At 43.7% G+C, this 122475-nt stretch overlaps 15 protein-coding genes and 2 pseudogenes across 17 annotated transcripts; 7 read left to right on the top strand and 10 right to left on the bottom strand.

Moving 5' to 3' along the window:
* Positions 1-1811: 1811 nt before the first annotated feature.
* Positions 1812-11304, bottom strand: rnf40 (ring finger protein 40). The gene is made up of 19 exons (XM_068758396.1): positions 11170-11304; positions 10848-11015; positions 10282-10588; positions 9493-9702; positions 9286-9407; positions 8952-9098; positions 8535-8609; positions 8314-8433; positions 8020-8199; positions 7707-7842; positions 6817-6938; positions 6446-6711; positions 6215-6332; positions 5944-6093; positions 4367-4579; positions 4160-4285; positions 3080-3220; positions 2889-2990; positions 1812-2571 (listed from the first exon to the last, which is right to left on the bottom strand). The coding sequence occupies exons 1-19, from the start codon at positions 11302-11304 to the stop codon at positions 2395-2397; spliced, it is 3015 nt and encodes a 1004-aa protein (XP_068614497.1). The 3' UTR covers positions 1812-2394.
* A 1234-nt stretch (positions 11305-12538) lies between these two features.
* Positions 12539-14653, top strand: LOC137914915 (phosphorylase b kinase gamma catalytic chain, liver/testis isoform-like; annotated as a pseudogene).
* A 777-nt stretch (positions 14654-15430) lies between these two features.
* Positions 15431-17424, bottom strand: LOC137914914 (cilia- and flagella-associated protein 119-like). Its single transcript, XM_068758401.1, has 9 exons — positions 17407-17424; positions 17041-17075; positions 16882-16947; positions 16647-16810; positions 16351-16421; positions 16150-16266; positions 15967-16045; positions 15653-15757; positions 15431-15579 (listed from the first exon to the last, which is right to left on the bottom strand). The coding sequence occupies exons 1-9, from the start codon at positions 17422-17424 to the stop codon at positions 15431-15433; spliced, it is 804 nt and encodes a 267-aa protein (XP_068614502.1).
* Positions 17425-18325: 901 nt separating this feature from the next.
* On the top strand, positions 18326-22190 carry LOC137914922 (tubby protein homolog). Its single transcript, XM_068758410.1, has 12 exons — positions 18326-18367; positions 19149-19314; positions 19427-19642; positions 19748-19879; positions 19980-20123; positions 20215-20372; positions 20459-20620; positions 20725-20837; positions 21395-21509; positions 21611-21709; positions 21784-21955; positions 22057-22190. The coding sequence occupies exons 1-12, from the start codon at positions 18326-18328 to the stop codon at positions 22188-22190; spliced, it is 1653 nt and encodes a 550-aa protein (XP_068614511.1).
* A 4667-nt stretch (positions 22191-26857) lies between these two features.
* Positions 26858-31078, bottom strand: LOC137914913 (SUMO-conjugating enzyme UBC9-B). The gene is made up of 7 exons (XM_068758400.1): positions 31015-31078; positions 29378-29456; positions 29197-29280; positions 28832-28904; positions 28369-28478; positions 28095-28174; positions 26858-27666 (listed from the first exon to the last, which is right to left on the bottom strand). The coding sequence occupies exons 2-7, from the start codon at positions 29441-29443 to the stop codon at positions 27603-27605; spliced, it is 477 nt and encodes a 158-aa protein (XP_068614501.1). The 5' UTR covers positions 29444-29456; positions 31015-31078; the 3' UTR covers positions 26858-27602.
* A 2983-nt stretch (positions 31079-34061) lies between these two features.
* On the bottom strand, positions 34062-45605 carry LOC137914917 (BTB/POZ domain-containing protein KCTD5-like). 2 transcript variants are annotated; one of them, XM_068758404.1, is made up of 7 exons: positions 45363-45605; positions 40750-40858; positions 40111-40202; positions 39921-40016; positions 39598-39702; positions 36966-37091; positions 34062-35110 (listed from the first exon to the last, which is right to left on the bottom strand). In XM_068758404.1, the coding sequence occupies exons 1-7, from the start codon at positions 45570-45572 to the stop codon at positions 35081-35083; spliced, it is 768 nt and encodes a 255-aa protein (XP_068614505.1). In that variant the 5' UTR covers positions 45573-45605; the 3' UTR covers positions 34062-35080. The 2 variants fall into 2 exon arrangements, with proteins under 2 accessions (XP_068614505.1, XP_068614506.1); XM_068758405.1 differs by lacking the exon at positions 39598-39702.
* Positions 45606-45899: 294 nt separating this feature from the next.
* LOC137914918 (3-phosphoinositide-dependent protein kinase 1-like) lies at positions 45900-53734 on the bottom strand. The gene is made up of 15 exons (XM_068758406.1): positions 53711-53734; positions 51661-51951; positions 51409-51451; positions 51160-51297; positions 50878-51022; positions 50654-50751; positions 50441-50516; positions 50282-50350; positions 49967-50063; positions 49550-49723; positions 48919-49136; positions 48741-48798; positions 48298-48450; positions 47161-48192; positions 45900-46740 (listed from the first exon to the last, which is right to left on the bottom strand). The coding sequence occupies exons 1-14, from the start codon at positions 53732-53734 to the stop codon at positions 48079-48081; spliced, it is 1698 nt and encodes a 565-aa protein (XP_068614507.1). The 3' UTR covers positions 45900-46740; positions 47161-48078.
* Positions 53735-54113: 379 nt separating this feature from the next.
* On the bottom strand, positions 54114-56614 carry LOC137914925 (18S rRNA aminocarboxypropyltransferase-like). Its single transcript, XM_068758412.1, has 6 exons — positions 56289-56614; positions 55645-55855; positions 55315-55508; positions 55040-55207; positions 54770-54824; positions 54114-54416 (listed from the first exon to the last, which is right to left on the bottom strand). The coding sequence occupies exons 1-6, from the start codon at positions 56407-56409 to the stop codon at positions 54284-54286; spliced, it is 882 nt and encodes a 293-aa protein (XP_068614513.1). The 5' UTR covers positions 56410-56614; the 3' UTR covers positions 54114-54283.
* A 121-nt stretch (positions 56615-56735) lies between these two features.
* On the top strand, positions 56736-59693 carry LOC137914910 (N-acetylglucosamine-1-phosphotransferase subunit gamma-like). The gene is made up of 11 exons (XM_068758397.1): positions 56736-56819; positions 56909-56963; positions 57036-57103; positions 57260-57314; positions 57474-57557; positions 57657-57750; positions 58339-58453; positions 58546-58628; positions 58708-58833; positions 58931-59012; positions 59103-59693. Exons 1-11 carry the CDS (start codon positions 56765-56767, stop codon positions 59177-59179), a joined length of 894 nt encoding a protein of 297 aa, XP_068614498.1. The 5' UTR covers positions 56736-56764; the 3' UTR covers positions 59180-59693.
* Positions 59694-59695: 2 nt separating this feature from the next.
* Positions 59696-67837, bottom strand: LOC137914911 (uncharacterized protein C7orf50 homolog). Of its 2 annotated transcripts, XM_068758398.1 has the most exons (7): positions 67815-67837; positions 67424-67569; positions 67215-67334; positions 66968-67075; positions 61109-61320; positions 60786-60867; positions 59696-60506 (listed from the first exon to the last, which is right to left on the bottom strand). In XM_068758398.1, the coding sequence occupies exons 2-7, from the start codon at positions 67553-67555 to the stop codon at positions 60327-60329; spliced, it is 834 nt and encodes a 277-aa protein (XP_068614499.1). In that variant the 5' UTR covers positions 67556-67569; positions 67815-67837; the 3' UTR covers positions 59696-60326. The 2 variants fall into 2 exon arrangements, with proteins under 2 accessions (XP_068614499.1, XP_068614500.1); XM_068758399.1 differs by lacking the exon at positions 66968-67075.
* LOC137914930 (G-protein coupled estrogen receptor 1-like) lies at positions 65645-66870 on the top strand (annotated as a pseudogene).
* A 1877-nt stretch (positions 67838-69714) lies between the features above and the next one.
* LOC137914916 (histone H3.3A) lies at positions 69715-71168 on the bottom strand. Its single transcript, XM_068758403.1, has 4 exons — positions 71111-71168; positions 70277-70419; positions 70033-70186; positions 69715-69956 (listed from the first exon to the last, which is right to left on the bottom strand). The coding sequence occupies exons 2-4, from the start codon at positions 70402-70404 to the stop codon at positions 69828-69830; spliced, it is 411 nt and encodes a 136-aa protein (XP_068614504.1). The 5' UTR covers positions 70405-70419; positions 71111-71168; the 3' UTR covers positions 69715-69827.
* Positions 71169-72481: 1313 nt separating this feature from the next.
* On the top strand, positions 72482-73576 carry LOC137914928 (UPF0488 protein C8orf33 homolog). Its single transcript, XM_068758416.1, has 4 exons — positions 72482-72721; positions 72808-72898; positions 73026-73172; positions 73280-73576. The coding sequence occupies exons 1-4, from the start codon at positions 72560-72562 to the stop codon at positions 73471-73473; spliced, it is 594 nt and encodes a 197-aa protein (XP_068614517.1). The 5' UTR covers positions 72482-72559; the 3' UTR covers positions 73474-73576.
* Positions 73577-74767: 1191 nt separating this feature from the next.
* On the top strand, positions 74768-78080 carry LOC137914926 (ankyrin repeat and SAM domain-containing protein 3-like). Its single transcript, XM_068758413.1, has 14 exons — positions 74768-74934; positions 75019-75217; positions 75411-75532; positions 75611-75692; positions 75790-75907; positions 76010-76156; positions 76398-76523; positions 76622-76734; positions 76822-76983; positions 77074-77198; positions 77273-77414; positions 77493-77748; positions 77837-77908; positions 77998-78080. The coding sequence occupies exons 1-14, from the start codon at positions 74768-74770 to the stop codon at positions 78078-78080; spliced, it is 1914 nt and encodes a 637-aa protein (XP_068614514.1).
* A 1881-nt stretch (positions 78081-79961) lies between these two features.
* Positions 79962-83680, bottom strand: LOC137914927 (GATOR2 complex protein WDR24-like). The gene is made up of 9 exons (XM_068758415.1): positions 83200-83680; positions 82889-83066; positions 82049-82724; positions 81479-81570; positions 81284-81399; positions 81108-81212; positions 80656-80993; positions 80254-80438; positions 79962-80154 (listed from the first exon to the last, which is right to left on the bottom strand). The coding sequence occupies exons 1-9, from the start codon at positions 83678-83680 to the stop codon at positions 79986-79988; spliced, it is 2340 nt and encodes a 779-aa protein (XP_068614516.1). The 3' UTR covers positions 79962-79985.
* Positions 83681-84762: 1082 nt separating this feature from the next.
* On the top strand, positions 84763-86679 carry LOC137914929 (uncharacterized). The gene is made up of 5 exons (XM_068758417.1): positions 84763-84973; positions 85566-85659; positions 85802-85961; positions 86068-86220; positions 86451-86679. Exons 1-5 carry the CDS (start codon positions 84849-84851, stop codon positions 86609-86611), a joined length of 693 nt encoding a protein of 230 aa, XP_068614518.1. The 5' UTR covers positions 84763-84848; the 3' UTR covers positions 86612-86679.
* Positions 86680-91842: 5163 nt separating this feature from the next.
* Positions 91843-117995, bottom strand: LOC137914924 (rhomboid-related protein 1-like). Its single transcript, XM_068758411.1, has 8 exons — positions 117957-117995; positions 111816-111974; positions 105066-105290; positions 104157-104305; positions 103917-104029; positions 94307-94407; positions 92918-92978; positions 91843-92114 (listed from the first exon to the last, which is right to left on the bottom strand). The coding sequence occupies exons 1-8, from the start codon at positions 117993-117995 to the stop codon at positions 91843-91845; spliced, it is 1119 nt and encodes a 372-aa protein (XP_068614512.1).
* Positions 117996-122475: the final 4480 nt, after the last annotated feature.

Here is a 122475-nt window from a genome sequence, read left to right as displayed (position 1 = left end):
GTGCGCCCTCTTTGCGTGTGGCCTGTCCTTCTCCCCGGGGCGCGGATGGATGGGGTGAAATAAGGCGATCGGAATGCGGAACCGGTGAGAAACGCAGCTGAGGAAAGCGGCTTTGTGAAGCAGACTCGCTATCTGCCTCCAATAAAGGGAGGCCAGACCCACCGGAATGTCGCGCAACGTCCTCAAAGGCGAGCACAACCAACAAATGCGCACGGATCAAATTCAGAAATGAACATAAAACGTACTTTTTTAAAAAAATTATTATTATTACCAACAGTCTGAATGTGGACATCAAGTCTTATGGAACTTACCTTTCTGTGCGCTCACGACGTGAACGCTGGTCGCAGCCGCTATGATGAGTCCGCAGAGCGCGCAGAGAGCGCGTGAAGCCATGGAGTGTGCGGGGGGAGAGCTGCTCGCTGTCGGCCACACGATTCCCGAAAGTTCATCTGATTAACAGTCCGCGCTGGGATTGGGGATCGAGCATGGAAAAGCGCGCATCAGAGTGAGTCACCCGGAGGAGTCTGCGCCTTGTTTTAATAGCGCGCACACACCCACGCGCACAGCTCAGCGCCTATGACTCATTTCCTATGTACTGCGCTCGGATTCTCTTGTGCGCGCTCACAGGAAACTCCTCTATCGCACTTAATGTGGCTTCATGTGTTTCACTTCAAGAGCAAGAAAGGTTCGATTCAACCTCATCCGGTTGAACAGATCCGATTCATTGATTATTGGCCGCGCCCTTACAGGTTTGATCCCGACATTCTTCTCTGAACTTAATACTGTTCTCATTGTTATTACCACGCCCGGCGACGTCATTCCCTCCGTGCCAAAAAACACAAGTTCTCTGGCACGAGTGGAGAGTCCCATAATACGCAGAGAGAGGAACTGAGGCAACGCAGATTTGCTGCTTAAGCTCTTTGGATCTTGCGCACATAAAACCGAACCGCGTCGGGCTTTGGGGAATCTCACACTTGAAGAGTGTCCTTGCCGCAGGGGCGGTGTTATTAGTGTCTGGGGCCGGGGCCGGGGCCGGGGTGGAGCCCGCTGGAGCGCAAGTATGCAATAACAAAGCCATGGATGCATGCCTGGAGGCGATCAGGTTAGCACTATGTCACAGGTTTTACGCATAAAACCAGGAGGGGTTACCACGGTAACATCATCCTTCAGCACGTTTTTATTCATTACAACACACGAACATGATTTTAAAAAGCGCACTGCCCGCCTGCATACATACATCGTGCCTGCAGTCTCGTTTAACTGTTCCCAAATGCCTGGTGATTTTTCCTTTTCACACATTCCCTCCGTTTCTCCGGAGCCTGGAACTTTTTTTTTTTTTTTTTAATGTGCGCACAACATGGTGCAAACCCGTCTTTCCCACCAAAGCTTAACGTCAAACAGACGCTGACCAAAGCTCCCAATAAATAGTTCACATCATCAGAATAGAGGATGTGACTCAATTAGCCTAGAAGCATGTTGTCCAACAGATGTTTTAGTGCTCCACCGTCACGGAGAACCTTTTTGGAGCCTTTTTGGAACGCGGACCTGGAGCAGCGCGGCCCCACTAAGGACACCCATATGAGCCGAGTTTCCACTGCAGTGATTTCGTCAGTAATGAGGCACTATAAGCTGCAGATGTTGTGTCAAACTCTCCAGTAGGAACCATGGCAACAGGATGAACACACACACACACACACGCACACAAGGCGATCCAAACACTCCTGTATGTGCTGACTGGGTGCCAAACTAGCCGATGTTTCTCAGGGATTGTAAATACTATACTATAAAAAAAAATGCAAGACAATCCCAGCTGTTTTCGCTTTATGTATTAAAACATATTTAATCGGTAAAGGATGACATCTTTGCATTCGGAAGTTTAAACTTCACCTTCAAAGATTTGACAGAATATCCAGCAGGACAAAGGAATTAATACAAAATAAAAACAAACATCTGGATGATGGTCAATAGAGACCACAGCAGCATCCACATGTTTTTTTTTTTTTTTTAGTACATTAGAAAAACCTAAAGAATGTACATAAACCAGGCCGAGATTGTTAAGAGAGCATGTTTAACATGGTTAAAATCAGCAAAGACAGCAAAACAACATCAAGCATTTCAACATTTAAGAACACCACCGTGCGCACAAAAGTGTGTTTATTAACTACAGCACAACACTCAGTTGTGTTTGGTCACCAAATTAAATCACTGACTGGGAATGACAATGTGGTAAAATAAAACTTTCCAATGAGTGATTAAAACTGGGAGTCGAACGCGTTTGATATCCCCCCCGAAATGTCTGTCTCTTTAAATAAATCTGCACTTCCTTTTGTCTTTCCATTCTACTTTTTTTCCTTCCTCCAGTTCCTTCTGTCGCTTCTCCTGTCTCCCAGCGAATTAGGTGATGTAGATGCGGTGAAAGTCATTGGCTCCGAAGGCACAGTTGCATTTGGGACACTTCCTCTGCCGGGTGTCGTAACGCATCTTCAGACATTCGTAGCAGAACACGTGGAAGCACTTTGTGAGCACGGTCTCCTTGTCTCTCGTGTTGCAGCACGGACAGCGCAGCTTGGCCTGGAGACAAATAAACACATTGAATGCGGGCTAAAGGCTAAATCCTGACTCCAGTCCGATGTTTAGGATGTAACCGGGATCATTCTTGACATTCCCGGTGCACTAAGTGGAGGATTGAGCTCACTTTCTGGGCCCAGTCTCAAGAAAGGATTTATGTCATTCGGGCAAATTAGAAAAGGTGTATTCTGCATTACGACATTTTTTTTCTTCTTCCCAAGACTGACCTCTGTCCATAGCAGATGTTGCCAGAAAGGTGTTGCTATTTTTACGACTCCGTCGCCACTAACAGATGTTGATTAAAGCCGTACATTTCTCACCTTGTACTGGTTGATCTCCTCCTGCAGGATCTCATCAGCATCCGAGTAAACCTCCACCTTCTTCTGTTTCTCCAGCTTGCGTCTCAGCCTGGAAAGGTCCTCCTAGAATTCATTTAAAAAAAAAAAGGGTTGAATTAGCCTTGAGGGTTAACGCGAGTTTGGAATGGCATCCCTAAATCATCCTGACATACCTGCGCTCGTTTCAGGTTGCTGCTCTCCCTCTCCCGCGCTGTGCGGTTCTCAGCCACAGAGACCTGGATCTCCTTTAGCTTGGTCTGCGTGTGCTCCAGCTGCACTTTCAGGTCCTCTGCCAGCTGGGCAGCCTCCACCGCCTGCAGCGAGGAAGGAACCGGATGCAGTCATTTAAGAAAACCCTGATTAGGGTGGCACTCAGAGCCTCCGCTAAGGCCACACAATCATACACGTCAATTTAACAAAAGGCCATCTGCCACGAATACGTGATTCAGCAGAGCCTGGAGCCGTAGCTTCTTATAAACACAATTATATAACACCATCCGCATGTGATTTTCTTACATCATGGATTGTGGAATATTTCCTAGGGAACTCTGAGAAATAGAGAAAAAAAAAAATCCCTGGATCCACCGCGCTTCTCGGCTCCGCATCAGAACGTATTGATTTCTTGTCTGGCTCATGGAAGCCAAACGAAGCCACACACAGACGACCTCGTCTGCAACAGCAACCGTCATCGCTGCGTTGCAATGCGGCGAGCGCCAGTTCCGATATTCGTGCATCGACAAAAGTGAGACCATAGACGCTTTATCCTGTTTACTGCCGACCGTGCATGTTCTCCATTTCTGCACACGTTTTCCAAATCATACCACGCTTGGATCCTCCGCGTAGCTTCCAGGCTACGACTGATTTCAGTTAAAACGTACTACTACTTGTGTGTTTTCTATTATTTATTTAACATTGTTCCGATTTGGAAAATTACTCGCAAATGTGAATGAAATTGGAATCGTGTGTCATGTAAATAAACAAGTATTGTACATTCGTACACGCATTTGCAGTGTTAAACAGTATTTAAGTTAAAATATATCTTATCAATGTGATGTTTTACGCCCCAAATGAAAGTCACAAATTTAAGCAAGCGTCTGAGCGTGATAAAAAATGATGCTATGCGCAAAGTGTGATTTTTGGCACCCGCCTTTGTCCAGATACTTAAGCAGCTCAGAGTCTTGAAAACATCTGGCAGTGATCAAATCGGTCTTTCACAGCCGACACGTTTGACGGGACGTCTCGTCTCTTCTCACCTTCCTCTTGTTGAGTTCTAGTGCTTGTGTGCGGACAGACAGCTCTTTCTCCAGAGCAGCGAGCGTGCTCTGGAGGACGCCCTCTTTTTCCTCGAGCTTCTGCACAACTAACAGCTGGGCATCCACCTGGAGAGTTAAAGCAGCGGTGACAGTTCACACACACACATCAGAGCGACCGGTGACGCATCTCACAGGCCATCGCATCACCTGGGTTTTGAATGTGAGAACTTGGTCCGCCAACTCCTCCTTCTCTTCTTTCAGCAGTTTGTAGATCTGGTTGGATTTGATTCGCTCGCTCATGAGCTTGAAGTTGGCGTCGTCCTTCTCCCGTAGCTGCTGCAGCAGTCGACTGTTCTGCTCCTGCATGTCTTCGAAGGCCTGACCAGTTACATCCATCTCGCTCAGCAGGGCCTCTTCCTCCTCAAGAGAAACAGGAGTCAGGGATCGAAACGCAAAACCATTCCTGGACTCGCGTGTCGAAGAGGAGAAGCCGAACTTCCTCACAACAGTTTGGGTTATTCAACATATTAACCCAATAGTGTTGTAATGTCAAACAAAGCTTCAAAGCGGATCTGCATGAGAACTCCAGACCTCTTCCTCGGCCCAGATCCATCCCACACAAAATTAATGCTTTTCGAACCTGTCTGAGATTTCTGACTTTGAACAAACACAATCACGACCAAGCATTGCGGACACAAAACTTCCTCTTAAACACAAGCGTCTCCCGTTCCAAACACAAACACTCGCGTACTGATTGGAATCAGTGACGCAGGTCCGAGCTCGCTGCGTGGAATCTGTTAACGTGAGGAACAACAGATGTTTGAATTTCCGAGTCCAGTCATCAGATCATTTGATTAATGACCTTAAACCCGTTTGACTCTATATTGTCTGGTGAAATCACACCTGGGTCGGTTACTATGCTACAAGTGTGGGTAGAAAACGTAAACATGCTAAGCTTGAGCCCTTTTTGTTCATGTTGCCTATTTACAGGACAACTAAGGCCAATAAACACAACTCATGAACTCACAAGTAGTTTGTTTATTGGCTCGCGTTGGCAACCTGTCCATCCTGCACAGCTGGAACTGGGAAAGCCAAATGAAAACCATCCCGGTTGAGTCGCTGCGCTTCGACTCCGTGCCACATAGGAAGGCAGGAAAATCAAGGCGAATGGACCAGCGTCGGCTCAAACCGCGTTCCACCTTTTCCTAATTACGTTTTGTCAGACCTCCCAAAATCAAGGAGCAGCAGGTGTTCAGAAATCATCGGTCTGCTTCACGCTCGTAAAATGGAATCATTTATGGAACGACAGTTAAACAACTTTTACAAGAGCCGTGCATTTTAGGCATTACAACTAAATGTTTGCAAACTTAGAGCAACGCTCAGGATGCCTGGGGTGAAGTTAATGCGAGTCATATTCTGTTAACCAAATCCTCTAGGGTTTCATATTCAGCGTAGGACTGCTGTCATTAAAAGTACTACATTACATAACATGGGTGTACCCATTACACAAGTAAAGTTTTCTATTAGTAAGACATGTGTCCCCCATCATGTAATTGTTTAAGTATTTGAGTGCCAAGAGATTAATAACTAACATTACAGCTCAAAATTGCAGGAAAAAAATTCATATACATTAACGCCTCATAAATAAAATTACAAGCAGAACAGATTTAGACTCCGGGTCACTTGGGAAAATGTTATACTCATTGGATGACATTTAATTTGTAGGAATTTCCCATGTGCATAGATTGCATTTAAAATAAAGAGTTAAAAAAAAACACACACACCTGTTTGGTGGCGGCCAGTTTCTTCTGCAGGTGCTCGATGGTCTCTTCTGCCACTCGGATCTTCCTGAGGGCATCTTCGTCCGCCAGCTTCTTGCTTTCCTTCCTCTCCCTCTCCTCCAGCTCTCGCACTCTCGTTCTCAACTCATCGACCTGGCCGAGATAAGGCGGGGATTTGGAATCATGTGCAACGTCTGTTTCAATATCTGATTGTTTTCAGCCAAAATAAATGTTGGAAGAGAACGTCAGGAGGATAACACACCAAGGAACAGACCTCAGCTTTAGATTTACGCTCAGCTGCCATGAGCTGCACTTTGTCCCTCTGCTCCTTTGGAGCCGACTTGTACATGTCCAGCAAGAGTTTCATCTCCTTCTGTGACTCCTGCGCTTTTCTGTGGATAAAGCATGAGACGTTTCATTCCTGCATGTAGCTGGGCGCCGCTATTTTATTATGGCTAAACATTCTGTTGTTATAAATGACGGCAGATTGAGAAACAGGACGTACTTGAGTTCTACTCTGAGGATCTTCAGCGTGTCCGAGTCCTTCCTCTTCAGCTCATCGCTTCGTTGTCTCTCTCTATCGCGCTCCCTCTCTCGTTCTCGCTCAGCCTCCCTCTCCCTCTCCCTCTCCCGGGCCCGCTGTCTCTCCAGTTCCTTCCTCCTCTCCTCCTCTTCCTCCAGGTCTTCATCGTCCTCTTTCTTAACCTCCGTGCTGTCAGTTGTCGTCTCCTCCAGAGTCAGGGCCCCCGTGTCGCCGCTATGACAACGCAGCTGTCAATAAAAGAAGGAAGAAGTGCGTCACTATGTTTAGAGTTTGGCTCTGACTCGCACTTATTACAGCAGAGCAAACACTCATCTGTGCTTCACATCCGCTACCTTGTTGATCTCCATCTGTGTTTCTCTTAGCTTCCTCTTATAGCGCTGCACGTCCCCTTTCAACTGCAGGTTGTGGTTCTGCAGGCTGCTGATCAAGTGTCGCATCTCCCTGTTGATTGGTCCTTTGGGAGCGGAGACAAAAGATTAGCGACGGACGCACGGCACCGTCAATGTTAATATGGAGCCGCAAAATGCAACAAGGTGATATGCTACAGATCCCATGCTTTACAAGGTTCCTATAATATCAGTGCTATGAAACCATCAAGACTCTGATGATAAAATGCATCTTGATATTCAGAGCGTTACTAGTTAATACTTACAGTATTAACCGAAGGTTTTAGCTATTTACAGTCATGAGTTTGCACTCTCTAATAATTTAAACATACATCCGAGTAAAAGTTTACTTTTTATTCCATTAGAACAGTGGAGTTTGTATTTATCACACTGCCTGCAAGAAATAAAATAAAACCACCGACACAAACCTTTGTATGTAAACTAATAAATAAAAACAACTACCGGTACATTATTTATGAATTAAAGTCTCACGAAAAGTCCTTTTGCAGTTCTCAAGCATACCATCATCATCTTATACTCCGACTAAATACGAGCAGAGATTTAGATGCTAATAAAATGCATTCTGTGCAACAACATGGCATCATTTGGGGCGGCTCAGTGGGTCTTGAACCGGAGGGTCACCGGTTCAAGTCAAGTGTAGACTGGCGACTGGATTGGGGCCCGTCTACCTTCGTGGCATTATTGAGGTGCCCTTGAGCAAGGCACCCCTTATCTTATGCCTGATCCGCATGCTACAGCGCCCGATATATGAACGTGTGTTCTTTCTTTCTAATTTCCACTCCCTCTTGTCGAAGCACTGGCGTTTTAAAAAGTACCTGCTTGCTCATTGGCTGCCAGGTTCTGTTCAAACTCAATGCGCAGCATCTCATACTCTTTGCGCACTTGGGCCAGCGTGTCCTCCAGCTGGATGACCTCGGTCCGCAGCTTCTTCTGAAGGGACAGCTCGTCACTCTGAACAGCAGAGAAACAGCAAGAGCTTGTAAAAACAGTGGCAAAAACATCGCTAAGATAGTCGGACCGGCAACAATACGCCAAAGGTAAATGTGAAATGGTGAAAGATGTCAGCCATGTGGTATCGTAACTGATGATTAACAGCCGTTTTCTCATGAGATCAACGCCGATATTTACCTCCATGTGCTCAATCTGTCGGAGGTGGGCATTCTTGGCAGTAAGCAGGAGCGCCCGCGCCTCGTCCAACTGCGTTTTCACACCGAGAGACTCGTTGTACAGAAGGGAAAATTGGGACTGCAGACACTTGTACTCTAGAGTCTCTTTCACAACCTCCTCTGGAATATTCCGTAAATCCATCTGCAAAATCGGGATAGCAGTGAAGACACAGATTTTAACAATCAATAATCTCCAGAAAATGAAAAGGGTTCTTGTTACGCATGTTTCTAATGTAACAGCAGATGACATCCTTACTTTGAGTTTCTCACTCTCCCTCACAGCCTCCTGGAGCTCCACCTGCAATTTCTCCAACTCTGCCATTCGGCTATTTGCCAACTCCTGGTTATGCTCCAACTCTGCATTTAAACTCTCAAACTAAGATAAGAGTAAATATGTTATAGAGAAGGCGACACAAACTAGCATCTGAAACGCGTACATCAATTCACCGCACAGATCTGCTCACTATGAATGCTCACCTTCTGAATGTTCAGTGTGATCTGCCCTCCAGGTAATCCGCCTGAGCTTCCAGTGCTGCTATATCCAGACTTGAGCTGAAACAGCAAGCAGAAGACAAAGATGGAAAACTACAACATTTGTGTTGAGAGACAGAAGCCGCCACTACTCGGAAAAACTGACTATAAAGTCTTTAACAGGTAAATATCAACAAAATGAAGGTAACATCAGAAAAAAGTTAGATTAATAAAACGAATGCACGGCATTAGGTCCTCAAATCTAGTGATATTTATGATATTTAATTGTATTCCATGCATTGGTTTTTGAGGAAAGGTTAAGAAAAGATAGACAAGCATTGTACGCACTGATGCTTCGGCTGACCGTTAACTAAACGGAAGAAAGGAACACGTACAATACAAGACAAGTTCACATTAACGCACCTGCTCCATGGCCTCTGCCAGATGTTTGTTGAGCTTTTGTTCCCTATTGCGGAGCTTCTCAATGTCCCACTGTAGATCCTCCACCGTTGTCTCCATCTCAGACACCTTGGTCTCGGAGCTCGTCACTTTGTCCACTAACTCATTGTACTAAAAGTAAATAAAGGACAAAGATTTAACAACACTGATGTCATCAGCAAGGAACACGAATCAAACATTGCCCCCCCCACACACACACACACACACACACACACACACACGTATTTTACCATTAACATAGCACATTTCTACCACATTCTCTCATAAACATCCACAAACAATGCCGAAGACATTATACCTCCATGGACATCTTGTGCTGTCTGCCCTGCAGGAGAGTGGCGAGGTCTCGTAGCCTGATGTTCTCTTCCAGCAGGGTGTGATTCACACTGATGATGTCAGACTGACTATCATCTTCACATGCTGAAAGTCATGTGCAGCAACAGCTTGAGAACGACTCATGCGTGCATGAATGGCTGTGTCCATAACAGGCACGTTTCAGAGTTACCTGCAGCCTGGACTTGTTTGCACATATCGTCGATGCGGCTGTGCAGCCTGTCAAAGACACAGACCAAACAGGCGATGGCCTCCTTGCTGAACTGCATGCGATGCTGGAGGTGCAGGGTGAGCTCCTCCTCGCTGCTGTGCTCCAATGTCGCCAGAAAACCTTTGGCATTCTCCCTCAAGGGAGGAGGGGGTGGCAATGCATCTGAGCAAACTAGGAGGTGTTTTGTATGAGGTTAGTTGAGATTAGATGATCAGAAATAATAAATTGCAGAGACTCAGCGAATGTCATGTCACCATGGCGATTAGAAATGTGCATGAGCTGATAAAATAATACTGATAGATCGGTTTGTTTGTTTTAACCATAGTGTTAAATCTTATATATTTTCACAACAATTTTCTATAAAAAATAATTCCAAACGCAGCAATACCTCAAGTAATCCTGATTCTGCTCCTGGACTATTTGTGCAGTTTTAATTGATTAAAAAACTAACCACCCGAATCAGATTAATATTGTCAGGTGTATTCTTGACTTCTTACAAAAATATAGACAGAATATATCTACCTTTAAGCAATACAATATTCACTTCATAAAATGTGTTCATGTTTAGTGTGTAAACAACGGTAACGATTGAACAGAAATATTGGGCGTTAAATCGAATACAATGGCAAACAATTTATTTTCATCCCAATTAAATAGCAATACAGACTTTGCTTGTTTAAACATCATTCAAAAGCGGCCCACGAACGCACTCAGCGGGACAGCAGCTTGGTCGGGACAAACGCCGCTCACCTGTTGAGTCCTGGGACGGCTCTGTAGATGTCAACGACTCCTCTGATCCTGCAGGAGGTGCTGGCTGCTGCTGCTGCTGCTGCTGCTGCTCCTCCTGCCGTTCTTCCAGGTGCCGCTCTGCCTGGTCACCCTCATTCTGGCCTTCTGGGAGTGGGGGTGGAGGCACGACAGATGTTGGTGGGGTCACATTTACGGCAGTCGCCTCCACTGCCGTAGGGTCGGGGAGAGGGGCTGAGGGCGGCGCAGGCGTTGCAGTCAAAGTCTCCGGCTCGATACGTTTGCGCAGAATGTGCACGGTCTCTTCCAGCTGCAAATTAGAAAAGTATGAAAGTGTTAATCCTGTATATAAAAAAAAAAAAAAACATGAGCTTGAGATATTTTAGCACAATAACTTTGTGCAAAACACTACTATTAGCTACATACTAAAAATAAAATACATATCACTGTACATTATGCAATATATTAAATGCATGTTGGATGTGACAGATCCGACCCCCTGGCATATCTGTCATTTAAATGGACATTTTTGGAATCAAGCTTCTTTAGAGTACGAAACACAGATGCACCTGTGACCAGTAGCGATTGACAATCAGCAGGGTAGTGTCGTCAGTGGCTTGTCTTTTCTCCAATTTCTCAATTTTCTCTCGTAACTCGTCCTCCATTGCCTGTCTCTGCTCCAATCGCTCACACAGCTTCTTATTCTTGAACTGGAGGACCTTCATGTCCATCTCCTCCTGCAAAAAAAAAAAAAAACAGGCACACCAAGATGAGAGAAATCAGAAACTCTGGGTGTTTTGTTTTTGCAAATAACACACGGAAATCTCACAACGTCAGTAGAAATGGTATTAAATAGGTGTAAACGATGGAAGTAAAATCCAAATGGGTTACCGTGGAGGAGATGCCAGCGATGCGTATCGGCTCAATGAGTGTGGTGGTGGTCTTCTCCTCTTTCTTACTTTTCTTCTCAGGTGGGCCAGGGCTATCCCCCCCCGAGGGACGTTTCCCTCCCCCAGCACCTGACATCTTCCCTTCACCTGCAAGAAATCACACATGCCATGAAATCGCTGCGATGCCTCCAGCTTCGAGAAGAGAAATGCCAGCAGTTGTGCTAATTCACAGAGTTGTGAATGTGCAACTCATTCATTTAATGTCACGTCAATTAGCTTCGCCTAATATTAGAAGCGAAAGGCTACTGAATTTAAATTGCTCTTAATGCTCGTCTGCTGGTGCTCCTGTGACATTTAACTCCTGAACATCACTTCCTTAAAAGCTATCGCCATTTTAATCTGCAAGTTATGTTCTATTACCGAACACAATCACGCTAGCTAACGCTAGCTAATGCTTGCTAATGCTAACGTTTACTCTACGAGTCCTGCTAATCTAAACTGCGCTTTGTCCCGCGGATTTAATGACTGGCGTTCAGCATTTTTTTTAACTCACTTGTGATGTTTACATGTATATGAAATCCTAAATGCACAAACGTGTTTAAACTGTTCTATTTCATGAAAGTTACAAACCTTCACAAGAAGCGACTAAAAATGACGCTGAGAGCGTCCAGAGAAACACGGGAAGTGACGACAATATACTTCCGCAAATGACAATATTTTAGTCAAGAAAATATTTGTATTGTTAGATAGTAGTACCTCAAAATATCACGACTCGATCCTAATTTTAATATCTTCGGAAAATAAAAAAAATTATTGAAATATAATTCTTTAAAACCATCATGTACTGCAATCTTCAATCCGGACTCAAGGGGGCGGTACCGCTCAACAACAGGCTATAGTATCGCGGAATGTGGCTAGAATGCAAACGCTGTTCGGATGCTAGCTACCGGAAGTTAACATTTTCTATCGCTAACTTCGATACGGCCAACTCTTTACCGCGCACCGATATGGCTTTCAGATAGATTTAGATGTAACGTTGTTGCACTGATTCCTTCTTCGCCGTTTCCTCGCCCTCTTATTTAATTGCATGCTTACGCGGTGAGTAAATTAGCGTCCCGTAACGGTGAGTGAACTTGTTTTGCAGTAAGGCCACAACCCGAGAACACAGCTTGTTATGTCATGATGGACCGTGGACATGTTTTTAAAATTACAACAGAAAGTATTGTATGTGTGAATCCAAATAATGTCCTGCTTATTAGATTTTTTTTTTTTTTTAACCTCAAATCCGCAGAAAAGAAAACACTTCCTTGTCAGGAGTTAGCCCAGTAGTTTGTATTTTATTGTTTCTTGTAGATCTATATGGTGTCACCATGACCAAAGACATCATTGTAGGAGATGAATTACCAGACTGGGTGGGCGCCAAAGAGTTCTACCAGAAATATGATCCCAAGGAGGTCATCGGAAGGTAGAACCGCAAAATGAACCTTAAATCTCGGAACATCAGTGAAATCCAATGCGTATTTAATGTTCTCTGTGGTTTCCCAGGGGTGTGAGCAGTGTGGTGCGCAGGTGTGTGCACAGACACGCTGGTCAGGAGCTGGCAGTGAAGATAATTGAGATCACAGCAGAGAAGATGACTGCCCAACAGCTGGAGGAAGTGAAAATCTCCACACTGAAGGAGATCCAAGTCCTCGACATGGTGAAGGGACATCCCTCTATCAGTACGTCGGACGTCTGCTCTTTCGACTTCAAATTTCACATCAGTTTTCAAAGTGTTAAAAGAATGTTGTGTGTTTTCCCCCCCCTTTTAGTCACACTCATTGATTCTTATGAATCTGCAACCTTTATATTTTTGGTTTTTGACCTGTGAGTATTACAGCAAACGGCTACAATGCAAAGGTCTTAACCAGTTCCACCATAAATGTTTATTTTTGTTTATCTTGTTTTTGTTTACAGCATGAGGAGAGGAGAGCTGTTCGACTACCTCACTGATAAAGTTACTTTGACTGAAAAGGAAACCAGGTCGGCACCATCAGATCACTTGATTTACTCTGAGTCACCCTCATCAAACATTAATTCAACTGTATATGCATTTTATAGCCACCAATCAGTTTCAAAAAACATGTAGTCACAAAACAAGCGTCAAGCACAGCACACATAAATCGTCTTAAGAGTTGTTTGGGAAACATCTCTGCATGGAAAATGTAGAGGTTGAAACCCAACCACCCTACAGGACTTAATAAAACGAACGCATTCCACCCACAGGAGCATGATGCGGGCTCTGCTCGAGGCCGTACGATATCTCCACTCCCTAAACATCGTTCACCGGGACTTAAAGCCTGAGAATATTCTCTTGGACGATCAGGGACACCTCAAACTATCTGACTTTGGTTTCTCAGTACAGCTGCAGCCCGGAGAGAAGCTGAGAGGTACTGTAATATAAGATGGGGAAAAGATAATGATCTGTTTAGACGTGTGAATCATTTACATTGCCTGAGGTTAAAATGTTCTGTTGTTGCTTTCTAATTAGAGCTTTGTGGGACGCCTGGTTATTTGGCCCCTGAAATACTGAAATGTTCAATGGATGAAATGCACATAGGATACGGGAAAGAGGTCGATCTGTAAGTCTTTCATTTTATCAGAATATACTGGATGACAATGCACGATTCTTACATTTTTCTTCATAAATTCTCACCTTTTCGAACATGTGTTCTAAAGATGGGCATGCGGAGTGATCCTTTTCACCTTACTGGCTGGTTCGCCGCCATTCTGGCATCGCAAACAGATGCTGATGCTGAGGATGATCATGGAGGGCCGCTATCAGTTCAGCTCCCCTGAGTGGGATGACAGGTCTGACACGGTGAAAGACCTGGTAAGACGGCTAACCCTTGGAGTTTTGCCTTTCATTTTCGTGCAGCCATAGCGATGCTTCAGTTTTTGATCGTTAACAGACTTGTGATTTTTCTCACATGAGATCATGAGGTCAAGCCGCCGTGCTTATTGTTTCGCTGTGCAGATATCCAGGCTGCTGGTGGTGGACCCCTTTTCCCGTCTGACTGCTGAGCAAGCCTTGGCGCATCCCTTCTTCATGCTGTACCAGAAGGAAGAAGTACGATTATTCAGCCCCAGAAAAACATTTAGGGTGAGTCGCAGGATTAAAAAGAAAAATAATTTGCATCTGACGTGATTTAAGCCGTAGTTATTTTTTCTAAAATCCCATTTGCCGTTGTGTTTTGCAGGTGTTGATCGTTACTGTGTTGGCCTGCATCAGGATGTACAGCCGTTATCGCAGGGCCCGGCCGCTGACTCGGGAGGTGCTCGCCCGAGATCCCTACTCCCTTCGCGGGGTCCGAAAACTCATAGATGGCTGTGCCTTCCGCATCTACGGGCACTGGGTGAAGAAAGGGGAGCAGCAGAACCGAGCTGCCCTCTTTCAGAACACCGCTAAGGTCATGCTGCTGGACCTGGAGGACTTTGAGACATGATAGGTCAAAGTCCTTCTCCACTGTTTTTGTTTTTATTTAAGCGTTTGCGTGTGGTGCCATGTCAGTATTTGTTCTTGACGCATTACTATGTTTAGTTTTAAGAAGTTGAATTCGGGCGGACAGGAATGTTTGCGTGCCTTTTTAATGCACACTCTGGTTCTACGAGTTACATTTAAAAAAAAAAAAAAATACACAACTTGATGTTCCTTATCTGCCCTGATCAAAGTCTGTGGTTGTTTTTGAAAATGTTTTTTTCCAGGTCAAGTGAAAGACGCGTTGCACAGTTGTTTTAGAGAACACATCACATATAAGTACGTAATGTATATTTAAGGTTTTACATGCTATTGGTCGTAACCGAAGGCGGTGTTTCTAACCACTGTGCGGCTGAAGTGAACATTAAATGTGCACTTTCTAATTTTGTGTAAATAGTTGTATATTTTAAAGAAGCTCAGATTTAAAAAATATTCCGGCATTACAAATCCACACCGGACCATTTCTTCTTTGAGGATCTTGGAGCTGTTATGCATGCAGACATTCCTCGGCAACTCATCTACAATAACTGTGAAAAGCATCTGTGACTGTATTCCCTATTTAAACAAACCAACGCCATTCCTTTGCCAGTTCATTCTTCAGTTTAATACGTGGTACTTTTTCTTCTCGGTACCTGCTTGAGAAGTGTACAGTAATGATAGAACAACCATTGTACTGTATATGAAGACGAAAGGTTCTAATAAAACAGATCTGTCAGTTAAAATTGACTTCTTGTGTTTGTTTCATCTATTTCTTGTGTTTGAGTTGTGGGGAGTCTAGTGGTCTGGTTTGCTGATCTACAATTTGTTTAATTTGCTGATCGAGTTGTCCAGACAAGAGCGCCATCTGTTCTTTGATCTCTTTCTCAATCATTGCCTTCAGTTCCGAGTTTGAACCTGCAGATGAGAAAATGATTTTGGGTGAATTTCGCTTCTGTCCGCGCGGTCCTTGTCTAATTAGTGATCCTACCAGGTGTGGGTCCCTCTGGCTCTGGGATGGATGTTTCCTGCGTCTGAGGAGAGCTGTCTGTCTTTAGCTCTGCTTCGGCTTCCGCCACATTTTCCGCATCTGGTGCTAAAAAAGTAGGTAATTGAATATTGTTCCGTCATCTAAAACATCACAAAATATCCTTTTCTAAATGCAACAAATTATAAGATATTAATATTTTATTGGCCTCCCTCTAATTATGTTCTAGTCGCATGATAAACATTTTATTATTCTTTTTCTTGCAATTAAGATTATTTGTACTTCTAAAACTGCAGATAATACATTACATTTTTTACCTGGAGCAGAAGAATCCTCCTTGAAATGTTCATCATGTTCTGAAATCCCGGAGTAAGTCAAAGACAAATCAAGTTTTACCTGTAAAATTTGAAAACTCGTTATTGACTTGTTAAAAGATTATGAGTAATTTCTCAAATCAACTCAGTCCCCCCCCAAAAATAAAAATTTCTTCTGATCTGTACCTGTGGAGTGAAAATGTATTTGTAGAGTTTGTAGTGTCGCATGTAGCCATCATAGATGTACTGAAAGATGGAATTCACCTCCTCACAGCTGAAGAGGTTGATACTGAAGGGAGGTCGCTTTTAAAAAGGAAACATAGACAAATATTACATGAAAACTATTCATGTTGGAATGATGTATGTAAAAGTAAAATAGTTACAAACCCTGACTGAGTGACAAAGAAGTAACTCCTTGCAGTATTTGAAACCCTCTTCTATGTTGTTGAGTGGAGTTTCTGCAAGGAAGGAGTTTTTACATCAATTGTCTGAACACATTAAGCTGTAGTATTTTTGAGCATACTACCTTTTTCTTATTGTTTAAGTACTGATTTGGTTTTGGACTTGTTTAGCTGCAGAGATAGCTCATGCATTACCTTTTCAGCTCATGCTTTTTAAAAGCCACGTCCATCCTAAAACCGCTAAGTCCACAGTCAAGATAACAATGAGGTGACTTCACTTACCTACGTTAACCTCATGGATGGACTTTATGATGGACAAGAGAGCGGACGTTTGTTCTGGTTTGAAGCTGCGATCTCTGCAAAAAAGGATGGTCTGGACATACAGCTCCAGCAGAACTCCTCTTCTGGGTTCCGGAAGGTCGACTCCAAGCACACTGCATAAAACGCTGTCAAAGACGCCGAGTCAGAATTCATGATTGATTACAAATATACATGCTTCTGGTTCGGGGGCAGAAACCTCTCCAGCTCAGGAATGAGCTGTATTTTGTCGATCATCTCCATGTCATGGTAGCTTACGTCTGTCCTGAAACATCCAGGGAATGGATTCAGCACATGATTAATCATGCAAACCAGTGGAACAGAGCATATAATCTGACTTTGTACACACAGCCCTTACCAGAGCATGACTTTAGCTTTCAGCTCCCGTGGAACCTGCACGACAAAACAGACTTTGTTTCACATGCAAAGCATTTCAAGCATTACGGGGCAGAACTGGGACTTGGTTGGGACTTGGGTCGAGTCCCAGCCCAGACAAAATATGGAGTGTGGACTGATGACTGGAGAGGGGCCCAGTCTACCTCCGAGGTGCCCTTGAGCAAGCTCTACAGCCCTTTACAGCTATTCTGTCAATGCTGAACAGTAAAGTGTTAGCTAAAGTCAGGTAACATTTGATCTCAAACGAGTTCAGCAAGCAGGCGGTAAAATAAACCAAAGATCTAAGTAGCTATTTCAAGTCAAACTTACATTGTAGACCAGAGCCTACCTTTATTTTCGTGTCCATTGTTGTTTTCTTTCAATTTAACCAAGTTAGAATTTGACAAAAAATAATTAAAATTTTGTGTTTGTCGCAAAAATAACACGTAAACTCTTATTTAAAAAAAAAAGAAAAATGATTTTTCAGTTCAAAAGTAAACAAATACAAACGGACGTTGTGTTTTTACCATTAGACGCACTCGGTGATAAGTTATCGAGACAACGCGGCCATTTCCTGTTTGGACGCCGCCTCGCTGTATCCTAGCAACAGTATTCCTTTTTTCCGGTTTTCTGCACTGAAACGTAAGTAAGAACTGAGAATAAGTAAATAATACATTCAAAACAAACACACGAATGAAAAAGAATAAATCCGCTGATATTTTTCGGCAGCTCGTCACAAAACTCTCAAGACACGAGAGGACATAAAGTAGACGCTGCTAACAGCAAGCTACTAATTATCCATTTATTTATATGGGTTAATAACGATAAAATAAATAAATAAATGGCAGATCCAAATGCAATCGATCCACTTCAAATAAGTAAAACAAGGAGATACCAAAATGTTCGCATGTTGACATCTGAGTAAGACTAGAATAATGGACAGGGGACAGGGGACAGACAGGGGACAGCAGCATTAGGCCTGAACATAAAGGAGTCGTGCACTGACTGAGCTGTGCACGGTGTGGTCTAAAGAACTTTATCCCCCTTTAATCCACTTTGCCTTCTGCTCCACGCAGGTGGACGGACACGCGTGTCAGATGGAGCAGGGCAAACACGCCGCTCCATTTGTAAATGCGCCTTTACTTTTTTTGGGAACGGAACCCTCTCTAACGATGAAACGTGGATGTTTGGATTTAACATTTTAGCTTTGGAGTATCTTTAATTTATCTACGACCTACTTCGTAATCATCATCAGTGTATTTGTAGACATGGAGGAACCTGACATAAGACAACAAAAGCTGGACAACCAGGTAAAGATTATTAGTGCATGTTTGACATAATTTACTCATCAATTAATCTGAGATAGCTTCTAAAATATTCTTAATCGGTACAACAATTATAATGCACTTCAAATGACTGATAATTAGTAGATTTTTTTTTTTTTTGTCACTAGTAAAAGCACATGTAGGACGGTCGAAGACTAAAGTAATTAGTAATTAATGCTATACTCACAGGTTCATCCAGAATCAGAGGGGTCTCAACCCTCAGATGGACATACCTGCATACCACAGGCGATATCTGGGATTTGATCAATTTACACAGCCAACAAGATCTATGTGGTTACTTTTATAAGAGAATCTACTGTTCATAATTTCCACAGGATTTAGTGCAAAGTCTGTTGAGTGTAGTTGTCCCCATTTGCATAAAAAATTATATGTACATTGTGGAAATATTTGATTCTTGGAGGAGACAAAATGTCACAATAAGAATGGTTGATTTTTGTGGAATATGTTGCAAGTAAGAGTAATTGTTACTCTCAGTGTTTTCTGATTACAAATAACGGATAATCTGAGGCGATTTTAAATCAAATGAATGAATGAAATTTTCCTCTGTGTTTATCTATCAAGCGTATTTAACTTCTAAATAGAAGTTAAATGTCTTCACCAGAGACACTTTTCCATTTCTGTGTGAGAAGCAAATTCAATCACGCAACATGAATCTTTTAGATTTAAGAAGCGCTCGAGTTGCTTTGTTGATGTATACGAGCATTGACAGTTTGAATTGGAATTCTAATGCCCAGTCGCCCCACAGCGAACCCTCTTAATGAAAAAGCAGCAAAAGAAGAGGGCGGATTCTCAAATGGTGGTGGCCAATCGAGACGCTCGCCAAAAGCAGAGAAACCGAAAGCCCAAAGCGGAGCATTCTGAGGAAACGGCGCTGTTGATCAGCCAATCCCTGAGCAGCACGTCCCTCAGTGGTCAGTATTAGAATCCTTACTCTGTGTAGCAGATGAAGAACCGACTATTGATTGAAAAATCTAATAATAAATAATATTAGATAGAAATGATTTTTGATTGTGTTCTACGTAGATCAAGTTGAATACGCTCTTGATAACCCACTGGATGTGATTACACTGGCTGACTGTGACACGATGGCGAGCATGATGTCAGAGACGCCTGGCGCTCCCCGGACAATGGACCTGGAGATCGACAAGGAGCCTGCGGGGAGCTGCGAAGTGAAGCGTGACAGTCGGGTGGAGGGGGAAAAGCCGAGGAAGAAAGACGTGAAAAAAGAGAAAGCTCAACGTGAGAACGGGCGAAATGTTTCACTTGTGTTCCGTGTCTCCATCTGTACACTAACAACTACTTTCCTCTGATAAATGATTCACGATCGACTCGCTGTCTTTCCAGTGGTGGAACAGATCGACGAAAAGGAGGCAGATAAGGAAAAGGGAATGGATAAAATAAATAAAAAGAAAGACAACGTGAAAAAGTCTGAAGAGCCGCAGACGACAAACACGACGACCAAACAAGAGCGTAAAAGTAACACCAATGTCCAGAGTGTCGTTACCATACGTGTGTCTGCGTAGCGCTCTGCACATCACACAAGGTGCCGTTACAGCAAGTGTTCCTTTTTCTGTAGAGAAGAATGTTTCAACCGCGGAGAACGAGTCGGAGGAGGCAAGTTCAAAGAGCAGCGAAGGTGACGAAAGCGATGATGAAGGAGACGATGAGTGCCGGAGGCCCATCCCTCAAATGCCAAAGAGGAAAAAGCAGCTTGACACACGTGAGCAATAGAATGGTTTCGACATGTTTTAACGAGCAGCAATAACCGCTGAGTTTAATGTAAAGGCTAATGTTGACTCTCATCCCAACAGTCAGGTGCCAAATAAGTGACGAAAGCAAAGACGAGGAGATCCAGGAAAATGAGACAAAGGAAAAAAGGAGAAATAAAGAGAAAACTACGCCGAGCCTGGGTTCCCTGAACTCCAATTACAAGGAGCTTTCGTCTTCTGACTCTGAATCCCACGACAGAGTGAGAGTCTCTCATGCGTGAAAAAAGGAAAATTGTTTCTATTTGGCATGGAAAGTATGTGAGAATGTTTTTTTCTTATCACTTAGTCAACATCTCCGCTGTCGGTGGACGACCTTGAGGAGTTTGCTCTGCGTCCGGCCCCCAGAGATGCAACGATCCAGTGCAGGGTCACCAGAGACAGGAGAGGCATGGAGAAAGGCATTTACCCAACGTACTACCTCCACATGGAGAAGGAGGACGGCAAGCGGGTTGGGACATCTGCACAGCATTGACACAGCCATTGCACTTCTGTTTAACTTTACTGACTTTTTTCTGTTTATTTTATGTTCCTTTACTTTATGTTATTTCCAAGGTGTTTCTAATGGCAGGCAGGAAAAGAAAAAAGTGCAAAACATCAAACTATCTCATCTCCACTGATCCCACAAACCTTTCCAGAGACACAAGCTGCTATATAGGAAAACTAAGGTATGTTATGTTAAAGAATAGAACGTTAAACCAAATGATTTTTTTCCACATGTCTTTTAGCCGTCGCTACGAAGACCGAGGTTCGGCTGTTTGCTATACACAGCCAAACTGCAAGATGCCACTAAATCTGGCACTTTGGATGTTATATACTCTCCACAGCGAATTTCCTGGCATCAATTGATTAAATTCAAATGTTATTTGATTTCTATGGACCCAAATTGTTTATGGACACCAAAAATATCTGATGTAAAAAACAACTGAACAACAAAAGAATGTGATCCTGATTTGGGGGATCACTATTTTTTCAATTCCATCCACCTGTAATTTGGAAGGTAACACTCGCCAGCAATGAAAGCGGACGATTCACAAATGTACATACGTGTTAATTGCTTATATGACATCACCAACAATGACTCCAAAATAAGAGTTTTTAGTTTTTCTTTTGTCATTTTGGGACATCATTTTAAATGGAAATACTGCAAATGCACCTGGTAGCTGTTGTTTCTTCTTGTCCCGCCTGGTTTTCACATCATGCATCTCAGACTCTGTTCTTGCAGGTCTAATGTTCTGGGAACAAAGTTCACAGTCTATGATAGTGGTGAAAACCCAGAGAAAAAACCTTACATCAAAGAATGTGAGTCAGTGCGGCAAGAGCTGGCTGCAATCTGCTACGTAAGTTCAAAATGGGTCTTAATCCTGTGTCCTGTTAACACACCATGCAAGAGATGAAGAGAAAAAACAAACCACTTCCTTTTTTGCCTTTTGTTTTCCAGGCGACGAATGTGCTTGGGTTTAAGGGTCCAAGGAAAATGACTGTGATCATCCCTGGCATGTTGGAAAATGATGAAAGAGTGTCCATTCGTCCGAAAAACGTATGCTGAAGAGATCTTCAAATCTACACTGACATTCAGAGTGAAATATTGCTCACATTTTCGCATTATTCCAGGATCTTGAGACTCTACTGGTTCGCCACGGAAATGGCAACACAGACAAACTGGTGACCCTGGTGAATAAATCCCCGAGTTGGAACGAAGAGACTCAATCGTATGTGCTCAACTTCCACGGGCGTGTCACCCAGGCCTCGGTGAAGAACTTCCAGATCATCCACCCTGATAACGGTGAGCTTAACTTATTGTCTCCTCTTACTCCTCTCTACTCACAAAGGGAAACTGCCTCATGTTCCAGCGTCGGTGTCATCCTTTGCCTTTTCCTCCTCCAGAGGATTACATAGCGATGCAGTTTGGCCGTGTGGCAGAAGACGTCTTCTCCATGGATTACAGTTTCCCCATGTGCGCCCTGCAAGCCTTTGCCATCACCCTGTCGTCCTTTGATGGCAAGCTGGCCTGCGAGTAGATGCGCGCTGGTGGGACCTGGATAGGAAGTTAGAGTTTACACTAAAAATTGTTTTAATAGTATGGTATTATTTTACAGATCATTTCAGTCAAAGTCATTACAACCGACTGTGATGCGAAATGTCATGCTTGTAAGACTTTTATTAAATGTTGTCTCATGCTGTTAAATATTGTGACAACACTACCAATGAAATATTAAATATTAATACAACGTTTGCATGTCTGTTTATGATTTTAAATTAATATATGGTACTGTTCATGTACTTTAATACATCCACCTAGACAATTAACAAACACACACACCTGCTGTCACAACGCAGACAGGTGGAAGCCAAAAGCACGACGGAAGAAGGGAGGCCAGTAACGTTACTTTAAGGTACCAGCAGACAAATCAGAATTGGGCAGGCAAATAGGCGAGTTCCGGGAGGCAGATAGAGTTCATAAACCAGGCAAACAATCCAAAACAGGCAGACAAATCCAAAAAAGACAAGCAGGGCAGGTACACATGAATCAGAACGAGAACAGGAGTGCTGGAGAGCAAGAAGGAGTGAGGGCCGATGAGAGATGAGCTGCAGGAGGAGAAGATAGGAGAGGTTAGTGCATGGAAAACTACTGATCCTGCTCATGCTGTGACACCTACGGACAATAAGCTGCAGGATTCTGGAAGTTGGAGAAAGCCCACATAGACACGGGGAGAACATGCAAACGCCACACAGAAAGTAATCAAACCTGGAACCTTCTTGACGCGAGGCAACAGGGCTACCCACTGCGCCACCTTGCCGTCTCGCTGTAATACATACATTTGCAATTTGAAAAAAATATGCTTCTGGTCGTTTATCAACAGCAGAGTGGGATACACGTTTAGCAATGCATTTAAAAACTGAAAAGAAAAAACAACCAACCTTGTATCATATGTTGCCTAACTGAAAAAAGATTTAGAGACAACCATATGAGAGTTTCTGCTGTTGCACAATATGCAACCTTCAAAAAAAAAAAATACATTAATCTCATCTAAGAATCATTGGTTATCTCAAACTTTCATTACAAGCTCACGTGTGGGCATACGAGGGGCCGGAAAGCCATCTAGGTTTCCACAAACAGAAATAGGCCTTCATGCCAAACTGTGGTCAAGTAAGCTTGTCAGAAATTTATATTTTATTTTGATAGCGAGAAAGTGTGGAAACATGTTTTTTTATGTGTCTTATTGAAATGCTCTTCTCTCTTATATTAAAAAAAAAAGATGCAGCGTTGCTTGTGTTGCCTCAGAACACAACAATGAAGAGTCTGGTTCAATGCATTTCAGTAAAAACTATGATCTGCCCTACTCGGCTTAAACGAAGTGGCATGCAGTGTCGGGTTGCAGACAGCGACTTCCTCTTGATACGCAATCACCCAGTGTGTGAGTTTAGTGTGTCTACAGACTGGAAATCAACACAACCAGGACACAGCCGGAGTCGAGCCGATCTGTGGACAAACTGATGATGATGAATATATTTCTTAGATAGATGAACGCCATCTAGAGCAGAAGATGTCTAAAGCCCACTTCCACTTAGATCAGTTCATGGGAACGGTAAAGAAAAAAGGAAATATTCATTTCTGCTACTGGAAATATTATTCTACTGTACATATTCAGGGTATTCGAATATGCTTTTCTGTAATGTATTTGGATAAATAGTCCAAATAGAATTTATTTTCCATATGAACAAAATTTTGGAACAAATCCTGAAAAATCCTTTTTATTACGATTCTCTTTTAATCCGAGCATCTTTGATGCAATTTGGGACGATTAAGCCATTCTAGTTCATGTGACAGGTGGAGTTTCATCATTTTTTTTGGTGTCTAATCAGCTCGTCATTGTGGTGAGTTTCGCCACAGTGCTGCTGTGACATGAACGTCTTCCAGTATTTCACCAATTCAGCAGGTCACCAAGCAGGAAGCCGTCAGAAGGGCAGTCAGAGATTTGATCTGATCTCCCTGCAGAGTTAAACATGAGCAGACCATTTGGCGTTTTGTATTTTACTTAATTCTGATTCAAGGTAAATAGGATTTAATCAAGAAGGAAAAAAAAGACATATTTTGCACATATTGCATTTCACGCCCGGTCCATGTGCAAATTCTTCTTCCTCTGCGCCTGATAGTGATCGTGATCAGCGTGAAGAGACTGACAGGAAACTCCCTCTCTCTCAGCCAACTTTAAAACTTTTCAGCTGCCCTTCAGGACGTCACAACGTTATCCCCTCTGTGCTGCGCTGATGTCTGGACCATTTGCTGTGATGGGTCAGAGCCCTCTGATCTCGGTTCTGCTCCTGCCTCTCTGCCTGCAATGGAATCCGGTCACAGGTTGTATCTGCTGTTATTTTCACTTATAGCTAGATCTGTCGCTCATTAAAACACGAGTCAGTTAAGATTAGTTTGCTTCTTTATTTCATGAAAAAGAAATACACTTCACCAGTTAAAAGTCTTCCCATACAAGTAAATATTCGTAATTATGTAGACAGCCATTCATAAAAAAATCACTTTCTAATTTACTGTTTTAAAAGGCTATTCTGAAACAATCTTCACGTACCTATGAAAAATAAGGAATTTTCCTGCAGGCCACAAAAACATTTAGATTTTAAAAATGTATATAAGGTGGATTCATCACTGGCCAGAAAACAAACTCCTTTTTAATTGTGTATGCATAAACGGTTTGCTAGGAACTGACCTCTACGTATTTCCAGGAGTGGCCCACCGTCTCCGCTGTGTGAACGATTACCTGCTCACCATTAACTGCTCCCTGAGCGTCGGAGCTTTGGAAAACCCTTCGGAGAACAACAGCTACTGGCTCATTTTCAAAGAATCCAATGAACCGTGAGGCCCGATTCTCATCATCCTATAAGCATAATGAGATCATAAGGGATGTCTGATCGATGGCCCTCCTTGCACAGAGAGAAGTTTGAATGCATGCTGGCCAAATCCAATGGCGATTACTTCTGTTCCGCTAAAAAACACAACCTGACGCCTGACGACGACGACTATTACTCGGTGACCTTTTCGGATATCGACATCTATGAGATCTCCTTGTGCCATAACGGAAGCAACGGGTCTGAACTCTGTGAGCTGCTGGACGAAGAATACAGGCCTTCTACGAACAGTAAGAAACACGCCGGTCTGCTCTCACAATATGAATCCGTCTCGTATTTATGTTGTCTTTACTGCGCTCTCTCCTCAGTTAAACCAAACGCACCACGCTGCCTCACGCTGAGCTGCAACTCAAGCCAGCACCACTTCAGCTGGAAAGGTGCTGAGGAATACGTGTTCACCGGCCTGATGCGAACCCTGATCTACCAGCTCCAGTATTTCAAAGGAGGAGACAACGATGACGTAAACATTGAAACAACTAACCGACTAATGACAGATAAAATAACGATGTCCTTCTCCGATTTGTGGACCTTTCGGAATCGGAATAAATCGATTTGGGTTATTTCTTTCAGTCGATTCCACGAGACATTAACACTGAAAATATGGATTGCTCTGTGGGCGATGAGGATTTTGAGCCAGACTCACAGTATACCGGCAGAGTGCGATCCAGCCCTAATCAGGTCATTTACAAAGGACAGTGGAGTGACTGGTCTGGTGAGGTCACCTGGAGGACAAAGCCAACTGGAGAAGGTGAGTCTACCTGAGGACCAGGTGTCTCAGAAATCAGATCCACCGTCTTAACGTAACCCCGAGCTCACGTGTCCATACAGGCGTCCCACCGAACCCATTTGGTTTTGGACTGGAGGTCATCATCACCCTGTGTGTGATCACGATGTTCCTTTTGCTTCTGTGCTTTGCTCAAATTAAAAAGTAAGGTTCTCCTCCAGATGTTTACTTATGTTTACAGTACAGCACTTATTCCCTAAAATCTCAGAAGTCGTCTTTTCGGTTCCTCCCAGATGGAGACAAAGTGCCTTCATCCCGACTCCAGCGCCGTACTTTGACAGCCTCTACAGTGACTGCCGGGGAGACTTCAAAGTAAGCTCAACTTGTCTTGTGGAAATGCAAAAATGTATCTTACAGAAATGCTAACGAACGCGACTGCGCTTGCAGAGCTGGGTGATTACGTCGGACAAAACGGGAGGCGTGTTGACAGCGGAAGAAACGCTCCAGATCGACACCGTTATCAAGGGTGAAGATACCCGGGAGGAGAGTCACGACCCTTCAGTGGGGAGCAGCAAATACATGAATCTAACCAACCCAGCCCGTGTTTTGGGTGTCCCACATCCCACGAGTCCTGCTGAAGGAGACTCTGGGTGTTGGCTCAGCAGCCACAAACCCCAAGAAACAGGACCCCCCTTTTACTACAATGAGTACTGCACTCTGAGCGCCGTCGAGCAGACTAATCCAGCAGACGCACGGCACAACGGGGGGGGGCATCGGCTAAACGTGGCCCGACTGGGATGATCAGCAGGGATGCAGTCACTGAAGCTGTTTATATGGAGTAACTAGAGTGTAAAATATATAAGGAAATTTTTTCTACAGTAAAAAAAAACTCCTTGAGAAGTGTAAAAAAGTGTAAAAAAAAGTGTAAAAAAAACAAAACAAAAAAACAATATTCAGTGAGCTATCTTGTGGCGTCTGAAGAATTAGCCGATGTTTATATTTCCCGCTTGAAATGAATCAATGTTAACATTTTGTAGAAAGTTTTATTTACGCCAACACAAACATGAACAAAGCACCATATAACCTTAAAGTCTGATACAGAAGTAAGCCTACCTGCCTCAGTCATCATGGCCATTTCTATTTATTCCATAGCAAACACTTTGAAATAACAAAAAAAAGACAGCCAAGGCAGCAGATTCTATCATATATTACAGCATGCTGAATAGAAAACCTGGGAAAGAATTAGACAGAGCCATCTAGAGACACTAGTGAGATACAACAGTATAAAAGTGCCATTCATTATACAGCGGTTGAAATACTGACAATGAAGTAAGCTAATTTTACATTAAATTTGTGGAAAATAAAGGGGGGCGGCGGGGGGGGGACAAAAAGGAATAAACCCTGTAAAAGAGCAAAAATAAAACAAAGACATTTCCTTCCTTGAACATTGATGACAGCCATCTCGCACGGAGTCGATGAAAGCGGCACAGAGCTGAATGCATCCCTTTCATCACATAAGACAATGTTTAAAAAAAAAAAAAAGAAAAAAAAAAGAAATGACCAGGGTGCAGAAAGCACCATCCCCTCCCAGCATTACGCGCCAACCGGTAATTAAGAGCGAAAAGAATGACGATAGGTCAGAGAACGAATGTCACAGAATGTGGGGAGTTTAAATAGAAGTCTTTAAGTCCTGATGTGAGAGGAGCACATTCATCGAGAGACTGAGAAGGGGAGGCGATTCTTGTTAAACCCATTCCTTCGGCTGCAGTGGAGCGACTCGTCACCCTTACGATGGGGAGTACTTTTTGGCTTGTGCTCGAACTCTTTTTTCATATTCTACTCTGTTTTGGCTAAAGAGAGAGAGCGAGAGAGAGAAAATAAATAAACAACGACAAACTCGCATTGTAAACATGAGGCGAGACCAGCATGACAAAAGTAGAAGACGCAGGAATCGTCTTGATCTCTCGTCAGACTTATTTTTGTGGTTTTAAAAGTGAACACCTGGTTTAGATTCTGCAGAAGTTTTAATCTCATGCAACAAGACATTATAAAATGTTAAAGCAAATCGATCAAGATGACAGACGGAGGTTGACTCGCAAGACCTCTAACTAAAAAAAAAATGTATCTACTCCAAACAACAGTTTATATTTCAGAATGCTTTCATTGCATGCTTTTAAGAAGCATTCCATGATCAGATCACACTGTTCAAATTTCTGATTTCAGCACCATGTTAAAATAAAAATAGAAAATGAAAGCGGTAGAAGCTAATGTCCCTTACCAGTAGATTGTGTAAGCCTCTGCTTGGGCTGGATCCTGGATATTTGGTTCATTTAAGAGTTCCTGGATACCTAATAGGATCTGTAGGATAAATAAACCACAACAACTCAGTTCTGTTCAATATACAAGTTCCAAATACTGAACTAGCTACACCTGAACAAGCTGAAAATCCAACATCTTTTTGTTGTTTTCTGGCATATTTTAAATAACAATGCCACTAGAGCCATTATAGATTCAGTAAGAACGATGCCAAAGACAAGCCTGACAATCCAAACCTGCTTTATTGTGATGGCCGGTCTCCAGTCCTTGTCCTCCTCTAGAATAGATAGGCATACCGTGCCTGATGGATACACATTTGGATGAAAGAGTGGAGGCTCAAATTTACCTGAAACAAACAAAGAAACGTGTGTTTATAGTCATAAATATCAGACCAGACAAACAACTTCCAAAAGTTATTCCCTCAACGAGCAACTTCTGTTGCTCGCCCGAGCATCACACGACACTGTTTAAGTGTGACTCCACCCCCCCCCACTGAATATTACAATCCGTGTTACAGTCGGCAAATGTTATATTCCAAGGCAAAATGTCTTGTTTTCCTGATGAAGTTCTTTCCTATCAAGCATTTGCTGTCTTACTACGGCCACCGACTGATCGGATAATGCAGCCATGATAATGCAGCAGCGAGGGCAAACCAATGATTGCGTTTATACTGACAAAGAGGCAGCTGGGGCAACTCACATTTTGGAGGTGAAGAAGGATAGTCATCCTTGAACAACATTCGCAGTTTGAACAGGCCTCCTTCCCACGGAGTCTGATGAGACGACCAAAAGTCAGGTCACATTTTCACCAGCTATTATTCTCTACACGTCGATGAGGCTTTCAAAAGCAGGCGTGCGACTGCTCAAGCAGCCAGTAAGAACGGCTCGTTTGTTGTTTGTAGCCTCTCATCAGTCCTTCTAGCATCCAATCTCCGTAGCGTCGCTAATGCAAGACATTATACCTGCACTATACGATAAATTAAAGCCATACTTATGCCTTAAAGTCAGATAGGGAAAGGTCAGCCGTTAAAAAATAGAAAAACACAACAATGAATACAACATTACCCCCTTCTTGCCGGGAATAGCGCATTCCCAGTTCATGAGATTCAGGGTTCCATCCGGATTCTTTGTTGGTACGGCAACAAATCCCTGGAAAATTAGTCAAAGAACAGACAATAGAACAGAACAAATGGTTACAGTTAAGGTTAAACAGATGGGACGAGCCGTTTCTCATGGCACCACTTACGAAAGGATGGTCCTTCCGCCATGCCTTGCGTTCCTGAGTAAGCCGACTCAATGCGATGCCCGACATGATTTCCAGACTCCTGCAACGACAGAACGTCAAGTTATCTACATGAAACCGAAGCCATGCCCAAGGTAAGGTCTGGCTCGGCAGGAGATTCATCGAGCTCAAGCGTTCGTGGAGGTCACGGCCTCGCGCTGAATCACAAAATATTCACAGCGCTCTACAAATGATAAAGTCAGGCCTGTAATTTGCAGAAAAGCGGCAAGCGTGTAATCATTTGGTGCTTCGCGTCAAAGCAAACGAAACCCTCTTTTGGTTTAGGACTGCGAGACGAAACCATTTTAAAATGTCATGAGACCAAGATAAACCTGCAACACGCTGAGAAACCGACAACGCAGTCGCCTCAAAGCGCGACGACACGCCGATGGAGAGAAGCAGGAAACATTTGAAGTACCCCCCCCCCCTAACAAAACAGGTTTGGCACATTCGGCACGGTTCTGCAGGTCAACGCATATGTTCTTCAAGGTGATCTCAAGTAGTAGTAGTAGTACTACAGTACTGGTTGAAAACATCACATTATCCAAGGATAATGACAAGGAGCAGCAACAGCTGCTCACGAACACACGAAGGACTTAACACACATTCTAGTGACCTACTAAATACAGTCTGTAGATGAAGGTACCGAACAAGAGTACTGATGACTCGAGATATTCGTGGTACACGGAAAAAAAAAAACATGCAGCTGTGCTTGTTTTCACTAGCTCGTCTTTTTTTTTTTTTACGCCATGGTGTTTGTAGTCTTGTAGCCCCCTCTTTAAACGTTAAGCAATCCCTCCGATGTAGTTTCTGAAAGAGATGAATGATCTCTGTGGCAAAGACACTTTTTTGGGTTAATGACACGGAGACAGGAGCTACAAAGCCGAACCCGCACACGAAGAATCGACTAACTTTACGACAGCGGCTGTACTTTATATTATATATATATAAATATACTCCGTCAGCTGCATAGTAACTTAACGCGTTTGGGACGGTCTTCATTTTAGCCCATGCCCATTGCGCCCGGTGTGCTAGCTAACATCACCGCTAGCGGTCTGTAAAATAAACCCCCCCCGTTTCTCCTCCTCTCGCAGTTGCGCTTTTAGTTTTCTTAAAAGCGAGTTCAAATGGAAAAAAAAAAGTTAACGTTTAACCGGATTCGCGTTCGTTTGTTGTCGCGAATGTGCATAAACCAGATGATCGAAAGCGGCTCATTAGCGAGCTAGCCGGTTAGCTTGACGAGCTAACTCATGTGCGCCAGAATCGTGCTTACAGGCGCTGTTAGCGTCTGACACGGCCCGATGCAGTACAAGAATGCGCAATTGCGCTTGATTTGGACACAATTTTTGGGAGAGAGAGCGGCACTCGCTACGTTTCAAATCACGCTTAGTGATATCCTCTCCGGCAAGAGAAACGACATTTGAAATATTCCATCAAATAAAAACATCACAATCCATTAAATAACAGGGACAAAGAACGCCAGAGCTATAAAAGGCGCACAATGTGTATTACCAAACTAGAGAAAATGGCGCAAACTGAAGCGGCTAAAATATCGTAATAAACGACACACACGGGTTATTCCTGAATAACGGGAACGTTACCTCTCAGTACGGCCGTTCCGGTTCGGTTAAACAGGCGAACGTATTAATCGTGCACAATTCCCGTTAAACCTTGCAAAGTTTCCCTCCTGAAAAGCCACCCGCTCCGACCCAAGATAGGCACACGAATGTCGAAACCAAACAGTCATCCGTCGCTTACTTCCGCCTTTGCTTATATATTCCGTTTAAAATCGGGCAAGCGCGCATATCCCCAAACGTAGACAAAATTGCGTATATTTTAAGAGGCAGGAATTCTGTCGAAATATACTAACGACCAATTTGTTTATTTGTTTCCATGTCAAGCAGCAACGCCTCTGCTGGCAGCGCAAGAGTCCTTAGATTATTGGGTATGACTGTATTTTGCCTTGAGGATGTTCTTCTTCTCAGTCCAGCTATTGTTAAGGCAGTTTAGAATATATGGTAAGCTTCGAAAATGTAGAAAATACATATTACTTCCAGGTTATGGGTTATGGGTACTGAAGTTACACTCGTTTTACATATTTCATACATAATGAATGCCGAAGCAGGAGACGCTCCGTTCTGACAAATTTAACAGATTTCTATCTTCTCTATTATACTATCTTTGCCAAGATAAAAAAAAAAAAAAAAACGCTACCCCATGTACTGTGATTTATATCTTACAAAATGGGTACAATTACAAGAGTTTGATCAACAGACGTTTTAAGCACACATATGTGAGCACGGTTTTATTCTCCAGTATATATATATAAAAAATATATATCGTATGTATTTATACAGGCATTCTAAAAGACCACTATGTCTCATCACCCTTTTCAGGAAGTTGCGCAAGGGGTCGCTATTTAATAAGAAATTTAGATTCGACACTCCGGCTAAACAAATTGTTTCAACAGGTGTATGACATTAATGATAACTGATGGAAAATGATAGTCGTATATTTATTGCATTAAAAAAAACAATATCCTAATTTAAACTCTTGACTTGAGATTAACACCACTAAATGAAAAACAGTACACAAACATCATTGACAATTTTATTGAATTTATTATGCAAGACCACACAAATCTATCCCCTTAGCCTCATATTTAAGATGTATATTTTAAACATTGCATAAGATCGTAAAGAAAGTATCTAGTGATACAATAACCTTATTTATTGGTGTATTTGAAAGAAAAATGACAAATTCCTTCCCTGCAATTAATAGCATCATCTTTAATCATGCATTACCTGTGGCTTATGACTTGAATGGAAAACAAACTGGGCACTCGTAAATTATTATGCTGCAGATTATATCAATTTGTTCATCGCATGAAATAATTATCAATGCCAAAAGATAGAACAAAAGACTTGTTTGGAGAGAAAAATGATCATCTAGCTGCTAAAAGGGGAGGGGGGGGGGGGGGGGTAAAACAACTCAGACCAGAGTACGTCAAATGAAGTTACAACTGAACCACGCAAATCAAACGCACACAGAAAAACACGTTAAATCTCTCTGCCGATAAGTCTCAGGACAAAACCCAAGCCAAACCTTTACTCGAGTCAAATCAATAAAGGTGACCACGCCGCCAGAGGGCGGAAATCAAGATTGTCTGCAACGCTCAAGAATGGGCTGTCAGAAGTGGATGCAATATCATCAGACAGCACGTCGGTGTGAATGTCAGTCCATGGGGAGCGGGGCGTGCCACTGGTGCAGTCACACAAGTGTTCGTGCGTGAGGGAGTACAAGACGGTACATTAATGGAAGGCTTCAGAATACTATAACAAATGTAAACATGGCCTCGCGCCGGCAGGAAATCTAGTCTACTTTGAGTGATCCTCTCTGCAGATGTCAAATGTTGCACTTTTAAAGCCCTTGTGTTTGTATATCTATACGTAGAACTATATATATATAAAAAAAACATGCATCCATGTGTTTTCCCAGACATTATAAAAATTATTTGTCATGTGTATATGTGTGCACTGATTAACTGGAAGTCCGTGTGCCATTAACAAGTCCGTATATACAAAGTGTGCCAGCATTACGAACATTTTACTCTCCCCTGACACTAAGATTAATGTGCACTATACACATAAGACATTGGATTTTGGTCATTGGGAAAAAGGCAACACTAAATTAGTAGTTGTGAATGAAATATCCAATTATGAAAAACCGCACAACTTGAAAACAATGTTCCATAAAAAAAAAAAAAAAGTGTTCCAAAACGCAGTATTTACATCAACAACATTACAGGCTTGTAAGCAATGTGCAGTGTCGTTTTCCACTGTAGTGCTTGTAATGCTGTGTGTGAATCTACAACAATGCAGGAAAAATACATTGCATCTTTACATGTAACAGTCAACTTCATAGCTAGACAAGTATAGCTTTGTTATTGGTTATCAAAAACATATTCCAGGCATGTTCTCAGTGAAAGACACCAAAGTCCAACCGTAATCTCTGGAGTCCAGTACAAACAATGCAAAAAAACACAATTTAATATCGTCAAGATTCTCATTTCTAAAAGATCCAGTATAAACAACTTCCATTCCAAGTTGTACCTTCTATACAGTGTACAAAACGTGCAGTTTCTCTTAAGATTTAAATATCAATATTGAATTTGGATTATTTACATAAAAACGAAATCATCTGAATAGGAACGGAAAGTACTTCACCTCTACCTCCAAACACCCTGACAGCCTTAAACAATTCCCCTCAAAAAAGAAAAAGTCCTTTAACTAAGATATTCCCTCAACATACACACAAAAAAAACTAGCTAAAGAAAAAAATATTTCCATATGTAAGAAAAATAAACAATAAAAACGTCCAACGGTCTTTGTGGATGCGTTTCCTGACAGGAAACTGTTGGAAGAGAGATGTTTCTAACCAATCTAAATTCACATTTGAAATATCGATGACTATTTTGGCAGTTAACGTTAGACTTAATGAAGGTAGTCTCAAACTAAATTAAATGTTAAGAAAAATATGACAATATAAAACCTGCACATCCAGATAGCAAGTTTACTTCTTTAAAACTACTTTAAGTTTACATTTGCAGATGTAATTAAAATCTTAAATTGATATTTTAAATGCACGTGCAGTTAAATGTGAATCCAAATACTTTGTTTAATCCTTATAAAAGCAGGCAAGTGAACTTCCTGAAGATATAATTGCTTAATCCCAGAGCACACGAGGTTTGTGTCTGTGGGTTAATGCGTTACTAAGGTTGCCACAAGCAGCTACACAAACAACACATTCACTCCTCGAGCCAAGAAAGCAAATAAAGTGTCTCATCGTGACATTGCCATATTATGAAGATATTTATGCTGCATCTCTAAAGATAGTTTACTTAGTCTACCTGAAAATGGGATGGATTTTCATTTTGTAACCAATGTTTTCCTGATCTATTATAAAGGCTTCAAAAAACAACAACCTACTGCTTTTTAAATTAAACGACCAGAAGTTTATTTTTTTTAAAATTATTATTCTGGTCAAGATGATTGATCTTCAGCTACTGTTTGCCATTTAAAACAAATCAGATGTCTGTTGATACCTGACAAGTCAAATTTCAGTAAAGTCGACCAGAGAAAATATTTCAGAAATGTTTATAATGTGGAGTTTGACATTGAATAGCCCAACTCTTTGATATACACCAAAAAAAAAAAAAAAAAAAAAGCATGATTCCCTTCTTATCAACGCCACAAGAACGATATTGAGTTTGATGCCTCTGAGCTATTAACGCCACACTGATCCCCGACCAGAACCTCAAGTTGGAGGATGTAAGAATAACTCCATAGATGACCCTGAGTGAATCGCTGGCCTTATCTGATAACGGCCATATTTTCTAGCATAAAACATATGCTGCAATTCCTTGTTTTGAAATAAGAATTCCTTTTGCCACAAATTAGGGGGGGGGGGGGGGGGTCCAGTTCAAACGTACAGGCACAAAGTGTCAGTAAACAGCCTTATTTACATCAAGAAATAAAACAAAAAGTGGAGGGGAAACAGAAAAGTGAACGCAGCTCCCCCTTTAAAATCTCCATTGTGCCAAACACACTTTCACAAAGATGATATGTTTGCATCATAACACCCGGAGCTCCTGACACAGAGTCCTCCTCACATCCGGGATCCTCTTTCCTGAAGAATCTGCAGAGACACAAAAATAGATATAAAGAACAAATGAACACATTAAAACTGTATTTTACTCAACAGTAGCTTTTCTTTCGCCAAGTTTGTCTCTTTACATGCGATTTACTGAGGACTACTTCCAGAGAGCATCATTTCTACATGCCGTCTGAATAAAACAAAGTGGATGAGGTGTTGGAATGAAGGGGATAATAGTAGAAATGAGGAGCATGGAGCGTAGCACCAGAGAATACACAGCATAAGGTCGCAGAGCCAATTCTACTCAGGTGGCTTCAAACTGGGTGCTGGAGGAGCATGCTGCTGAAACTAAGCACAGGAAGGACTATTAATGGCCAACGAGGAGAACGGAAAATAAAACACGATTCAAGTCGAGACTCGAAGGTTTAAAGTACAAATTGTTTTGAGATCAATTTTTGTTCTGGATTCAACCCCCTCTTCCAAATATGGTCCTATCTGACTCAAAAAACAACAAAGGATGGTGACAAGCTCAGGGCCTAAAAGGGGCCTTTATTCCACGGTTTGAATGCGATGATGAATTTGACATTTGATTATAAAAGAGTTTGAAAACGCATCTTTATCGCTGCTACTTTAACTACATCAAGCACAGAAATCTTTAATACGAACGTCACCGTATGTCTGTAACCGAGTCTGTGTGGAAGATAATCGGAACAAGAATTTTGTTCACATGACTCAAACCAATGGAGCTCTTCACCTGGCCCAAAAGGGTTTACTGGCCTCAGCAGGAAACACCTGGTTTCCTGATCTAGTTTTGGTATCTAGAAACCCAAAGTGAAACTGGACTGAGTCCAAAGGGTTTACGTAGATCATCAGGTCAAGCAGCGTTTGAAAGCCACTGTGAACGACGTTTTCAGCAACTTGAACTACATCAAGGAGACAAAGGGCAGGAGAGGAGGCAGGGAGGCGTGAGGAAGGGGACGACGACTAGAAGCAATCGTAGCCTCACTAGTGAGTCACATCAAATATCAAACCTAATCAGAGTCATTCATTTCATAATCTGTGTCTTCGTCCTCGCTCTGAGAGGCATGCAGCATGCAGACAGCACAGAAGAAAAGAAAGGCGTCAAACAGCAGACGTGAAAATGCTGGAAAAGGAGAAATATTTACTAACGAGTGATTTTCCGAGGGGATTCAAATTAAGAAAAGCATTTTATATGTGGGAAAACTACTGAAAACAAGTGCGTGTTGTCCAAGGATAACCTCTAATTCGCTTGTTAATACTGCTTCCAAATTGGGCCATTAAATGGAGTCAATTTAAGTTTTCAATCCCTTGGACCCGTGTGAAGACGCAGTCTGAACAGCGTGACAGGAAGGACACGGTCTATAATGTCTCCCTGCATTCGTAGAACATTTAATCTAAACAGCAGCATGCATGTATGTTTACTGGCGTGTTCTTCACATGTGGCTGCCTGTAGTGGAAGCTTTTTATTCCTCAGGGGCTAAAGCCTCCTGCTTTGCTCAGAGCCCTTGGAGAGAGCGACAGACCTGACCGAGTTGCAGCAGCTGTGTGCTCTCCAAACAGATGAGTTGTTGTTTTATTATTATTAATACTGGATGAATCTAATATAAACCTAAAAGTTGGATAGCTAATGAAATGAATAAACATCTCCTCCAGGCTGTTTTTTTTTTTTTTTTTTTAACGGAACCATTGAATATTCACAATGTTCGCCTTCGCAGAGTTTTCTCATCAATAATCCAGAAGTACTTTCAGTCCCTCGGTGCCACGTTCATAAGTGCAGTGCACAGAAAACATTCCACGCAGGCCATCGCTTCCAGAGCTTTGCTAGATGGATCTTCAACACACACACACACACACACACACACACACACACACTCACCTTGGCCTTCTCACTGGGCTCAGTGTTTGTCCCGTATGATTGATTGTGCAGCTCCTTGGAGACGACGCACAGGAACTCGGCTTGGTCTTCGTTTCCGTAGTTATAAGAGGAGCCGATGCTGACCAACTAAAGAGACATGAAAGCGGAGCACAGAGGAGAATCTGGCATCAGAACGATGTGGTAATAGCAGCAAAAAAATTATTACTCAAGGCGGGATAACAAAAAAGAAAGTGGACAACCAGTGAAAGTGCACACGGATTCCTGCAACTTTAAGAATTCTCAATATTAAACTAATCCATTTAGCAGAATTATTTTTTATACAGACCAATTTATGCATGGTCTAGGGGCGAGCAGACCTGACTAAGTAAGAGTAGGCTTACTTCAATTAAAAGGTTGGATCTGAGTTAAAGTGTTAAATACTATAATTTCTACAAAGCGCCGCTACTTTTGGAAAATAAAACATGTCGTTTATCCGTTTCAATTCAATTAACCTTCAAATCTAAAATCTAATTCCATCTCTTAACATCGAGCTCTAGATGCGGTGCTCCGTCTTTTAAGCTGCTGCAGGTTCACACGATCCGAGTGGGGAACACCTCAAATTTAAACGCCATTGAAACTGGAATGATGGGCGGGAAAGCGCCATTTGCCCTCCTCTATATTATACACACACACACACCAGTAATTCGTACATACTCTATGCATGAATCTTAAGTCTTAAGATGAAAGGGAGAATTAGATTTTTAGTTAATTCATGTGTTTCTGATCATGTTCAGGCCTGAAATGGAAATGTTAAAATAAAATAAGGAGTTTAGCTTTATAAAATGATTTTCGGCAAACAGAATAAAAATATTAAAAAACACACAGATGTGGACAGAAAAAAAAACCCACCATGCACGTCATGAAAAACATGGGGGGGCAACAAAAATAAAAGGAAGCCCTGCATGAATTTCCTGCTGAGCGTTGGGTTGGTTTACACTGCAGGCCATTTCTATGCTCTCTGCACCCAGGTGCGCAAGTTGAGACACGCATGGCCTCATTAGCTACCACTGCCAGAGAGTGTCGTTAGGCCTTCCCTCACACATTAGGCACTGATGCAGAAAAAAAACAAGAAAGGTTAAATAATAATAGGAAACCGCTCCCATGGATTCGACTTGTCCCACGGCTTAAGACTCAACACGCCTCAAATCCGTCCTGCAGATGTTCAATGTAAAACGCACTTAAATTGCTAAAGTTCACTGGAGCAGCAGCAGCAGTAAATCATCAAAGCTCCTAAAAGACTCTCTCGGGTCGACGTCTAGATTTTAGGTTTCGTATTCGGCCGTGTTTCCCATCGGACCTGTGCAAGGAGATTAGACAGATTCCAGTTCTCAGGGACTCGACACAGATCCCCCCCCCCCTGGGAAAAAAAAAATAGGTCTTTGAATGCTCCCCTAACCCAACTTCAGATTTTAGAATCCAGTCATCAACTATAAATCAGGTCATTTGATTGGTCCGATAACGCCAACGCATTCAGAAGTGTGTTTTTGGGGGTCCGTGAAAAGGGACTGTCCCACCAAGCACAAACCAGACGGGACGGATCGTCTCTGGCAGCGTTGCCGTTGTCGTCTTCAGTTTTGAACAAATCGACAACAGTGTCACACCAGCGATGCGATGCCCACACACACACACACACACACACATCACGCCACCTCCTCCGTGCCTCACGACGGGAACCAGACATGCAGACGCAATCCGCTCCCCTTTCCTGCATCTCTCTAAGACAGAGAGGTTGGAACCAAAGATCTCAAATTCAGAATAATCAAAGCGAAGCACAAATTCCTGCTGGTCTTTTGGCTTCTTTGGGGCAGTTTCTGCAACTTGGCCTCTGAAGCACTCGTGTAAGATTCGTGCCAGTGGCAATTTCTAAAGCTGCAACTCTTATGACTTCCTCTTCCTCTTCCTCTTCCTCTGCAGCAAAGGTACGTCTCGGCCTTCCTTCTCTGGGACTGACCTCATGGGAGCCTTTTCCTCAAATTGATAGATGGTTTTTTTGCAACTGCACTTGAAAACGTTTATTTATTTATCTAGACCTGCGTGTCTAGAAGTAATGATGGACTGTCATTTCTGTTTGGCTGGTGAAGCGGCTCTAGACATAACTACCGCATGACTCTGGTCAAGATAGTCAACAGCATGCAACCCTGCCATCGAGGTAAACGGTGGCCGCTTAACCGAAGAGCACAAAATATTTGTGTATCCAGAATTAAACTTTTAGACTTTTGATGTCTTCAGTATTACAAAATAAAGAAAAACCACACAACACCCCATTTGTTAGTTTTACCTCTAATCAACCTGCGCTAGATTACAACATAGCCCCCCCCAGAGACAGGCGTGCAGCCAACAGGGGCGTCGACATGCGGACAAACTGAATGCAGTATGAAGAAAGGGCATCACGAAATAAACTCACAGACGAATAGATGTGTGCCGCGTTCTTTTGAGCCTCACCGGTGAGCAAGCAGGAGGAATGCAGACTGAAAAAGACCCACAGCTACGTTTGTACTAAGGGAAAACAATGGCCGACAGGGTGTGTACGGGCAACATGGGGACCATGCAGTGACCAGCCCACGGACAGTACAGCAATATTAGTGGGACACACCTCTCCACTGTTGTTGGGCAAAGCAGACTCCTCTCCCTTCACCTCCCTTGACACAATCAGCAGAAACTCTGACTGGTGGGCCCGCCCGTAACCTATACTGACAAGCTGCAACAACCAATGAGAGCACAGAAGGGACGCCCGCGTCATGTATGCCGACATTGAGGAAGGAAAAGTGTGATTTGCTGTTTTGGCTTTTTTTTTTTTTTTTTAAAGACACTTTCCGATATCGGAGATTTGGATTTTCTGGATCAATGGGAGCATAGCGAGGTGGGAGAAGCAGATGAAAGGAGGACTGCTGCTGCGGTCCCGCTGGGAGGACTTACCTGCTCAAACTTCCAGCCGTCAGACATGGTGGACACCATCTGCGTCAGCTCCTCCTCTTGGCACTGCAGCACCCGGTAAACGTGCTTCACCGGAACCTGAGGGGCGGGAGGAAGACGAGGGGAATGGACAATTTCACAGCAATGTCACTCTAATGGTGACGATGTCTGAATTAGACAGGACTTCGTGTACCTGTGATGTTTTACAGTCGCGTTCCCTGATGTTGTCCTTGATGAGCTTTATCAATGATGTGATGTTGTAGAATTCAGCTTCTTCTAGCACACCTTAAATAGCAGACAAAAAAGGAAGGTATGTCCCGCTACATCTTCTCAATGTTAATGACATTTCAGTTTCAGATTTGCTTACATATAATGGCTTAAAATCAAATAAACAATGGAAGCGAAATACTAAAAATAAAATATCCAACAATAGGTTTAATGTACTTTAGATAACTACAGTCAATTAAAGAATGTGAATGGAAATTCATGTGCAGTCCAGTAATAGCAACAGGACTTAGAGAAAGCTTCTCCTTTATGAGCCAAAGAACAATAATAAGAAATTGAGTCATTTGAATAAAGATTGATTTAACATTTCGTGACTTGATTTCCTTTCATGGCTCCTTATGCCGGAGCACCGATCAGCCAAAATGGCACAAAACAAAATGTCTATTTCTTTAAAACTGGATGTGCACTGATAAAAAAAAAAAAAAAAGCTAAAGCAAAACGAGCAAGCTGTCTAAACTTGAAATGATAGCGTTATTTTTTTTCTTTGGTGTGGACAGATGCACCAAACCACAGGTATGAAAGCACCCTTATTACATATAGGCATTACCTTCCTCTGCGAGATCCCTGTTGAGCACCAGTTTGCCATGCCTCAGGTAGTTAAGGACCGGCCCGAAATATGTGGGGTCTCTGTCTATGAGATAGGCACCAGTTTCATCCTGGGGGGGGGGGGGGGGGGACAAAAAATAGAAAAGAGGACAAGGATGAGAAACGCATGTAAAATTAAAATGGCATTTCTACGCATCAGTGGCTAAAACTCTGGGGTGAGAATTACGAGGTTAGCTCCTGCACAGATTATCTGTATGGGGGGGGGGGATTCGGGACATCGCTTTACTATTCCCAAAGGCCTTGGGTTTGATCCTGATTCCTCCACAACCGTTGGGTATTCCCCTATTTCTGCAAGTACTGTGATTAGACTGCCTTCGTCCCGTGGGGGGGGGGGGGGCTAAAACAATTAGAGCAGAACAGAAAGATTTGAGACAGAAGACTGACTCCACTGACAGGCGCAGGAAAAAGCTTTACAACTGACAATGAGCTGCAGCCCGAACAACAAGGCGGAAAAGGCAGTTTGAGCCTTCGTCAAACCGGGAAACCAGCTCAAATGCAGCGACTGATCAGCGCGACAAACCTTCTCAAACATGCGGGGAGGCCCGAAGCAAATTCTGTCCCAATCCTCAAATGTTCCAGGATGTTTGATTATGCATCGTACAAAGAATACGGCTTCAGGAGGAATATTTGAAAATGAAGAGTAACTTCCAAACATCAGTCAAACGCTGAAGGCCTAAAACATGAAGTCAACATCCAGCCAAGTGTGTGCACAGTGTGGGTTCACATGAAAACCCATTAATCTGTCCAATAATGAGGGAAGGTCCCAATGCATTTCCTTCAGTAATGGATCTCAACACGCTTTCGGGCTCTGCTGACCTCCTTACCGAAGCAAAAATATCTAATCGGAGCGCAGTGGAGCTCTATTCTCGTCTCACTGCTCCGTGTCAGTTTCTGATATTTCCATAAAGCGGTTTCAGCTCAGGTACAGGCGGGCCTTCACACAGGTGCTGTCCCAACTCCCAAACAGCCCAAAAGACAATTCACTCGCCGTCATTAGTGACGGAGAGAAGCAGGAAGTTCCTACAATTAAGACATTAGACCTGCAAATACCGAGGTTTTGCTTGAAACACTAAGTAATTGTCAAAATACTTTTCCTGTCTGATCGACCAATCAATTTACCAGCTTACAGTAACGTCCGTGCTGCTAAATGGATGCTTGTCGTGTTCTCACGGGAGGCGAGGGAAGCGGTTAGTGGTGGCGGAACCTCGGAGCCGGTTTACCAACGACAGCGTAAGAAAACATTTACACTACTTAACTTAATTGTTATGTGGATACGGTTTGGATTGAATTTAACATTTGCATGGATGTTCCGAACAAAAGAAAAACATCAAGGCAATGACGGACAGGATAATTACTGTCAAGCCCGCCTTTATTAAATCCACAAAACAAATATTGCCTCGTGAGGTGCCATACTATTATATTAACATTGTTAATATTCATTTGACAAAAACATAGTTGTGTCAATAAAATGTTTGTTGGCGTCCCTTTATGTTTACTAAAAAAAGAAACACGTGTAATTAATAGGTCATAAATATTTAAAAACTATTTTTTTTGTTGAATTACTCTGCCAAGGAGGTTATGTTTTTTATGGCATTTGTTTGTTAGCAGGATTACAGAAAAACTGCTGGATGGATCTTGATGGAAAATAATCTGAAGATGGGACTTGGTTTAATTTAGATCCCAGTCATGAAGGGGTTCGATATTTACCATCATGCGAAATGTCTGATCTGATCCAGAATCAGGTCAGGAAAACATCAAATTTTAAAATGAAAACACAATTTTACGGATTCAAAAATCAGTTAAAAATACAAATAAGTAAAAATCAACTCCCGATTCACTTATACTTTTCATGGTCGGTGTATAAAAAGATACCAAGAACAATTTATAACCTTTTGGTGATGACCCAGATCACCATGTGGACGGTGTAAATCTAATTACGAGGGGAATGAGCTGCTTGGCGGAGGTCCGCGCTCTCCGAGTGCTTTTCTAGTTTAAAAAAAAGCGGTCTCTGTGCAGCAGCTTTAACTTTTTACTTCTCAGAAAAGAACACATCCTCCTCACAAGAAATGTCATGTTGACACACACACACACACAGCTTTCAGTTGAGACTTCAGTGAACTCTTGAAATATACAAGCCTCTGCATGCTTGGGTTCACACAAAAAGCTTTGAATCCAATTCCTCACTAATTCAAGCCAGCGAGCAGTGGGGATACGTCATTCTCTTCATAAATGCATATACCGGTAGGCTTTTTAAATAATGTCCCAGGTGAGGCCAGTATTTCTTTTTTTTTTTTTAAGAAATAAACTGCAACCACAGACAATAAAAACATGCAACACCGTAATGTGAAGCAATTCCACTTTTTCAGGCCAAGAATAAAACTAACGAGAGACAAACTACTGCATAAAGAATACTCGAAGACGCTGCAGTCGAGCGTCCCAGTCACACGACTGGAGCTACTCAGCCAAGTGGAAGTCTGATCCTGAAAGATTAGCAGACAGGAGTCCCCCTGGAATACAAGCAGTAATGGAATAGTAAAAAAAAAAACAACAACAACGGCTTCATCTTTTAAATAATACACACATTGCATCACGGCTATATCATATGAAACTAGCTCAGGATATTTAAAGCCGTCGTTTGAGTGAGTGTATTTGCTTTCGCCAAGGCTGAGGGGAACCTTCCTACCATTATCAACGGAGCAAGGCAACGCCAGTGACGCATTTCGCAGAGCAATTGTTTACGACGGAAGAGTGCGTCAGGCAGTTAAGGGAAGGCTCCGTTGAAAAGTCCTCTGAAAGCATTGCTGCCGTGAGGAAAGCCAGTTTAGGCAGCTCCACAGCTAAGCTGGGCAAGCCAGGAACTCGAGTTTCCTCCGCAACATACATCACAATAACGAAAGAGCCGGGAAGTGAAGCTTGTTCTCGCCGATGACCCACCTATAGATCAGAATACAATTCCAGCTGGTTTCAAGTGTAGTGCAGCACAGGACAAGCAGGCATCAGTGTTTGTGAATACATTTGCTTCGGCCCGATCAGACCTGCGGGACCGGCCTTGAGTCATGGCTCGCTTTCCGAAGCACCTTTGCAGCAAACGACCTGAATCTGGCGTTAAATACGACCACATTTCTCTCAGATGAGCCACAAAGAGGACTTCTCTGGGAAGCAAACGGCTATAAATAAGAAAAGAACAAAGATGTTGAAGGAACAAGAATCCTTTGAGATAGGGTGCTTGAAAAATTGATAACGCCCTCGAAGCTAGGAACCCGGGTTTCTACTCGAGACATCCAAACTGATGTCGTTTGAGAGCAGGAGTCCGTCAGACCGAGGCGTCAACTAGTTGATGGAACAACTGATCATTAAAAAAAAAAAGTATTACCTGCTTGTAAGGTTTCAGCATGAATGAACAACAACAGTGTCATCTGAAAATGACAAATGAAAACCTTCAAAAACAGAAACTTATATTTTGTAGTCTATTAATAGACCAGATTAGATGTTATGGCCGTGCACATCACAGCACTTCCAACACTTTCTCCCTAATCTACCCCCCCCCCCCCAATGTGCGAAACAGGCTCCAGTCAACAACATGAATAATGCAGTCCTCCTGGAGAGTCCTGCAGAAGCACATCAGCCTGCGTGACGTACTGAACCACTCAGCGCCTTGGCTGAGAAACAATACGCCATTCACCACGAAACACTTCTACGCTTGTCTCTTACTCTGCTGAGTTTCCTGCACAACTAGATGATGCAAAAAAAAGATTCTCCATTTCCCCAGTTGCACATGAACGGAAATCATGTGCACATACAAAGCGGAACACTCGGTGGGAAGCGTGGCGTAATTTATAGCCCATAATTTCCAGGGAGCAATCTTAAATCCTGCAGGAGATAAATACAGTAATGAAATGAGACTGGCACACACTTAAAAAGGATGGGATTGGATCAGACGGATCCACTGCTCAGGGGAGGATAAACTGCCCCCCCCCCAATAAAATATCAATATTATTTAGAATCTAAATGTGTCTCACAACCATTTATTTGACCGTCTTAGTCAACCAAGGCAAAACATGCAAGCAGCGTTCGGGTACGCGCCTCATTCTCGTTATTAATGCGTTATATGCAACTCGGAAAAAGTTTCACAACTACCAATGCGTCCATTTGACATTTCAAATTATAACGCTAAAACAGCGTTTTTATTATCATCAATATATAACCCAATACACGTCAGTAACCCGAATAGCCAGCGCCTTCCGCCGCACACAGAAGCTAGCATCGAGACCGCACGTCATGTGGTGACTGTCGGAATCTAGCTAGCTCGGCGGGCTAACGCTAGCTAGCTGCTAGCCACGTAAAATGCGACTTTGCAGCATGTATTAAAACATGTGGCTTCATCCTCTCTGGGAACATGAGTAAACAAAGTTCGTGTGCGCGAACACATGCAATCCACGTTTCTTTAACTATACAATAAAGCAAATAAGCGAATTTCGTACGAAATTAAACCGGAGTTATCCAAGTACACTCCCAACTACATTCGCGAGCTAGCCGGACTAGCTTAGCATCTACCTTGTCGGAGTCGAGCTCGGGATCCGCTTCGCTCAGTCTGTACAGAAATGACTTCGGATCTCGACACAGCGTCTGTCTCGTCGTTAAAAAACACGTTCCTCCGACATTCAGTCGAATCCATTTCGATGCTCCGACACCGGCTGGATTATTGGGCTGGGCCGGACCCCTCCGGTGGCCGGAGCCGCTCGCCTCGGAGCTGTTCTCGGCCATTCCCTCTCCTCGTCTCCTCCGCCCTCGGCTCGGTGCTTCGCGAACCGACAGGAAATGTCTCGACTGCGACCCACGAAACTCGTCGGGAGTCCGCGATTCATGTGAAGCGGGCCGGGCAGCCACTCCTACTAACCCCACTCCACCAGACACCTGCATAAATTATTTAAAAAGAAAAAGGAAGGTCCTCCCCCACGATTCGATCCACGATGGAACAAGTATTTTCCTAAACCTGAAAATGTCAGTCCACAGAAAATAAACTCATAACTGAGACAATATTCGGTTTTAACAGCATCAATGACCAGAAGTTTCTGATTTTTTTCCCCCACTAAATTAATTTTCACAACACAAAAACAGATCATGGGCCAGTACTTTATTTACATGCTGCAAAATATGAGATGCCTGCTTTCACTCTCATGACTATAACTAAGTGTCAACAGAAGACAGGAGGCTTTTATTTGTATGCCTAAATCCCTACATGCTTTAATTACTGGACTACCAAGCATTAAGTGGAAAAAATTCATCATTCAACATCTACTGACCTAGCGCACAAATAATCAGAGAGAGAATGAACAGGTTCATTAAATTATCAGAATGATTAAATCACTGAGCAAATAGAAAATGTATGATATAGTAAGAAAAATGCTGTAAAATATTATAGTTTACAATAATTATTCACATTCAAAGGCTTTACATCTCGATACATACACAACATGGCCCCTGAACATGACTTCAATCCAAATATGATCATATATTAGAATTTAAATAACACAGAATGAACTAGAGGCTAAACAATAGCCATCAAATAACCTTATACAAGAATAAAAATACAAAAACTGTATCCTAGTATCATTGCATTACTTGCTTCAGATTTTAATAATACATCATCTGTACATCACAGTTCAAGTCAGTTACAAGCCAGGTAGAGTATTTCATACACAATGTAACTGACTGCCATCGACTTGATTCGAACAATTTTTATAACTAGAGGGAAACACTTTTTCCGAGTGTTTACTCAAAATTATAGACAGATACAGCAATTTCATCGGTCATTTGGATCAGATAAGATATCCTTTTAACAGACATCCACCCACAACGAGCCCTGGGCCACAGGACCAGAGGTTCCTCTTCACCTATACTCCAGTCACACACACTGCACACACCGACTCAGCTGAAGAAAGAGGACCATTGAAAATTACCTCGGCGGAATAGGTCAAAGTTAAAACCATCACATTGCTAAAAAAAAGAAAAAAAAAAAAGGAGCGCAACTTGAATCAATTGAATTTCTATTTAGCCAAATGCCAGAAATTAAATAAATGGGCCAATGAGCCCATTCCGGCAGTTCTGCCAGACTACAGCTTCACTGCGATTGCTTCTGTGACTGCTAGATGAAGGCTTTCTGTTCAGCATGGGGTGGGTCAGCACATGTGATTGTGTTTTCAATAGGACGTACGGAAGATGAGCCAACTTCCCACCAGGAAGGAAAGTGAAGAATTCACACCATAAAAAAAAATATTCATTGGAGGGCACAGAACAGCCAAATTAGCCTATGTTTTCTACGGTTGACAATGCAGTCCAAAAAAATACCCACCTTTAATTTTGAATAAACTATATCTCCAGTGAGTGCCCTACGGGGAGAGAGAGAGAGAACAAATACGGCTGAGCCACAAAACTGGCCATGCAGGAAAGATAAGAAAGCTACGATTAGGAAGTACAAGCTAGTGGCATGTTTACCCACTCCTGTTAGCGATACATCCTCAGTAGCAGCAATGGAAGGCTCACACTCCTCCAGACATCGATCCAGAACCCTGTCTCTATGCAGAACCGCACTGGGCATTGCTACACCTTAATCGGACTGCAATATGCAAGTACCGAGAGATGCTTAAAAGAAATAAAACAACTCAAATATAGTAACATTTGGGCTTTGACAAAAATATGGAGGATTTAAATTGGGTAAATGTGGGAGACTGAAATCAGCTTACAGTATCTGTTACAACTATGTATATGCATTAGATGTGGGATCTGGCTACAGCTTGGACATACAATGGAGGATTAGGATGTGGCTTACGATGTCAGGATAGGCTCTGGTCGATAAAAGCTAGATTTCGTGTCACTGTATTATTGAAGCAGGAAACCAGTCCTTGCACTCGAGATAGTTCTAGCGGTACCCAAGCTTGTGTTACTCTACGGGACAAGCTTGACCCCCCCCCCCCCCCCCCTGTGCTGAATGTACAAAAAGCAGATGTGCATGGTGGCAGTCTTTTCATCCATACATGGAGAAATGTAATCGAAGCCTCACAGAGAGCACGAAGAACAAGCAAAGCAACCCTGAATCCAAATATTCTTTTTACTTTTCCCATGGTTCTACTCAGGAAAACAAACAAGGTCTAGATGCCAGCGTCTCTAAGAGTTTGTTTACATTGCGATGATGAAGGGCACTAAGGAGGGTGTTACTCTGCTCAGTGATTGGCCTCAGAGCTCGAGGGTGGCCACAAGAGGACTTGTGCTCCTATAGGCCTGGGTTTTGGTGCCTTTGATAGATCTTTCTCCACACTTCCTGGATCTTCTTGCACCACCTGTCAGCATTTCCGCTGGGGTCCATCAAATAGTATGTTCGATTAGGCTGCAAACACCAGGGAAATATATACACACATTTATTTATATACATAAAAACAAAATTAAAAATTGAGGAATCTCTGCTATACAAAAATGAACTGTTTTCTTGTACCGTGTGAACAAAGAACGTTTTGAAGTTCTTGGCTTCAGGTCGCAACTCTAGGGACCAAGGAATCTCCCCTTTTAGGACCTTGTTGACGGGATCCACGTAGTACAGGTGTGGTCCTTCAGTGAGAAGCAGCTGTCTCCGTCGTGCAAACAGACCCTGCAATGGTATATCACAAGCCTTGTAAGATGGGGTATACTTTCATACCGGTACTTCCCTATCCACAGCAGGGAATTCCCCTTTACTTCCATTATGCTAGCGCTGTAGTGTCGGAATTGACTTGAGCAATCTGATCATACATTCAAAACACAACTATTGTAATCTAGCCATCTGAAATGTTTTAATTTGTAAAAGCTCCTAAAAATAAAAAGATTACAATCATTGTTGTTTTTTTTAAAATATAGAAAGAATAAATAAATGCAAGCTAAAAAAAAATGAAATTCAAACACCTTCCGTTTATCCACTGGGCCCATTTTCATAATCAGGTTATTCTCCACAAACTGGTGCCTGTAAAAAACAAGTAGCAAGAAATGACTGACATCCCTTCCATTCCACTCATTAAATTCTCTGCTTCACGTAGCAGCACATTTTGACACTATTGAAACACGATGAGTTTTTTTTTTTTACCAGGGGTTTCCAGTGGTTTGTTTGTCCAGCAATAGTCGCTTCTCTTCTTCAGTGAACTGCAAATCCAGCTCAAAGGAGTTATTGTCCAAGTCATGGATGTACTGCTCAATGTTGCTGCTGGACCTCTGTGGGGGGGTCGATTCATGAGGTGACAGGGAGTGTGATGAACTGGACTGGGCCACCTGCATGTTGCTGAACTGGCTCAGGAGGTCATCGTACTGGAATGAGACACAACATTCACAAATGATAAGCTGAGGACCAATCATAGCTTGGGGGGGGGGGGGGGGGGTCCACACAATTCAAGAAGGCAGCACCCATAAGCTGAAAGAATATGCAGACTCCAGACAAAATGAGAATGTCCCGTACTGCAAGGGTCAGATCACAGATACCTTGCCAGAAATACACCCCCCTCCCCCAGAGCACACCTGGTGTGCACTGCTTTGCCATGTACCGAACTTCTAGCACATAAAACGTACAATAATCTGAACTTTTAAGCTCAAGGTGCAGTTTTCCATCATTTGTATTCGACTTATTTGTGAATGCAGCTTTGCGTCGCTGGGAAACGACGCTTCCCAGTCATACTACCACGTGTGTAACATCGCCGCTCCCTCATTCTAAAGAGATGCCTTACATTCCCGTAGCAGTCCTCATCATCCTCAGACATGGCTGGCAGGTAAGGGGTGAGCTTCGGGGGTGTCTGTAAGTGAAGGTCACTCCAAGAGATGGTGTCAAAGAAGGGGTGCTGCTTCAGAGGTTCGTACCCTCCCATCTCTTCACAGCCAATGCGCTTCGAAGGGTCCTGCGACTGATACAAAACACAGAAACGCATATATGACAGCTTTATGATACAACACACATGGAATAAACAACCAGCATAACACAATAATGTGACTACAGATAAGTAATTGCATTGATCAGCGATGAAGAAAGCCAAGTGGCCTTGCAGAAAACGCTGAGAACACAGAAGCCGACCATGAACTGGATGACCGAGTCCCCACAGACATTTCACTGTATCATATATCTAAAGACATAGTACTAGATGACCTACCAAAAGCTGTTTGACAAGATCCTTGGCTTTGGGGAAGAATTTTTCAGGAAATTCATACTCCAGTTTTATTATTTTCTGGAATATTAGGTACTCATTTCTAAAATGTATGGAAAAACAAGATGGAAAAAAAAAGATTATTAGGGAAGTACACCGTGGGTATGGGTTTCAAGATCACAACATTTTAATATTAAATGTATTCCAGCATTAGAAGTATCAAAATTTAGTAACACAAATACACATTATGAATAACAAACGCTTGTTTGAAACATGAATTAAGAAGGAATTGAACTGTGGCAAAATCACTTTAGTACTTACCCAGCTCTGAACGGTGGTAAACCAGCCACCAGCTGATAGATTATACATCCCAAGGCCCACAGGTCAGAACTTAAAACAACAAGAGAAATATAGCGTCACCTTTTTATCTGTCAAATGTAAAAACAGAACAATATTTGCACAATAAATACACATAATTACCTCTTGCAGGCTGATTTCTCCGTTAGCAGCTCTGGAGACACATACTGTGCTGTTCCAACAAAGGAGTTTGCTCTTGCTACCAAATGATTCAAACAAACAGTAAAACACATTAATAACATCACAAAGTTGATACCTAGAAAAATACAACATTTATATTTCTTATACGCATATTTGAACTCAGAACTAGAAGTGAAATCAGTGCGGTGATAATACCTAGTTTACTGTCTGACGATAATTGTTTTGCCGTCCCAAAATCTGTTATTTGGATGTGCATGTCTTCACTCAGCAGAATATTCTCTGGTTTCAGATCTCTAAAACGTGGAAAAAGTTTAAATATAATAAAGAAAACAACTGCATCACAGGGCTTTGAAATTATGCCAAGAGAAAACAAATACGGACTGAAAAATCAGTCTGGACCAAATAAAACAGCCTCTTACCTGTGTATTATCCCCTTGCTGTGCAAGTATTCTAGAGCACAAACTGTTTCAGCCGAGTAGAATCTAGTACAGGTCTCATCAAATGAACCAATTTTCCGTATGTATTTCAAGAGCTCCCCATTCTTAGCATAGCTGAGGCCAAAATCTATGATGTTAGTTAAGGAACACATATTACTGTATTACTCAGAAGAAAGGTTACAATGTCACCTACAATTAATTTAACATATTTTAACACAAAAACAACACGGCATGTGTTGGACAATTGTACTTGCTTAAGGATACACAACTTCTCATCATCTTGAAATGTGAAGTAGAGCTTGACGAAGAACGGATGATCTAGATTTGACATCAAATCCCTTTCTCTTTTCACGTACTGGGCTTTCTTTTCCTTCATAATGTGGCGTTTCTCTAAAATCTTAACTGGATGTAAAGAGAATAAAAAGTGAAGAAATAATTATAAGCATACAATGAGAAATCTTTGAATTTCGGTACAAAAGTTTCATTTGAACAAATCGGTGCGTTATTACTTACTTGCATATTCTTTCCCTGTTATCTGCTCCCTTGCCAAGACAACCTTTGACGATAAAAAAAAAAAAACAACAACAGAAAAACATCAAATCGCATCTTATACTCATACTGGAGAGAAAATCTAGTTATCCTTGTAACATCTGTCTTGTCAAATCACCTCAAATAAACTGATGACTCATCCAACAATCAAAAGAATGCTAACGTGTAGCAACATCTTCCCAACTATAATTCAAAGGTGGAACGCGAGTTACATACTGTTGAAAAGGAACCCTCTCCAAGGATCTTCCCGAATCTGAAATCCTCTGGCTTCTTCTTCCGTGGCTGAGGGACCTGGACAGCCGACTGTGTGCGGAGGTCTGAGCCCTGGCTGCTGGCAGACGTTCCAACAGCACGGGCTTGTGAGGTCGAGCCCTCCATGCTGGGACAGTGGCTACTGCTTGCGCCTGGGATAGCAAGTGGCGAGCAGGAGTCGGGGTGGTTTCTTACCATTGATGGATGCGAGCGGGAACAGATGACAACGTTGGGCTGAATGGGCACAACATCATACTAGAAGAGAAGAGCATTTAGAATGTGTCAGGCAACAAATATCCACGTTGACTCCTAAAGGAATATGAATTACTGTAGCACGCTGTTTAAACTGTAATATTCACTTTTAATTCACAAGACATTGACAACTGAAAACACACAACTCATCCCTTGAGGTTATTTTCTGTGCATTGATAACAAGTAGTTGAACGCTGTAAAAAAAACAGTAGAAAACAACAGTGCGAGCTAATCTAAATTTGTATCTATTATGATGAGCAAATGGGTTTTTTTTTATCATCCTGTAAGCCAAAGGATTTAGCAACTGCTTTGTTACCAAGCATCATAAATCACATACAGTATTTCTGAGATTTGGAGACTTCAATATTATTCAGAAAATGGGAACGAAATCAAACTCTCCCTTTCAATTTCATTAAAAAAAATTGGGAGACTGTTTGTTGCATTATTCTAGTGCAACCGTATAACGAAAACAAAATGTTGCACAACGCAAGAACTTGTCTAATGTATTCCATACATGTGGGTGCAAAACAGAAAAAAATACGGGATCAAATTTATACACATACATATTAGATCATTTCAGGGTCGCCAGCTTCACCAACTTTTAAGATATAATTTTATTTCAAGTGAGACCACTTGAGGAACAAAGTCTAATGTTGATAAGGACACACAGCAACTATTGAAGATGCCGCTTCTGGAGCCTGGTGGTCTCACTAGCTAAAGTTTAAGTTTACAAAGATATGTCAAAGTGACTACTTTCACGTGACAGTCGTGCTTACTCCCATAACTAAAAACAATGAGTTTCTATGAAGTGCTGATTCTGCTCAGCCATCAACTTCTTAACGCTCAGTTGGCCTAGCATTAGCTTCTTCTCATTCAAAACCAAGGTGTGGCCATTTAGCTCTTTTATCCAGACTTGACGGTATGGTTGACAGCCGGTCGCATAATTATCTGCTGACCAAACACTACTGGTCCAACTGCTTAATGGTTGATAGAAAATGCCAGCTAACATTCATCAAACGCAGAGTTCCTGGGTAACAACAGGCCTGTGCGAACTTTCCTTGCTAACTGTAGCCCGTTAGCAAGCTAATGTTAGCTCTCGCTGTCTTATCAAATAATGCCGACCATCATCGACGGCGAGTCATAAACTTGACGCTAACAGTCACTCAATTAGCTAACGTTAGCAACCGAGATAAAAGAAGTCACTTCAAAACCTCGTGTCTTGTTAAAACAGTGTTACTGAATCATGTTCAAAGCGGACGGACCAGACAGATATTTGAAAATTGAAAGATATTGGACTGACATGCAGGCAACACAGCGATAACCTTAAAAAGCTTTCTTCCGACTACAGGTGGACCGCAATCAAGCTAACCCTAGCTTGTTAGCTAGCCGCAACACCGATCGAAAGCGCGAACATGTTCAGCTAACGTCAGCCAACCGATAAAGTGTGTAACCAAGGGAAAGGTTCACATCCCATGAGCTTAATGAGACACTGTGAAATGCTACATCTCCGCATTATGACTTGACGAAACTTTAAATAAAGCCATTAACTGGACGGGCTGATTCTTGCTAACATTAATGTTGTGTTAGCCAACATTAGCGCGCTAACATTGCTAGCGAGTCGTAGCGTTACCCAATATTTGTGTACGGCGTCGCTCCTCGGATGAAGGCCCCGACCTAACTATTTAACTACTAACAGCCGCCGCACCAAACATCTCCGACACGGGCTTCGAATCGCTGTTCAGCCCGAAGACGCAACACTTACCAGCTGACTTGTAGCTCTTGCCATGGGAGTTCTCCTTGAATATTTATTTGGAATAAAAAAATAATTAGAGAAGCTCCAGTAATGGCTGCCTCTGCGCCTTCATTTTCGAGCTGTGACGTCGTTCCACAACAATGTTACCGCAGGACAGCAGAGGAGACTCCCGCTGCGTCCGCCCCCCTCGCCACATTTACAACCCGCTGAACTTCTCTCACGATAAGCGCCTATTCAGGCAGCAGCAGTTGATTTTTTTCAGTTCGTTTTAGACTTTTAGTTAAGTTCATACACATTCTTGAAACTAATTTTATCTTTTGAAGACCCCCAAAGTCAAACGGGCCACGTGACCCTGACTTTTTCTTTTTTAAATGAAACCCTGTAATTAATACACTCGTAATTCAACGCGATTAGAAATATTGGTTTAATTAGCATGATTACATTTAGAAAGTATTTTTTGTATACAAGTTCAAAACTTGATGGCCTCAAATGGCCCTCAGTTTATCTGTGTCATGACCCCTGAAAAGCTTTCCAGTCCTTGTAGTAAAGGAATCTAGAGCGTTAGGATTTATTGTAACATTTTTATTTTGATTCTTCCTCTTCATCATGATGATGTTCTTGACTTGTGTCACTCCTTGTTTTTACATCTTCTCCTTCATCTTCATCATCCTTTGAGGAATCTGTATCTTCACTGGCATCATCATCCACAAGTGCACTAAAAGAGAAATTAACATTTGACTAATGTAGTAGCCACACACACAGAAAACAAACTGGCAAAGAACCGATATGGTCTGAGAATTTGTATTAATTTCCAAATGAAAAGGCTTAATATGTTTCGAATTTTAGCTAATGGTGTGTCACTTCGTGTGGCAAATACAAATTAACAGTACTTTTTTTTGACACAGTACTTCATGCACAAACTAGAAAAGGCTGAAAAAGGCCAGCTGTCAGCAATGGCATTTACTGGATCAGTATGGATCATTGAGTCTATATCTGTATCACAAGAAGATATTCAATCAGTGCATTTAAGAGATTAACTCTATGCGATTCAAGTTATAAACTGCTTACCATTGACGCCTGTTGAGATTCCCACATTCTCTTCCAGAGTTTACATCAAACGGATCTATAAACAAGACAAGTAGCGTTCAATAATTACATCAAAAATAATTACATCAAAAACTGATCTATTTTAGAGTTTCGAATTGTACAAGAAGACAAATCAACTCTATGGTTGGACATAAAAGACGTGTGTGATTACAACCCAAATCGCCTTTTCTGCTACAAAAATACACACGGTAGGACACAGATAGAACCCATTAATTTCTTCCCAATTTTTACCAAACTCCTCCTCCTCTGGTTTAGATGTGAGAAAATCCTTCTCTACAGACAGCAGCTCCTCCTCTGAGTGACAACCAGCATAGCGGTCCAGCAGAACTTTATTGAGATCCAGAAACACTGTCCCCCACTTGAATTTATTCAACAAGAGAACTGCTATTTCTTCAAAACCTGCAAAACAAGTTAAAGTATAAGCATGTTCAATGCCCTAACTTGAAAATGGGTTAAAAATAAAAGTCAAAATAATCAAGTGGAGAATTCCTGAGTAAAAAGCTCACCTACAATGCAGAAAGTGGCAGCAAAAGCTTCAACGCAAGACAGTTTGCAAGGCTTGCCATAGTTGACAGGGTTTGCAGCTACGAGGTATGGCAACAACCTGGGATGACTTCCGACCATTTTATTGAAAGGAGTCTCCTCCAGTTTGGCCCAGGAACAATCAATCACGGCTACTCCACTTTGAGCCACAATCTCTCTGTGCAAAAATGATCACAGAAAGTTTTCTTTAACAAATTATTTTATCATTGATTCACAATCATTATGTGTTACTATGATGAATAAACATATTCCCTGGACACTATCTATATAGTTGTATGGCAATAACTACACACCTGTCTGACGGCGTCACATATTTTGTACCCATTGGACTAAGTATGAGTCCATGAAATCGCTGACTGAGGCGCAGGTTGTGCACAAACCCCTTGCGTACCAGTTTTCTGCCGGTACAACGTTTGGGATCACAGTGACCCAGATCCCACATAGCAAGCGGGCATGGCAGTTTCACCTGAGGGGCCTCGGCTCCCTCCTCAAGGTGAAGACTTGCTGAAAAACACAGTGAGAGAGGAGAAAGTGCTCATAATGACGTTTCAACAATCTTATTCATGCACAGGGTCCTTCGACCTTCAGGGATTTAATTTTATTGTAGCTTTGCGACATTTGCTCAATTAAAATGATTTACAAAAAGTGTTTACATTTTGTTAAAATGGTGTAAATTAAATCGAAACAGAAGAACAAGGACAACAAACAATATTTTACCTGTTAAATAAATGTAAGTTTACTACATCAAGGTTTCATGAACCAAAATACTGGAATCGCATCTCTAAATCTATTCCACGTACTTCAAATAACCGATTGTCGTCTTTAGATTGATCATTTTAACAATTTACACAGGAAAACTACTGTTGTTTGCTAATAAGTTGTGATGCATTTCAACACAAACACATTTTTGAATTGAGATTTGTCGCTCTATCTTTACCTTCAAAGGCAGTGTGCATTTCTTCTGTAAAGGCTTCTAAGGTTTTCCCCTTCATTTTGTGCCTTTTGTGTTTGCTCTTGCTTTCAAGGCGCAGACATTTGTCGTTTTTCTTTCGTCCCATGTTGCAGCTAGCAGATAGCCACTTAGCTAAGATTACAAACTATCCTGAATGTTTACGTAATTTCCTTCGACGCTCGCTAGCTAGCGTTAGCTATTCCATAGACATGGCGTGACTTCAGAATTTACCTCGCAACATTTTTTTTGCGTACAATTCCAAATCAATGATTATAAAACAATAAATAACAGATAAAATGTACCCTATATTTTCATTTACATAATGTAAAAAATAGTTAATTCGTCATTGGCTACTTCCGTCTGACGAAAAGGGTGTCGTCACGACGCGCATGCGCACAGCTCATTCTTGTCACGTGATGTGTCGTTTGCTACAAAACAGGAAGTAAAGCTAGTCACCAGGAATGTCGTGCCTTTGCAGATGGATAAGCCCGTGGTTGGTCTACCTCTGCGTTTACAGTAAGCGCGTACACATTTCCTCCAGATTGCATTGTGGTGGTGAGTTTTAATTTGGCTGAGTCTGACTTCAGATTGTTGTTTATGCGCAGTGAACAATGGATTCGCTGGTAAAATAAAGATAGTAGAGGAGCCCAACACGTTTGGGTAGGTACAGCTAAAATATTTGACCGTCACTGTTATCATATGCCCCAGGTTTTCATCGTGTTTTGTATTTAGGTTGAACAATCCCTTTCTGGCTCAGGGAACCAAGCTGCAACCTAAAGTGACTCCTTCTCCTGTGTCTGGTAAAATAGATGAATATTAGCAGACATTAAATACCAAATTTCAAGTAATTATATGGTAAAATGCTCTAAAGGAGCGCCTTTAATTGGGAGATGTTGACTGGAACTTAATAGGTGAATCACTGAGTTTACTTATATCAACTTGATCTCTTCCTCAAGGTCCTGAACATCTTCATCGGCTTGCTGGGAGATGCTTCAGTTACATGGAGTCGACGTGAGTATTTCTATCAATATCACGTGATGTGCGATCCCTTCTGTTTGCGCTGGTTCCCTGTAACAACTTTGTCTTTCGAAAGTGATTATTAAACTGGTGCATGTTGCGTCAGAGTACCGCCTGACGTGGTTTATTTGTGTACCTGTTTAATCTTTGCAGCTATAAATATGAATTATGTCCATTTCACAACGTTACCCAACATGAGCAGTCGTTTAGGTGGAACGCCTACAGTGGGATACTGGGGTAAGAGATTTACCATGCGCTACTTATAGTCATCTTTAGTGTATGAATTCAATGAACTGTGGACAGGTTTTAAGAGCAGGTGTTGTTTGCTCCTAACAGAATCTGGCAGGAGTGGGAAATGGTGAACAATACTTTCACAGGCATGTGGATGAGAGATGGGGATGCCTGTGGAACCAAAAGCAGGGAAACAAAGGTTTGTTGGATTTTAAATGTTGTAATGTTCCTTTTAGCTAGAAAAGCACGCAGACCTCCGCCATGCTGGATCTGAATCCGATGAAATTCGGTGGTGAGACAGAGGTATCCACCCTACACCACTGTGTCCAATTCCATAAACATCACTCAATTGTTATTGAGGAACAAGTTTTGAAGCTCCGTTGACTGCAATGATCCTGAAAATTTCAAAGTGATCCAGAATACAGGATCTCTTCTGGATCGTCATCAAATTTAACAATCTGTTCCTGGTAAGATTCCCATCATTTTCTAAAAATTTCATCAAGATCCATCCAGGACGTTTTGAGTTATCTTTCTAACAGACGGACGACAGACAAACAAACGTCGGCAAAAACATAACCTCCTCGGTGGAGGTAATTACTAAACAATATTTGGAAGCTTAGTGACTTAAATTCATGCATTTCTGGAAATGGAACACCTATTTATGACAAACATCAGTCAGTGATGAATGAAATTCAAGTACATTCAACACAAGATCATCATTGCAGTGAATTCAGCAATAAGAATAGTGGAATATTTAGTGTGTGACTTGTTTCTCATGATTCCATAGGTTAGTCTCGTCTGCGGCGCAAACAACAAGCTTGCTCAAGTCTCAGAGCCCAGCACTTGTGTGTACTCGCTCATCTTTGAGACTCCACTTGTTTGCCATCCACATTCTCTTTTAGGTAAGACGGAACCATATAATACACTTCAACAGGGTGTTTCAGTATTGATTGTATTTTTTGTTTGTTTTTAATAATTTGTATGCTGTTTGAAGTGTACCCAACATTAAGTGAGAAACTGCAACGAGAATGGGATGAAGCCGAGCAGGCGAGCTATGAAGGTCTTATTACGGAGCAGGTGAAAACCAGTTTGGAGAGATAAAATGGTACAGCTCATATTAAGTTTGTGTTTTCCTCTAACAAAGTGTTTTCTGCAGGGATACAACAAACTTCTAAGGGATATTTTTGATCATGCTGGTCTCCTGAAGAGCCAGAAAAAGATTAGCCTGTCAGAGGAAGCAGCCGAATCAGAAACGCACGACTCTTTACAGAAATGTACAGAGGTGTGTACATTTATGTTCCCTTCTAAGTATTGTCTCAAAAAGAATGCACAAATCATTACAATGCCCCTTAAAATATGACTTTATATTATCCACGCAGGATTTCCAAAAACAAAGAAGAGAGATCGAAAGACTGCGGGGTCTGCTCACTGAACACAATATCTCTTTTGATTCAAAGCAAGGTAAGCGAAACAACTAGACTGCCTTCACTCTTTGAAGCTTCATGCATGGTATGACTTTAATTGTACGTAACATGTTTTGCCGTGTCGTAGAACTAACGACTACAGTCAGCTTGACCGTTCAAGATCAACACCTGAGGGGAGACGATGGCCGTTTCAATACGCAATGAACATCTTCTGATCAATTTCGTGTGGATTTCCTGGAAAATATCACCAGTGTTTCCCTAAAGGTTCATTCTGAACTCATCTTTCATTTCTAAATTCTCAGACGTTTACAGAACTTTTTAAGAAGTTGGAACATTTTGTTGGGTCTCTCCGGGACTTCCATCAGAAAGGCCCTGATTGCTGCAATTAAACTCAGAATATAAATGTACAAAAAAAAGACGATACCGTGAAACATGAAATATATCGTCTTTGTACATTTTCAGCCGAGTGTATTTAAAAAAATCGTCTCCTTCTGCTTCATTTATGTATCACACAGCCACAACGGCCGGACATTGTTTATAACAAGACAAAGCATTGTATTAAATCATTTTAAAATATTTTAACAGACTGAGTGATATTATCATGCCTCTGACTTGACACATCATTTACATTTTGGCACGTGTATTAGTGTATTTTTTAGAAATCCAGGACGATGCTACCACTTCAATTATGCAAATAAAGACTGGAGTTTCACTGAAACATTTGTCTGAATAGTCAACATTTATTCTTGTAGTCCAGGGGGTTTATATAATCTCCGATCCTGCAGCTACTTAACTATATAGCTGCGGTATACCTGCTTTTGGCATTGTAAATACAGATTATTTACTAGATCAAAATGCTTTTATTACTCTGAACCGTTGAGCTGATGAGGAAAGTAACTCAATGACTTGACATTATGGGGCTTTGACAGGTCCAAACATGTCTCAACTCAAACATTCCTGAAGCCCGTTTCTCCATCTGGTTTCTCAACAGTCGATATCGTGATAGTAGGAGCAGACCGTCCTCATAATTTAGTGTTTGGAGAACATCAAATCGGTTACCGTTTCCTTGGCAGCGCTGTAACATGTCACAAATAATAGTTTCATATTTTAGATTTTGGTGACTGATTACTGCTTGATAACAATTTCATTACCTGAGAAAGAAAAAGTAAATGGCGACCTGAATAAACTAAAAAAAAACGAGAGCCCACAGCACTGCTGATTTAATTAAGCCTGTTTTCCACAAGTTCTTGTTAAATGTTTTGATCATTGCTTGCTACGGGAGCAGTACTCCGGGTCATCAAACACGTTCCAGTTTTTGGTGGGGGGGGGTCCTTCTGTGATGGAGGTGCATTCAGGAAAGCAGCTGAATGACTTCCCTGGCTCTGTGCGACCTCTGCTGGACAGCGGCGTCCTCTGGAGCCCGTCCCGACTCCTCTACCAGGGCTAAGGCCTTCTGCACCGTGGTGTTTATGGCTCCTCCACGAAGCCCCTCCAGGTACTGCAGCAGCACTGAAAACTTGTCCTCTGGAATCTGAACACGATAACGCATTGAATCTAGTTATTTCACATGAATAATTATCTCTGACCGATAATCCAAGTCTTGCACAAAACTTTTTAAAGTTTTCTATCATACAAAGAACAGCCATTAAACCGTGCTATAAAAACATAGCACGGTATAATTTTTTTTAATCAGATTTAAGACGAGAGTGTAAATGAAACTAATCAAAGAGGACAACAGACAAACTCCCTTGATCTAAACCACTGCTGAGAGAAAAACACACACTTCCATCATCACACAGGGTAACTCTACCTTGTCTGAGTCAAACATGTGCTGCAGCAACCACGTCTGCCTCGTCTTCTGGAATTTCCACTCTGTGCGGTTTTCAGCCCAGCTGTGAATGAAAACAGCAGTGGGCTTGTGGGTGGGGGGGGCTGCAACATTTCACCAGTGGACTACTGTGAAAGCAGATACTGCGTAGATGTCTGTTGTTTGTAAAATTCTGAAAGTATTTCTTCTTGATGAGACCATTAGTTGCATGCATGCAACTGGATTGCTTTTTTTAGTTTCCATATATTTTGTCCTTCCGAGCATAGAAGATGAGGCAGTGAAACATTTCATAGAGCAGCTCTTACCAGGTGAGGTAAACCAAGGCCTGCCGAGGAGCAGTTGGGGCAGATCCTTCCGTTTTCTCCGGCAACTTTCCCTCCGCTTTAGCCCTCTTCTTCGCTTCTTTTTTCAAGATCTTCTTCATCTTCCTCTCCAGACTCCGCCTCTCCTCTGGGCTCAAGTCCCCTTCTCCCTCCGGCACAAGCTCCTTCTCCGGGCGATGCAGCGAATCGGAAACCTGTGCAGGCACACGTAAAACAAAGACCCCGTAGATTTAAAAAGGATCTTTCTTGGGTGAAACCGTGATCAAACATCCCTCCTTGTGCCTCATTAGTTTGACATTTACCCTCTAAAAAGATAAATGTGATGTTGTTCTGCAGCACTTCCTGTTACAGCGCAGCTATGAGGAAAATCTGCTGAACCTACAAACTTATGCGGTTAGCGTCATGCGCATTTACGCTGTCGTGAATTTTGCAACATCCCTTCAGCTCCGATGCAGAATCCCAGCACACGTTAACTAAAACTCTCCAAACTCAGCCCAAGTTAATGACTGCGTGTAACTCCCTGGGGTTAAACAAGTTAAACAAGGGACTCTGTATGCTCCCTGATTTAATGGACCTCAGTCTGCACGATGTAAAAAAAAAAAAAAAAAAAGGAAGAAGGAGGGGATGGGAGGGGGAGGAAAAGATTCTGATCACACGGCCACAAACTCATTCTGCAAGTATGCTGTGAGTGGGAGAAATACAGAAGCCCTTCATTGTGAGCCATCATGTCCAGACAGTGAGCGTCGATCTGCAGCATCGGTCGAGGGATAGCAAGAGAAGACAAGGAGGTGATGAAAGCAAAAACATGGTAGGTGTTACTATCGCTCAACAAGGATATTTGATGGCAGAAAGTATTCATTTATGTTTTTTTTAAGAGTTATGTTACCGCCCAGTTAGGTTAGATTTGTAGCTCAAATCTGAGGAAGGAAATGTGTGTGAGGACGTGATCTCATCCCTGGCTGTTGTCTCTTTTCTTTTCCAGTCTAATAAAAGCTTGACCTCACCCACTGAGAGAAGCACCGCAACTCCGTTCTTCGACAACTCCACCATTATGGAGAGCTCCGCTTCGTCTCCGTACGGGTTGGACATAATTGCTGCCAATGACATCACCTCCAGCGCGAACTACGTCTACAGCTTCTGGGCTGGGCTGGGCTTTGTCGCAGGCTGCTTCCTGCTCTACAGCTTCTACCGCAACTACCGAACCCAAAGACGGCTCGCCCGGCTTGACTGCCTGCTCTGGGCCTTTTGTGGCGTTCAGCTGCTGCTGCTGCTCCTCTCCCTCCATGCTGTAGCGCACAGGCCCAACTACCTGAAGACCACCGGTTTGGGCTGTGCGGCTCTCTCCTTCGCCATTAACACGGCCTCGCTGAGCGGCCTGCTGATCTTAGTGCTTATAGCATACGTCCTAACTCTGGAGCCCCCGTCCCACGCCCTCCTGAGGAAGCCTCGGATCTGTGGGGCCCTGGTGATCCTGGTTTCTGTCCTGATTTCTCTGCTGCTGGCTGGGCTTCGTGGACCCCGTAACGGTCTGCAGGAAGAAGCCGTTTGTTTTATGGACCTAGTTAGTGCTGGTGTTTTGTATGCAGCTGCTAGGTTGTGCCTGGCTTTTCTAATCCCATACATCCTTCAACTGGGACTCCTGATAGGTGGCTGTGTCCGGCAGTGGAAATCCAAGGGCCGTTTCCTCTCTGGCTTCGTGGAAGGACCCACGTTTCTCACCGTTACAGTGGTCCTGTTTTTCTGCCATCTCTTCTACAGCGTGACACTGGTGAGAGGAGCAACTCTCGAGAAGCAGGGGCTGAGCCATCGCGAGCGAGCGTTTCTGAGCGTGGCCGAGTTCGTGCTGTTCTCAGGGAGCAGCTTTAGCCTGCTGCTCGTGCTGTTCCTGCATGTACCGAGTCGCGACAGCCTCTACAGAGTGCTTAGGCAGCTGAGGGACTGCTGTCGAAGAACGGGCCACGTGAAGCCCAATAGAAACATTATAGCGCCCCACATGGAGATCGCAGACACCCTGCAGGACATAGAGTCATAGAGAATATGATAGAACTCGCCTGATGCCTTCAGTGACCTTGGATTTCTGATTTATTATTTTCTACAGCAACATTTTAAATGCTTTTGCTGTCCATTTTACTCTCAAGTGACAGAATGTGTTTCTACATATGTGCATTCTTATTTTTACTATCTCTATAGACTGAAAGTTTGTTTATTTTTATCTTACGAAAGTATTTTGCCGTGTTAATGTTCCTACACGCACTGTTAATATGTTTATATATTTGTTATAAATAAATATGAATAAGGCTATTTTGTATGTTTTGAACCAGCTCTTGAACACATCTGTTTGGAAGGTGACTCTTTCCGTTAATCTAATTTGCCCAACAGTTCATCGAAGCAAAGTGTGTGGAAAAAAGGCTTCATCTTCCAGAATGTCCCGTAGGAAAATATTGGTCAAGGAAGAAAGTCAAGATTCCAAATTCGGCCTATTCCTTCAGTCAGTATAAAAGAACCAAGGCAACCAATAAAAGAGTTAACATGTGTGCTCTCCAGCTCCTTCCAGGAAGCTGTTGGACACCAGTACATGGAATCACAGAACTGCATGGATCACATGCATCAGTGGCACAAAACCAGGGGCCAGGCGGAAAATTAAGACGGGGGCCAGGTTACATAAGATACTGGCATGGTGTGAAAAGCCAAACCTCATTCACACCGTTTAAAAATCATTCAGCTGTAATACTACACCTTTAAATGCCATTCAAGTGAAAGCAGTACAAAGACAATGTAGCTAAAGTTAGGAAACTTCATTGTGTTTTTTCCGTAATATATGACTTTATGTCACAGCATGTTTGTAAAATTTTTGGGGAGGGGCATCAAAATGCAAGCCATTTGTGAAATGTTCCAAACACCTGATTGGATCATTCCACAGGTAAAAAAAAAAAGAGGTTAGCTGCAAACAGGTGATTTTAAATTCCTCCAAGAAGAATTGAAGAAAGAAGCGAATCTCTAACAGTTTTTACCAAGTCATGGGCGACATGCTGTCTGTGCTACAGAATCCAAAATGTTAGCAGCACAAAGTTCAGAAGCCAGCCTCCGTGATCGCATGGAGCCGGTGGCATTAATGCTGACGGGTACATAAAGGTGACGGAACGACAAACGCTGCCAACCGGGTGACGTCATTTCAGAGAAGTCCGCGTTTATTCCAGTGAGTCAAAGACGCCGCTTTCTGTTGCATTACGACAGCGTGGCTTCAGGGTCAAAGAGTTCAGGCACTGAACTGGCCCGGATCCTGTACCCCCCAATGAAGCTGTCTGGAGCACCGTGAAGCCCCAAATATGACGATTGGACATCTGGGACTGCTGAGCAAGAGAAGTTGGCGTTCTCTCTCAACCAATGGCCGAGTGTTCTTACAAGAAAAGAAAAAAAAGAAGTGCAAAGAGGCTGAAAACAGAATTATCCCTGCCTGCCCTTCATCTTGTTTTGTGTAAACACACTGGCAGCCTGTCTCTGCACCCTGACTCCCATATTTATATATTTGAACATTCTACAATCGTAATCGTGTTCACATTTCAGTGACTGGGTAGAATGCATGTCCAAATTAAGTAGAATTATCCACGCAATGACATAATTCTACGCCAGAATGCAGGGATGTTCAATGCGACTGCTTCCTGTGTTGCTAATTCACTCGCGCTATGATTAAAGTTGCACAACAGTTTGGATAATATATATACATATATTATTAGTTTGTGTTTGTTGTGCGTCCGTGCCTGCATTGTGCGTGCGCTTCTCGCCGTTAAGTGGTGGGTGGCACCACAACACTGCCGGAGATTTACCGACACCTGATTTCACAGTCACCAAAGACAGAGCAGGGAGGATTAGAAGGATGGCAATGCTGTTAAACGAGAGTTTAAGGTAAGTGCAAGTTGCGTTTATCAAGGTTGGAAAGTCAGAAATGTATTTATGTCAAACTTCATGACTTTTAGGGTCTAAAATGAAAGATGGTGTTAATTTTACCAATAATTTCAGTCACGCTCGTTCCAAAGCAACTACAGCATAACGGTAGCTACTTTGTTTTTGCATTTTGCACTGTTATGCCTTGCTTAGTCGACAGTTGAGACGTGTCAAGAGGAAAAAGTGAGAGAGAAAATGAGAAAAGGATTAAACAAAGGTCCCCTATCGGATTTGAAATGGCTACATCGCCGTTTATCCTGATGCCCTGAAAGCTTTCCTTTATCTGGTTGGCCCCATTGTGACAATTATGCATCCGCAAAAAGGTGCACTTCACCGCCATCGCCTTCAAATCTGCAGAAAATGCAAATCTAATCTCATTCACTGATAATGTAGACAGAATTTACCCTCATTGAGTATTCAGTCACACCAAGTCTCGAGAGGTTTGAAAACAAATTTACGGCCTGACTTGCATTCCTTTCTCTCTTGAGCAGACTGGCCATCAAATGAAATATAGGACACCCCGGAAAACAAGAGGAAACACATGGAAGAGCAGACCCCTCGGGGGCTCCAAGCAGCATGAACGATGGCAACTTAATGCAAGGGCAACGCAAAAGTGGACCGGACATGACAATGTACATGGGCTACAGAGTCATCTCCGAGTATAACTTGACGCTCCAGCTGAACAACACAGAGTTTGCAGTCGTCTCGGATTTCCTGCAGACGGACTCGGAGAGGAATCGGCATTACGTCATTAGCCTGCTCCTCTCCAGCCTCTACACGATATTCCTGTTCCCGGTTGGCTTCGTCGGGAACATCCTCATCTTAGTGGTCAACCTGGGCCACAGGGGCCGCATGTCGGCCCCCGACCTCTACTTCGTGAACCTGGCCATCGCTGACCTCACCCTTGTGGCCGACTCGGTGATCGAGGTGTTCAACCTGAAGCAGGGATACTACGATTTGGCCGGCCTCTGCACCTTCATGAACCTGTTCCAGCAAGCGAACATGTACAGCAGCGTCTTCTTCCTCACCTGGATGAGCTTTGACCGGTTTGTCGCCCTGACCGGCTTCATGGGTCGCAGCATGCCTCGCGCACGCCTCAGCTGCTGCCTCATCTGGATCTCCTCGTCCCTGTTCACGGTGCTTCCTTTTGCAATAGCTCAGGGGCAGCACGCCGGGGAACTCCACTTCTGCTTTGCCAACGTGACCCAGATCCAGTGGCTGGAGGTGATGCTGGGGTTCTTGCTGCCTTTCTGCATCTTGGGCCTGTGCTATTGGCGAATAGGACGGGTGCTCCGGCGGAGCCAGAGGGACGGAGGCGACCCGAAGCGGAGGCCTCACAGACAGAAAGCACTGCGGATGATCGCGGCGGCTGTGCTAGTCTTCTTCCTCTGCTGGCTCCCAGAGAACGTGTTCATAAGTATACATCTAATAAGAGGCGACACAGATGGCGGCACGCTGTGGCACGACTACCCCCTGACGGGCCACGCCGTCAGGCTAGCCGCCTTTTCTAACAGCTGCCTCAATCCGCTGATCTATAGCTTCCTCGGTGAGACCTTTCAGGATAAGCTGAGGCTTTTTCTCCATCAGAAACGCAAACGGGCTTTGCTGCACAGGCCGGCCTCCAGAAAATCTGTCTTTGTACCATCTGCAAACACGTGCATGACATGCAACATGCAACAGACTAAGGCAGTCCCCATTTATGAGCTCTGACATCCCATCCACAACTCGCTACGCTCCCCACAAGTTAATATCAACAGCATACAAGAGGTCTTACAACAGATTACAACATCTCTGTACTATGAGTGTAAACATTGTAATTAATAATGGACAATGGATAAGCAAGGATTCCATATGTTTTGGGGACACTTTCATTGAATAAGTTATTTAAAACTTTCTTACCTCCATTTGCTGTTCCATCTGTTTTTGTTTCTTTTTATGTTTCTTCTCCTTTCTCTGTTTTTTATCAGCTTTTTTCACTGTTATAAGAGGAACTTCCGCTGGGATCTCCTGTATTTAATAAACATGTATTACAACATCTCTGTACTATGAGTGTAAACATTGTAATTAATAATAGACAATGGATAAGCAAGGATTCCATATGTTTTGGGGACACTTTTATTGAATACGTTATTTAAAACTTTCTTACCTCCATTTGCTGTTCCATCTGTTTTTGTTCTGCCTTTTGTTTCTTTTTACGTTTCTTCTCCTTTCTCTGTTTTTTATCAGCTGTTGTCACCGTCATGTGAGGAACTTCCACTGGGATCTCCTGGATTTAATAAACATGTATTACTAGTATTCTATTTGTATTTGATAACATTTTTATGGCATCTAGAACTGGAATTGGCCACGACTTACCTCAACTTCCCTCTTTTTCTTTTTCACTTTAGTTTCCATCACATCTTCCACATTGACCTCATTGGAAATTGTGCTCAATTTTTTCCTTTTAGACAGAATTGTGTCCGGTTTCAAAGACTTGTCTTTGGCCATGAGTTAATTCAGTCCTACAAACAAAAATCACATGCATGTTATTTAAGAAAAACACAACCAATCAGAAAGAAAAATGTCAACTTGAACAAAGAGTCTTTGCGAATGTACTTTTTGAGTACTACTTCTATCTATTGGGCATTTCTTCCGCAGATACACAGACACAAAACATATGCTGTATTAAATGGACAGATGCTCGGATATTCGGAGTGTTTCCGTATCGTTGTATTACACTGCAAAACATATATTTATGTCTACTTACTTGAACTATTAGGGAAAATTCTGAAGCACTGTGCCATGAGCTGCAATCAAGCATGGAAACCCAACCAGGAAGTGATGTAGTTTAGAAGAGATGTGATTGGTGGACGGCTGCGGCTGCTTCAAGGGCCGTCGGACACTTATATCACGATGTAGGTTAAAGCGTATTTGATGAAGGAGATTGATATATAGGGTAAAAAATAACATGCTGTTTGTAATGAATGGCACCAAATACTTTTTACAAAATAATACTGATATTATATTTGTATATTTTTGCTTAATAGAGTTAATGTTGCAATATCTATGGCGTGGTATCAGAGTGTCCTCTGGTGGTGGAACAATTCAACGTTCTACGGTGACACCGGAAGAACTTCAAGGTTGTACAACAATGTGTTACATTGTTACATGACCCCGGCCGACGTGAGGTTGATAAGAAAGCCTTCGGTTTCTTGACCTTTCGTCGTGTTTTTCTAGGATGATCAGTCGTCCGATATGTCTGTAACACTCAGACGAGCTGCAGTCGGTCCGCTACGTAATGTTTTCTGTCGGGGACTATTGATTCATGACGCCATTTCGACAGTGAGGTGAGCATCTTATTTATTAATGATCAATCTTATAGAAAGCGTATAATGTCCCGCTTTTAATAGTCTCTTCGTTGCGTGCAATGTTTTCATGTTGTAACTCTAATATGTCCTTTATTATATTGTAATTATTATATCGCTTTTTAAGGGTGACTTTGGAACATTTGTCTGGAAACGCCAGATTAAAAAAGCCTGTTCTAACTGTAACGCATTTAAATAAACCAATACGTAAAACATACATATTTAGAAGTCCAAGTTTCAATTAATTTCTATAAATTAGCTTACATACATAATTTTAAAGAATTTGAGGTTTTCTGTGTATAATATCCCCAATATACAAAACATATTTCTCACTGAAGGCTAAATCTGAAGCAGCTGAACTTCTGTGTTTAGGTTTTGAAGATGTTTCACTGGTCATCCAGGAGGCTTCTTGTGATCTGGTAAAGCAGATGTTTAACTGATATCTTTATCAACAGACCGTTCACTATGCGGTTCTTCGCCCTGAGCCCTCCGGAGTTAGCCAAGATGTCAGATTCAGGCGAAGAAGCGAAACGTACACCCATCAAGTTCTCTACCAGCAAAGCCAGCCATAGAACCTGGAAAGTTCAGCGATCTTTAGAGATCGAGCAAAAGCGGCCCTGGTGGAAGGTCCTCGTCATCAGCCTGTTCGGCAGCTGCTTCGTCCTGTGGTGCATGTTACGACAGGAGACTGAACTTGATGTACAACTGGAAGAGCCCCTAAGAAGCCATCTCCCAGGATTGTCTCCAGATGAAGAGCAAGGCCCAAATAAATCAAGTTAATGGATGTGGGACTCCAATTTGTGGGAGTATTCATCATTAGCTGTGCAGAACGGGACCGTCCTAATGAAGCAAACCATCCAGCGCATTTTGTACGTGTGTGAGGGGGGGACAGCAGCGTTTGAAGACCATTCATTGCCTGATCAGAATTAAAAAGCTTTTATTTGAATGTAATTTTAATGACACCGCAGGGCTTAATGGCATAGACTTCATAAGATTTGCTGTGCGAGAGCAACGACCCTCGACTTCCCTTCGTTCACCCACCTTGCTTTCGTTATATTTACTCCTTCAAGCAGATGGAGAGGAAAGGAGGAAACATTTGAGGTAGCGGAAAGTTTATTTACAGCATGACAAGTCCTGCGACATGCACACACAGGATGGAAGTACAGATGCTAAGAGTCGCAAACCTGAGACGGCAGTGGAATATTTCGATATTCAGCATTTCCAAATATGAAGAGCTATACTAAAGTGAATCAGTTGTGAAGAATGGTAATGACAATTAGAAAAAGATTCTCCCCCCCCCCCCCCCCCCCCAACTACAATTGACAACTTATCACGCATGCCGGTAATAGTTCAAGATTTACAAAACACAATCCCCCACAGTCCCTCCCACCCCCTAAAAAGATAAAAGCCGTGACTTATGCGCGCTCCCCTCTGATTCGCCTGGCCAGTTGAATGTCCTTGGGCATGATGGTGACCCTTTTCGCATGAATAGCGCACAGGTTGGTGTCCTCAAACAGTCCAACCAAGTATGCCTCACTGGCTTCCTAAACGGGGAGCAGAGCACGCGTTACGAATCAGCTTCTGGAAACTTGGATTAAAAACAGCGATCAAGTGGCGTACCTGCAGAGCTCCGATAGCCGCACTCTGGAAACGCAGGTCAGTCTTGAAATCCTGGGCGATCTCCCTGACGAGACGCTGAAAAGGCAGCTTCCTGATGAGAAGCTCGGTGGACTTCTGGTAGCGACGGATTTCACGCAAAGCGACAGTTCCAGGCCTAGAACGAAATAAATGATGTCAAAAATGATGCACGTACGAAATAATTTACTGCTGCAACAGTCAAATCGTCACCACCGGACGGTTGTACCTGTATCTGTGGGGCTTCTTCACTCCACCGGTTGATGGCGCACTTTTCCGAGCCGCCTTTGTGGCCAGCTGCTTCCGCGGCGCTTTTCCTCCGGTGGATTTGCGAGCCGTCTGCTTGGTACGAGCCATTCTTTAGCTGCAGGTCTGCGCACAAAAACAAAATCAATACATGAACGGTAGCGTTCGAAGTACTGTACTCACAATTGTACTTCAAATCCACCCAGTTAACGTTGCCGCCTCCGTATAAGACGTTAAACGGCCGAGTTACACTCAAGATCGACTCACGTCATCAATAAATAATCGCGCTATAAACAGATTTCCCGCTAACCAACCGCAAAGAAAGCCACATTTAGAACCCACGCATTATTTCTGAGTGGAATCCTACACGTAAAATGACGGCACTCCATCATGCCCAGCCGAAGCCCCGCCACCATTAAACTACGGGGAACACACACGCTCCGTCGCCGCTAGCAAGCGAATTCAAAGTTAGCACCAACCGCTGCAAAATGGCGCCAGCTAACCTCCAGAGCGGTTCACAGCGACGCTACGACATATCTTCCATCCAAGCCCGTTGTATACGAACGTAATTGTAAAAAATATCATTTTACGTTTAAATGTAGCGCAACTGTTTTAAGGAGGGAAGCATTTTGTACGAAGAAGCCATTAATGTAGCCAAAACTAGCCTAGCCACGACGCGCGCCGTTTTGTTGTCATTATCCGACACGTCAACTAGCAGACGTCAAACCATATTTCCACACGTAGGAGACCTGGAAACTATTTACTCACATTTTAATACAGAAAAACGCAATCAAAGTACGAACAATTCCCGGGTTACCTTGTGTTTACTTCACAAACAGAGTGCGCGTCCTCTTTCCGGGGTCGTTCGTCGCTTTTGCTGTTGGTGAGTCAGGAGGAGGCGGTATTTATTCGCTCAAAGGAGCGGCACAGGAAGTCCCGCCTTTCAGCCTACGGGATTGGTTAAAAGTAAAGTCAAGATGGAACGTGATTGGTGAATGAAAAGAGGATGACCACCTCGGGATTTGAGAAGATGTATTCTTTTACACATAGACGTATTTCTGTATTCATTCATGAGTTCAGTTCTACAACAACATATATATTTTTTTTTTCATAAGATGCTCACCAATCTCAGTAGTCACATCTCTATATCAAACACCTCCTATTTTTTAAAAATTGATTTTTAATCCATATATCGGTTTCCAATTAAAAGAAACGCCCTAAAATCTTAAAAAATAGTCTTCTAAGTCAGTCTTTGAGGATTACAAAAACCAGGATGGGTCATAGTTTATAGATTTAAAATATATATAAATATATACAATATTTAAATATGCAATGTACTCCGTATTTCAAACAAACACCAGCAAGCGGAACTACTGAACGGGGGAACAATTATCAGACGGAACCGTTTCTAAAGCGACACCCATGGTATGTTTTCGACAGTACAACGCTGTCAGCAATGGGAACCACGAAAATGCCATCGCTGCAATTTATCTAGCTTTTTTTTCTTTGTTATGTTTATTTGTAAATTTGCTATTCTGACTAAGAGTACAGTAAATCCCTTAAGCGTTGAATTAATAAATTACAGTTCAGCTTTACTGCCGTCTCTCATTGGAAAACCTGCATCACGGCAAGAATCAGCATGACCGAGAGAAGACTGCAGTTTATAGGTATATAATATAATATTATTTAATTGTAAGTGTTATGCTGCATAAACTCAAACTATCCTGTGAGCCTTAGAGCGAATTGTAGTTTGCTACAGGCCACCTTTTGGGGACAAAAGGTTTAACTTTGTATTGTAAGTTGTTCTGGGATGTTTGTCTTAAAATGCTCGTCAATGGGCATTTATTCTGATTAGCTAGATATTTATTGTCAAATTATTAGAAGTAATATGAAGTTTAATATTTATCTGTACCTGTTAAAATGATTTAATATGTCGGCGTAAGTAACCTAATGATTGTATGTTTACTCACCAGATATTGAGCCCAAGTCAAACAGCTCTGGCTCTGTCAGCAGCCGAACTGAGAACCCCATTTGGACTCACGGTGGAAATTCTTTCAGATTTAACTTCCCCATTGACGACGCTGAAGCGCCTCTCGAGGAAACGGCTCCATCGTCACACGGGACAGAACCAACGAGGAGCCAGATATCATTTACAGGACAGGGGGGTTCTGCTTTTGCCTTCAACTTTCAGATTCCTCCTGTTACACCTGTAGAATACACGGCGACCACAAAGACACCAGACACCTTTCCAGGCAGCCAACAAAGAATGCAAGAGGAAAAGTCTTCCATGTCACAGGGAGTGGAACCACGGCAACCACCAGAAGAAAGGAAGAAAGAGAAATCTGGAAAGAAAAAGTCATCAGATTGCATTGAGCAACCGCAGAACCCAAGTTCAACTGGAGGGATTCCAGGAGTCGACGGCACTGAGGTGGTCATTGTTACATATGTTCCTTTATTTAAATATGTAAATATGGTGGATTCCAGTTCTTTAACTGATGTATTAATGTCTTTTAGAGTGCAGAGGAGCAGCTGAACAGACAACTGGACTGGTGCATTGAGCAGCTGGAATTAGGAATGAAGTCCAAGAAGGGTACACAGAAACAAAGTATGGTGTTTACTTTTTAAATAATCAGTTTACACTCGTATGGAATTGTATTCATCTTTTTTATTTTTTACTACTCTTGCGTATATGAACCATTGTGTAAACAACATTTCATATTTTGTCTCCACAGAGGAGGAAGCGTCTCGCGCCTTGAAGACGCTACGGAGCTCCAAGGCTCCTCACGTCAAGAAGAGGCAGGTGATGAGAGCCATGACTGGAGACTACAGGAGGAAGATGGAAGAGGAGAAGGGAAAGCAGTACAAACTCATCCAGAGCGGTGAGTGGCTTGTAGCAAGGGGTTGGCTGAACAATCAATGTTGTGAATAAAAGTTTCAAGTGTTATTGACATGCAGTTAATTTCCAGAATTTCCCACTTCCCAACAGAAACTGCATCAGCTCAAGTTAAAGTTGTGTCAGAGTCTTCAAAGAAGTGTTTTTACCATCGGAGTGGTGGCGTAAAAGCCCAGACGTCCGACACAGAAAAGAACCTGCAAAAGCCCGATGCCCAGGATGCAGACTCGACACCAGCGTTTGTCTTTACTCCGTCCGAGGAGAAATTCTCTTTCAATTTTTTCTGATTTGTACAATGAAGACACGTGATGTGATGTTTGCTGCAATAAAAGCAACAAGGTGCTGCACTGGAGTTTAGGAGAGAAACATTATCACAAGTCTTTAATTCCTGACAATATTACATATTAAATATGCCTAAATATTCTTTTGTTTGAATTGTATTTCTTTAATGTGACTGGAAATAAAACCCTAACCCTAACCCTAACCCAAATATGCATGGTAATTTTAAGTATAAGTAAATTATACATTAAGCATTTAGCACTTTAAAGATGTAGTTAAATGATAATCTGCTAAGGTATCACAAATTAATGTCATGCCATTTCCTAATGAGTAATATGTATTTTAGACTGCATTATTTCACCCAGCATAAATGGTTTGCAATAGTTTTATTTTTTTGGTTTGTGTTAAATTGAAGTTTTTTTCTAAATGTGAGCTTTCTTAGTGAATTTGCTTGATTGCAGCGATTGCCTTGAAAGGTTGCGCAACACAAAGGTACAAAGGTACATTTTTGTACAGTCCTGTTTCATTATTTTAAAAAAAAGGATTCTGTTGAACCACAATTCAAAAGCAACATCTGATTTCCATTGGCTAATTTTCAGTAATTTTTAATTTATCACTTTTGTTAGTTTCAAGTTGCTTCAGTGACCATTGTGGGTTTTCATTAATAGAGGGTTACCAACAATTTTACTCACTTGTGTATGCAAGTGAGTAAAATTGTGTATACAAGATACTAAGAGCAGATGACCTCTTTAGCACATTTTTTATTTTATACATTTAAAAAAGTAACACAGCTCGGAGAATGTATTTTTTTTTTTTTTTTCAAATAAGGTCAAGCGACCCCTCAAACAGGAAAGGGCGGGGCATAGTTCCACACGAGCACAATTGAACGTGACACATAAAAAAAACAAAAGTTTCAGCTCCAGAGAAAACGGCAAAGTTCATTCTGCTTGTGAGCTTTTCACTTTTCATCCATGACTCCGTTGTAAAATGTTATTTTATGTAGTCGCTTGGCATTTCGGAGAAACAATTTTATTCATTAATAATCTCAGTATTGTGTGCGGGGAAAAGTTAATCCTGGAGGTCCTAGGCAAGCTAACTTTTAGTTAGCCGAAATAGCAAAGATACCAACACGACTCTTAATTTATTGCCATCAGTAGCCTGAATCATATATATTTTTATGTTCACAAAATAATCTGCTAATTTCTACAAGCCACGGTCTTGCTGTGGTCTTTTACGGTCTTGAACACAACATGGTGAATTAATCTGCCGCTCTCGGGGTCTCTGCTTCCAGCTCGGAGGAGAATGTCTGAACTCAGCGACGAGGCCAGTGAGTCAGAGCTGTTGGGTTCCAGCCTCTCTCTCTGGCTGGGGGACTCTCTGCTGCGGCCCGAGGAGCTGGATGTCCCTCTGGACCTCCACACTGCCTGCTCCATTGGGCAGTACGACGTGGTGGCAGAATGCATCAAAAAGTGAGTGGGGGGGGCGCGCCTGCAAACACAACCTTTTTTTGATTCACAATTTCTATTGATAACGGCAACCGAGTTTCTTTTTAGACGCGAGGCGGACCTGGACGGAAAGAACATTGGAGGATGGACCCCCCTGATGTACGCGTCTTACATCGGCCACGACAACATTGCGAATCTCCTGTTGGAGGCGGGCGTGAAGGTTAATGCCGCCACACCCAGAGGATTAACCCCCTTGATGCTGGCCGCCAGCTGTGGGAATGAAAGCATTGCATACTTCCTGCTTCAGGTATGAAACGGCTCACTGACAGTCCAGACATCCGTCTCCTTGTACGCGAGACAATCGTCTCGTCTGCAGGGTTACACCCCGGATCAAAGCCAACCAGAAATCTTCCGGGTTTTTACGGATGGACTATCAATAAAAGGAATCATCAAAAAGAACTTTATCAGAGATTTAAACGATTGTATTCTTACTTCCAAAGCAAGGTGCGGATTTGGAACTGAAGGATCTGAGGGGCTGGACCGCCCTGTACCACTGCACGAGCACGGGCCATCAGCAAATGGTCAAATTCTTGTTGGATCACCATGCCAACGTCAATGTCGAGTGAGCGTCTTCATTGATCGCCAAATATACGACAACACTCAAATCGGATTGAGGTCTTTATTACTTTTTCATTCACAGGGAACCAGGATCGGGTTTCACTCCCTTGATGGAGGCTGCTGCCGCAGGACATGAAATAATCGTTCAGAATCTGCTCGACCATGTGAGTAGAGAGAGAGAGAGAGAGAGAGACCTACGGCACGGTGTCATTCGCTTTTCATTGGCGGAGGATTAATCAAATTTGGTTCAAATGTTTACAGAAAGTTAAAGTTGATGGCCGCAACGTTAAGGGGGAGACCGCACGCGCCTTAGCTATGATGTACGGCTTCACCAAGATCGTCAGCCTCATTGATTCCCGTTCGCCGAGGATCAAACCAGGTGGATCCAGCCGAGTCTGTTGTATTATAACTAAATACGTCGTCAATACACAACAGTGTCTTATCACAAATACCACATTTGTAAAAAAACATTATTTGTCAGGACGCTTTGAGGACCTGAGCTCCTCCGAGGACTCGGACAGCGCACCGCCGAGGATCAGGCCGAGGAACCGAGCTAAAGGCATTAGCATCCACGATGGACCCCAGGCTATCGCCAAGTTCCGAGTAGGAGGCAACAGCAAGCTGTCTGGTAGCGTCACATTGGAGCTCCAGTTCGCCTGTGATGACAGGGTGGCAGCTGTAGACGTCACAAGACGACGCAAAAAAGTTAATATAATCAGTTTGTGCAGAAAGAAGGTTTTACCTTCAGAAAGAAAATGACAGTTAGATGCCGTCTCTTTTTTTTTTTTTTTGGACACAAAAAACAATCCATTTAAAGCTGCTGGAGATTACTGGAGGCAACATTCTGTTAACGCAGCTTTTCTCCTCAGAGCCTCCAGCAGAGGCGCCAGGCTGCACGGCGTTCCGTGAGATCGGTGAACAGGGCGAGGGCATCCGTTACCGTGACGTGACCTCGCCCATCAATGAGCTGGATGGTCAAAGCAACAGCAGCAGAGGTAAGAAGCTTTGAAATGGCTCAATTCGTATCTGGCGTGACCCACAGATATCATCATCCGCCATTTATTGATTTATTTCTTACTTGCTGCCGCCACAGACAGCCCATTCCTTGACAACGACATGCCCACCATGAGGAGCAGCAGCAGCAGCAGCGAAGGCCTGCCTCATGCGATTGGCCTAAACTGGGAAGGCTCTGTGGAGAGCAATGAGGTGAATGCAGAAGAGCAGACTTCCCACTGTTCCGGAGTCGAACACCAAATTAATTGCTAAATGGAACCCCCCCCCCCCCCCCCCTAGGACTCTGACCAGTGCAAAAAGAGCAGCCCTCGCCGCGTCAGTAAGGGCCATCACTCAAAAAGTAAGAGTCGTCATGGAAACAATGGAGCAGCCCACTCCAGTGGTTCAGTGAACTGTGCGATGTCGCCCTCTGACCTTCCAGCCTCCTACGCCGGTCCAAAGGCGCGTCTACGCAGCATACGGCGTCCGTGTTTGTGTGATTGCTAGTTAGATTTCTTTGTGTTTCGTTCTGAAAATCTTCTCCTCTTGTAGGATCTGGCGGAATTCTTGAGAACATTAGGCTACTCCAAGTACCTCCCTTTACTTGAGGAGCAAGACATTGACCTGAGGATATTTCTAACTCTCACTGAAAATGATCTCAAAGAAATCGGGATCACGTAAGAGAGATTTCGCATTCTGTCCCAGATTTTCTACGGGCGCCGAAACCCTGAAGCCGTTTCTCTATCTCCAGGTTATTCGGACCCAAGCGTAAGATGACGTCGGCCATTGCCCGGTGGCACAGCAGCGCCCGGCCGCCCGGCGACGCTCTGGAGCAGGCTTACGCCGACCAGCTTGAGGCCGAGATGCAGGAGATGGCCATTCAGCTACACAAGGTAGCGGCGAAATAAAAACCTCAACGGCCAAAAATAAACGTTTCACGCAGCCGTACCGACATGAAGACCTCTGTGCAGCGCTGCGAGGAGGCGGCGAGCCTGCAGAGCCAGGTGTCGCAGGAGAAAGAACTGCGCACCGTGATGGAGGGATGTCTCATGGAGGACAAGATGGCATGGCGGAGGGTCCACGCTGAGCTGGTGGAAAACCACCGGCTGGCTCAGGGCATGAGCGCCACGCTGGCAGAGTCCAGGGCCCGCCGTGCCGAGCTGTTATCTTGTCTCGCTACTGATGGGAACGACGGCTCCTCCTCTGATGTGGCAGATAAAACGGAAGGTGATGCGGGCGTTAAAGAGCCGAGTCCTACGCTGGGTAGCGCCTTTGATTTTCTGCGATTCATCAACGAATGATCTTCTCCCTGCAGCTAGAGACGGCCCGACTCGCACCAACGCTGTAGATCTAATAAAGAAACTGAATTCACATGAAGAGGAACTCGGTAAGATGGCGCAATGGCTCCCAAAGTAGTTTTTGTGTCGTCACTTGAGGCTGATTCCGATGCGTCTGTCTGTCTCTGTTTCATCACAGCTAGGAACCTGCAATCCCTGCTTCAGAGTCTGAGGCGGCTGAGCGCGCCTGAAAAAGTCTCGGATAGCTGGGAACGGCCGTAACGCTTCCAACAGATCCTGTTCGGGTCACGGAGAACGAGAGAAAACAACTCGTGTCTTCTTGTGTTTGACGGAGGGTGATCCAACCACCCAGAACTATGTCGCCGAAACGGGAGGGGGCCAAAGACGAGGCCAGCCCTGCTGAAACAGAGTTAGCTCGGGATGTGAAGCAGCCGACACGCTCCTCTGGGATTGGCTAACTGGACCGGCGCTGGCCAGATGTGGGCGGGGCAAAGGGTGACAGCAGTTATTGCGGGGATCGACCAACGGGCAGGGAGGATACCTTCAGCGCTCGTTCTGGTGTTTGCCGGACTCTGAGAGACTTATCGTAGATAAGATGCTGTGAAATCACTTTCGTGTGTTAACGCCACTAAAGTCCTGCAAAGGTAGAAAGTACATCCTATTTATATACTGTATGGTTGGATCGAAGAAAATATCCTACTGAGTGCATGAATGGAAAGAGATTAAGATGATAGAACATCCATTTTTAGATTTCATTTAGCGGTGCAATCAAATTATCGTTCACTGTATGAAATACATTTCATCTGTTCCAGCTCCAAATCGTGCCAGACAACCCCAGAACACCTTCGATTGTATCTTTGACTGAAGCTTAAAGTTTTAAACCTGTTAAAGAGACTTTTGAAAATATTCTGCATCAGTCTTCAGATCATGTGACAATTCTTTTTTTAATGTAATTTTAAGTGAACATTGCAAATTTAAGTTGGACTGAATTTGTATTTTTTAGTGGAAGAAATGACTCAAAGGGTAAATCAAAAGGAATGCCCATCAGCATAGACCTTTTAGGAAAAATAAAATGTATAAATTCTTTCAAACACGTCACGGCATTAAAGTGTGTGGATTTTATTCCTGTTTTATTCTGACTTCATAAACTCCATGCCAGACTTGCTATCCTTTTAAATGTGTGTGAAATAGAGAACAGCAAATGTATTCCTGACCTCGGCAAGAAAAGAAAACATTTGTTGATGGGCAGACGAGGAGTACCGTGAATCATGAGTGGCTAAAGCCCAGCTGAGGTTTCCTCGAGTAGAAGTTAAAGGCCTGCAGAGTCCCTCCGCTGCTGATTTACACACTTGGAAGACAGAATGCAAAATGCACCCGAACTGGGCTACAAATATTCTCTGCAATAACGTATCCGTGTCATGAATGTCTGAGAGTGAACTGAAAATATACAGTACTAGTAACAAACCCTTGTAGTAACAAGCTTCGGTTAGGAAACTCAACAGCGTAATAAAAGAATGCCTTGTAGTCTAGAGACGCCGGCCGCTCTCGTACATCTGGGTCTACGCTGGTAAAGTGCAGTTTGGACTGTTCTTTCTTCTCGGCACAGTGCCCTGAAGCAGAAGCCGTTCAGAAGGCCGGATGAGTGGAGCAGCGTCCAGGTTGCGTGCAGCTGAACGAGCATGTGAAGCTCAGCACCAGTTCAAAACAACACGAAACAGGATGCATTGATGGAAGTATTTCACTGTACAATGTCGCTTACCAGTCAGACTTCACTGGACAATTTGAATGTCTTTTCGAGATGTGTTGCTCGAATAGAGCTATTTCTCATATAAATTAATTCAATATTATCTACAGCCCATCAAAAATATGTTTTAGGGATCAAGTAAAAACAACAGGAGCAGACAATTGATCCTGCACAGCCTTCAGGATAGTACTGAGGGGTGTAAAAACTGTAAAAAAAAAAAGCAGCGTGAATTCACAAAAATAATCTGCTTATATTACAAATTCAACAATGGTTTAAATTCTAAATTGAAAAAAATTAAGCCGCATGATTGTGTTAGGTCTCGACTGGCTGTCCGTGAGACGTCACATAAAGCCTCCAGGCCCACGTGTCTCACAGGACACTAGCTGAAAGGACAGGGGGGAGGGGGGGGTCCCCCGATGAGCTTAGGTGTACTCACACAGGTGACCGCAGCCGGCGGGACAGTGAGCACTGCTCTTGAGCCAGTTCATGATGTGCTCCAGGTGGCCGCCGTGGCTGCAGCCCTGACACCACACAAACAGTCCCTTCACCACGTGGTGACACACGGCACAGGCGCTGGCACACTGGTGGCACCTGGGGGGGGGGGGGGGGGGGGGGGACGACACACACACAGGGGTCAGAGCTCGGTCCAAGTCAGAATGAAGTAATCAACGGTGGTGCAAGCGGTCGCACCTGTCACAAATCCAGCCCTTGTTGCTCATCGGCCGCTTGCAGTTGCTGCAGTTGATGTGCAGCGTTGTGGACGTCTGGTTCAGGCCGGTGATGGCGCCGCATGTACTTAACTTTATGACTTCATTGGACACGTTCCACAACTCGAATCGTTGCAGCAGGTCGATGTAGGACATGTACCAGTGCTCCTGAAACGGAAACGGCTGTTTCAACGTTTGCCGTTTGGTTGCAGGTCTTCCAAACGGCAAATACAGTACCATGAATCGAAACTGTTTCATGTACAGCAAATATCTTCCCGTGTATATCAGAGCATTTAAAAAAAAAAAAAGCAAACCCCTAAGAGTCTTTGTCATTGCATCAGTTTTTTTCCAAGCGCTTCCGCCCCCCCCCCCCCTCCCATCTGACCTGGGTGAGATCGTCGATCTCTTTACGGATCCTGTCGCCCAGGACGATGAGCACCGACACGGCCATCTGCACGTCGCCCTGCTCTGCGTAGTAGCTCAGCATCTCCCGCACGATGGGGCAGAAGAAGCTGGCGGGCAGATGTGGGCTGAACAGCGGCTGGGAGATGGAGATGAGCGAGAAGGACTCGATCGGCGTCAGGCACGTGACCTCCGCCTCGTTGCCGCTGACGTGCGGAGAGTCCGCCTTGTCCTGCTGAAGGTGCTCCGGAGCCGACAGGTCATCGATGATCTCGTGGCGGTGCGGGAAGGCCTCTTGGGGCAGCGTGTACTCCTGCTCTTCTGTGATGGAAAAAAGGAGCAAAGATGCGCTTGAGCATGCAGTCGGGGTAGGAATAGCCTCTCCCGATGCTATGCGACTCTTATTTTCCCACGCAGACACGGAACGTGACCGACCCGTTTGGTTGTCATGCTCCACAGAATAGAGGTCGTCGTCGTCCAGCTCGGCATCACCGAACATGTACTCGGCCTGGCCCTCGCTGCCCTCCGTCTCCTCGTTTTCTGAAGAGAATTGAATGAGTCTGATGCATACAAATGTTAAATATGATACAGAGAACATGCCCCCCCCTAACCTTCATTATTATTGCTGATGTATGAGTTCCCCGGCTCCAGGTGAATGTTATCCTGCCTGCTGTCACCTTTACTGCATTCCAGTCTGCTCTCTGTGCCCATTTCCTTCATGCTGAAGCTAAAAGGAGTTTTAAAACGTTTGTTTTTAAATACTCAGACTTGCTGTTGAGTGAAAGCATGATAAAATTCTACTTTACCTGTTCATCAAAGGCAAGGTGCCCAGTTTACTGAGGTTTTGATTTGCTGGGTCAGAGAACATGATTCTCAGCATGGCCCATGTGGTGGAAACCTTTGAATCAAGAACACGTTACTATGGGAACCACATTACCTTTTCCTGAGTGACAACAGTTACAGATATAACTGGATGTTAAATTTTAATTATATATATATATATTTTTTTAAATAAAGTGTGTCAATCCTTACACTCATTCTAGTGATAAAGAATTAAGTCTCAAAGTTTAATAACTTAATTAAAGCAAATAATCCAAGTCTAATGAAAATGTACCAAGAATGTTAAAGGTGATGTTGATATATTGATTAGCCAATAAAAAATAATTTATGAATTTAAAATTACAGAAAGCCTAATGGCTTAAATGTGAAGGTCCTCTGCTTTATATTCTATGACAACATTTAATATCTATAGGTTTGATTTTTCCCCATCACAACCCCCCCCCCCCCCCCCCCAAGATAGTTTCAAACATTTAATGAGAAACGAGAACAAAACTAAGCAGGGCGTGGAGAGCTGGTCCCGCTCTGATCTATCTGACCTGAGGTCTATTTAACTCCCGCGCCACCTCCGCGTTGTGATCGCACAGCTCAGCGAAGGGCTTCCCACTGAGGAGGTAGAGTTGCGCCGTCTTAACAAACCAGTCCATCCGGTTACTGTCCAACTTTGTTTCAAAGACGCTAAGAGCGCTGGACACGTTCGCAAACTGTTCCGTCAAGTCGGGCTTTTTGAAGAAAAAAATGGGGTTGCGGCGATCGCCGCCTCCTGGGTAAGGCTTTCTGTTGGCGTCGCTGCTGATCAGACTCTCCTTGGCTGCGAAGGCCAAGTCGCCAAGGAGTCCGAAGCACAGCCCCTCAGGGTTGGCCTTGTCTACGGGACGCGTGGCGTCCTTGAACATGTGTTGGTAGAGCGTGCTGTCCTTAGAGCCGGAGAGAAGGAAATGCGGGTCGTGTTGGTGGCGCCACACAATACCGGTGGTCACATCCTTGTGTTCCTCAAAGGTAGCAAATGGAATGAAGGGTCTGCGGACATCCCACACGTAGATGTTGTGATCCACCATCATGGAACAGGTGGCTAAATGATACTTCCTCTCAGGCCTCCACTTGACCCGCGCCACGGAGGCGATTGTCTGGACGCAGTAGACCTCTTTGGCTCGGTTGGTGGTCATGTCCCACACCTTCACCATCTTATCCCTGCCTCCAGTGGCCAGCCATCCCCTGGCATTGAAATAAAGGGAACAAGCTATTAAGAAAATGAAAAATAAAGAAATCAACCTATAACTCTGGCATTGCAAACGCGCAACCGCGTCGAATGAATGCATCTGTCGAAAAAGAAAACCTCAGTTACTCAACATCATCGGATCATTTTTTTTAGTTTTTACCTGTCATCAGGATGCCAGTCGCAGCAGAACACGGGGCCGGTGTGTGCGGTGAACATTCGCTCGTAGCGATCCGGACGCCTGATGTCCCAAAGCTGGACGTTTCCATTCTCAAAGGATGCAGCAAATGTGAAATAATCCTTCATGCTAAACTGAACATCCCTCACACTCTCTGACTGCCCTGGAATGAAAGGAGTCGGTAAAAAAAAAAAACGGGGTTCCCACATACATACATTTGTGTCATGCAAAATACTCAGAAATGTTATAGCACTTATGGAAAATGTATACTTTAAGCTTTTGCTTGGAACTCGTACCTGAGAAAGTGCTGACGGACTCTTTCTTGCGCAGATCAAAGCACTTCATGAACCCGTCCTGTGAGCCACTTAGCAGCATGTAAACCTCCGTGGGATGGAAGCACACCTTGTTGACGGTACGTTTGTGCTCAGTGAACAGCTGGTCCTGCTTGTTGCGAGAGGGTTTTCCCAGGTTCCAGGTGACGACTGCTCCATTGGTGGCAGCCGTAGCCAGCAGGTTCTCCTCCATCTGGTGCCACATAACGTCGGCGCAGCTGAAGTTGAGAGAGGGTTTGCGGCCAACACGAAGATTCAGCTTCTCCGCGAACTGCTCCTCCTCCAGCGTGTAGATCTTAAAGATGTTACGGCCGGCCACCACCACCTGCGCGGCGTCCCGGCACACGCTGATGGCGTTGGCGGGAGCGTCCAAGTGGCAGAACATAGTTCGGCCACTGACGGAGCTGCTGCTGAGGGCTGTGGTAACCCGTGACATCCTCTCCATGTTTCTGGAATAGAAAACATTTTTTTTTTTTTTTACAAGAGCTCAGGAACAAAGTTAGAGCGACATACAGTAAAAGACATCTCTGCAAAATGTAAAATAGTCTTAAAGCGGTTAAAAGATTTGCCAGATGGTGGCGCCAAAGGAAAATAGGACGTACAGATTTATGTTGTGCTTAGTGTGGAGAGGCAAGTCTAGAACATGCATAGCCACTCGTATTGCTACTACTTACTTGCTGAGGTGCCACACGCCTTATCACCAACGCCCATGTGAGTCAACGTCTGAGTGACAGACTGGGACGCGACCAACACATCTGTGTTCATAGTCAGGACAAGTGTGTATTAGAAAATGGAGCCGATATGACAGATTGATTTGCTACATTGTGTAGGCTTTTGTTGCACATTGTATGCTTGCATTGTTTGTAGATCTGAATCTGAAAACACAATGCTAACAATTGATGGTCGCAATGTTAAAGGGGAATTATTATTATTTTAAATACGGTTGATTTAGAGTCTATGTTTCGTCAATCTGTCGCGTCCCCCCCCCCCCGATTGCTGTTTTGTGCTCACGTCAATATACAATTCGGTGAAATACTACAGTGAAATGTTTGGCAGAATCTACAGCTCCAAGTAGCAATTTTGATTTGTCTTCCACTCTTTCATGTTTTCGTGGTGGTTTTTTATTTTCATCACTGAGTTCACTTGTCTGCTGCCGTGCCGGCTGCAATAAGCCGAACCCTTAGCACAGTGTTGGTGCCGTGACTGTACTCGATGCTAATGCTAGCTTGCTAAACCAAACCAGCAAATATGCACGACAGTAACTTTACAAACACGTTAAATAATTACACGGATGTGTAAATAGCTACCCCCCGGCTATCTGTTTCAAAGCAAAGCCAACAACAGACGAGCTGAAGGGACAAAACTCACTGAAAGCGTTGCTCAGTTGTTGTTGTTGTTGTTACTGTCCCGGAAGTAGTATGCTGACGTCGCAATCTCGCGAGACTTCTGGAGGCTCTGGCGGAAATGTCGTCACGCGACTATATTCAAGTGTTTATGTTATTCTATTGAGGGTTTGGTGTCATTTTAAACAAGGCGAGCGGGGAATACGTATTCTCTCCCTGTAGGGCTCGAAAACCTGTGTTTGTCGGTGATGCTGTCGGTTTCCTGCTGCCATGAGTGATCTGTTTGTCTGCGAGGACCCAACAACATGGAGGAGCGTGTATGAGAAATACTGGGATGTTGTCGAGGCCAAGGCAAAAGGGAAGAAACCTGCAAAGCTGCTGAGCCTTGACAAGTGGTAAATCCGTTTTCCTCATGGCAACACGTGATCCTGTGTTCTAATGATTCAACCACTCATAATGAGCGCATCTGGTACTTTGTAGAGACCATTGAGCTGCTATGACCTGCTGTAAACTTGATACATATCCAGACACCAACTTCTGGAGGTGTTACGGAGAAGTCTAGCCCGTTACTCATGGACAAAAGCATCAATTTCTGGAATGTCTGTGGGTTCATATCCTGCCGACTTTACAGGACTTCTTCCAAAGCCAAGTCTCGCTGGACTTTGAGGATCGGTGTCCTTTTGGAAGTTACATTTTCCTCACACACGGCAAAATGTTTTCTTCTAGGATTTTCCGATACTTCTCTCACGATAGTTCGGAGTAATGCGAGTCAAAGTCTCTGTGCTTTCAGGTCAGCTTTGGTGAAAAGCTTGGGGTTCAGTCATGGAACCCTGAACTATTCATCCAGTTACCTGAGTTTACAATGAGGGCTGAATAATCTTTCTTCCTGTTATGTATGATTATACTCTTCATATGAAGTGTGTTGTGTGAATTGTGATAAGTCGACATTACTTTGAGTGTAATATTAAAAATATTTGTGTAACCAAGGTACCAAGAGGACCTGCCTGGACTCATCTCAAGTCGATCCGATAAACACCTCTCCCTGTCAGAGCTCGCAAAACTGATGGAGTGGAAGCTCGCTGTAAGTAGCGGCTGAACACACCCACGCAAAAGATGTCGTCACGCTGCTCCAGTAAATAGTCGATCTAGCATACTCGCAGACGCACTGACAGCAGTCAGTCTGCCACCTGCGTCCTTAAGTGGACCCGTGTGCTTTTCTGCAGAGAGGGAAGTTCAGGCCAAGGCTGCAGCAGCTGGTAGCTTCCAACAGCGAGGACACTGTGAAGAAATGTTCCAGACAGGCCTTCAGCCTCCTGCCTGACGTGCAGGCGGCAATAGCAGAGCTCAGCTCCCTGAAAGGAGTCGGTCCAGCCACTGCTTCAGGTTAGTACAGCATGCAGTCAAGAATACCGGATCATAAAAGGATCCTCTGCTCTCTGGCTTGATCCAACCTCGCTTCAGGCTGACTGCTCTTTTTTTGCTCCACCAGCTGTGTTGGCAGCAGGAGCGCCAGAACACGCTGCATTCATGTCGGATGAAGCAATGGAGAGTGTCCCGGGACTGAAGCCCATCCAGTACACGGACAAGCATTACAAACTCTACCTGGACAAAATTGTTGAGAGGACCAAACGACTTAACAAAGGTGAGGTAATGACGGAGAGGGTGATTATGAGGACGTCTGCTCCGGGACGCTGTGGTGTTTACGATGTTGTAGATGCAAGAGTGTGTAATTTATTTATTTTATTTATTACCCTCGACAGGAAAAGATCCATTTATTTCTAACCAATATAGATCACTTAGTAGAAGCAACTTCAAAGGTCTTATGTCAGTCAGTGTCAAATAAATAAATAAAGCCTCCCCTCTCCTCCTCAGTGGATCCAAAGCAGGGCTGGACGCCCCACCGGGTGGAGTTGTGTCTGTGGACGATGAGAGTCGCCGAACAGCAGCAGCTTTTCCTGCTGAAAGATTTTGCTGTGACAGAGAACTGCTGTGAAACTGACCAGAGACCAGCAAAGAAGCTTAAAACCAAATAGAAATCATTGTACATTGTGATTTTTTGACATTAAACTTGCTTTAATATGAATGATTAATAATATTTTTTCCCCCCAAAAAATATTAAAGCTTTACATCAAATTGAATACGGTGATATTTTGTGTGAGTTGAGGTTTGCAAATATTGGGTAAATACTTTCAGCCACATAATCAGGATTATTTGATTAGTCCATACTATGGATTACATGCTAATCGTTAGACTGATACAGCATCAACCAGTCTGCAAATAATTTTGTGTGTTAATTGTTTCTCAGGTTCTCCAAAAATAGTTTGAGTATCTAAAATGACTGAAAGTAACATTCACATATGAGTGGCTGACAATTGATAAAAAAAAAAAGACCTTAGCATTAATAAATCAATTATTTGTTGCATCACAAACAAACAAAACTAGCAGGATGTTGCCACAGTATTGTTCTTTATTTATATTGTTTCTAAATTAAAGCAAAATACAATGAACAGTACAAAATAAAACAATATATTCATATATATACATTATAAAATGGTTCCGTTCAGAACATTTCAAAAGTACAATAGATTGTGAAATAATTAATGAGGACTTTGATATAAATAATTTTTTTGTAAATTTAGATTTCCTTTACTTTTTATCGTGACAGAGAAAAAATAGCCTCCTCTGCTTTATCTTTTTGTAAACGCTTCCGGCCCAACCTCTTGTCTGGTGTGAGAGATTGAACCTTGTAAGCTTGGCACCATTTTATTGATACAAGTAAGCAGCCCAGGAAAAACTACAGCAGCGCAGATATGAGTTTTCTTTTCATTCTAAACATTCGGAGGGAATCAACTGTGAAATGAAGAAACCACCTGGAACATGATCTCGAGTGGCTCAGGCAGGATCTGAGAAGATGAAAATAATCTGAACCAAAGCGAAAAGCTGGGAAACAACTATTTAAGCAATGTTCTGTTGCAAAACAATAAAAATAAATACACCCTCATATTCAGAGTGGAACCCTGAATGTTGTTAAACGCTTGCTTCAATGTTCACTGGTACACCTGAAAACCATTATGCACCTTCGAAGCAGCTTGGAAGCAGAATCAATGATGCATTTAAAAAAAAAAAACTTTTTTTTTTAAGTTCAGACAATTTTACCAGCTAATTAATCAAGTAATGTAAAATTAAACCATTTTATCTGGACAATTTGAAAACCAAAGTCACATATTGGTACGTGTGGAGCTCTAGATGTCTAGAACTTGCAATCCAGCATGGCTGGTTTAATTATATTTATAGTAAAACACTACAAATGTAAAATATTTGCACTGGCCAACATCCAGCGGTGGTTTTGTACGTAAAGGTTCATCTCATCTGCTTTACTTGCACATGCCTGTAGTGAGATCATATGCTGAATCTAAGTAGCAACAAATACTGATAAAAGGCAACCTGGCTGCCTTATTGGCAAGCAGCAGTCCAGAGCAGCTACTGGATAATGTCTCCATGACTTTTTTTCTCTTATGGATCCTGTGCACGATCATGTAGAATACACCATACAGCTATAAGAGCCAAGCAGCCTCTCTGCCCAGTGCTCAGTCTTATGCACTATAACAAGGCATTGGGCATAACAGTACAATGGATTGGCATAGGGAGGTAAGAAAGCATCAATGAATGGTTATGGCAGTAGGTAATATGGCACACCGACACGTCAATTAATCACACAAGTGCAAAAGAAAATCCCACTTATGGCGAAATACAAGAAATATGAACAAGCAGTCAGAGAAATATTATACTGCACTTTAAAATCAGGTATTTTGAATGACACTGAATATGTTCGAGAGTCATGCCATACTTCATCTGCCTTCCATGTAATGTTGAAAAGAAATATTTCACTCCAAAACGGCAATTAAATCAACACCACGCAGCTCGTCAGATCCTGTTATTCAAAGACGCTATCCCATTTACAACCCAGCTTCAGGGCTCTGGTGTATCCCCACAGCCCCCCCGTGCATCATCCTGACGCCGAGTGTGTTGTGACACGAGCGCAACGGTGACAGGATGACGGGAAGCACGGACGCCCTGCTTTGCAGCCCTGCTGAGTTCTTGTGAGGCGCGTCAGCTCTGTCTGTCGTTACCAACAGGAGGATGTGAGTCAGGCCTCCATCACCATGCTGTCTGAGGAGAGGCTTCATCAGACAGGGAGATTACCTTTTCTTTTTTCTTTAGGTGTGTTGGCGCTGCGGTCGGCTCAGGCTCAGAAGATATGGCTGGCAGAAAAGTAATAAATTACTCCTACCCCCCCCCCCCCCCCCACCCCCACCTGTTTATTAGATGTATCTCTCTCTCTCTCTCTGTATGGTTTTAAGAGGCCGATATAAATACCAAATAAAATGCTGGATTTCACTTTGAATAAGAGGAATTTGTTTTTTATAGCTCTAGTGGCATCAACAATTCACAAGCCTTAATATTTAGTCCTGCATGTCGAGCCAAGACGGTTAGTATTCACAGTTAATATGTTCCACAGAAACATTTGCCATTTACTAGCCCTTTATTTTACAACCCTTCTGGGTTCCTGTGTATCGTCAGTTAAAGAGGCACGTTAACCTCCTCTTTATCTTCATTATAGGCTAACAGGGTATATGTATGCATTATTCATCAATGCATCTTTGCAATCCGAAGCATTAATATTTACTAGTATCCAAATGTATTTCCATCAAGTTGAATTATTATAAAGTATTGTCTGACAGTCTTTATATGCATCTAAAAATGGCTTCTTTTGTTTTCTGGCTATTTCAGCAGGTTCCCTCATTTCACGCAGAATCTTCTGTTGGCACTAGTTTCGCGTGGAAGACAATGCTCTTTATGATCAGCTCTAACAAAATTGGCAAATGCCTAATTTTTATTCCCCCCCCCCCCCGCCCCAGGCGGCTAGTGGACATTCGACTGAATTATTGATTTAAAGATGGAAAAAAATAGAAAGCAGCACAAGTAAATGTAACAGCGATTCTCGCCCTCGCTTTCCAAGCCACCAGTCCGTTCAGGATTTGCTCTTCGCTAAAGCACAACTGCAGCGAGGTGTCTGCGCACGGCAGGGGAGAGTTTGGAGATGTGAGCACTTGGATGAAGCTGCCAAAAACAGGCTGGGGAACGTCGCTGCAAAAAGAGGCCAGCTACATGACAATATTTCAAACAGTCTTGTACTTGCACAGTTTGTCCTCTTTCACTTCAAACGCTGAATATTCACAAAGCAGAAAGGATGTTTGATTACACACACAGACACACACACACACACACACACACAGAAAAAAAAGGTTGAAGCTACAAATCGGCACGCTTCTAAGTTCTAACCAACATACATTTTCTTCTTCTTTTGCCCCCCGAAAATTAATTCTTCATATGGCTTATTTTGTAAAGCACTAAAGATTTATAAAATCAAGTGAGCTTGATGGTTGTAAAACAAACCCGGGGGTCTCGGCCTTATTAACTATTTTTCCGAGGGTCAAAGGGTCACAACTAGGAGTTGTCAGAAGAGGAACAATCATCGCATTAATTTTGCTCTTTACCCCATTCAAAGAGGGAAGAATACAAATAAATATACTCTTGGGTAGGAACATACAGAGTACACATCCACTATGAAATGAAAAACGGGGACAACTTGGTAGCATTTCTTTTCTTCGTAGGTACATTCCTTTACAAAAGTATACAGTCCCTAAGAATGAGAAACTGAGGTATCGACTGGGCCTGACAGAGATTACCCCCCAATGCCTTGTGGGACACAAAGGTCAGAGGTCAGGTGATGACACATCCACGCCCTCCCCAGTTCAGTCTGTCAGAGTGAGAACAGGCAAAGTCCAGTGTGTGTGCGTGCACATATGTGTGTGTTTCTCCTCTTCTTTTTGTCCAAGTCAACCTCCAGACTCAAAGACAAAGAGGAGACTAAGTGTGTGTTGTGTTTGTGTTCTCGTCTCCCACACAGCCTCGTAACATGACATGGCATATTTTACATGGTGCAGCTAGCAAGTTGGCAACAAGAGTTCTTTTGAGTGATGACCATCCAGGAAACGGCAGCGTCACCGTTTTCGCTTTGACTCGTCTCCCCCTTCCTCTCCCCTCACTTTTGTTTCCCCATCTGTACATCACGTCCATGTTGTGTGAACCATGTTTCTGTATCCACAGTGTAGGTTTAACAACATGAAAATAATATATGCAATACTTGTTTTGTCTTTTTTCATTTGGTTTAAAATGATTGGAATGATTTAAACTTTAAAATATTCATGGTGGATGACAGAATCCATTTAATAATTGCCTTAAAACTGGCATGGAAAAGGTTTTTCATCCATTCTCCCTTCAACCGTTCTGAGACAGGGTCTCTTATGATTTGCACTGGTGTAAGATTTTGACTGAATAAGCTCCTGAGCACCTTAATCTGCTGGGTTCCACCCCCTGGTTAGGGAACCTCTTTTCCAATGTGCTAAAAGCCATAGTGAGTTACAGCAGGGCTACAAAAAGAATCATGTTTTATTGGTGCCTTTGTTTTTTTTTTTTCTATCTTAGCTATCAGACATAAACAAGACGTTCATGACACACGTCTTTAAATCTTCTGCAGCTCTGATATGAGGCCCAGCCGGAGGACTTGGATGTTTACTCCGCTCAACTGCCTTTAAGCAAAACACAGAATCCCTTAGTTTAAGGGCTTCTCCTGAATCTGATCCTGATCTTCACTTTATGAATGACAATTTCTCTGAGCACGCTACTATGTCATTCCCTTTGATTCCATTTACCAGAGGCAGGCAACAGTAAATGGGATTCTTCTTTCTTGAGGTCTTTTTATGTATGAGAGATGCACAAAATTAAGAAACAGCTTTTCAAAAGAAAGAGCATAATAACAAAATGCTCACGTAAAAGTTCGTGCTGGTAATGTGGATGAGAATACAACATATATATTTATAATATATAGGGCGGCACGGTGGCGTAGTGAGTGGATCTAATGTTCCTCAAAATGGATCTGAGGAACATTCACCTGTACTTGTTGCTACTGTAATCCCTCTTTAATAAAAGAGACATATTTCTTTGATTTGCAAAGTATCTGTAAAAAAAAATGTTGTTTATGTTTTTAATGCTTTTGTTTCATTTCTGCCAGGTCTAACTTGGAAAAGTAAACTAAGGTCAAAGAGCAACCTTTGTTTGGATTAGGGTTGGAGTCATTTTATATGTGGAGGAGGCCCTGTGTGTCTGAGAGGGAGGGGGGGGGGGGGGGGGGGGGGCTTCATCAGGGAGGAGGTGGTATCTGCACTCCCAGTAGCTCATAGGCAAAGATGTTCCAGAAGATGGCAAAGAGGAGGAAAGTGATGAAGGAGAAGACAATGACCCACCAGGAGCACTGTTTCTGCAGACTCTCCTCGTAGCTGCGCAGGATCAGCAGCCCCATGCTGATGCCAACCACGGCCCCCGACAGGTGAGCCATGAAGCTGGGTTGGGGTCCAGAGGAGGGCAACGGTGGGGAGTAACGGAGCCAGACTGCACGGCCCACCTCTGAACTCACTGAGACAGGCAGAGCAGAGAGAGAAAAAAACTTTTGACTTTTTGATGGATTTGCTTTCTGGCAAGAGTTTGATAAGAAAATTTATGAAATTATTTCATGCTTTTCTCCAAATGCAAGAAAGACTCCCAAACATGCTGAGCTTTTTGATACTTAAAGTCTAAAATAATAAACAGACATGATCAGCGCTGCAGAGGTTCAGGTTCATTTTCCAGCCTTTGCGATAATGGATAATGTGTGAAAATGACAGGGCACTGTTGTAATGGCAAAAATAGATCACAGCAAGATTTAATTCAATGCATGTTTTTTTGTAAATGCTTCCGAATGTTAATTGCCATTGCTTGTTGCTGCTCTTCAAAAGTTAAATAAACACTACAGCACAAATGTTTTGCTCTTATCTCACAGAACGTGACAGGTTTTATTCTGAATTGGTGCGTTTGTTGTTAAAATTCGGCGGAGGAATATCACATCCAAGCAGACTGGCTACGCTCTCAGTCCAGGGGCGGCTGGCACAGGACAGATGGAGGGAACATATTGCCCACTAATGAAAGTCGCAGTGTAATCGGCACTCATAGGGAGAAAAAGGACAAATAGTACAACACAAAAGCTTTGAAAACAAAGCAATATGTCCAATAATGAAACATCTCAGCCAGTGGCAAACTGAAGCAGCTTTATGATATTCTACCCCCCCCCACACACACACACACTCAGAACAGGTGTGTGGTCCGACCATAAAACCCAACGTTAATAGCAACAATAGAAGAAGAAAAAAAAACAACCCAGAGCGTGAATCTGGACAACTTACTGCAAACCAGAGCCAGGATCATACGGAGCAGCTTGTATGGACAGCGCATCCCAGCCCAGTTCTGCAACACAGAGCCGGGACATCTCATCAGCAGAAACAATCAGAACAGCATGCATGATTTTAAAACAAGAGCTTATTAGCAGTCGAGAGAGAAACACCTCAATCACAGAGGGGGAGAATGGGCCAATGAATAGCCCGTTTTATTGTCCGCTATCCTGACTTAATAGCACATTTACTCTCCAGGCTGAAAAACTGTACCAATTGCCCCCCCTTAATTTCCAGGCTGTGGGTATGCGAGTCTGACCCGGGACCACTGCTTTCTCCTGAGCTGAAATGGAAGCTGAAGGAATGTGACATGTGCGATGCGCGGACGTCTCAAAGAAAAAGCTTGCTTCCCAGAAGATAGAAGCATAATCGCTCGAAAAAGCAAGAGCTCTTTTTTCCCTTTAGAAATATCCAGATCTGTTAAAAAATAAAATAAAAAAAATAACAAACTCGAGATTCAATTCTGACAGTTTGTCTCGATAGATTCCGCTGGAACTTCCACTACACCTGAAGATTTGTGTCAAACAAAGCGGATGACGGAGCTCGATGATGGAGGGGTGGGGAATCTTCTGAGTTAAGTCAAGGGTTCAAGAGCTCCTTCAAAAACAAACTATAGAAAAGAACTAATCAGAGCAGAACTAAGAAGGATTTCCCAATAAAATACAAATGAACTGTCTGATAGATGCTACAGTTCCACAGTGTTTGCTTTGGGCCCGTCAGCACGCTTTTGATTTCCATCCCTGCTGGCATCTCCACTGCCCACAGTGAACAGCAACATTAGTTAAAGTGATTCGTCAGATGTAACACTGCCTCGAGAGCCGAGCATAGCGTGGAAGGCATCTCACACGTAAACCTTCTGACAGGAACCTAAAAAAATGCATCAAGCTTGTGCTTGTTTTCTTTAGTGCGCTGAAATACTGTAAATGCTGTCTAATAATAGCATAAAATAATCTCGTACATTATTTAATTTAAGCGACTGAGAGAGCAGGTTATGTCTAATTCAGCAGTAAATAAATGTCATTGGGCTACTCATCAAAAACATTCAGAAAAATATTTTCCAAACAGGACAATGGAAAATTTATTAGTAATTCAACAATCACTGCGCTGCAGTAAAACAGATTTATCATCTTCATGCTATCCTACAGTTAGAGAAAAACTCCAACTAATGTCTGTCAGGAAAAAAAAAATCTGAGCACATAAAAATAAATAAATAAACAGTAGCACTGGGTGTTGACTGCAGCGTGTGGCGTCTTCACCTCACGCCATGCAGACAGCCCTGGCATTTTGGCCCCATTGAAAACTGCTTTCAGACCTAACAATGCAGGAGATAATGACGGCAGTTACCATGACGACGTTGGCCAGATGTGCCGAGCACAGAGCATAGACACCGCCGGAGCCCCCCACCACTGGAGCACGCATGTCGGTGATGGACACCGTCAGCGAACCTGCAGAGGGAGAGAGCGAGAGAGAGAGAGAGATTACTCATCATGCAAGGGCATTAGTCACCTGACTCAACCAGTCACCTTCCTTGGGGGGGCAATTTTAAAACAGTACAAGTAAATTCTGCCCTCACAGAAATTGCATTGCATCAGTTGACATTTTTATGAGCGTCTGCACCACAGGTCGCACACCTCCATGTGACCGGCGGTAGCGCACAGAAAAAGCTAATCCACAAAACTGCATGATTCTAATTTAAATAACAATCCTCTCCAACCAAAGTAAGACCTCTGACGAGGCGTTCTGTTACATTCATGAGAAAATGATAATCCTGGGCATAAAAAGATGCAGAAGTCAGAAGATCAAATGGTGGCCGTGCAGCAAAAAGTGACAGTAAAAGGACGATGAATTACATCCACCTGCAATCACTCTCAGTACTGTTATATATGAACAGCTATTGATCTTTAAGCAGTTATTTGTTGATGGATTGTGTCCATCTACTCTGGCTCGACCTCCACAGAGCGTAGACGAACAATAATAACTACAAACGCCGTCCTGGCCTGACCTGCGTGACGAAGCTCAGCGGGAGTTTGAGGAAACAGCCAATCGAGGGCAAACCCACACAGTCTGGAGAAAGGATCTAATGAGGTAAAGTGGGCGAAAAGGCCTTTAAACGGCAATCTGTCTGGAAAACAAAACCCTAAAACATGACGCAGACTTCTTCCACTCATGCCAACCTGAGCACTCAAACGTCTTTGAAACATGTAATAATTTCCACTGAAAAACATTTTCCTCCTTCGTAGATTTAAGCAGGTGTGAATGGTGACGTCAGCTTCTCTCAAGTAGGACTTTTCCTCTTTGACCTTTCACACACTGAATGTAACAGATTAACATTTTTTGGACGGCCTCGCTCTCATTGTCGTGCAGGACCGTATCTCAGCGATCATGACGTTAGCACAAATGCGGCAGACAAATGCAGAGCGGCAGCTCCTCAGAAAGACATCAAAGCATTGAGAGTTACGTCGTACAGTTTCACCTGCCGTCGCATTAACGGCGGCGCTTGACTGACGCGATGAAGTGGGACAGAATTCTGGGCGGGAGAATCGGCAGTGGCAGTGGGAAGGACGGCGTCACAGACGCTGTTAATTACGGAAGAGAGCCGATAAAGGAAGCGGCGCGGGCTGATGAAGCACAATCAGAGTTGGGATCTCAGATCTATAATGCATGATGTGGCATTCATATTGTGAGAGTGTGTGTTTGTGTGCGTGCGTGTGCACCTCGGGGGAGCGCACGGAGCAAGCATTGTCTCACAGAAAGCCTCGTCAGCGCGCAGTGGCAGTGATGGTGACGATGATGATGGAAGGACAGATGGTAATCACCCCGTATTCCTGAGCCATTCATTTCTGCCCGGTCCGACACCTATAGGCGCTTTAATGTGGATTCATGGGGCGTGTCAGCTACAGATTTGAGGAGATTCACAATGCTACATTTTTAGCAGTTCCGCCAAATTGCAATTACACACTAGCAGACAGTATGTGGTCTCTGATCTCTTCAAAGCGAAGGGGGAAAAGGAATTGGTGCGACTTCAGCGGCATCAACGTCCGAGTTTCTCTTTACGTCGTTTTCAAAGAGTCACAACTTTTATTCGTTTAACTTCAGTGCAGAGGAGCTTTAGTAATACTGCCTTCTCCTGTGGATGCAGGACAATGAAGTGATAACATGTCCTTAGTTTATTTCATGCTGTAGCAAAGTGATGTGAATTATAATCTTCTTATTACCGGGTTGCCCTTGTCCGTCCATCCTTTTGCCTCTTGGTGCATTTAAGTCCTGTTTCACTGTTCCTGTGGGAAATATCTAGGTCTTTACCCACTAAATACTCCACTGTCTTCATCAGGTAGTCGTTAACTCTGGTTCTGTCAGTTTGGCTTCCTTTTGGAGTGGGCTTTTCTACTGGAAACGGTTGACCATGAGCAAATAAAGAGATGCGAATGAATAAAATCATAAAATTGCAAGTTTCAAAACAACAAGTTACAAATCTATATTTTAGGGGAACTGCAGACTCCGTGGGCTCATCTCTCAAACTAACCCTTATTAATTACTCTTAAGTAAACTGGCCCAGCATTAATATGAACATGTTTAATATCCTTGTCTCCTCTTCCTCGTCTGGCGCCTGCAGATGAGGAAGAGGAGACAAGCAGAGACCTCCAGCTCAGACGTAAAGTTGGTCTGCAGTGTGAGGAAGCATGGGCTGGCCTGCTTTTGGGGGGGGGGGGCTATATTGCAATATAATCCCCAACAGAAATGAGCCTCACTCAAACTATACTTTCTACATAAATCTGTTAGTCAAAGTTGCCCCTCAAGCTGTGGGTCAACTTCGTGTTTCTCCACTCGCTCCGGGATACGATAAAATACGAGGAAGGAATGTCAGGCTGATCCAAGGCCAGAGTTTGACAGTGCCCTGAGGCTGCAACTCTATGAAGTCATTCCAGTGGAGCCTGCGACAGAGCGAGTAAATGTTTAAAACACAACAACTCTCTAATCCCTGGAAAATGTGGCTCTGCACAGACACATGTATACCTGATGCCTTTCGGTGTCTGCTTTTACTTTAGATAAACGATAAACCGCTGAGGAAAATATTAACAACCTGCAGCTATCCCAAGCAGGAGTATGCGTCTCCCTATTAAGAGGATACCGTGCACATTGATGTACACAGCACAGAATCGTAAATTCAGTGCCACTCTGGTTTATTGATCTATTCAGTATTGGAATCAGACAACTCGGCATCGTGCTTTTATTCATTTATTCAGTTTGCTCGTCCAGTATGAGCAAAGAGGGAAGCCCTTGTCTACAAACATTTAATTGGGAACCTATTTACGAGTTTTCTTTGAATTTGAGTGTTTTCCTCAGTGTTTTCCTTCTGGGGCGATGGTGGCACAGTGGTTGAGAGGGTCGTCCTATATGATCGAGAGGTTGGTGGTTCGATTCCCAGCTCAGGCGCATGTGTACACTGTCATTGTGTCCTTAGGCAAGACACTTCACCCACATTGCCTGGGCGCATGCTCACGCGGCGACCAGCAGCAGAGCAGTTAGAAAGTGTAACTGCTGTAAACCAAATTGCCCACTGAGGGACAAAATCAATAAAAAGTATTTAGTATTTTTCTCAACCTCCATGGACTCAGAGAAGCTCACCCGTGATTCCTCAGTCACCTACACCCCCTCTCCCAATCAGGATCCAGCCCTCAGTTCATCTTACTTTCCTGCTCTTCCTCGGATCCCTTTGCCTGTTTGAACGGATTACCTGAAAGAATCCTGATCTCTATTTCGAATTAAAGCCGAACTTCAATTCTGCATCTGCTTACTCATCTGGCGTGCTTTTGGGCTCCAAGCTACCAGTTTTATCAGAAGCGTGACAAGAAAACGCCAGCAAGGGGACCCCCCCCCCCAGTGATATCGTAGTGTTGTTGCCTTTTAGGCTGAGGTTGCTTTATTTCTACGTGCCTTTCTCTGACACATCTATCCTGTATGCATTCAATCTTGTGGCCCTGCACAGAGATATGCTAGGGTCAGCAGTCCTGCAGTAACAAGGCTGCCTCCGTTGGCTAATAAACTGGGGAAATGCCTGATCAGATTTATTTACTGAGCGCACATAAGAAGAGCGAGAGATTGATGGAAGAGAGCCAGAGCATGAGGAACAGAGAAAGAGAGCGACGCTAAGAGTGCAATCATGCAAAGAGAATTACAAGCTCCTCCTCTGTCCGTCATGGTTGCCAAATCACAAGAGAATAACTCAGGCTGTCATTTCTGTAACATATACAGCAGTACCCCCCCCCCGGCCCAGAAAACCCCCCCCATACCCAAGATATACACGTATTCAACAGTAATTAAATATTAAACCCTGCACTATTAATTAACACACAATTGTTTTTAATAAGGACTCATTCTTTTATAGATGCAATATTCACAGATACCAATGCATGTATCTGTAATATTTATACTACATGTATGGAAGATTATATGATGAGCTAAATTTTGTCAGACCATCAGACAACTCTTTAAGTCTCTTTACCAAGGAAAACAAATGTTTCATTGTTTATCAAATAAAATGATTCCATCAGTTTATCAATTGTAAATTCATTCTGCAGCAGCAGACTATTTGAACAAGCATTTCATATTTGCCCAATGGAACACAATGGGGTGCAGATATGCAGTTTTTTTTGAAGGCAACGTGTCCTACTTTTTTTTTTTTTGTCAATGAGCAGACCAGCTGTCTTTGTTTCGACTTCACAGTTAGTTCAAACGCTCACAGCTTCAAATGTCGTTTAACAGAGAGGCGTCCTTTTCAAAGCCTCGTTCCAACTCTAATATAGCTCCCCCAGCACAGCACTTAAAGATAGTTCCCACCTGGGAGTGAGATGGGAAAGTCTGTGTCATCCAGACAGAAAGAGATAACAGAAGTATCACCTCTGTCATGGCCGCTTTCTTTAAATTGGAGCACAATAACTTGAACCAAACATAAGAGATTAGTCCCATCTCCTCATGTCCTGGTGGGCAGAATCCCTTCAGATGATGAGAAGGGAAAGACGGCGTGTGAACAGTTTTACTTATCTGCAGCGTCAAGCTGCGAGGAGCATCCAACCCGTCAGCATCCCCAAAGCGTCTAATCACAGCTCACCTGCACCGCAGTTAAAGGAGATCCTGAGACAAACAAGTTCAATAAGGAAACACACCTCCGGAGTCAGAAAAGGAATCAGGACATCTTCTGGTCTACAGAAGAGATTACAGAAAAGCCTCAGTGTCAAATTCTGGCTTAGAGGAAATGACACAATGCAAACGCAACTGTAACTACGCTTTATTCTTGGGTTTCAGTCGTTATTGATTCTGCTTATTCCTTGTCCAAATTTGCCACACGGGAAAATCTGATATTTATTTTCCTGCAGGGGCATCAGGAAGAAAAAAAATCAATACCCTCCACAAGTCACATCCTCAAAACTGCTGAGAGGAGAAAGTTAAATGTTTAATTATATCCGATCAGGGCGATATTGTGTGTGTGTGTGTGTGGCAGAGGCAGAGGCAAATAGACAAAACATAGAGATGTATGACCGTACAGCCGAGCATGCTCGATGTTGTTTATGACAAAAGAAGAGGTCTAAAACAAAAAACGTATTCCTGTCATGATAGAGCAATCATTCACTGCTGCTAACAAATAAACAGGCCGTCCTTGGATGGATGGAAAACCCTCAATAAAAAAAAAAAAAAGCATGAAATCACTTCCTGTGCTCAAGGTTATAAAGCCACAGTGATGGATGCCGTGAAGGTGATGCACTTGCTCTTCAGAGGACCTTGAACTAATCACCGATGCAAACGGGATAGAAACCGAGCAGAGGGAGAGCTTCCCCTCGGACTCCCACAGCGTTCCTATTGGCTCTGCACAGAAGAAGCCAACATCCATAAACACACCTTCGTCACGCTCTGTGTCGTTATCAGCAAAGCTGCAGGGGGTGGTTGTAGAGGAAGTGAGCTTCGTGCCACCTAGGAAGAGTTCACCGTGGAGTCGGACGGAGGGGAGGGAGGGCTGGGAATTACCATATAATCATGATGGCAGCTGCTGCAACACACCAAGGTCACCCTGCCTCCTCGGTTCAGCTCAGCACCAGGGGGAGAATATCAGAAACACGCGACCAGTCTGCCCAGTGCTGCACGAGCACCATCGTGGTTCGCTCAGACGTCGCGGTTCAAAGCTGAACTTGGTTAAAAAGAGACAGAAATCAGACTTTGTACACGGAGTTGTTGCATTATCGCAGCCACACACTCCACATCACGCCACAACAATGGGCTTTCTAGGGGAGATCGAGAAAGAAATAATTGGTATTCAGGTGGAAGTAGCGCCACAAGGACAACCCCGGAGCCGTCGGTGATAAAAAGAATGTCTCCGCTTTGCTGTCTGTCTGTCCCAAATTCACCTTCAGCCATTCAAAGTGTAGTTAAAATATCTCCACATCGGCACTCGACAGGACTCAGAGCCCAAAGACTCTTCTGATGCTTTCTCTCTCTTGTTCTGGTCCATATTGTCATTTTATCTCCATCTCTCCCTCATTAACTGAGTTTAATTGCTGTTGCAGTCTGAAGGTACATCAGTGTCGGTTCAAAAAAAGAAAATCCCACAACCATCTGTTTGGTTTCTGGAGCGCTGCTGTGAATCAATATTTTTTTTTTTTAAATGAAAGAATTTCTGCTGCTTTGAAATCCTCAAAAAGCTAAATTGGACCGTAATATAAAGCACCGTCTACTCTAAAGCATCAGAAAGTTTCGTAATGCACTTAAAAATCTAAACTCTTTTAACCCACCACATGTTTACGGGCTTATACCGAGTTTCCAGTCAGGAGCTGGAACTCGTGCAATGAGAAAGTCCATAAATAACAGCTGAAAGCTGGAGGTATCGTTTCTACAAGATCATAATGTTCACTGTCGGCACACGATGGATTTTCAATCAGCTGTCTGAGTGTAACAGAAAACTGTGAAACAATGAAAAAAGTCATTCTGTATCCAATTTGGAGAACCAGAACTAAAGCTCCTTTTTATCCTTTTTCTTTTCCTCAGTTTAATTTATTGATTTTAATCACTTATTCGTCTCAAATGGTGTATTTCAAAACTTTTCAACTTTTTCTCTGAAAAAACAAAAACAAATTGCAGCTTTTGTGCTTCGACCGCGATTAAACAAAAGCAAAAATGACGATGGACCAAAATCACTCTATGCTGCAAACGGTCTATATACTGGCTGTATAGAAAGGAATGCAGTCAGTTCAAACATGTTGCAGTCCACTTTTAAAACGCATCAATCAGCTACCGAACATGAGGTGGAGACGGTAGTTCGACACAGGCCCGAGGACCCAAAGTCATGAAGAGGTGGAATGGGCTTTTATTAGTGTGAGTGAATACAGAACGGATCGTCAGGATAAATTAGGTGCAGGGAGCAGAGTCGCCGCCGCCGCCGCCGCCGTCCTGCTCAGACCACAACAGCATCAATCAACTGCTGACAGATTAAACATTACATGCGACTTGGCATGGTGCTTTTAAGTAATGAGAACATCAACTGGATCATCAACAAGGAGGTTATACTGACATGCAGTCGTTTATCACATTTCTATTACAGTTTCACCGACAGGCTGCGGCTCCTCCTCTTTGCCGAGGACACCAGTGGACAGCGCGAGCAAAGAAGGTTTGCCGTTTTTGTTTCAAGATATTCGATTTGAGACTTTTTTTTGTTGAAGGAAATAAGATGTCAAAATGTCTCCTTTTGCTACGAGAAGGTCTGAGGGGTACATTTCCACCACATCTACCCACATTTCAAAGACATGAGTGGAAATAATGGAATGGACTCAAGTGTTGGACACAACTCTACATTTTATATTCCACTCATCAACACGGTCTCAAATTTCAGATTTGAAAACCAGAGGACGTCTCCAGCCACAGTTGCTGCATGAAGGATGGCTGATGCTAAAAGGGCAAGGACAGGTTCCTTTTGTCTGCACACGTCTAAGAACAGAACGTGCACCGTCACATCATTGTCTGAGTGTGTTACACTGCAGGACCAGCGTAATAAGACAAATCACACCATGTTCAAGATTAATCAATTGTGTAACACCATGTCTCCATGTGGAAAATTGATTCTTTCAATCTATATATATTGACTGCAATGTTAACAAAAATGTCAAAGTGATCCAGAACCTCTTCCGGATCATCAACAAAATTTGAACAACCGTTCCTCGTACGATTCCCAACAAACATTTCATCAAAATCCATCTGTGATGTTTTGAGTTATCTTGCTAACAGACAGACAAACAAACCAACGGCGTCGATTTCATAATGCCTGCCTCGGCGGAGTTTATAAATTCCCAGATTTAAAAAATCCCCTGTTTGGCTTTTGAAGGGAAGCCCTGCAGCGTCGGGATTGTGCAGCGTTTGAGGCACGGTACCTGCAGCATGTTCTTCCGTAAATACAAACACTGAGCAGAGCTGTAACCCAAACACTCGGCTGCAGCACGGAAATAAAACGTGTGCAAAAGGTGACAGCAGCGGTGAACATTACTGAACTCACAACCGAGTAGTCGACAAGCAATTTCTAACATCCTCAAGCAAAACGTTTACAAGACGTAGGGAAAACTGGCAGAAGGAATAGTGACGTCTGCACACACACACACACACACACACACACACGTATATTGCAGTCCCTTTGAGATAATGGTGTTGTAGTGGTGAGCACTATTTTCTCAGTCAAACGCTTAGTGAGCTGCTCTGTGTGGAATTTGCATGGCATCAACGCCGCTGTGCCTGACTGCATATGGCGTCTCTTCTGAAAATCTCCTGCTGTGCTCAATGCAAACACCAGCTCAGCGCTTCATCAAAGCTCGGCAGCAATTCAGGCGATGCCTTTTTCTCCTCTTCCTTGAACTTGAAATCAACCGAGCGTTGACACAAACATTTGTGTTTGATTTAAAATCGAGTGAAACGGAAATCTAATTCCAGATCGCTACGCAGAGCTTCAGCTTGTATCATTGTACCGGTTCAGCAAGTATAAGGCCAAGTAACTCAAGCATGGAAATGCTAATGAACGCAGTTCATCTCCTGGCTCTGGGGGGGCACAGACAGTACCGTCTCTCCACGCCGCGTTCTACAGGTGGATTCGGGCTGCAGCTCAGATCTACAAACAGCATCTCATGCGGATTTCCCCGCATTACTCTCCCACTTTTTCTCTGACTGTCCCATGATCATTGACTTTGATCCCTCTCTGTCATCATTGCTAAAACAAAGCAAAGTTGCAATAATGCACGAGTGTCAAGAGTGTGTGTGCAGGCGGGTACTGAAGGCAAGGCTGCTGCAGAGGCACCTCGAGCAGTTGCAACTCCATTTTGTTACTGCGTGTGAAGAGAAGAGAAAAAAATAATAATTGACTTTTAGTAACGGTTGGGGGGAGTTCTAAAAGATCCAAGACTGTAGTTGTTCCCCGTGAAGATGAAAGGGAGACGAGGTTTTACGCAGCTGTACCGATACGTTTGAAAATATGCTTTTCGAGGAAAAAAAACCTGCAACAACAACAACAACATCCACCAATCAGAGTGGATTTTAAAATTCCAATCTGCAAACTGGCTCAGAGGAGAGAGAGTTTCTCACCAACGAGGATTCGAGCACCGCAGATCTCTGGGTACGGCAAGTCACTCGTATTTTTCCTTCAAAATGTCCAACCAGGCGGGCTGGACTTATTAAAATCATGAAATTGGTCAGCTCGAGGTGTGGATCCAAAATAATTCAGTCTCACTGGAGGGGCATTGAATTCTTTGTTGAAATGCAACACCAGACATGTCCTAAGAAAAACTTCTAAGTCACTGCATGTTTCATGCCAGAACCAAAATGTTCAACATTTCACCTCAAAATGTAAATTGAGACATAAGTAAATAAAATATGCTAAATAATATGGTCATAATGGACAAAGTTGGCTTGCATATAAATAAAAGACGCTCACCAGCAAGGACTCCTGCCATGTAGAGGAGACTTATCCGTAAGATGCCGTGGACCATCTCCAAAGGAACGCCGATCATCAGCTGCAGTAGAGCGTTGAACCCGAGCTGCTCCAAACTGAGGAGAGGGCACAGAAGGAAAGGACAATTTAAAGGACAGCGTTTGTCCCCGCCCTCCGGGGGGGGGGGGGGGGTTCAGCAACAGCAGCCAGGTATGAAGAGCGACGGCCAATGGAAGCTCGTACCCAACGTGCATGAACATGTAGCTGAAGAAACGCCACACTTGTGCCCGGTGGCCAGGATGGTAGACCAGAGGGCTCTTCATGAAGTCCGGCTGATACGTCTGCAGCACCCACTTGTTGAGCATGATGCCGTAGCACATGAACACGATAATCTGCAACGCAGACACAAAATCCTTTATGCTCCGAGCAAACTGCCGGCACAAAAGGTGGGAAACTGTGCCACAAAACAAAAACATTGTGGTTTATGAACGTCTTTCTTTTATTCCTTAGCCGATGCTTATTAGCCTCGTGGAGCTAATTACCGCCCGGAGGGAAAAGGCACACATCTGGTTCAAATCCATTAATTTCCTTTCATAAAATAATGACTCATCGTCTCTGTGAATTAAAATGAATGTGAACCATTATTATCACATCCTCATTGTCATTACAGACCATTCAGCTCCATTTGGAGGCTTTACGAGAGCACTTGGCTTTCTTTGCTGGGAATTATGATGATTTCAGATTAAAAGGTTGAAGGCTTGTTAAGAAGCTGTAGTTTATTTCCACATTTCAATCTGCGATTATTTAACTGTGGTCTCTGTGTTTTTTTTGGGGGGGGGGGGTTATTGGTGGCTTTTTTGCCCCAAATGGACAGAATAGGTCATTGGCTGGAGGTGCTTGCTGACCTGGTTTTAAAATCAGTCTTTGAAAAAGAAAATCCCTGCATGGAGGCTGCTGCACGTTTCAGCTTGGAGGAATGGCATTAAATGCACTCACTAAGCCCCCCGACTTCCAAATGGGTTACCAGCTCATAGAGTTTAAGCAAATGATCAAAGTTAGAAAATCATTTTAGAGGGTCTGCGGTGAACAACTGAGCCGACAGTCTAAAGTCAGTGATGTGACAAATGCATGACGTCGCCTCTTAAACCTCACCTGGACGATGGTGACGACGGCAATGAAGACAGGTGGGGGACACAGGCGGTTCTGGTGGAAGTACCAGCGTCGGTCCGTTTCGCACGGCAGGATCTCGTAGGCCACATAGCGAACAAAGCGCTTGTACAGACCCAGGCCCGTCTCGTCCAGCAGGATCTCCCTCTGCAGCGTGCGCCGGCCGTTGGCGATGGCGCGTCTGAAACTGCTGGAGCGTTTGCTGCTCATCTGAGGAGAGGAAGAAAGTTTGAATGGATTGACTTTGAGAATTCAGTGCAATTTCCTGCTGGCGACAAAGGCAGACGTTTCCATTTTATTTAGAAAGAAATAATTCAACATGTTGGGGAAATGGATTCTGTTACGTTGGACGCAGCCACTGTTTCTGGTCTTAAAAGCTAAGCTGTAGCAGACAAAAGTGGTATCGGGATTCTCAATTATCCTTCAGGGAGAGAGAAAGCAAATCAGCATATATCCAGTCTCACAATCATTTTGTTTTCTTCCCTACTGATTTTAAGCCTTTACTGCAGGAAACCAGCGGTTTCATGATATTGTTGTCAGCAGGTGGATCCCTCCAGGATCAGTAGGTCTCATCATCCCCTGCTGCTTCATCTTTCTTCTTTTTGGAATTAAATCCATCACCTTATTCACGCCAAGTAGGTCAAAAAGTCAGTGAAGGAGGAGAGCGTCTGAGGGAAGATCATCAGCATAACTAATCATCCTACATGGGGAGCCAACATTCACCCATTCATTTATTTTCCAACCGTTACCGGGTCCCAGCAGTCTACGGGGTGAGTGGCAGGGTACACTCTGGACAAACCAGTTCACCGCAGGGCCGCACCCACACACACACACACACACACACACACACACCTACGGACAATTTAGTCTAACAAATTCACCCAACTTGCATGTTTTTGGCGGTGAGTGAAGTGAGTTTACCCTCGAAAAGCAAAATCTTTTTAAAAAAAAAAGAGCCGGTTCATTTGAAAAAAAAAAAAATGTGCGTGCGTGTATTCGGTTGTGTGTCTGTATTTATGTTATCACAGGCTCCAGGCCTGCTGAGCGAGCAGGAGCTCTGCAACAGCCTACAGGCCGGCAGGACCAGCTCTTGATAAGTTCTTTAACGGAGGCTTAGCATGAAAACTATCCTAATGCCACTATTTTGACAGCCAAGGAGGAGAAACGTCAGGATAAAAGGGGAGCGCTACTCTGCCAGAGTATCCACTGAAAATACAGAGGGACCAGTTCCCCACAGCAGGGATGGATCCTTCAGAGTCAGCATCTGCATTTCCTTACAGGCAGCAAGTAAAGATTTATTTAAGGGCTGATGCTCAGCGGTAATGCCAGACGCCTGACGTCTCTGGGGTAGTAAAACCAAAGCAGCTCATTTGCACTGAGAATAAAAACGAGCATTTTGATGTGATGCGACGCGTCACAAACAGGTACTGTTGTTACCCGTATAAATTTACAACAGCAGATCACAAGCGTAGGCTTCTCCTACAGCATCCACAGATATTACAGCAGCTTTATTTGAAGCGTACTGAAACCTCAAGAGGCAGACTGTCGGAAGGATGGCACTGAAGTACACCATTCATAATTCATTAGGCAGCTCCCGCTGCTTGAAGTCTCCTTATACTGGACAGAGCTAAAGACATGATGAAAGATACTGTGGGTCAAATCGCTACGAAAGCTAATGAGCAAAGTGTACTGGGGGACAAATACGGCAAATAAAGGATAAAAATAATGAAGTAATGAACCAATCACACCGTCAATGGAGCAAGGGACATTTTTAGTGAAGGAATCACTCAGGAAACACTCATGGCTGTACAGTGAGGGTGCACGGGCCTGTTGCATGGTGATAACCAGAGTGATGTCGAGCTCAGGCTACTGGCTCTCCCGCAGAAGGGAGGGCCGATGCGTGTTTAGTATGGAAATCAGGCCCGGAAAATGCAATTATGCCATACTTGAGGCAGGGAGTGAAATCACAAGACGAGAAAAGAGGGGGAAATTAAGAAGGGAAGATGAGATGCCTGCCCGGGTGGGCTTGAATCACATATTGTATAAGCCACCAATGAACAGTGAAGGTGAGATGCGGCTTAAAATATCTTCACAATATTGATTTCAATATGAAAAAAGAGTAATAATGTTCAGACGAAGAGGAGGGTTTGGCTGTGTTTTGTGCTTCTGCTGTCTCTTCTTAAATAAAGAGTTTATTTGACTCGTGTTTGGCCACATCACGACCACAACCAGTATCCTCTCCCATTCATACCGCCTCCGTCAAGTCTTCCTCACCATCCCCGACAAGCAAAGGCCGCCGTCTCTAAAGCGAACACCAGCAGCCTTTTGAAGTGACAACAAGGAGGAGACGGCAAACAAGACATTAACACCCACGCAAGCAGCCAAAGCGGGCAGCAACGGGGCAAGGCGCGGTGAAAATCACATTAGATGCAACATGGCGATGGTGGAATGGTGAAAGCGCCTCGACGGGGTGATGCCCGAGAGGGAATAATTGATGCTGAAGCTAAGAGCACAAAGATAAAGATAGTAATCCCCTTTAGAGATGGCTGGATGGGCCGCACTGACAGCAGTGTGCACGTGCGTCTCAAAGAGCAAGGCTCCTCCTCCTCCTCCATGCTGCCTAAGGTCCAGTCATTTGTCCTTGATGGCTTAATTATCCACACCACATGGTCAATACGTCACAGCTCAATGCTAATTAGTCATAACAAAGCCGTGGCTTAAAAACCGTTCAGGTGACTGCCCCGCAGACTCAAAATAAACCCGAGTGTATCTTTTACACATGATGAATTCTGCATCATTACTACAGCATTTCATTACAGCAGCCATTTTCTGGGCTTGCATAATAAATCACAGCCTTCGGACCATCAATGCACACGACACCCATTTATGATCTAATTTGTGAAACTAAATCCAAAGGCTCTTACTCGCTCCCACTCACTCGTGAAGTCTTGCAGCAGAATCTAAATCACTGCAGATCTCGGCCCCTGCTGATTCCACTCTGACCCAGATACTCGGGTTCTTTCTCGCACAAACGCTTTAGAATTGAGGGTACACCTTTTACTCTCTCTCAGCAGTTTGCAGACATCCCTCATGCTTTAATCATTGCAGCGCTAAAATTCAAGAAAAAAAACAAAAACAAAATCGGGACACTTAAGCAAAGTGCAGCGCTTTTAGCGTCTAAACAAGAAAGCCTTGACGGGAGTTTGGTGCGGGAAGTGATGTTGACTGGTAGCCGCTGCGTCCCTGGGGACAGAACGTTACTTGAAAACTTTAAAATTGCCGTGTGTCCACTCTTTGCACGTAACGGGGACGCTCGTTTCCGCTCTCTGCGAGTGCCTTTTCCACCCAAAAAAAACTTCCAATGACACAGAAGATGCAACCGGAACATTGGAATATACATCTTAGATAAACGCTTCTTTCCTGAGGGAACAGAACATTGAAGTGAACCATTAAGTCAGCGCGAAAGAAAAAGTCACAAAGCAACCGCATTTTTAAAATCCTTCAACCTGAACAAAAATACCCCCCCCCCAAAACAAAAATCTCAAAAATACACCCTCTACCCATGTAATTAACCATGGCAGCCATTTTGGATCCCTGTTGAACATTAGCCAAATTGCCACCCGAAGGAAAACAATGACACACTTCTTCACTTTCACAGCTGGTACCCGATAGCTTCGGAAGAGTCTCTTCAAAGAGAATGTACAATTACGCACATCCGCCGTCAGGCCTGGTTTCAAACAGATGCTTGGGCACTTTGACACCGTCGGTGTTTCTCAGCCTCCTAGAGTGCAGGAAGAATGTCTGCGCGTGTCCCCAGATTAAAAATGTGTGCTGATCGTCCTGTAGAGTGGGACTATGTGGACTAGTAGTCCTTGTAAGTGCACATGTCCAAGAGAGAGAGAGACAGTGTGTGTGTGTGTGTGTGTGCACAGATTCCCAGGAGAGGTTTTAGCGGAGTGTTACTTATTCACCCCTCTGGAGCTCTCAGGGTGAGATCTCCCTGCATGAAAGATGTGTTGAACATGAACAATGCCAGAGACTCTCACACTGAACCCCCCCCCCCCCCCCCCCCCCACACACACACACAAGCCGAGCAGAGAAGCTGTTGCTTCAAACATTTACACCCACTGCGGTCGAGAGAAGCGCCGTGGATTCAAGCTGCACCGAGCGAATGTAGAGCAACAAAACACAAACATGTTGTAGACACGCGCTAAAGACACGACAGAGACAACGTGCAACAGCTTGTTGGCTGAAAGCACTGAAGAGACGAGGACTGAGCACGCCGGCACAGCACACACACACACAAACACGCAAAGATAAAATAAGATTTAATATTCAAATTGTATTTTTGTTTTTCTGAATTTGATGTCTGCAACATGTTTTGTAAAAAAACAACACCTGTGTATTATTGTGTTGCATCATGTTTTCTTCTGAACAGCTCTCAGTGATGTTCTGGGAAGAAGCACGGCTAATTGTTGCTAATTGAAGTCCTATTCTTATTTGATTTATGACTTCAGTTGCTCATGACTCTTACTGTGAAACTCCTCTGTTGTTATTGTCTGGTTGGGATAAGGAAGAAGGGCCCTGATAAAAAGGTCTGAATGGCAGCGCCTGCGTGTTCTTTTCCAACAGTAATGGTGCCTTCACAGATGTGAAAGTGATCCACTATCACGAATTATCCAATGGAGGATTCTCCTTTTGCACTCCAGTCCTACCAATGGCCACCTTTCCGAATGATCCAGTTAGGTGCCAGCAGAGAAGTGGCGAGAGAGACTCGGGGACTGGTGCCAGGAAGGGGGAGCCTAATCAATACAGGTGTTTTGTGCAGCCCATCCAACGCCTCGGGTCGAGGACCTCCCGGATCGATCTGGCACCACTTTGTTATTTAACAACACAATGGTTTAACCAATTGGCTGCTCCGCAGGAACTCCACAGGAAACAGCCCCGTCCTCTCCGTATGGTTTGTACCAATTTGGCCCACTTCAGGGTGCCGAGTCTGCATGATGCACATGCTGGTGTTTTCTGGGATGATGTCGTCATTCACTGCGATGCTTGAAGACAGCATGCGCAGCAGATGACAGGTTAGAGACCGAACGGCTCCAGAACAACGTTCTCATTCTGATGTTTCCCCCCCCATCCTAACTTTTGTGAAACATGGAATAACATTTTGAATTAAAAAAAAAAAAAAAAAAAGAATACTAAGCAGATGTAGGAGAACTCTGTAAACGCCACAGTGGAATGGAGAGAAATAGGCTGAATGTATTTCGACAATGACCTGCTTGAATATGTCAAACTACTTGCGGCACTTTCTGCGAAGCGGCCTGGCTCGCAGCCCAGAGAACAGAGACACGTAGCGCTGATGCATTATGGGCTGCGCTACGGGAGGCCAGGTCCACATTAATGCTCCGATATCATCTAAATGAGATGGCAAATCTGTACCGGCAGCTCTCACGTGCATGAGTGAACCTGTGTGCATGCGACACAGTATTAATCACGTAAAGAGAGATACATGCCAGACAAAGAGGAAGTGGGTGGCTGTATTACTTATTATTAAAATGCTTGTGAGCGTTGCGCATGTGCTATTAAAATGTATGCATAGAACAATATCAGACAAATCTTTAAACCCAGACCTGGGGAGTCGATATTTGTGTGAGGCAAGGCATTCTCAAATTGCTTCAGATCGCTGCCTTCTACTACCCACACTCAGCTAATCGAAGGCAATTTGCATTTGGCTGACGGGCAATTTCAAAAGTGTCTCCTCGACGCCGTCTTAGATGAGGCATGGTTAACAACGAAGCCAACATATGCTCACAGTGGGTGTAAGATGAAGGCAAGGAAATCAAATCTGTGGGTTCAAGGAAGCAGGTTCAACAAGGAGGGGGGGGTGTTCATTACATGGCTGGAAGAAAGAGAGGTCGGAGATGAGACCGCTCTGAAATGGGCCAGATTAAAAAAAAATGAACGAAACTTGAGGAATAAAGGAGGAGGAGGAGGATGCCTGTGTTACCCCCCCCCCCCCCCAGAAAGAGGGCTGCAGTGTAGGAGGAGGCGCTCAACACTCGGTCTCATTGAAACCGCAGGAAACCCAAGGGGATAAAAACCCAAGACAGACAAATAAAAGGGAGGAAGCGAGCGGATGAGCCGAATTCATCTTGGTGCTTACACCCATACGGCGCCGGGAGCCCGAGGCAGGTGCTCAATCCACACAGTTAGAATATCAGCCTTTCACATAAGCTGCTCTGCATGAATTTTAAAATAAGGTTGCAAGTGACATTAAGGATGGGTGAGGAGGCAGGGAATGAAGATCCAGGGCTTCACTTAGAAGCTGTGAGGATAAAATCGGCCTCAAAGCTAGAAGTGTTTCGAGTCGAGTCGTGTCTCAGCATCAGTGTTCTTGCTAATTTAATCGATTCTCCTCTTAATGGCGATGTTTGAATTCGTCAGTCGGACATTGTGGCTCTGTCAGCGTAATGTTGGCATTTTTAGTACCTGTTATGGTGAGGTGGGGTGGGGGGGGGGGGGGGGGGGGTCAAATCCCTAAATGCTAAATGATTTATGACAGCAAAGCTCAATGGTTTGCTCTGAATCGATTCTGTAACCTTTCTGAAAGCCACCAAATATCGGCGAAGATTTGTTGCAGGACATTAAATGCCTTGCATGACTCCATGTGCAGCATATGTGTGTGTGTGTGTGTGTGTGTGTGTGTGTGTGTGTGTGTGTGCACTGCCCACTCACCAGCTCGATGAGCTCCTGGTAGCACACCTGGCCTTCCTCATTGCTCTGGACCAGGGCTAACAGCATGTCCAGTTTGGACGGGTCCAGCTGCAGCTCATGGTGCTCCACCAAGCTGGTGAAGTTCTCCACTGCAATGAAACCGGTGTTGTCTGGATCCAGCTGGACAAAGAGAACAACAGCCAGCCGTCATGCCACCGGGACGGACTCTGCAACGCTGACAACAATTACGCTGGAGACGTTTCTGTTACTGCATGAAAAGGTGATTATTTTCATTAACAGCGCTGCAAAGATGAAGCGTAAGTTCGCCCCGAGGGAAGAGAACGCAACGGTAATGGACAGCCAAGACGCGTACAAGGAGACACAAAAGATACTCATTAAGACAAATGGAAGCTACAGGCTGAATGCATAAGCTCAGATAGAGACGCCAGAATCAAACACTACGACTCCTTTTTAAGATGCCTTTAAACCCGCTTCCAGAAAAAGCCTCATTCAACCTCATTAAAGGAGGCGCGTCTGCAAAAGCCAACAGCGGGGTGGTTGTTATTGGGAGCCAGAAGAGAAGACAGAGCGGTATGTTGCTGTTAGGCACAGTCGGCCATCCTAAATATAGCCTGAAAAAACCCTCCTCCCATTTAAATGAGGTTGACTTTTCACTCTTTGTTTCCGAGTGGATGCTTGATTTGAATGTCGGAGTCTGCCCTGGGTCACAGTTTGTTGTCAGGGCGGCTCTTAAAAATCACCAGCAGTGTAGCGCCTCATAATTGAGAGAGCGTCATAAAGATGGCTGACCGTGGTTGTTTAAAATAGCACCCTGGTAAAAACAGCTTGTAAAATATACGCTGTGTATCAAGGAGGAAGTTGTTGTTTTTTTAAGCTTCACCTACTATTTGCATGACTTCCTTCCTTCGCCTTCTGCTCTTAAGTGCGAGCTCTTCTCGGTGCCTCTGATTACGTGAAATGTGCCCGATGACAAAATGCAACAACGCAAAGAGACCACACGGGAAGAGCCTTTGCTGCTTAATATTTTACTGTTTCCTAAATGCCAACACGGCCTCATTAGGTTTCAGACAGTAAACCAAGAGCCTCTTGGCTGCCCCGGGGAAGAGTGAGCTTGCAGATGTTGCGTCAGCGTGGAGTCAGTCAGTCGTGTTGGATCATCGCGGCCCACGTCACAAGCCCACGAGAAGAATCCTGCCTAGGCCGACTTAGTCTGGTCTGCTCAAACTGGATTCCATCGGACACATGAGGGAACTAGACTGTTCCCATGGTAATTTTTGTGTGTGTGATTTAGATTAAACCAAGCGCCCCCCACACTAAGTTCTATTTCTCCCTTCAAACATAAGCTGAACTGTGAGCCAGAAAGGCAGAATATAGGGTTGTAATAGTAAGAAGACAGTGTGTGTGCAGACAACAAAGCTCGGAGCAATTAGCGGCTGAAATAAAAGAAGAAAATCAACCGAAAATGTATTTATAATGAAGAGACAGAGCAAGGTTTAAGAGTTCCTTATCCCTCGAGGAGAGGAAGAGCTAAGCCACCATGCCGGAGAAAGAATTTGTTTTGCTGTTAATCTATTCTTTCCTTAAAGGGGAAATATTATGGAAAACCTCACTTTTCTAATGTTTCTACGCGACTCATTCGGTGGGTTTGGGCCATTATCAACCCAAAAACAGCTAAATAAACCATCCAGTCAATCCTTCGTAGTTTGTGTAGTGAGTGCACTTGCATGCAGCTGCGCGCGTGCACGCAATGAACATTTCGTTTTCAGAGGCTTTTCTGACAGAGCCGTTTGAGACAGAAAAGAGGGACGCTGTCCTGCAGCATCTGTTTGCTATTTTGACTCAAGACTGTCACAGATATATTCGTTGTGTTTGGGAACTTTAACTTGTGGGGCTTGTCGAGCTTTTCACCAACATTTCCGCGATTCTATACACACAAACGTCACTGTCCCTGACAAGGCATCCGCTCTCAACCTCCTTCTCTTCGTGTGCATCGTTTGAATCCATGCAACACCAAGCGATTTCCGGTCTTGTTCTTTGTCACCGCCGTGCATCTCAGTCCTTGAGTCTTTCAACGCTGGCTGCAATGTACATAAAACTACATTTGTGGAAAAAAAAAGGGGGGGGGGGGGGCTTGGTCTATTTTTAGATAATCCCCTTAACCTCGTTTTCCATGGACGGTTGTTAAAACACACAGCAAAAATGGTGCAGATTCAGCCAGCATGCCAGGATGACGTGAAGAATGAAGGTGAGGGACAGACAGGAGGAAAACAGGAGGTGAAAAATTGTTAAAGAAAACGTTGGGGACGCAAGGAGAGCAGAGGAAGCCAGGCAGAAATCAAACACAGACCAACAGAGCGCCTAAACGTCTTGCCACTCTCTGGTATTCCGTTCGTGTTCCTCCACAGCGAGTCCTCCTCTTCGCTCTCCTCCAAGAGGACTGAACACACTCCAGCAGTTCGCGTTCAGTTACCACACAGAGGGGATAGATCAGAATCTAATGTGCTCCTGGTTCAGTTGGGGCTGACAGGGCGAACACAGAGCCGCACTGGGACGTCTGATTGCTGTCAGCCTCCATATGTCGGCACGTCACCACGCACACAGCCGCAGCGCAGACGCGCAGCATCGCTGCATACAGATGGACACGTTCACGCTAAAACTAAGCTTTGATGCCGAGCTGCCAGGCCACGACGCGACTATTCCCTTTGTGGCCCGGCCTTATTTCGGAACCACGTTACACATGGGGGGGGGCTGTCTGCTGAGAACAAGGAGATGGGGATCGGTTTTTTCTGTAGCCAATTAGGTTTATCAATTAGCGATATGAGGTACACTGACGTGAATGAGTATTGGCAAGGAGGGCGTGAGACGTGTGGGAACGAGGGGGGGGGGCAGAGACAGAAAGAAAGGCGGCTTGCGAGAGAAAGGGAAAAGGAGCTGAGGGGGAATCTGTTATTGAAGCGATCCAAAACCGGTGAGGGCGACACTTTGACAAGCTGCATGTGTTGCCATAGTTACCGGTTGCCCATTTGTCATTCCTTTCTTGTATCCCCACCTTCCCCAATCCGACATATTGGCGCTCAAGAAGCAAAGGAAAAGCACATAAGCGGGTTGGGGAGGAAGGGAATGTGGAAATGAAATGAGAATACGTATGGATGTAATGGGTGAAGGGAGTAAATACATTATCTGCAGGAGCATGATCTCGGTGTTACTCCCGGGGCCCTCTTTTACCTTTAAAGCAGCTACTCCCACTGACCAAAGTCCATTGGCTGACTTCCACTCTGTTCCACTGGGGCTCAAGTGCAACCCACGAACCCCAGCCGCAGACACAGCAGGAGCAGCTATAAGAGGACCGACTCGGTCCCATCGCACGCTGACTTAGCAGAATCCCGGTTTAACGCTACGCTGAGATTTACAGCACTACACCTGTCATGAATTCACCCTAAATGTTTAGCTATGGCTAAGACGGTTTTATCCCTCCGGCTTCTTCCGCTGGGAAAAAGGTAAATCAACCAGAGATAACACTTTGAGAAATTTAATTAATCAACCTAAAATTATTTGAGGATTTTTGCCAATCAATTTAATCTTTTTTGTCATTATTCAGAAAGATTTTCAAAAATGAAAATCCTTTTTTTTTTTAATCTTTAATGAGAACAAATTACAAATTTGAGTTTGTAAGTATTGTGCAGATGAAGAAAACATTTTCTGACGCAACATAGACTGATTAATCACTAATCACTCAATCTTCAAATCAGGATTAACTGGAGTCGAGTTGACCTGAAGCATACATGCATGTCGAGACCTCTGTGTTTAATGAAAACAATCAGCTGATTACACTTCCTGGTATTTAAACACAAGGAAGGCTAATTGCATATTAGCATCAAGGAATGACAATGTCTGGGAGCCTCATGCTTCTCCTTGACATAAATGTGTGAGGACCCCCAGATCCATCCTGCAGAGATATAAATAAAACCCGAATGGCGGATGGTCGCCAACTCGAGATAGCGCTCTTAAGTGGCTGAGTGCCGCCAGCCATCAAGTTGCCTTATCACTGCTGCAATGGAAACACTATTAGTGAAGCTATGCGTGCGTGTGCACACCCTCGTGGTGTGCATGTGTGTGAGCCTGCATAGGCCAGAAATAGCCTGCGCTCGGCTTTGCAACCTCCTGCAGACAAAGACTAACAAACTCATTCATGTTGTCACTGTTATTTTCTCGTTCATGCGCGTGCACGTTCATGTGGTTCGGTGTGACAGGGCTGCAATCCCCTCCTCACTGCAGCGCTCACGTAAACTCAAGCACCTCCAGTCAAAAACTCCAGAACCCCCGCAAAACCATTCAGGTTCCTCGAATGAGTGTTTGAATGTAGGATTTTTTGTTGTTGTTGCTGAAAAATGAAATGTTTCTAAAAAAAAGGTATTTGATTGCAGGTTTAAAAGCCTCGACTGCGAAGAACAGACGGCGACTGTGCCCAAATAATTATATCCATTTGCAGACGACTACACATAACATGCCCTCACACGAAACACTTGACCTCCAGATGCTCTTGTGGATTTGCTGGGGGGGGGGCTAATGGGACAATGTCAGTGTGGGAAGCCTCGAGTCGAAATGTGCCCAAATAAATCTGAAGGGCAGAGCTGTAAAAAAAAAAAAAAAATAAAAAAAAGGTGGCATGCTCTGAAAAACATTCTGCTGGATGGCTAAAAGAGGCCTAATATTTAGACAGGCTGCAGGCTTTGTTAAAAACAAGCTCCCCTGATCACACGCCAAATGCCGTTGGCAGCTTTAACTTCAGCCGTGTGTGTGTGATTAGAGACTTTTTCCAAATCAAAGGCCGCCGCATGGAATCCAGAGGGTGCGAGTTATTTGGTCCAGACTTACACTTAAAAAAAAGGCTGCAGTCTTCACAATAACATGCCTTACGAACACACTGGCAAAAGCAGAGTAAGGCCACAATCAATAAAGCAACCGCTTACAACGAGGAAATATCGGCCATCTCTGGCCGGCTACGTTGAAAATGGACTGACAAAGATGAGTCGGGGTCTTCTGGTGCCACATTAAAGTTTGCCAATGCAGGAATATATATTGTTGAGATATCACCAGCCAGAAGTGCTCATCCAGAGGATGACTCACCGGTATGACCACACCGGTATCGCCCAACCCACATGGGCATCCACAAGTTGGACAATCATTCACACTCGCATTCACAAAAAATGCCACTGTGCTCGTCACACATGCACGCACGCACGCAAGTATGTTTTCAGGAACCCCCAACCAAATTTAAACACGTTTTCTGAGCAAAGCCTGCCTCTAGATTATTTTTGGCTTGTTGATTTTGCAGACGGTTGACCAGAACCTCACTCAAACATAGATCTGGGTCGACAGCAAAAACAGCAGCCCGGTTGGAGGACTCCAAGAAACCAGATGTCAAGAGAAGGGTGTCTCAATGGTCTACACATAGCCACCAACAATAGGTTTTCAACAGCAGAGCTGCACAACAAGACAACTTTAAAGTCAAATAACAGCTTCTATTCAGGAACTGCCTCATTTTTCTAACTTTTAGAGACGATAAAATTGCTATATTTCCACTTTTATGATCCTGAGGTGATCAAATTGTTGAAGTGTGGTGAACAGAAAAAAAAAAGCAGAAGGAAAGGAAGAATCATGCATTCATCTACAGACGCATAAATCCATGCACAGGCAGCGTGACTGCCGCAGACGCCAATGCAGCAGCAAAATCCGATGAAGTATCTTCAGCGTTTTGCCTTATTGCACAAACAGACAACGTACCATCAATCATCCATTCGTGCAGGATATCCATCCACATATTCATTTGCAGTTACACTTCCTTCATTGTCCCTCCTTGACAAACCATGCCATGAAGACCCCCCCCCCCCCTGCTGCTGTGGCTCATGATCTGACCTTGCATCCTCTGGGCCCGCATGGTTCCATGATGCTTGCCTCCATCATGAAGTCTTACGCTCTGATTTTGCCAATGCAACCAGCCCGCTGCTATCAATCCTATAACATCAGCCCTCAGTCCCAGCCGCCACGTCTCAATCCCTGGATAGAAGGCAAGGTGGCCAGGAGCGCGTAACCATAGAAACCTCTGCCGCTGCCTGCCTGCTGGCTCGCTCACTCGCTTACCTGCTCTTGTATGAGCTGAAACAGGGAGCTTCTATCCATATACTGGCCAGGGAGGTAAGAGGACCCGCCAAGGACAAGGGCATAGGAAACAGCAAGAGAGGATAGGTGTTGATGAGGGGATAGTGTGGAGGGGGCTGTGTGGCGTCAGGCTCCGTGGTAGCTGCTGCGTTCGCCCCCCCCCCCCCCACCCTCCCTTGATGACGGAGAAAGCCCGGTGAGCTCGACCCCTCGTCTTCCTCCCTGTAGGTGCTGAGGGGTGCAAACGGGCCGTGGTTCTGCTCAGTGACAGTGCAGCGTGGTGCGGCAGCAAACCCAGCTTCAGCAGACGAAGGGCAGGCACACAGGCGAGGCAGATCCTCTCATTCACTCTCCTCCTCCTCCTCCTCCTCACTCTCCTCTATCCCCTTGCACTGAGTGCTACCTCTCTCTCTCTCTCTTCACACATACACTGTGCCGCCTGCATACCAATGAAGCAGGGGAGGGAGTTAGGCTTTTTCTTCCAATTGGACAAGGGGAAGGAGTGGCCGTGGGTTTCAGCTCCTCTCCTCACTACGAGTAAGGCATCTCAGGGAGGGAGCAGGGGATGGGCTCCACTGCAGCTTTGCACTTACTATTAGCACCCCCCCCCCCGCCCATCAAGACACAAACACACACTGTAAACAAGACAAATGCTGGTAAAGGCAAGCATATAGGGAAAATTCCATTCGTTCAATGATTGCGTTAATTTCACAGCTGTAGAAGCAGATGAATGGAAAACAGACGATATCAAGAGCAAAAGAGGAAAACATGGGCTCTCTGCAATCCTTTATGTATCTGCGCTAATTATAAGCACAGGCAGATTAGTGCATCGTATGCACCACTGCACAATCACACACACACACACACACACACACACACACTCCTACCAACTGGCATACATACACAAACATAAAATTGAATTCAACTGTTAGGTTGGCAGACTGATCCTCAAATGAGCGCAAACGACTTCTTCTGTGGCGGTAATGCAAATTCTGAACCCTCTGTGCAACAGTTTGTTCCACGTAATCCCACAACAAAGGCTTTTTATGCTGAACTGAGGCGTATTAGCAAAACAAAACGGGGGTGGGGGGGGCAGAGGGTCAGAAGATATGAACGGTGGAAGTGAACTTGTTTCTGCCCGTGTTTACATAAATGTGCAGCAACCCCTTCCTCGTCAGGGCATGAGCGTGCAACGGGTGGAAGTGACAGGGGGGGGGGGGGTCAATCTGAAATTCCCCAGAGGTGATGGTTGAATCGCTCAGGGTGATTGTGAGGACTTCATTTGTACGCGATGGCTGAAGCAGAGGGCGTCCATGTCTTCTGAACATTTATCTGTGAGATTTAAAGCCAATAAAATCACTCAGCCGACCTCCGCCTCTCCATCACGATAGCACCAGATGTTACAGGTGGGAAAGCGTTTAACTTAATGTGCAAAAAAATGCCTTCCATTATGCACATCTGACACAACGAACAAAATCCAGAATGGCTGCCAAAGCCCATCGTGGAGACAGTGAGAGGAAGGACTAAACACACTCCATGGAATTCTTCATTCAAATACTGATCAATAGGTGGAATTAATGTCTCCAATAGTCGGCGGCTGCGATCATGAATAAGACGAATCTAACTGAAAGTCACTGCCGGGGGATTTGCAAACCGTTATCGGTGAGATGCATCGAAAAAGAAATTAAACTGGATTCAGCTGTCGCCTTGGAAACCTCGTACTCTCCCATCCAGCATAATGATGTGAAAACAAAAAGAAAAGGTGCAGAAAGAAAAAGTCTCTTTAATGAATTAGAGCAGGTATAATTTTGCCACTAACTCCATTGGACTCCTCTGTGTGTGTGTGTGTGTGCGCTGTTGTCTGGCACCAGCACGTGAGCAGCAGAACCTCCAAGTACTGCAAGATGTGAGCCGGAGCCTTCACGAAGCGGATCACGGACTGACGTGCGGGGAGTTTGGAGTCAGGATTAGCGCCTCCAACTCATTGCATTGTACCCGATTCCAGTCCATTGTCCAGTTCTGATGCCCACAAGCGCAGATAGTCGCTTTTGGCTGGAGACAGGAATCCCACAGAGCGTGACACTGACCGCCGAGGCGGAGATTATGTAATCACCGGTTTGTTTGTTTGTCTTTTGGCAAGATAACTCAAAAAAGTTAAACGGATCTTGACGGAATTTTCAGAAAATGTTGGGAATGTTACCAGAAACGGATGATTAAATGTTCAGTAACATTGCAGCCAATGGAGCTTCAATATCCCAGCTGATTATTGACCGATGTTTATGGAATGTGGGGGCCTCCATCTCACCACCGAATCTCAACTGACTCTGATCCAGAATGATTTTAACATTGAACACTCCTTTTACGGATTAAAAAAAATCAGTCAAAAATACACATCGACGCCGATTCACACTTTTCATGGTTGGTGTATGAAAATGCCAAGAACAATTTAGAACCCATTTATGATGATCCAGATCACCATGTGGACGGTGTCTATTCATTTCTATGACAGTAGCTCTCCTGTGGGATCGAACAGCACGGGCCAGCTTCCGCTCGCCACCCACGCCACTGAGGTTTTTGGTGCACGGCCCCGCCCCAAACTGTCGTTAGACCGCTTTTAGCCACTGCAGCCCGGAGACACCCAACGAAAGCGGCCGTTTCGCTGACCCAGTTGTCTCGACTTCACAATCTGGTCCTTGTCAAAGTCTCTCAGATCCTTATATCAATCCATTTTTTCCTGCTTCCAACGCAGCAACAATGCAGGTTCTGTTATAAAGGAAGCCAACAGGTCACAACATTATTGATTATCACACTGTCACGTGTATGACTGCACTGCATGGTGGAGCCAGAATGGAGAAGCAGGAAAACCGTATTCCCAAATAATGCTACAGCCCACTTTGAGACCAGCCACTCTCATATATTCTACTACACTGGCCCCGAGGGACATTATCTAGATAAGATAACTCTGCTGTGAAATATGGTCTCCCCTGGACAGTCTCTCATATACCAAGCTAAACCCATTGTGTCACATCTACTACTGGTGGCTGGAGACAGCAGACAGCAGGAGGCACCCAGGTAGCCGCAAATGCTGGTCTGGGTAGAAGAGAGAAAAACATGGCCTTTCAGGAAGACAGAATGATGTATTAATTAGACTACCTGCACTCTTCCTCACCAGCTTCAAGTCCACAAGGCAGTTTATTTACCAGTGTGAAGGTATTTATGTTGAAAGACAGTGCAGGAAGGACTTATACATGCCCTAAAGGTCTGATTCAGGCCCTTTTATTATACACACACACACGCATGGGCTTTAGCGTTAGGGCTGCATACTGGATGTAAAGCAGTCCTTCCCTTCCAGTGTGTAACCTACGGGCGTTAGATTAAATCTAAAAATGAAGTCTACTCTTCTAGTTTTCTATAAAAAGAAAGTTCTGTAGTGAATTTTCTTTTAGACTGTCATTTCAACAATGCTCTAATATCACAGCATCTGGGAGATGTACTGTAAAATGTCAGCTGTGACATGTTGGCATTACAGCAAATCTCGTACCCGAACACGGTGAAAAGTCTCCGACTGCTGATGTAGAATTGCAGTGTCCAGCATTCAGTGCCTCACGGATCATTTTCAAATGCATTCCGTTAGATTAAACGTTTCCGTTTGATTAAACTTCATTTTAAAGAAAGTGGAAAAGGCTACGTTTGAAAGGTGGACAGAAGGCGGACGTCCATCTGTTGTGACCTGGAGACGGCAAATAAGAGATTCCTCGTGTTTTTGTTTCTCATTTTGTTGAGGATAAACCAGAAAAACTATCCTTTCAGAATTCTGGTTTGTTTGGGTTGTTTGTCACGACCTCATGCTGAGTTATTGTTATGAACAATGTACATCATAGACAATGGATTGGCAATCTGCTGCAGTAAAACGAACAAGGCAAGCCTTGCACTACTTTGCTGCTTGAGTTTCTACGGTCAGGAGAATACAAGTTGTGCTACAGAAAATAACCAGAAATAACTTCATAAAATCTGAAGAAAAAGCTTCTTAAATGGGAAAATCCTGATTATTTTTGTATTGAGACAGGTATCCTAATCGCTCTCAATATTTAATGGGATCCAAGTTAGACTAAGACTCATTCAGCAGTTTTTTTTCCATCAAGAACCATCCGGCAGTTTTTCTGCAATCCTGCTAACAAACAAACAAACAGACAATACGCTAAAGATTCTTTAATTAATTAAGTCATTTGTTTGGGGGGGGGGGGGGGGGGGGGGTACTCCTGGTACCTTCCTGCTTCAACTAATAATGTGAATTAAAACTGAAGCTTCTTCACGCTCGAGTCCCAAGCAGTGATTCTGCAATAGAGGGAATCACCAGCAGAAAAATTAATCAGGTCACTGAATGACGCAGTTTACACACAAACTGCTCCACTTAAAGGATCTCTTTGGGGGGGGGGGGGGGGGCAGATTTGGGAAACAGGGTTGACTTGAAAAGGAGGAATGAAAAGGAGGACACTGTGTT

Source organism: Brachionichthys hirsutus, unplaced genomic scaffold, assembly GCF_040956055.1.
Source record: "Brachionichthys hirsutus isolate HB-005 unplaced genomic scaffold, CSIRO-AGI_Bhir_v1 contig_866, whole genome shotgun sequence".
In the NCBI taxonomy this organism is placed as follows: Eukaryota; Metazoa; Chordata; class Actinopteri; order Lophiiformes; family Brachionichthyidae; genus Brachionichthys; species Brachionichthys hirsutus.
Note: the sequence above shows the minus strand (reverse complement) of the source record. Positions and strands in the feature narration are given on the sequence as shown.

Coding starts and splice junctions, on each gene's coding strand:
- LOC137914922 (XM_068758410.1), top strand. CDS start 18,326: ATGGAGGAACCTGACATAAGACAACAAAAGCTGGACAACCAG. Junction 20,124..20,214: donor GAAAAAGCAGCTTGACACAC/GTGAGCAATAGA, acceptor TCATCCCAACAG/TCAGGTGCCAAATAAGTGAC. Junction 21,956..22,056: donor GATCATCCACCCTGATAACG/GTGAGCTTAACT, acceptor TTCCTCCTCCAG/AGGATTACATAGCGATGCAG.
- rnf40 (XM_068758396.1), bottom strand. CDS start 11,304: ATGTCAGGTGCTGGGGGAGGGAAACGTCCCTCGGGGGGGGATAGCCCT. Junction 8,200..8,313: donor GGGAGAGTGAGAAACTCAAA/GTAAGGATGTCA, acceptor CCGATTTTGCAG/ATGGATTTACGGAATATTCC. Junction 4,286..4,366: donor TTCTCACATTCAAAACCCAG/GTGATGCGATGG, acceptor TTAACTCTCCAG/GTGGATGCCCAGCTGTTAGT.
- LOC137914924 (XM_068758411.1), bottom strand. CDS start 117,995: ATGGATAGAAGCTCCCTGTTTCAGCTCATACAAGAGCAG. Junction 104,306..105,065: donor CCGTCGTCACCATCGTCCAG/GTGAGGTTTAAG, acceptor TCTGCGTTGCAG/ATTATCGTGTTCATGTGCTA. Junction 94,408..103,916: donor CATGGCAGGAGTCCTTGCTG/GTGAGCGTCTTT, acceptor CTCCCTCTGCAG/GTTCGCTGACGGTGTCCATC.
- LOC137914925 (XM_068758412.1), bottom strand. CDS start 56,409: ATGGGACGAAAGAAAAACGACAAATGTCTGCGCCTTGAAAGCAAGAGC. Junction 54,825..55,039: donor ACCAGAGGAGGAGGAGTTTG/GTAAAAATTGGG, acceptor TCTTGTTTATAG/ATCCGTTTGATGTAAACTCT. Junction 54,417..54,769: donor AATCTCAACAGGCGTCAATG/GTAAGCAGTTTA, acceptor TTTCTCTTTTAG/TGCACTTGTGGATGATGATG.
- LOC137914910 (XM_068758397.1), top strand. CDS start 56,765: ATGTCGTGCCTTTGCAGATGGATAAGCCCGTGGTTGGTCTACCTCTGC. Junction 56,820..56,908: donor GGTCTACCTCTGCGTTTACA/GTAAGCGCGTAC, acceptor GTTTATGCGCAG/TGAACAATGGATTCGCTGGT. Junction 57,558..57,656: donor GCCTACAGTGGGATACTGGG/GTAAGAGATTTA, acceptor TGCTCCTAACAG/AATCTGGCAGGAGTGGGAAA.
- LOC137914929 (XM_068758417.1), top strand. CDS start 84,849: ATGAGTGATCTGTTTGTCTGCGAGGACCCAACAACATGGAGGAGCGTG. Junction 84,974..85,565: donor CTGCTGAGCCTTGACAAGTG/GTAAATCCGTTT, acceptor TGTGTAACCAAG/GTACCAAGAGGACCTGCCTG. Junction 85,962..86,067: donor CGGTCCAGCCACTGCTTCAG/GTTAGTACAGCA, acceptor TTGCTCCACCAG/CTGTGTTGGCAGCAGGAGCG.
- LOC137914911 (XM_068758398.1), bottom strand. CDS start 67,555: ATGGCCAAAGACAAGTCTTTGAAACCGGACACAATTCTGTCTAAAAGG. Junction 67,335..67,423: donor AGAAAAAGAGGGAAGTTGAG/GTAAGTCGTGGC, acceptor TATTAAATCCAG/GAGATCCCAGTGGAAGTTCC. Junction 61,321..66,967: donor AGATGGAACAGCAAATGGAG/GTAAGAAAGTTT, acceptor GTGCCTGCACAG/GTTTCCGATTCGCTGCATCG.
- LOC137914917 (XM_068758404.1), bottom strand. CDS start 45,572: ATGGCCGAGAACAGCTCCGAGGCGAGCGGCTCCGGCCACCGGAGGGGT. Junction 39,703..39,920: donor ACGGCTGGAAGTTTGAGCAG/GTAAGTCCTCCC, acceptor TGGTTGTTGCAG/CTTGTCAGTATAGGTTACGG. Junction 37,092..39,597: donor TGCCCAACAACAGTGGAGAG/GTGTGTCCCACT, acceptor ATGTCTCTTTAG/TTGGTCAGCATCGGCTCCTC.
- LOC137914926 (XM_068758413.1), top strand. CDS start 74,768: ATGTCTGAACTCAGCGACGAGGCCAGTGAGTCAGAGCTGTTGGGTTCC. Junction 76,524..76,621: donor TCAAAGCAACAGCAGCAGAG/GTAAGAAGCTTT, acceptor CTGCCGCCACAG/ACAGCCCATTCCTTGACAAC. Junction 77,415..77,492: donor TGGCCATTCAGCTACACAAG/GTAGCGGCGAAA, acceptor ACCTCTGTGCAG/CGCTGCGAGGAGGCGGCGAG.
- LOC137914918 (XM_068758406.1), bottom strand. CDS start 53,734: ATGGCAAGAGCTACAAGTCAGCTG. Junction 50,517..50,653: donor ATCGTCAGACAGTAAACTAG/GTATTATCACCG, acceptor ATCATTTGGTAG/CAAGAGCAAACTCCTTTGTT. Junction 49,137..49,549: donor ATGAGGACTGCTACGGGAAT/GTAAGGCATCTC, acceptor GTCTCATTCCAG/TACGATGACCTCCTGAGCCA.
- LOC137914928 (XM_068758416.1), top strand. CDS start 72,560: ATGCAAGAGGAAAAGTCTTCCATGTCACAGGGAGTGGAACCACGGCAA. Junction 72,722..72,807: donor CAGGAGTCGACGGCACTGAG/GTGGTCATTGTT, acceptor AATGTCTTTTAG/AGTGCAGAGGAGCAGCTGAA. Junction 72,899..73,025: donor GAAGGGTACACAGAAACAAA/GTATGGTGTTTA, acceptor TTGTCTCCACAG/AGGAGGAAGCGTCTCGCGCC.
- LOC137914916 (XM_068758403.1), bottom strand. CDS start 70,404: ATGGCTCGTACCAAGCAGACGGCTCGCAAATCCACCGGAGGAAAAGCG. Junction 70,187..70,276: donor AAGAAGCCCCACAGATACAG/GTACAACCGTCC, acceptor ATTTCGTTCTAG/GCCTGGAACTGTCGCTTTGC. Junction 69,957..70,032: donor CGGCTATCGGAGCTCTGCAG/GTACGCCACTTG, acceptor CTCCCCGTTTAG/GAAGCCAGTGAGGCATACTT.
- LOC137914914 (XM_068758401.1), bottom strand. Junction 16,046..16,149: donor AATACATTTTCACTCCACAG/GTACAGATCAGA, acceptor CAAATTTTACAG/GTAAAACTTGATTTGTCTTT. Junction 15,758..15,966: donor GGAGGATTCTTCTGCTCCAG/GTAAAAAATGTA, acceptor CTACTTTTTTAG/CACCAGATGCGGAAAATGTG.
- LOC137914913 (XM_068758400.1), bottom strand. CDS start 29,443: ATGTCGGGCATCGCATTGAGTCGGCTTACTCAGGAACGCAAGGCATGG. Junction 28,905..29,196: donor CTATTCCCGGCAAGAAGGGG/GTAATGTTGTAT, acceptor TCGTCTCATCAG/ACTCCGTGGGAAGGAGGCCT. Junction 28,479..28,831: donor TCCTTCTTCACCTCCAAAAT/GTGAGTTGCCCC, acceptor TGTTTGTTTCAG/GTAAATTTGAGCCTCCACTC.
- LOC137914927 (XM_068758415.1), bottom strand. CDS start 83,680: ATGGAGAGGATGTCACGGGTTACCACAGCCCTCAGCAGCAGCTCCGTC. Junction 81,400..81,478: donor ACCTTGCCTTTGATGAACAG/GTAAAGTAGAAT, acceptor AACTCCTTTTAG/CTTCAGCATGAAGGAAATGG. Junction 80,994..81,107: donor GGAGCATGACAACCAAACGG/GTCGGTCACGTT, acceptor TTTCCATCACAG/AAGAGCAGGAGTACACGCTG.